The sequence below is a fragment of the Maylandia zebra genome, linkage group LG2 (assembly GCF_041146795.1).
Source record: "Maylandia zebra isolate NMK-2024a linkage group LG2, Mzebra_GT3a, whole genome shotgun sequence".
Classification (NCBI taxonomy): domain Eukaryota; kingdom Metazoa; phylum Chordata; class Actinopteri; order Cichliformes; family Cichlidae; genus Maylandia; species Maylandia zebra.
This window is the reverse complement of record NC_135168.1, coordinates 48,484,770-48,606,665: the sequence shown is the minus strand read 5'-3', so window position 1 is coordinate 48,606,665 and position 121,896 is coordinate 48,484,770. Positions and strand designations below refer to the sequence as shown.

At 40.5% G+C, this 121,896-nt stretch overlaps 8 protein-coding genes and 1 non-coding gene across 15 annotated transcripts; 8 read left to right on the top strand and 1 right to left on the bottom strand.

Moving 5' to 3' along the window:
- Positions 1-2,437: 2,437 nt before the first annotated feature.
- On the top strand, positions 2,438-10,631 carry mcm7 (minichromosome maintenance complex component 7). Of its 2 annotated transcripts, none has more exons than XM_004545839.5 (15): positions 2,438-2,639; positions 4,697-4,776; positions 5,256-5,420; positions 5,524-5,648; positions 5,735-5,915; positions 6,263-6,400; positions 6,484-6,633; positions 6,726-6,840; positions 6,928-7,059; positions 7,296-7,379; positions 7,641-7,852; positions 7,978-8,243; positions 8,365-8,533; positions 9,596-9,705; positions 10,033-10,631. In XM_004545839.5, exons 1-15 carry the CDS (start codon positions 2,609-2,611, stop codon positions 10,244-10,246), a joined length of 2,172 nt encoding a protein of 723 aa, XP_004545896.2. In that variant the 5' UTR covers positions 2,438-2,608; the 3' UTR covers positions 10,247-10,631. The 2 variants fall into 2 exon arrangements, with proteins under 2 accessions (XP_004545896.2, XP_004545895.2); XM_004545838.5 differs by lacking the exon at positions 2,438-2,639 and adding an exon at positions 3,918-4,058.
- Positions 10,632-11,593: 962 nt separating this feature from the next.
- and4 (actinodin4) lies at positions 11,594-14,083 on the top strand. The gene is made up of 5 exons (XM_004545837.2): positions 11,594-11,745; positions 12,065-12,128; positions 12,224-12,268; positions 12,365-12,525; positions 13,094-14,083. Exons 2-5 carry the CDS (start codon positions 12,074-12,076, stop codon positions 13,874-13,876), a joined length of 1,044 nt encoding a protein of 347 aa, XP_004545894.2. The 5' UTR covers positions 11,594-11,745; positions 12,065-12,073; the 3' UTR covers positions 13,877-14,083.
- A 444-nt stretch (positions 14,084-14,527) lies between these two features.
- Positions 14,528-19,250, bottom strand: cops6 (COP9 signalosome subunit 6). Its single transcript, XM_004545835.3, has 9 exons — positions 19,117-19,250; positions 18,878-19,009; positions 17,845-17,933; positions 17,526-17,588; positions 17,391-17,438; positions 17,170-17,284; positions 16,296-16,388; positions 15,978-16,078; positions 14,528-14,993 (listed from the first exon to the last, which is right to left on the bottom strand). Exons 1-9 carry the CDS (start codon positions 19,226-19,228, stop codon positions 14,853-14,855), a joined length of 894 nt encoding a protein of 297 aa, XP_004545892.2. The 5' UTR covers positions 19,229-19,250; the 3' UTR covers positions 14,528-14,852.
- A 1,399-nt stretch (positions 19,251-20,649) lies between these two features.
- On the top strand, positions 20,650-24,899 carry LOC101478460 (uncharacterized). The gene is made up of 3 exons (XM_004545836.5): positions 20,650-21,073; positions 21,209-21,284; positions 22,643-24,899. The coding sequence occupies exons 1-3, from the start codon at positions 20,973-20,975 to the stop codon at positions 23,684-23,686; spliced, it is 1,221 nt and encodes a 406-aa protein (XP_004545893.1). The 5' UTR covers positions 20,650-20,972; the 3' UTR covers positions 23,687-24,899.
- Positions 24,900-26,646: 1,747 nt separating this feature from the next.
- On the top strand, positions 26,647-31,966 carry aurkb (aurora kinase B). Of its 2 annotated transcripts, XM_076875889.1 has the most exons (10): positions 26,677-26,804; positions 27,668-27,771; positions 28,218-28,256; positions 28,511-28,589; positions 28,956-29,001; positions 29,093-29,281; positions 29,857-29,995; positions 30,095-30,243; positions 30,328-30,502; positions 31,241-31,966. In XM_076875889.1, exons 4-10 carry the CDS (start codon positions 28,571-28,573, stop codon positions 31,412-31,414), a joined length of 891 nt encoding a protein of 296 aa, XP_076732004.1. In that variant the 5' UTR covers positions 26,677-26,804; positions 27,668-27,771; positions 28,218-28,256; positions 28,511-28,570; the 3' UTR covers positions 31,415-31,966. The 2 variants fall into 2 exon arrangements, with proteins under 2 accessions (XP_004545891.1, XP_076732004.1); XM_004545834.5 differs by lacking the exon at positions 27,668-27,771 and having other exon boundaries at positions 26,647-26,804.
- A 2,231-nt stretch (positions 31,967-34,197) lies between these two features.
- Positions 34,198-34,279, top strand: trnal-aag (transfer RNA leucine (anticodon AAG)). Its single transcript has one exon. It is a non-coding gene; the product is annotated as a tRNA-Leu (tRNA).
- Positions 34,280-34,875: 596 nt separating this feature from the next.
- Positions 34,876-50,704, top strand: bod1l1 (biorientation of chromosomes in cell division 1-like 1). Of its 2 annotated transcripts, none has more exons than XM_076875883.1 (30): positions 34,876-35,123; positions 35,722-35,846; positions 35,923-36,113; positions 36,226-36,720; positions 37,466-37,615; positions 37,728-37,894; positions 38,060-38,156; positions 39,481-39,607; positions 39,705-39,765; positions 39,860-42,392; positions 42,467-42,537; positions 42,658-42,763; positions 43,774-43,884; positions 43,964-44,007; positions 44,122-44,173; positions 44,266-44,330; positions 44,417-44,486; positions 44,674-44,732; positions 44,845-44,920; positions 45,162-45,193; positions 45,315-45,465; positions 46,090-46,178; positions 46,346-46,457; positions 46,797-46,837; positions 46,941-47,019; positions 47,134-47,213; positions 47,340-47,436; positions 47,616-47,763; positions 48,074-48,145; positions 49,806-50,704. In XM_076875883.1, the coding sequence occupies exons 1-30, from the start codon at positions 35,007-35,009 to the stop codon at positions 49,933-49,935; spliced, it is 5,748 nt and encodes a 1,915-aa protein (XP_076731998.1). In that variant the 5' UTR covers positions 34,876-35,006; the 3' UTR covers positions 49,936-50,704. The 2 variants fall into 2 exon arrangements, with proteins under 2 accessions (XP_076731998.1, XP_024661083.2); XM_024805315.2 differs by having other exon boundaries at positions 46,797-46,855.
- Positions 50,705-65,314: 14,610 nt separating this feature from the next.
- On the top strand, positions 65,315-67,882 carry nkx3-2 (NK3 homeobox 2). Its single transcript, XM_004545828.3, has 2 exons — positions 65,315-65,967; positions 66,663-67,882. Exons 1-2 carry the CDS (start codon positions 65,595-65,597, stop codon positions 67,085-67,087), a joined length of 798 nt encoding a protein of 265 aa, XP_004545885.1. The 5' UTR covers positions 65,315-65,594; the 3' UTR covers positions 67,088-67,882.
- An 8,155-nt stretch (positions 67,883-76,037) lies between these two features.
- On the top strand, positions 76,038-111,515 carry rab28 (RAB28, member RAS oncogene family). Of its 4 annotated transcripts, none has more exons than XM_076875870.1 (8): positions 76,038-76,533; positions 83,016-83,112; positions 86,588-86,676; positions 89,128-89,257; positions 105,104-105,207; positions 105,324-105,383; positions 107,329-107,430; positions 110,129-111,515. In XM_076875870.1, exons 1-7 carry the CDS (start codon positions 76,459-76,461, stop codon positions 107,422-107,424), a joined length of 651 nt encoding a protein of 216 aa, XP_076731985.1. In that variant the 5' UTR covers positions 76,038-76,458; the 3' UTR covers positions 107,425-107,430; positions 110,129-111,515. The 4 variants fall into 4 exon arrangements, with proteins under 4 accessions (XP_076731985.1, XP_076731990.1, XP_004545881.1 ...); XM_004545824.3 differs by having other exon boundaries at positions 76,052-76,533; positions 105,306-105,383; XM_076875875.1 differs by lacking the exon at positions 107,329-107,430 and having other exon boundaries at positions 76,041-76,533.
- The last annotated feature ends 10,381 nt before the right edge of the window (positions 111,516-121,896 follow it).

The following is a 121,896-nucleotide window of genomic DNA, read 5'->3' as shown; positions in this document are numbered from 1 at the left end:
TTTCAACTTTACAACTCTTGCAAAACTCGGCAGCTCGTGTGCTGACGGAGACCAGAGGGCGGGCCCACATTACACCGGTTTTAGAATCGCTGCATTGGCTCCCCGTGTGTTTCAGGATCGATTTTAAAGTTCTTTTATTGGTTTTTAAATGTCTTAATGGTCTTGGGCCTTCTTATCTCTCATATCTGCTTTTACCATACGAACCCTCGCGGACCCTGAGGTCCTCTGGTACTGGCCTTTTGATTGTCCCTAAAGTCGGGACACATACTCACGGAGAGGCAGCTTTTCAGTGGTATGGTCCTCGTCTGTGGAACAGCCTGCCGGAGGAGCTCAGGGCCGCAGAGAACGTACATGTTTTTAAGAACAGGCTCAAGACCCACCTTTTTAATTTAGCTTTTACTTAGCGTTTATTTATTTTTTATGCTTATTTATTCTATCCGGTTATTCTATTATTAATTTAGGATTTACCTAATATTTTTTGATTTTATTCTTATTCATTTTTTAATCTTCTTACTCTATTTATATTTATATTTATATTGTATCCTGTTCTTATTTATTTTATCATTTTACCCTGTATATATCGTATTGCGTCATATCTCCAGTGTTTCCTCGGAGGGCGCTCTCTGCACCGGGGCTGTTATTGACCGTGGCTGCTGGGTCTCTGGGGTCCTCTCAGCCTGGTTGGGGGGCTCCTTGGCTTCCCTCCTGCTGTGTGCCCAGCCCGGAGGCTGCGGTCTGTGACCGGCTCCCGGTGCAGACGGCTCTCTGTTATAATGTTTCCTCACTTGGCTCATGCGAGCCCAGCCCAATTTTTACTCTTTAAGTGTGCGCGTGTGTGTATGTGTGTGTGGGTGGGGGTGGGGGGATATATGTGTATTGAGAGTGTGGGGAGTGAGTTGGAGGGTGGGGTGGGCTGCTTTTAACTATGTAAAGCACTTTGTGCTACATTTTTTCTGTATGAAAAGTGCTTTATAAATAAAGATTGATTGATTGATTGATTGATTGATTGATTGATTGATTGATTGATTGATTGATTGATTGAAGATATACGGTGGTATTTTACAGTGATCAAAAACCTTAAGAATCAGCTTTAGGTTTTCTCTATTTAATTAATCAAAACTTGAGGTTATTTATCTAGAAATTTTGACTTTCTCTGAAATGGCTTTAAAGTACTTGTCTGTCTTCCTCCCCTCACCCTCAACTGTTGTGATAAATGGCTAATTTATATAACTACTGTTGTGATTCAGCACTGTATACAGAAAATTAATTGGGAGGGGGGGTGATTATTAGGCGTCTCAAAATTTATTCCTAGTTGTAAGTAACTTAAAGTTGAGCTGCTCAATAAGTCAAAGTTTTAAGACTCATCAAAATGTTGACTTGGCTATGACAGGCACTTTTAAGCCACAAACAAGCTTCCATACAACCTAATGACAATTAAAATGTGCGACATTTTCATTATATTTCCATATGTGAGAAAATGTCAGAAAAACATTTGCACATGTATGTTATAAAATGGGGAAATACTACTGAAGCGTAGAGCTGCCACCCAGGCAAAAGAAAAATACAAGTGTATCACGTTATAACGTGAAAGGTTTATTGTTCTAACAAGATACTTTTCCTGTTTGTACAATATACTTTTCACGTTTGAACAACATAATATCACGTTATTACAATATACATAATTATCACGTTCGTACAATATAAATATTATATTGTACGAACGTGATGATTATGTTCGTACAATATAATAGGAGATAAGATGTACCACAATGTAAGGAGTGCTCTGACACGTTGATAAATATGTTTTTTTTCCTTTCTCGCAGTCGATTAGATGAGATGATAAGGCTGTATGAAAAAATGTTCCTATTAAGTTTTGAACTGAACTGCCAGTAGCTTTTGGTGTACAATTCAAACACTGCAGATGTATTTGCTAAAAACAAACACAAATAATCTGTCACTAGAACAAACAAACAAAAAAGAATGACCATTCATATAAGGAAGGAATCAATTATCACGTTCGTACAATATAAATATTATATTGTACGAACGTGATGATTATGTATATTGTAATAACGTGATATTATGTTGTTCAAACGTGAAAAGTATATTGTACAAACAGGAAAAGTATCTTGTTAGAACAATAAACCTTTCACGTTATAACGTGATACACTTGTATTTTTCTTTTGCCTGGGTGGCAGCTCTACGCTTCCGTAAAATACAGCTGTAAATCATGACATTATGTTGGGTTCATTCGTTCCACGCTCACCCTGTTGACACTGGGTTGCGCATGAATCCAATCATCGCATTTCGCGCCATTCCTGACAAACGGGGCGGAAGTTCGCACAGTCAGGTGACACCAGACTGCCCGCAGTTTTCGCGCCACCACCGAATCCCGCCTCTCCCCGCCGAAAGAAGCGACTCTATTGGCTGAGGGAGACGTCAGACTCGCGCCACTTCTTGTACAGAGATAAGGGAGAAGCGCTGGCTGCTAGTGTCCGGTGTTAGTGAATTTTTTTTTTTAAAAAGACCGAGCTTTGAGATAAATTGCGTTTCTCCCCTCGCGTTTTTGGAAGTAAGTTATCTTAACTGAAGCGCAATACCTGCAATCATGGCTCGCAAGGATTACGAAGCAGAGAAAGGTAATGTTTCATCTTTAACGTCATGGCAGCAACAGGTTGGCCGTTTTAGTCAACTTTTTACCAAATGACTTCTAAAATCCCACACGAAACCTTGGTGAACGTATATCACGGGGTGTACTGGCTATGAAGTTGGATATAATATAAAATTTGATTTCATGTGCGAAAGCGCAACATTACCGCTTCGTTTCATTACTAACTCAACTTGAAAGAAAACAATGATAGAAAATAAATGAGTGCTTGCACATGGTGTCAAGAAACGCGCGACACACGGGAGCAGTGTTAAGAATAAGTTGCACAAACTTGTGTGAACATTAGCTATCCTCTTGATAACGACTTCGGTACTGTGTGTGTGTGTGTGCGCGCGCGCGCGACCGACAGAGGCTGTTGGCTCCACGGTGACCCGGATGGATCCTTAAACAAAGGAGCAGGCGCCACTGTGCAGCAGCAAGCACATGTCTCAACAGTTACACGAGCTGTTCGACTAAAGATAATCATTAATGTCGCGAAGTTTTTCATTTTTAATGTGTAACATTTAAAGTCAAAGATAAAGCACTAGGCTGAAAAGTTGATCATCTTTTCAGATAACTTTATAAAGGCCACTCAAATGCTAGCTAAGTTCATATCAAACGCGAGCGCAACCTTAACATTTAATGGTACACAATGGCAGTAAGTTAACCCCTACTTCGCTTTTTAATAACTGAATTTTATAATGTCCACATTTAGAGTTTAGTTGAGGTGTTTAAACGTCTTCAAATCGGGTTAACTAGTAACCGCGAGCTAGCTGCTGTCAGTTAACCTGTTAACGTGCTGTTCTGTGTTTAGCACGTTTACGCTGAGGGTCACAATATGTATATATATTTCTAAAAACGTAAGAAGACTCTAAATGATTGTTTACTTTGGGTAAACAAACTTTATTTCTGTTACACAAACATCTAAAAGGGCAGGGTTTTACTAAAAATCGACCATTATAACAACACCATCAACGTTACGTTACGGTAAGTTTAAATTTGCAGCGGTGCTTGAGGCACTCTAAAGGTCCGAATAAACTTCACAAACACCCGAGTCATCATTCGTGAATCTAACCGACCGCTTAAAGGCTGAAGTTTGTGGTGCATGAACCATCGATAGCATTAAGAAAGCTACTTCCACCGCCAAGAGATTAAGAGCAATAAGCTCGCAGTGATGGGGCTGCCTGCGCCTTGTGTTCAGTACACCCCGGCTAACCCTAGGCTAACATTAGAAGATGGCTGGCTGTGGTTTGAAAACAACAGCCGGGACTGTTTTTAAGAGCGGAGGGATGGCGGAGGGATACCGCGAGTGACTGGGCACAAAAAGCCATGTGCTGCTTTGTTTACAATAACATCCTCGAAGAGAGAAATAAAAAAAGCAGAGGTGCGGATTTGCTGCTACCGCGTCAAAGTAAGTGGAGTATTTTATTTATCACGGCCAAGAGTAGTTTCGTTTCTCGAAGCGCTGAATTAAATATTGTTAACAGTTGTGGCTCTTTCGAGAAGTGGGGGGATATTATCCAAAAAAAAAAAAAAATGGACCCTGAACTGAGCGCGCCTGTTGTTGTATTTACATTATTGCCCAGAAGCTATCTGCTGCGTGTCGCCAGTTATTTCGCTCTAAAACTATTATGTGGAAACGTCAGAGCGGAGTTGGCATCATGTAACACATCAGTGGCAGTTTGTGCTTTACTGTAAGGCAGTAGTGACTCATCGAGATTACAGGATGCCATGTTACTCAACAAAGGGGGTCGTCGCAGGACAACAAATTAGCTCACAGTGTGTAGGCCCATTGCCGGTGGTGTTAATCAACAATTTAAACAGATTTTAAGCTCAGAAATAAGATTTATTGTTTAAAGGGAACTAAAGTAAACAGCCTTTTCTTTGTGTGTGTGTGTGTGTGTGTGTGTGTGTGTGTGTGTGTGGGGCTAACAATCAATCTCCACCTAGTGTTTGCTGCATGTGGCCTGTCTGGGTTTTTTTGTTTGTTTGTTTTCTCGTCTCCCTCCTGTTAAATTGTACTGAAGGTATTTTTTGGTTGTTTTGCAGAAAAATGCAAAAGGTTCCTGCAGGAATTTTACACAGAGGATGACAACGGGAAGAAGCTGTTCAAGTATGGAGCCCAACTTGTGAGTATACTACAGAAATAATGAGTATAGATTTAGTTTTCAGAGTTGGTTCATTGCAGATTTTTGATATTATTGCCCTTAAAAGAAAAAGTACAAATCTGGTGTGCTAATGAGCGCTGATGCTTCACTGGTCAGTGAATAAAACATTTTAGCTACACTGTTCTTTGACACCATTTGTTGTCTTTACAAGCAGACATTTATGATTTGACAAAATCATAAATGTAAATGTTTATTTGAACTAGTTATTTTTGTTATAAGTAGAATAGTTTTGGGTGGATTGCATTAAAATGTAAAAGTGAAAGCAAAACTAAATGGCTCTTAATCAAGCTTCCATGTGAAAGATGGAAAAAGGCTCTTACCTATTTACGAAATGCATAATTCCCTTTTTGCTTCTAAATGTAGATGAAGGTGTGTTTGGCGTTAGTAGTAGCTGCAAAGATGGTTGTGTAATTGTTGGGTGATCATCTAATTAATTGCAGGTGGCGCTGGCCCACAGGGAGCGGGTGGCTCTTTTTGTGGATCTGGATGATGTGGCTGAAGAAGACCCCGAGCTGGTCGAGAGCATCTGTGAGAATGCTAAACGTTACACAGCGCTGTTTGCTGATGCTGTCCACGAGCTGCTGCCAGAGTACAAGGAAAGAGATGTATGTTGATCAGTTTAAGAAGTGCCAAAAATGAATTGCTATTGTGATTTTTGCCCAGGATTAATGCGTCTATTTTTTATTTTATTTTTTTTTAAATACATAGATTATTGCCAAAGATTCTCTGGATGTGTACATTGAGCACAGGCTGATGATGGAACAAAGGGGTCGTGACCCTGCAGATACAAGAGACCCTCGTAATCAATACCCGCCTGAACTCATGAGGAGATTGTAAGTTGAATCGGATTCAGAGCTGAGCTTTTACTGCATGTCTTTATTTGTCCTTTGATTATACAACTGTGAACTTCTTCCCACAGCGAGCTTTACTTTAAAGCTCCAAGCACCTCTAAACCCAAAGTGGTGCGTGATATTCGAGCCGACAGCATCGGTCACCTGGTTGCAGTTCGGGGTATTGTGACTCGAGCGACTGAGGTCAAACCGATGATGGCCGTGGCTACATACACATGTGACCAGTGTGGCGCTGAGACCTACCAACCAGTAAGACGGTTTTTAATCATCTATACCATAGGTGTCGAATCCATACCAAATTACTATCAGAGCTGGCCTACTGGTATTACACAGCTAATATATATATTGTTTAGTATTAAGCTTTGCTTGTTCCATATTCAGTTTTTCAGCAAAACGTGTTTGAGTCCATAAGAAAAGATTCATTCTTATATCTGGAGGAATAAATATATTTCAATAAATATTAACGTTAGCCCGCGACTTGGTTCCAGTTTTGAATTTTGGCCCACTGTGTGTTTGAGTTTGACACCCCTGATCTATACATCTATATGCTTTCACAGGAACAAAGTTTTTCATCGTATCCTCTCGTTTTCCTTCAGATCCAGTCTCCTTCCTTCATGCCGCTTGTTATGTGTCCCAGCCAAGAGTGTGTCACCAACAAATCTGGAGGGCGACTGTATTTGCAGACGAGAGGCTCCAAATTCATCAAGTTCCAGGAACTGCGTATTCAGGAACACGTAAGAAACTCCCAAACTTGTTATGTTTGTATTCAGTTGTTTTGGTTAACATTAGCTCACAAGTTTTGTCTGGTATTACACAGAGTGACCAAGTACCTGTTGGAAACATCCCAAGGAGCATGACGGTGTACGTGCGTGGCGAAAACACACGTCTTGCCCAGCCAGGAGACCACGTAGCCATCACAGGAATCTTCCTCCCTCTGCTGCGCACAGGCTTCAGTCAGGCTGTTCAGGTATAATCTGCTTGTCAAAGTACACATGGGCTACTGCAATAATCTCATCTCCAGAAAGAAACTGAAATGTATTGTGGTTTTGCTCTTTTCAGGGTCTCCTGTCAGAAACCTATCTGGAGTGTCACAGCATTACACTCATGAACAAGACTGAGGATGATGAACTAGGTAACGAGGAGCTGACCGATGAGGAGTTGCGAAGCATCACAGGTCTGTTTGTTGGACATCACTACAATAGGAACACATAAACTGAGACCTTGGTCTTTAGTGTCTGAGGTGAATTTTTTTTCTTTATAGATGAAGGATTTTATGAGAAGCTAGCTGGCTCCATAGCGCCAGAGATCTATGGACACGAAGATGTGAAGAAGGCTTTGCTGCTGTTGCTGGTTGGAGGAGTGGAACAGGCTCCCAAAGGCATGAAAATCAGAGGTGAGGACAAACAAGATTATAACGGCAGAATCCTTTTCTTCTGTTTCATCATATTGTAACATAGCTTTCTAATACTAATTTGAATGTATAATTTTAATATAATTTATGCTCCTTTATCACGCTGGCACAAGACCAAACTTTTTTATTCCATAGGTACATTTCTTTGAAGTTGTTTTTCCTCATTAAATGTTGTAATCACTGCAGTGCTCTTACTCCGTTGTCTCTTCTTCCTCAAGGCAACATTAATATCTGCCTGATGGGAGATCCAGGAGTCGCCAAGTCCCAGCTGCTGTCCTACATTGATCGTCTGGCTCCTCGAAGTGAGTCCTGTTTGTTGTCCCCTATCTGGTTTAATGCTTTATCTAGTATGGCGTTTACTTTCCATTAGGTCCTACACTGTGACGGCTTAACTTCTGGTGGGATAGTTTGATTAGAGCACTCGCTTTTTGTTTTAATGCAAAGTTTTGAATGCCAACAGCCTGTCATATAATTGGAAGTTTTATTCTGAGTGAAGCTTGAAGTATTAACCGTTTGATCAACAGCTAATTGTAGCTTTTTCTTGTTCCCTGTCTGCTGTTCAGGCCAGTACACAACAGGTCGTGGTTCATCTGGGGTCGGTCTGACTGCGGCAGTGATGCGTGACCCCCTAACCGGTGAGATGACTCTAGAAGGAGGAGCCTTAGTTCTGGCTGACCTGGGCATCTGCTGCATTGATGAGTTTGATAAGATGGCGGATGCAGATCGAACCGCCATCCATGAAGTCATGGAACAACAGACCATCTCCATTGCTAAGGTATCCTTAATTACTGCCAGTACTCGGGGGGGGGGGGGGGGGGGGAAGAGTATTAGGGGAAGTATCTGGAAACATTCAATGCCTGTTTAACATCCACACTCAAGTTTATTTAATCTCCCTTCCAGGCTGGCATCATGACCTCCCTCAACGCCCGTTGCTCTATTCTAGCAGCAGCTAACCCCGCCTATGGCCGCTACAATCCCCGGAAGAGCATCGAGCAGAACATTCAGCTGCCAGCTGCTCTGCTCTCCCGTTTCGACTTGCTGTGGCTCATCCAGGACAAACCAGATGCTGATGCTGACCTGCGTCTGGCCCAGCACATCACCTACGTGCACCAGCACTCCCGCCAACCGCCCTCACACTTCACCCCTATTGACATGAAACTGATGAGGTGAGAATTTGCATGTTTAAAAATGAACACATGAAGGTTATTGTTGTAGCTCAGATAATTTACTTCAAATAGGTCTGCGTAATAGGCAATATTAACTAATGACAAATGTAATTTCCATCAGGCGTTATATATCTCTGTGCAAGAAGCGGCAGCCTGTGGTGCCCGAGTCACTGGCCGATTACATCACTGCTGCTTACGTGGAAATGAGAAAAGAGGCTCGGGTCAGCAAAGACACCACCTTCACCTCTGCTCGTACGCTCCTCTCCATCCTGCGCCTCTCCACTGCACTGGTAAGAATTCCACATCCACTTGAGTAGTAGTGGGTGGCTGGAAACATTTAGAGGCCAATCTCACTGATTGAACTCCTGCAGGAGGGTTATAATTTTGTCAGACATTTGTTTTAAGAAGTGAAACAGGGTTACAATTGTTTTTCATCAAACTTCAGTGGAACTTACATTTGCAGACAAGTGTCGTATGGGGTTCGGTTGCACAACTTTTGTGGAGCTTTTAATGGAATTAAATTGTCTTGATCGATCGTCCAGTGTGGGATAAAGTGCTTACAGTGCAGGTAGTGATGATAATCTGGCCTACTGCATTGTGAGCACTTCTTTCCCACGCTGGACAAAAATCTCTGACTGCCAAAACCAGTCCCAGTAGCAAAAACGCTACACCCACTCACAACATGAATATTATTAAAAAAGCTTGAATTAAGTCTGTCTTGTATCATCTCTGCCTCTGGTTGTCAAAAGTGCTGTTTGTGCAGGTAGCAGTCATCCACCTACTGCAAAACCAGCACTTCAGGTTAACAGGTAGGCAATATGCTGCACACAGATGTCCACAAGGGGGCAAAACACAGCCACAAGCAGTATTGGTGCCACAGCTGCACATCAGCTTATTTGTGTGTTTTCAGATGACTCATTTGGTATTTTCCTCTTCATGACCACGAGGGAGCTGCTTTAATGTCTTTGCTGATCCTGGCCAGCTTTGCAGGGTGGGCAGTCAGCCTGTGTGCATAAGGACCAGCTGTGCAAACCCATGCAAAACTGACCATGGCCAGGACTGTCATCAGTGTATTCTACAAAAATCCCAAATTGATCATAACAGTATTCAGATGGGATCTTTTGTGTGCTGTTTTGATTTCATGCTATAGAGAGACTAGCTGGTGTTGAGAGGCGGAGACTTGGGCAATTGCCGGGCATCCCAGAGGGCATTGCACTTGTCTCGGTCTGACAGTGCCGGCACAGCGCAGCCTAAGTTGAGATGGATATTGTAGGATTATTTTTAACTCTTATTCGTGCATTCACTCAAACTACAGTCTTAGCATTATCTTCACCTTTAACTCCCTACTTCAGGCTCGGCTTCGCATGATGGACACCGTAGAGAAGGAAGATGTAAACGAGGCCATGAGGCTGATGGAGATGTCCAAGGATTCATTACAGGCTGACAAATCCAGCACCACAAGGTTAGAGCTAAAAACCAGGCCTGTTTTTTTAAATATGGCTTTCAGTGAGCTCAGACTAACATGACTGGATGTCATCTGATTCAGAGCTGTTTTATGAGTTTCTTGCATGTCCTGAAGGAAGCTGTAAAACTTGCTTGATTTTTATGGAGCTCTGTTCACACGACAGCCTGTTCAAAACGAGCAGGAAATGTAGTTTGTGCATTCGTACGTGTACATGTAGTATGTTTACATGCCTTACTTTGTGCCATTTCTGAGTAGGTTTATTCAAAATTCCTTGAGGCTTTAAAGTTAACTTTTTTTTTTTAATATCTGCTTTCTCATCTGCAGGACGCAGCGACCGGCCGACGTCATCTTCTCTCTGGTGCGCGAGCTCGCCGCAGAGGGCCGTGGAGCCGGTGGGTTGGTTCGCATGGCTGAAGCAGAGCAACGTTGCGTCTCTCGTGGCTTCACGCCCGCCCAGTTCCAGGAGGCCTTGGAGGAGTACGAAGAGCTGAACGTGTGGCAGGTCAACCAGGCCCGCACGCGCATCACTTTCGTCTGAACAACCCGGGACACGCCTTCATGCACATTTTGTTTCAGTCACCTGAGGGAGGGTGGGGGACTCTTTGTTGTGGGTTTTCTACAGACTTGTAATGAGGTTAAGCATTTTGTAAGTCCAGCAGATGGAAGATTCTTTTTAAATATGACTCTTATTGCGAGAATTCCAGCTAATGGAAACCCAGAACTCCCGAAGAATCCTGTTAACAGTACCTTGCTTGTAAATATGTACGTCAGAAGTTAGTATTGTGAAGTATTTCCTGTGGTTTGGCTGCAAGCATCCGTTTAACATTGAGCATTTCTGTACATTTTATACTTGATGATGCAAATCAGACAAATTTATATTGAGCCTTGTATTGTGAGAGTTAAAATAAAATGATGGTTCAATACTCTGCCTGGTGCCGAGTCTTCTGTGCACATAATGTGGGATGAAGAAATGTGTATGAACACCTGGTTTCACAGTGGGGACGCCTCGCTAATCCTTTGAGTAACGCCTGCCCACAAAACATACAGGTCTGCAAGTCACAATTTTCATGTTGAAAGACAAAACCCGCACGACTTTGGGTTTGTGAGTCACTGAACCAAAGATTTCAAAAGGCTTGGATATTCAGAAAAGGCAACAAATGTTTAATGCTGCCAAATCTAGCTTTCAAAACCGCAAGCTTCCAGCTGTATGATGAATGATCCTGTAACCCACTAACACATTGTATGCACTGTCTCGGTAGAGTAACTAGTAATCATGTGTCACCTAAATGTTTTGGTCTACTGATGACATGTATCTAAATAATTGCATCTAATACAGCAAGAAGCTAAAACAATGTAAACTTGGAAATTATATTTTCATCATGGACATTATTCACAATCTATTTATCACATTTGACATCGTTATGATTGGGGAATGTGGGAGAATAACATTAAACTGACCAGTGTGTGTTATTGCATGTATGTTTAGTATGACGGCCTTCAGTAAGAATGCAGTCTGAGTATTGAACATGCCGAGACAAAGGCGGCTTTTTCTGTAGATAGCTGTCCTGTGTTCAAAAAGCAGGTGTTCACTGGGTAAAAATAACCTTTAGAAACCGGTGGTGTTTCAGAAATCTGTGAAGTCTCATTATGAATGTATGTTTAAGGCAACATGGGTTGTCATCTATGTTTTTTGTAAGCTTTTCTGGCATGGATATTGTGTTAGTAGGCAGCATTTTCACTACGGTTGCAGTTGCCCCAGCAGGTGATGCTTCACTTCCACACTTAATGGGGAGTTTCCATTTGAAGTCTGTTTTGTTTTATGGCTTTGCTGCAAAGGTCCTGAGGCTTTCTGTTCTTAATTGGCGCCAAAGGCCCCACATTAAAGTGTATTAAAAGGAAGGTGGAGACAAGATTTCAGTCTCAAAGTCGGTAGAGTCCGATTGGATAGAAGATAATGTTACAGGGTAACTGACGCTGAGATGTGTATTTAACCCACTCAGCCTTGTTCAGACCAGTGAAGACTGCCTCCCGAGTCAGGTGAGTAAAACGGGCAGATGTGTTTTCTTTACAATATTGGGTCGTGCAATAAGAAGCAAAAATATAATTTGAATTAATAAAGTTATTAATTGCAAGCCACATTTATATTCTACAGTCTATATTAATCTTTGCATTTAGAGCATCAGATTGCAGAACAGTTTTACCTGAAGACATATTTTTATGTCTTACAATTGAATTTTGGTATTAGACACATACCTTTGTTAAATGTGTAGATATGAAATGTAATTGATTCAGAGTTATTTTGTACGAACTAACAGTTTTCCTCAAAATGATCATTTCCTTTTCTTCATGATCACAGAGGTTCAAGATGATTTCTTCATCGTGCTTGGTGGGGGCACTCTTCTGTCTTGTGTTTCTCCCAGGTCTGCTCTGCTTCTTTTACTTCACAATGTCACAGGTTCACCTCTCAAAAACAATCAAAATCAACATCCACAAATTATTTTTCATCCTCTTTCAGGCCTGCTGGAGGCCAAATCTTTGTTGAATGTCATAAAGCAGGAACGTAAGTTAAAAAAGAACAATTTTCTGAGGCTTTATGCAGCGGTGCTGTTTTTCCAACTGTTTTTGAAAGACTCAGCTTCATCTCCTCTTTTTACAGAGATGGTCCCTGTAGGCGATGTTAGCATTGATGCAGAGAAAGCAAATGATTTTCTGACTCACTCCAGACCAAAGCGTAATGCGGACCCTCGGTGGTACAGAGGAAACCCAGACTTCCAGGCTTACTACAAATACTACAGCAGCATCGGACACACTGAGGGGGTAAGAAACACTTTGGGCTTCCTGGGGTAGCCCAAATATTCACCGTCTATATAAGCACCTCAGAATGTGTCACTGTAGGTGTTCTTTATTTTAAACATTCTTTGTAGTAACAGAAAACTGTGACAAGTCACCTTTGCAGACCAGCAAATGTAAGATTTTAGCTAATAAGGATGTTAAATTTTGAATTCAGTCCAGGTTCTGGTTGTTTAAAATCAGCACCAACATGTTGTATCTGGATGTGGAAGATTTTAAATCTAAACCTTCATAGTTTAAAAAAAAGCAGGAAGAAAAAAGATTTTTCATTTTGATCTCAGAGGGTCGGGATTTTGGGATTCAAAACACATCACCTCTCGGCTTAGTCGAGAAGTGCGATTACAACTGAGCTTTTTAATTTAAAAACACATATAATCATGAACGATTTCAGATTTTAAATGTGTCTCAGGGTTTCTTTCTTAACCAACTGAAGATTATAAATCTACTTGTGGCAGCTTTTTTTTTTTTTTTGCAGTTTGATGCTACATAAATAAACTTGAGTTTGTCTTTCCTTTACTCTTTTTCCGCCTCTCAGCTCTATGAGATCGACAAGCTGCGAATGCTCTACCAGCAGATGAGGTACCTGGAGCACACCTACGGCCCTGATGCTTCCTATTTCCAGAGCAAACTGGGAGTGCCTATGATCATGTGTGACCCAGCCACAGACAAGAAGTGCAAAGTTGTTGCTCCTCCTCCTCCTCCACCGCCAATGAAAGGGGTCCCAAGACCCACAGAGCCTCCTGCTCTTCCTATTGCTCCAGCCATTTCACAGGCCGATGTGCTCTACCTGTGTAACCAAAAGGACCCCCTCTGCAAGCCTCACATTGTCTACATGCCCACAGGTGCAGTACCTGTGCTCTGTGACCCTCGGTACCACCCCCACTGCACTCCCCAGAAGGTTGCACCAGCTCCCGTGGCAGTGCCTCAACCACCTCCTCCTAAGAAATCTGGCCCACCTCCACCTCCCCCAGTCTTTGTCAAGAAGTCTCCCCCAGCTCACATCCGCACCTTTAAGGGCATGGAGTACGATTGTGACCCCTACTGGGATCCCGACTGCCTGATTGACAACCCACCCAGGCCCATCAAAGGAAAGGTTGTGGTCCCGCCACCCCCTCCGGTCGAGGAGGAAGAAGAGGAGGAACATGTGGAGGAGCCAGCACCTCCTGCACCCATTAAGAAAGTAACCTACTACCCTCACCCTTACTACTACCAGCACCCTCTACCCTACAACCCCAGGGATGATCTGTACGATCCAGCCCGCTTCCAGTACCCACGGCCTGCTGATGCTGCTGATGAGCCTGCAGAGGAGAGCCAGTAAAACATCCAGAGGGAGCAAAACAGACTATGAAAACATCCAAGTTGCACACTTTCACATCTTTTATATGTAATGTCAATAAAACCAATGTCTTAGCGCATTTTTAGATGCAGTGTAATTACATCGATGACTCAATGTGTAACTGCCAGTATGTGAAAAACCAATTTTCTTTTTGACAAGAATAAATTGTAACAAATCAGTTTTTCACCAGCGAGTAGCATTTTGAGTTGGAATATCCTTTTTGAAAGGTGCAAAGTAGCCTCAAAGGGAAAGCTTTGCTCCACCCATCGCCACATGGCAGGTAAAAATCACTTGTGAAGTACCAGCATGCATGCTGGGAGGCCATTATGTCTGTTCTGCTGTACATTTAATAGCCAAATAAATGCTGACTCCTGTTATTTTCCATACACTCTGGAGCAATAAGTCACCCTGCAGTCTTTTTCCTGCCTCTCTGTCCAAAACCTATAAGGGCAATCAAACAGCAGGAACACAACTTCAGTGGGTGATCTGCAAACGTGCTGCTACTGCCAATAAACCTCCAGCTAGGCGAGCTCCACGTAGCAGACTTTCATGTGCTCATTTAAAAGTGCAGCTCTGACTTTTTTTAATGTGCTTCGTTGACAGAAGATTCAAAGTCTCATGGGGAAAAAAACGAAAAATCAGCAGATCATTTATTACATACAGGAACATGAAACAGTAAAACAAACTGGGTAAAATAACAGAACGTTCATGTACAGTGGACTCATTGCTGTGCAGACCCACCAAACAGATGAGTGACTTTGTACATAGCTTTTAATGATCGGTGCTTTTAGATACACTTGTGGTTGGAATTTTTTAACTGCTCTGAAAAGCTACGGTTGGTTTAAGAACTGCTTTTTAGCTAATCAAAGTAGAAACAGACAAAAAAAAAAACAAAGAAAAGAAAAAGACAGAACAGAGAATAATAAACTGCGGTGCTCGTTTTGATTCTCTGCTTTGCTCAAAAGAAGAGTCCTCTCATCCTCCGGCCGATGCCCTGTCTGTCGTACAGGACGTTGAACTTGTTGATGAACTGATTCATACTGTTGCAAGTCTTGGTGATAGTGCCTAAGTAGGCCATGAGGCCGACGTCATTACATTGCTGCAGGGTAAACAGAAGAACGGCGTCAGGGAGTTCTCACTTTTACAGCACAATGAACAGTAACATCATCACAACAAGAGATATTTAATCATAAATTAATTTTTCCTTGTGACTCAGACTTCTTATCTTATCTAACTGACCATCTTTTATTGCTGCTTTCATTTTATTATTGTAGTATTCGATGTCGATGACAGCAAAACGTGCAGCAAAAAGGGTGCAGCTACACTTTGATAAAATGAGATGTGAGCTTTGATTTTAGGATTGTGTTTGTCTTCTGTTTTTGGACCCAGTACTTGGGAACACTGGGAAAGATTTATGTAATGTGGGTAAAAGTAAAGAAATAGAGAGTGGAGTACACTGTGTAAAAGTGACTAAATAATCACCAGCTGTAAAAATACATCCCACTGCTCCGTTAATTTCTTGTACACTGGCAGATTATTAAAAAAAAACAATGGAAAAATACCTAAAATGACTTCACGCGTCTTGCATAGAACTTATCAAACTGAAGATTGGTGACTTTTTGCAATACAGTTGCACGATTTAGGAGCTGCTTTTCATTTATTTTCTATCTCATCAAAAATGATCCACATGCTTTATGTGGCTGGTGCAGCAATGGGGTCAGTTTATAAACTGACGCATTTGTCTTTACATCTTTACCAACTACAGCAAATGCTTGAAAAGTACTTTGAGCATTTTATGTGTCTCGATACGCAACGAAAATTTATTTGGCTCTAAACTGTCCACTGAAACACTGTAGTTCCATCTTTATAATTACATGTAAACACATCACATTTGAATACACTGATCCCTGAATCGCGTGTTTCCCTGCCTGTTAACTGTTACAATGCTGCTAAATATTAGCTATATTTAAAAACTGTTACCAAAGAGAGGCAAGTTAGATTATTCCTTTTCTCATTTTTCCCGGGATTTTGACCTGCCTTGGTCCATCTGTGTGTGTGTGAAGGAGCAACAAAGATTACTTACATCATAGAAGTCAGTTTTGAATTTTATGGTGCTGAGGACTGGCAGTCTGTGGCACAGGGCGTTTGCTTCTCGAAGGATCTCATGATTAAATGGCACCTCGCCTGTGAGAAACAAATAAACAGCACGCTGGAAAATGTTGAGTTTGTCAAGAAACTGTCAAACAGAAGCTTGTAATTACAGAGGGGCATGTTTGAGGGGCCTCCTTTAAAAAAAAAATGAAGGAGAGGAAACATCTCATTTAAAAACATCTGCTTTTCAGATTTATTTTCACATTCTTCGCTCTCACTCAGTCATTAAACGACCCCCTCATCCTCTCACCTGCTTCCACGGCTTTGACGTACTCTAGAATGATCTTCACTCGGCTGTGGAGCATCTTTATCGCACTGTGCTGGGCTATAAGGTGTTCAGCAACTAACACAGAAGAAAGACACCAAACAACACAGTTAAACCCCCGATTCATTTTGATGGTGACCAATAAGACGCAGGTCACAGGACAGCTGACTGATGGAGGAGACACCATGTGACACCATGCCCTAACTGACAGCTTGTTACACCTCATTTAAATCATTTATTTCTGGGTTTACATGGTTGTACAATGTAAAAATTTCCCCCCAGTGTGAGGCAGAAAGTTTGGAGAGCTACTGTAAAACCCTGAGGGAGAAAATTCAGCTGAAAGCATCTAATCCGTGGATCCTGCCACCATGCATGTGGCAGCCCATGGCCTAGGTTCACCTCTTTTTTGACTTTGCCCCCTTCCTAACATGACTTTAACACTTGAGAAGCTCTAGTATGCATCACAGAGGCATGAGTGCAGAAAGACAAAACTAGAGAACGGCCAAACTGAAATTGTAGAAGGTGTTTTTGCTGTTGTTGTATTTTTTTTAGTTATACCTCGTATCACAAATCATTTGTATATTGCATTTTTTAAAGGAAACACATTTTCATAAAAAGTAGTCAAGTCTGCCTTTAATCTTTGACAACAGCGCCTCTAACCATTTCTAAGCCTAGAAACTCAACAAAGCTACAAAAGCCATTTCCTTTGGATTTGAAGCTGGAGAAAAGCTCTGATTTACCACCTTTTGTGGCTTATTGTTAAATAAAGAATGCTTAATTGGCAACAATTCATGACTATGATCAGTGTGTAGCTAGTAGAACATGTACAAGTAATTCTTGAGGCAACAGCTTGTCTTGCCTGTTGAGTTTTCTCCAGTGCCGGTGGCCGTCATACGAGCTACGTGGTCAACGCCAATTCTCTCCGCTTCCTCTGTGGCCAGAGTGTACGTCAGCTCAGCAAATAACATGGTGGCCTGAAAACAAACAAACAAACAAAAACAATACATATCAGATGAAACTGAAGCATCTGTGGCAATCAAGATTAGACGTGCACTAGATAAAAGTGGAAGTAAACTATACCTCGCCACTGATGATGTCAATGACAGATTCATAAACGCTAACAGGAAGCTGTGGGACAAAAGAACACTGTTTAGAGCAGAGGCGTTTGTGTTTGTACCAGTGACATCGTTGCTGAAACAATGCAAATGAACTCACGTCCGTGTGTTTGGTCATTGGGTTAAGCTTCAGGAAAAGAGGGCTCTCAATGATCTCGCACACCTGCCAGGAAGTAGAGAAATGAGGGTAAAAGCAAACGATCTGAAATATCCAGCATCATGTACTTGTGTGTAGACTCTATAGCAGTATAAAGGCATGTGTTAACGTACAACACAAGTGGAGCAGGTGTGTATGGGGTTTTAAGATATTTAAAAGCTTAAAAGTGATACATTTTGCTTCTGAAACATTCATGGTCACAGTACACGTGTCAAAACATCGACATCCTGCCACCTGTCAGTGGGCTTCAGTGTCTGCCTACCTGCTTGTGAATGTGGATATCTGACTGGTCTGGAGGACCACCTGTGGTGTACCAGCCCAGAAACTCCATGTCTTTGAAGACCTGTTTGACTGAGAGACCAGAGGACAAATGTAAAAACAAAATGATCTGATGACTTGACTTACTGATAAATAAATATCTGAGAGGGGCTTGGAGAACATAGTCATCAACGAACTCTCTCACAGTGACATGAAAACTGAAGAGATTTTTTTTTTCTCATGCTCCACTTTTTTCAAGGTTACAGCAGTTAACTAAACAATATAGTGAACTTACGAAACAAACTACAGGTTTAAGTCTTTGTCATTTTAATAAAATGTGTTAAAAAATACAAATTAAAAAAAAACCCTGCTTGATGAGGCTTTGTTGCAAATGCTTACAGAGGCTCGGGATGTCTCCACGACTGTGAGTCAACTGCCTTCATAAAGAGTTGTGTTTTTGTTATAATCACTGTTCTGATTTTCTGGAAATTAACAGGAACTGACTTGAAAAAAAAAATTACAAAATCCAAAGCAAGAGGCAGAGATCGAGAGTTTTGGTAGTTTTTATGTCATTTTGACCAAAAGACTTGTGTGTAAATCATTTACTTATGGCTCAACAACTGGATCCAATGCTGCCATCTTTTGGTCAAGTGTCAGGAATCTCCCTTCACGTGTTTTACTCCTTGCACATCCAAACATATTAACAATGTATCTGTACTCTTTGGGAACTGAAACTCCAAAACTACAGAGTCCCATTCTGGCGTTCAAGACTTATCAATTGTTGTACTGTTTATTGTTCTTCGTGTGGGAAGGTCAGAACACAGATAGAAAATGTCTCAATTTAATAAAGGAGGCAAGGACAAAACTAGAGTCTAAGTCTAGAAAAACAAATCACGACAAACTGACGTGTGAACTGATTTTCCTGAATGATGATTACGCCAGTGTTACTAACTCCAGCTACCGAACAACTGAGTCATTAAAGAAGATGCACACACAAATATGTGCATTATTGTCCTTAACACTTGAACAAAGCTTACACTGTTCCTCCTTGGTGTAGTAGTACTCCTTGTCAATGTGCACTTTGTCGTCTATGGTGTGAGACAGCAGCTCAAAGGAGTTCATCACCTCGATGTTTCGACCCTCCTGTTTCCCAATCAGAGCTCCTATCACTGAGCAGAGACAAACACAACAGCATATGTTTATCTTTAACTTAGACTTTTATTCCATAAGCCCAATATATATGTGATAGGATAATGTGTTGTTTTTTCACACATACCCTGCATCGGTCGGCCCTCCTGCGAGCGGATGCGTATCCAGTGATCGGATATGTTTAGGATAACCAGAGGGTGTAAGGCCACAGAAACACTCCCAGTGACCCCTGAGGCCATAACACTGGGGCTGGCTACAATCACACAAAGACACAAACATGATTGGGATTAACAGTATGTCAATGACAATATATAAAAAAGTCAAAAAACTTGTTAACTGGAAGCACTTTGTCAAATTCAAACAATTACCGGAAAGCCAGACAAAGAGTTTCCATCTCAAATCAACCATCACAGAATTTTATCGTCACAAACTGTAAAATTTTACCTTCGTATGATATCAATGAAAATGTGTCGATGGACCATTTTTGAAAAGAATACATCTTGAAAAATGTTTGATATATGAAGCTACAAATTCACAGCAACCAATATATATGTATCCAATCTGTGGACCATAGCCTTTTTAGGCAAATCTGAGATAGTTGTGCAAAAGGGCAACAGTGACCCAGGTACAAACGGAAATACTTCTTCAAATCCAAATAATTACTGGAAAATTAGGAAAAAAGCAACAGTGATGAACCAAAAGTGATTAATATGGTCCAATCAGATTAACTGGAAAGTTAATCAACAATGGATCAGCCCTGTTTCGGTATACGTCTAATCAAACTGCATGTATATGTGGAACACAAGAAAATAAGCAGAGACACATCAATAGCGGTAAATCAGTATGGACCCAAAACAATCAATAACGTTTGACCAATGCATAACAGACAAAATAATAAGAGAGATTATTTACACTCGGATTGTAGCTGATGACAATAATCACTGAGCTCCAGAGCCAAGCAACAGTACACAGTTTTCTTTCCATTCAAAATAAGTGACTGGATATATCCTTTTGGCATTAATCATCTGTTTAGTTTGGCACAAACGATCATTCTCAGGATCGTTCCTAAAAGGTTAAATAGCATATACAATCATAAAACGAGTTCCACAGTTTCCCAACAGGACACCTGGACAGGTAGATGAGTCAGCGAGGTGCCCAATGACAGTTTATAAAGTTAATAAAACGCGACTCTGAGCGGTCGCCCTATGCTCGCTACATACAGTCATTTTAATGTATATGTAACTATTCACACAGATATAGGCCTGCATGTCGGTTTCTCTCATGTATAGCTAATGTTGACGTGTTTGGTGTTGCAGCACTGCCACAGCATTTTAATCAACTGCACATGATGTTAGCTTTTACTTCAAATTTCTGATGCAAACTCCTGTGGCAAAGCAGAGGGAACTGCCTGAAATATCCACACAGTGATGAATGTACTGACAGCTTCACAGAGCTGAGTACGTTAACCTGCTATGTCAGCGAGCAAGCTCCTTACGACCCTTTAACACCACGGAGTCGCCACTTCCGCTCACTTATAACACACAAAACAACATATACGGCAACCTGCGCGCAGGTTTTGGTTGGTGTGGACAGAAACGATGAGATGAGGGATAAATACTCGCCTGCCCCATCCACTTCCATTCCTCCACCATTGCTGGTCGCCATCTTGTCCGGTAATCCGCGCAGGCGCAGTGGACTGTTGATGCAAAGGACGTTAAGTGGCTCTTCGCGGGGCTCTTTTTTAAAACAAACCATGCCGCATATTCACGGTCATAAACCTGATGGGAGTTTATAGAAACATAGGCTCTTTGGGTCGGGGAACGTTGTGTTGAGCTTAAAGCCGCTGATTTGATTTAACTGCCCAGCGGCCGCTCGGTCACACAGTCAGTGGACCGGTGTTTCCGGGGGATTGCTGATTCGGGCGCAACCCGTGTGCGTTCATGTACCATTCCGTGTGTGAGGTTTGAGAGTTTTGTTTACAAAATGGAAGAATTTAGGGGCTGCAATCTGGACTACTTTCCCGAAAACATTTTAATCGATGTGTTGTCCTACCTGAACGTACGAGAGGTCGTCAAAGCCGGGAGGTAAGGGGATTTCAACTTTGCTCTCAATGATTTACTAGTTAATCGTCGTTTAAAACAAAACTCAGGTTTTCGTTTGTTTTGTCTTTTGTTATGTGATTTGTGCATATGTTTATATATTTTAAATTGTGGTTTTAGGGTATGTAAGAGGTGGAAACGCCTTGTTAAAGACCAAAGACTGTGGAGAAATGTCGACCTGACTTCATGGAAAGGGGTAAGGATGCTGTTGCCAGTGTGGCTTCATCATTTTTCGTTTCTTCTGTTAATGCAGGCCAGGCATTTAGTAATCTAGTCTGTTACTTGGGGATAATAATAGAAACAAACCCATAGCGATAACTTTTTTTTTTTTTTGATAAAGATGAACGACTGGGAGCTGTTGACTCATGTTTTAATTTATCCTCTCACATTAAAGCACTGGTTTTAACTGTATCATCAAATAAAAATACAACACCGTGATTTTCCTGTCTCAAAACGGGCCCACTTATACAGTTGTCCTGAGATATTTATAGATGCATCATGGGCATGAATGCCACAGGAATTTGGGTCTGTGTAGGTTCTCAGTCATCCAGGTCATGGTAATCCAAGGCGCTTGGAAAGAAAAACGACTGGACTGCTTTAAGTTTCTTGAAGACATTTCACCTCTCAGTTCTAAGACCAAACGACCCTCTTAAGGGACAACTCCCACTAGAGCTGAAATACCTGGGGCTTTCCACCATTTGGTCTTAGAACTGAAGAAGCTTCTGGGGTGAGAGGTGAAATGTCTTGAAGAAACTTAAAGAAGTCCAGCCATTTTTCTTTCTAAGCTCTTTACATAGGAATTTGGGGCTTTTCATAATTTCTTTGAACTGTTCTTTGTCCGGGGTGGAATAGAATAGTACAGAACACAGCTTTAATGGCTTTAAAGAGGAAAAAGTAGATGCACAAGTTTGAATCAAATCCACACATACAACCCCAACTAATATTTGGTTAATATAAATATTGGTTGCACTTCAGTTAAACACTTTCGGTAGCCATCAACAAGCTTTTGGTGCAACAGTAGCTGGGTATTTAACCACTCTTCTTTGCAGAATTGGTTGAGTTTAGTTAAATTGGTTGGTTTCCACATGGAGCCAGCTTTTAAACATAGTCTACAAGTTTTCAGTACAATTGACGTTGGAGCTTTGGGAAAGCCATTCCAGGAGCTTAGCCTGGTTTATCCATCCCAAAGCCAGTTTTGACATATCTTTGTTTCAACAACCTAGTTGCTGATTTGAGTCTTAGGCCATCTATTGGCAGTTTCTGAGCTGTTACTAGTCATTCTTAACAGCCATCCACTAATATTTTCTCTTGGCTGGTATGTGTTTTTCTATTGTATGTGTATTTTAGTTTCTTTGATAGTGAATAAAATTGTGTATTGCTTTTTAAAGCCCCTTGTAAAGCATTTTGAAATGCTTTTGTGTGTAAAATATGCTCTAAAAATAAACAATGAGCATCATTTAATAACACATGGGTTGTGTGTTTGTGCAGTTATTGACTGTTATTGTTTCTCTCTCTCAACACACACATATTCATGGACTGTCCACTGTGTGTTAGGTGACATCCCGCATCCTTTGGGTCCTGCTGCGTCAGTACCTGGGTTGCGGACTAAGGTGCCTTCGCTTGCGTGGTTTGCTGCTGTCCGCACGTGGCGGAACCTTTCTCTCTGAGTCTTGGCTTAAAGTTTTGTCCACAAAATGCCCTCGACTGAGTAAGCTCTATCTTCTGCATGCAGACCTGAGAAGCCTGCCCAGTTGCCAGATCCTACCTCCATCTTTGCAGGTGCTGGAGCTGCGGGGTTGTGAGCTGCCTCGTGGCTTCTTCAATCAGACCCTGCCATCAGCTAGTCCCCAAGAAAGAGCAGAACCCACATCCAGTGTTGGTGCTCAACTGAAAGGAAGGAACCAGAAAGGAAAAGGGGCTGGCTCTCCTTCAGGGATTGGTATTGAGAGGTTAGTCCTTAACAATGTGCCCTCTTTTACAGACCAGCACCTGCAGGGTCTGACATCATGGGAGAGGCTCTGTCATCTAGAGCTACGTGACACCTTTCGTGTAACAGCTAATGGGCTTAGAAGCTGTGCTGCCAAAGATGGTGTCTGTGGTGTAGAAGGGCTTTCCAGGCTCAAGTTTCTGGAAATAGGCATTACAGGGCGGCAGGGCTACCAGTTACATATGGCCTCCCTTGGCTTGGGGGCTGGCTGGCTTGGGCTGGAGGAGCTAAGTCTTGGTGGAAAAGAGGTGGGTCCAGGTTTGCTCTGCGCCAGCCGCTTGAAAGACCTGAAACGTCTGCGCCTGTGGGACTGCACACTCAGCGAGCTGCAGATAGCCCGGAGCTGCAGGATGCTCCGTGGACTTCGCCAGCTGGAATTTGTGGACGTCAGGTTCCAGCCTCGTCAGAATCCACCAGCAGAAGAGGGGGAGGGCGGTGAGGAAGAAGAGCAGGACAGAGAAGAAGCTGCAGGTGCAGATGGCAGCAGCGACGAGAACAAGATGGCAGATATGAATGATCCTATTCCAGGTCTGCGTCGCACACTGGCTGTCCTGCTGCCATCCTGCACACTGGTGTTTACCAACTGCTCTGTTCAGAATAATGAAGATTGAATGAAGCTATATGCTGCTATATACAAGCAACCCACATGGGATTAAAAATAAATAAATAAAACAATAACAACAAAAAACTGTTACATAGGCTTTTAGATCATGTTGATATAAGTAGAACCCGATTCAGAATGCTCTGTCAACTTTTTCTGACAATGCCACAATAAGTCCATAAATAAATAAATAAATAATTTTAAAAGTCTGCTCACAATGATCCATGTTTATAGTATTTTTAGGCTTTTAGAATGAAGTAACAAAAACTGAATAGCTGTACACAGTAATGTATTCAAATGTATTAAGGGTTTATTGAGCGATTAAATTAAAAAAAAAATAGTATGTATAAAAATAAATGACTTCCTCGACAGAATTACCTTTGAGTGCTTTAGAGGAGGATTGCAGTTTTCAGCAGTGCAAGAACAACAATAAATGTTTTGGCCCTTTATTTAGCTTTTTACAGTATTATGTTCAAAATGTTACTTGTCTTGATTAAAGCTGACTTAGAAGTAAGAGATATATTGTGATATGGTGTTTTCTGAAAAATCTGATTGGTAACAGTTGCATAAAACTTCCAAACTGAATTGTCTGTCGTTGACAAATCAGATTACTTCATCACATTGATGCAAACATCATGAAAAACATCTTTCTCGTCAGTTTGCAAGGTTGCCTCATAAGCTGAGGTTACTACATTATGAAAGTTAAGAAAAAACATCTGTCGTCAAAGACACAAATTATATTGTCTTAAGGGATATGTCATGATCTCCTACAATACTCAGTTTCTTTGAGGTAAGTCAGTGGGAAGTCTCTCCTTTTTAGTGCTTAGAAACTCTAACGGTATGAAATAAAATGCAGAACAGTTGCTGTTGGACTGTAAACAGATAAGCAGGTGTAAGCTACAAAGACAAATAAGTCATGATCCACCTGTTTCCTGTTCTTTACCACTTATCAACAGCGTATACTGTCAGAAAACATATATTTTACTCTGTTTGGTTGGGTGATGCACAGGATATTGTTGGGTGTTGCATATGTGTTTTGTAGAAACTGAGAACAAAAAGCAACCGCTTATCCTGAATGTGTGTATATTGTCTCAGTTTTAGGAAAAAACATGGAAGATTTGTGTCATCATACCGAAGTGTGTTGCATTTAAAGCAACCATTCAATGAAGGTTCATCTTGTGAAGAACAAATTGTTCTGAATAAAGCTATTTTGATGAAGTAAACCCAGAATTTGTGCTTGAATACAAATACGGTATGTCGACTGCACCTTTAAAGATGACTGATCAGTTTGTCATGAAACTGCATGTATCATTTTTCAAGGTCAAATACTACATTTTATCTTCTTTTACATAGGTGATTTCTTGTCAGCTTCAGAAAATTGTCACGGGTCATTTCTCTTGTTTTGAGTGTTGGAGTGGCCAGTAACGGTTTTTGAAAAGTGGAAAGACAAGAATTTAAATGAGTAAGTATTAATCCTACACAAGTAGCTTAATGGTACACAAACCGTATAATCAAAATTAAAAGCATCTTAATTAAAAGTAATTATGGGATTAAAAGTTTGGATTCATGAATTTATATATGATATGCAGTATATTTTGCAGCTGGAAATTGTTTTAATTTTTTATATTCTACACAACAAAGAATTTAACACCTACATACCGTTGAGTTCAAATTTGTCCAGTGTGAACATTTCACATTGAAAGTGACCCAATATACACATAGATTAAAATGGTTAAAAATGTTATACTCTTGTAAGGGTGCTATGAATTTTTGTACATTACGGCTCTTACTGGTCAAATTTGAGCCGCAGCTATTTGGATACATTTTAGATCCACCATAGGTCAATAGGTCAAATCAAGGAAGACATTGGTTTTAGAGACTCTTGAAACTAAACATGTACTGTTAGTAAAACAGCATAGATGTGATCATATATGGTGCACCTGTTTTACCCATTTCAGAACAGGTGAGTGGGAAAAACATTCAAGTCCTACATACAAAGTTTCCTACCACTGCCCTGAATGCACAAACTATTTGCAATTAGCTTTTTATGTGCTCCAAGTGTCGATTAATGTTGAAGTAATGTTGCTAATTATATATAATAGTTATGAGGGATTGTCTGCAATAGCAGTGAGGACACTATTAAACAACTGAAATTTCTTGCCATTTTCACTTTCAGTAAATTAATAAGTATAGCTAAATCAAAATAGCTTTTATGGCTGTTGTGTTACTGTATGATGATTTTCTGCAAAATAAATGTTGTAAATTTGAAAATACACTTCCCATACTCTTTATTAAGGACTAATCAACCATTTATTATTATTGTCAGGTAGGCTATTTACCGCATACATTTTAATTGAGAGAGCCAGAGAAAAATGTTTTTTAAAATGTAATTGTTACTTATAACATGTATGTAACTTTGTAATTTTAACATGTTGTCGCCTCTTGGCCAGGACTCCCTTGAAAAAGAGGTTTTTAATCTCAATGGGACTTTTCCTGGTAAAATAAAGGTTAATAATAATAATAATTAGATCAGTGGTTTAAAAAATGGTTAAAATGTATGGAGTTATTTATGAGGGAATTTTTGGGCCAATATAGACTAGAACCATACCGTGAAGGCATTAAATCTTCAGTATGAAATAATAAGTATAAAGTAAATGACGTATAAAGTAAAATATTTGCATTTGTGAAGTAAGATTTGAAAGTAGCATAACATAGAAATGAAGTAAAATACATTCAAACCGTACCAGGTGTATCAGGTACTGTTGGTTTTCTGTCACGTGCTTGAATTTTGTAGATTTTAGCCAATGAAAAATTAGGCCTTTATGGACGCAGACAAAGGATATAAATGCTGTATACAGCCTACATACATCACATACCGTGGACGTTACTCCTGCTTTTTAAAAATAATGTACAGCATGTGGGCGGGACCACATCCACCGCTCACCAATGACACGCTGCCCCTTGCAGCGCTTTTATCCAATGACTGTTCTCTAAGTGTGCGAAGCTCACCAATCACGTTCGTGAAGATTAGCTTTTTGAAAACGCTGGCGGCCGAGGAAGTTCTGGGTTACAAGATTGAGGTTTTCACGCTGTAAATTTAATACTGTTTTTCCTTCACTACGATGCAGGTAATTCGATATTTATACATTTATGTCCAAGCGTTACCGAGTAACAGTTGATAACAATTTAAACTCCGTATATAATGTTTACGTAGACGTAAATTTTAGCTTAATTTAGCTAACGTTGTGCTTGCAAGCTAGCTTAGCAGACTAACGTGTAACGTTAACTCGAGGTAAAAAGATCACAGGTAGTATATTCTATGAACGAGGCAGTGTTTTCTACTTCGAGTTAAGTTAATGTTTTCCTTAAAGGTGATCAGTACAGTGACTTGTACTGCAATTGTTTGAACGCTGACTTTAAATGACAGAGGCCCGGTAAACCTTTTTCTTTGTTTAACGATTAATTTAAATGTTTAACTCGTTGATCTTCAATCCAGTAAGTGTAATTTATGAACACTATATAAAGCATTGAACCAGCATATCTAAGGTCAGTGTGGCGATCAAGTCATGATAAAACAAGGCGTCTTTACCTCTCAAACCGGGTAAAGAGTTGTGGTGGGTAATTCAGCCACCCACAGACAGTGTTTCCTTCTCGGTTTTGTATATGATAATGAAAACCAGCTGAAATCAAATATATTACTGTCTCTGGCACTAGAAAACGCTTTAGATGTGTGCACAATTTAAAAAAAACGAGAGGGGATGGAATCTAGAAATAATCTAACCATCGGTTAGGTCGCAGTAATAGCCGTGTGTGCTCTCCATTATATTACTTTATTTTACACACTAAGTATTAACTTGAAGTGGAGGGTGGCTCTCCAACTTTAGGAACGTGTTACACCCTGTGCTATTTTGGCGTAAAACAGGAAGTGACAGTGATTGTAGAGGTGGCCCTTCCAGTAAGTAAAAGCATACAAATTCTGTTTTGCCTCTAGAAAGATTATTGGCGACCTGAACCTAGTTTAGATGCTGTTGCATTAAGTGAAGAGAGCTGTTAAATAAAGATCTCCAAGAAATACTGATGAACTGAAACAGTTTGGTAAGGAGAAATACTCCACCATTCATGTTTGTCATTGTGCATGCATCATAAGTTATACATGAGGAAAGTTTCTACAATTTACATAAATTCACTACAGCTCAGTGTGTGTGTGTGCACGCTAAGAAATGAAAAGAACATCTGGTTGTGCTTAATGATTGAAATCAGAATGTAATTGTGACTTGGATGAACTTCAGACCATATTTTATAAGTAATCTATTCAGACATTGAGTTAATTCCAAACTCTTGGTTAAAGTCACCATTAATGATAAACAGGGAAAGCACTGAGCCTTGACACAACATCCTAGGTTATGAGTTACAAAGTGTGCCTTAATCTCTTGCTTGCTTCCCTTTGTTGGTTGTCTAAAATAAGTATAAAGCTAAAAGCAAGGGGGGCACAAAATAGCTCAAATGTACTGTTTTAGTGAGTTGTATTTATTTCTTTACAGAATAAGGAAAATTACGAGCCCAGAGGTCTTCAAAGACCAGTAAGTATGGAAATTGTAAAAGATTATGTTGCTTGGCCCATTACTGTTAACTGTGCTTAAATCTAGCAAGCACATCTGATTCAGCTTGGACTGAGGTGTTATTAAAATACCGAAAGTCACTTTGAGCAAATCAAAGAATATATGTAGGTAAAATTTTGTAGTAGTAGTTGTAATATTAATAAATGAGTGATTTAGCCATAGTGCAATGAATAAATCACTTATAGCTGTGTTTTTGTGTTTGCTCTTGATGTCAGTTTGCCACACCGAACCTGTCAGGCCCTCAGCGAGTTGTGGTGAAGCAACGAGCAGACACAATGAAAAATACTGTCACAGGTAAGTCTTTCCTTCTGTGCAGATGCTGATAAGACCAAGGTTATTGTAGTTAACTAAACTAAAACTGAATATTGGGGGGAAACTGATTAAAATAGAAATGAAAACTAAAGTTTAAAAAAATCCATATACCTGGAAAACTACATTTAGAGAAAAAACGAAAACATAACTAAATTAAAATTAAAAGACAGAAAATTAAAAGGTAAACTGAAGTGTTCATATCCACTCTGGAAACTGACTGAAATTGAATTTGAAACAAAGTAAAAATGAAATTTAAAAACTAATCGCAAAACACAAACCTATGATAACTGATTGAGACCCCTCAGGAAATTTTTAATTGCTAAGTTTTAATTGTGGTGTTATTTTTAGGTCCTGCGAGAGAATGCATTGGCTCGTCCTCCAGCTCAGCTTCAAAGTAAGTGTACTACCTAAGGCTAGTTCTATATTCCTGATATGTTGTCTTTGTCCTGAATATTTAAAAGAACTTTTATTTGTTTTTATTTCAGGAAAATTTCCATTGATGACTTTGACATTGGTCGGCCACTTGGAAAGGGAAAATTTGGAAATGTCTATCTTGCGAGAGTGAAGAAACTCCAAGCAATTGTGGCACTGAAGGTGTTGTTCAAGTCTCAGATGGAGAAAGAAGGTGTGGAGCATCAACTCAGGAGAGAGATTGAGATTCAGGCCCATCTCAAGTTAGTATCCTGCTTCTTTGTTTTTTGTTTTTTTTTTGGCTCTACTCCCTTTTGTCATCTTAGGCACACTGAGTTTACAAACACAAGTTTAATTTGTTACACAATATGTGTTCAAATAATAAGTGTGGTGATACATTCATTGAAATGTACAAAATAACCTTTTGTAGGACTGTCCCGTTTTAGGGCGATTATAACAACCGTCCTATAATTCACACACGTTTGGCAGGCTATGTGCTACCCTCCACTGTCTCCTGCAGGGACATTCAAATGGTCGAACAATGCTGAGAGCTGTGTACTTCTATATCTAAACATTTCAATGATTTGGGTAATTTCAAAAAAAATCTTTAACTGTGCCATTGCTATACACTGAGAAATGTAGTTAATGTCTGTTAACCAATGATTTACATGTATAATGCCTCTGGGGACAAGATATACAAAGAAATGGTGTGTTCTCAGTGGTTTATTTGTCTCTTATAGATTAGGCTGATATTGTATAAATGCATACTATATAATGGCTGCTTATATTTGGTGCATTTAGCATGCTGATTTAAATCTCTTCTGCTTCATTTCCTCAGGCATCCAAACATCCTGCGCTTCTACAATTACTTCCATGACCGTAAGAGGGTGTTTTTAGTGCTTGAGTACGCCCCACGTGGTGAAATGTACAAAGAGCTTCAGAGATGTGGCAGATTTGATGATCGGCGTACTGCCACGGTAAGAACTCAACCAGAATTGTAGTGACAAAAAATTCTTTACTCTGAACTGCAAAAATAGTGAAGTTATAACCTAATGCCAACCTCTTTAAAATTCTAGTACATGGAGGAGATATCTGATGCACTAATGTATTGCCATGAGAAGAAAGTAATTCATCGTGACATCAAGCCTGAGAATCTTCTTCTCGGTTATCGTGGAGAGCTGAAAATTGCTGATTTTGGTTGGTCAGTCCATGCACCTTCTCTAAGGTGAGGAACCACACTGTCACTACTTCACTTTCTTTACGATGCCTGTTCACCCTGCCCTGCTCACCTTTTTTTAAACCTTCTCAGACGTCGCACAATGTGCGGGACACTGGACTACCTTCCTCCTGAGATGATTGAGGGACACACCCATAGTGAGAAGGTGGACTTGTGGTGCATTGGCGTCCTCTGCTACGAGTGTTTAGTTGGCAACCCACCGTTTGAAACAGCAAGCCACTCAGAAACGTACAAAAGGATTATGAAGGTTGGTGTTTATCTGCATGTGTAATGCACTTGGTCAGTCAAATCTCATGATTAAGTTACAAGTTTCAGTCATAGAGAAGAAGCTGATTTTACTGTAGTGAGAGAAGCCATTTAGGTATCACTCTAGTCGAGCACTTGTTTCCCTTTAGCTCTTACTTTATACTAAAAAAGGAAAATTCTTGTAGGTTTTTCATTATTTCTTCTGGGAATGTAATGTAGTACACAAGATAATTTACCTTCTGTAGCATTATGCTTACCAGATTTAGTACACACATTTTGAGTTTTAGCTCCGATTAAAGTGTTACGCTGAGCGGACTTTCTTGACACTCAAATGTTCCCAGATCTTAACAATTATTATGAACAAAATAAGTCACAAGCAAAGGTTTAATTTAAGCTCCGCTTGTTTTGAACTTATGCATTTTCTGAAATGTGCATAAGAACAGTAGCTGACTGGCAGATGTGGATGACTCTGAAGGGCACAACATTTGACTGCTTATTCCTTTCACAAGTTTTAGAAAATGCATAAAAATACTTTTATCTATATGTTTAATTTTCTGGTTATAAATTCTTAAAATGACACATCTTGCATCGTTTTTTCAAACTTGACATTACATCTCATGTATCAGGAAATGATTATCAAACTCGACTGTACCTGGCAGTTTGTGAGTTGGCTAAGACTTTAAGAATCCCAGCATTCCCCTTTGCTGATAAATGCATGAATCAAATCTTCCATTTGCAGGTGGACTTGAAGTTCCCTAAAGTTGTCTCTGATGGTGCCCGAGACTTGATCTCCAAGCTGCTTCGCCACAACCCCATCGATCGCCTCCCACTACAGAGTGTCATCGACCACCAGTGGGTGCGTGCCAACTCTCACAGGCTCTTGCCTCCAACCTGCCCTGTCAAGAAATCCTGAGCCTGCCCTATGATGGGTCTTTTTCCTTCCGCAAGAGACTGTGGCCCAATATTTTTTTGGTTTCACTGCCATGGGCTTCAAACTGCCATTATACTGGCAACTTTATACATGAAAAGGGTTCAGAGTATTATGTCATGCATGACAAAGATGAACAACAAATTCTGAGAACCTGCAAATGCAGAAAATCTTTCACTTCTTTTGCTTTAAAATGACTTCGGTTAATCAGTTTTTGCTGTTTGTCTATTCTCGCATACCCTTTTTTTTTTTCCCCCCCAAATGTACAGTCCTTATGTATGTCCTTATCTATGTATAGTGCCTTCTCTAGAAGTGTGTTTTGTTTTTGGTAATTGTGATTTCTTTACTTTTCAAAATTGACACAGCTTTGTTTTGGATTGCTGCCTCAGATGGTGTTGACATCAAAATACTACTGTTAGACTGCCTCATTTATATTCTTGAATAGTTTGTGCCGAGGGGTTTGGGGCTTGTGCAGGAAAGCATGTTTTAATTTCCTTCAAGATGTACTTTAACTTTCTAATAAATATTGTAAAAGGATTTGTTTGCATCAAATGAGTAATTGATCACAGAGTTTATATCTAGCTGCTTGGCAAACCTGGTTAGTGTAATGCAACTATAAGTCCTACCTTTGCTAAGGGTTATATTAAGTTGCTTATACAACATTAAAAAAAAAATATATATTGATTTGTAGTCACAGACTTTTATCAAGTAAGGGTAAGTAATTTGGGTTTTTTTGTTGTTTTTTTTTTTTTTTTTGTTGTGTAAACCGCAAGAGCAAAAGTGTATATATACACCCTCTAATATTTGGTTGAAGGTGCACCCTGAAAGGGGCTATTGGTAGTTATCATCAAGCTTCTGGCATAATTCTGGCTGGATATTTGAACAGTCTTGGCAGGATTATGAGTAGAGTTCATTTAACCCTGGAGAACCCATGGGGTCAGAGCCGACCCCATTGGTTTACTAGAGAACCCATGGGGTCAAATTTGACCCCATGGGTTCTCCAGGGTTAAATGTGTTGGTGTCCTGGTACAGACCTGTGTGGGTTGTTTGTTTTTTTTTTTTGTTTTTTTTTAAAAAGCGTAATCCACAAATTTTCAATAGGGTTGAGGTGGGGAAGGCTATTCCAGGAGCTTCAAGTTGACTTGTTTTATATGTTCAAAACCAGCTTTGATATGTGTTTGGGTTCACTGTTCTGTTGGAACACTTAATCGTGTCCAAGATTCAGCTTCACTGGAAAGTTTACAGTTCATGGCAGGGTAGCTGATCCTTGATGCAACACACTCCGAAAATGTTGGGACAGGGGGAACTTTACCACTGGGTCGCATCACATTTTCTTTTAATTACACACCAATCTTCTGGAACTGAAGAAATTGTTGCAATTTTACACACAGAATCTTTGCAATTCCTGCTGTAAGTAAGTAACAGCCTGTGGTCGGCTATCTGATTTTCTTTAATGATGCACCAGACAATTTCAGTGGGAGACGGCTCTGGACTGCAGACAGGCCAGTCAAGCACACAGACTGTTTATGAAGTCAGACTGATATTCTCCTGGAATACACATGGAGTTCCTGGGAAGAGATTGTCTTAATGGAAGCATATGTCCCTCTAGAAGTCCTATGACGTCTGCATCAATTACGCCTTCAACCCCCCCCCCCCCCATGCCATGGGCAGTGTTGCACAAACCATACCATCCAACCTTTCTTTTTCATCTTTGGAATGTAGAATTCGACGCTAATCCTCTCCCCAGCGTGGAGTTATTTGACCACAAAACACATTTCTATTGTCACTCGTTCCATCTCAGATGAGCTTGATATAGCAGCAGATTGTGTTCAGTGACACTGATTTTCTGAAGTACTTCTGAGCCCACTTGGCTATGTCAGTCAGAGTAGCATGATGATTTTGAATGCAATACCTTCAAACCTTTTGAAAATCACACACATTCAGCAGGAGTTTCTTCCCTTGGCCTTTACGCCCAATGATTTCTCAGGTCTCCCACACAATGTTACCTTGCACTAAGAAACATTGTTTTTATGGTGAAAGATTGATTTATTTTCTCACAATATCACAGTGGTGAAACACAACCCATCTTTTCTTATAAAGGCTGAACTTCTGGTGCATACCCATTTAATACCCAATCTTGATACCCACACCTGTTCTAGATTAACTTGCTAATTGAGAATGTTACAGATTGTTACTTGTTACTACATTTAAAGCAGGGGTCCCCAATCCAAGTCCACGAGGGCCGATGTCCCTGCAGGTTTTAAATGTGTCCTTGATCCATCACAGCTGATTTAAATGGATAAATTACCTTAACATCTCTTGAAGTTCTCCAGAGGCCTGGTAATAAACTAATTATGTGATTCAGGTGTGTTGACCCAGGGTGAGATCTAAAACCAGCAGGGACACCGGACCTCATGGACTGGTATTGGGGACCCCTGGTTTAAAGGGTTATTTTGCCTCTGCCCCAGCTCCTTTTGAATGTTTTGCAGGCATCAACTTATGTTTAAAAAATGAAATGAGTTGGAGAAAACACTTAACATATCTGATTTGTCCTTTTCCCTGTAAAATGTTCAAGTGCATTACCAAATTGCAGAAAATGAGGTAGCTATCAGTACCAATATAATATACAAAAATGGTTAAAATCCTAAAAGGAGTATTCCAGCCTGTCCTAAGAAGAATGAAACGGCAGAAGAAAAAATGGTTAAAAAATAGTTAATTTCAGTAGTATTGTCGTAGGTATATGCTAATTTCAAAACCTAAATTCACACGGTAGCGTGGCCGAGCGGTCTAAGGCGCTGGATTAAGGCTCCAGTCTCTTCGGGGGCGTGGGTTCGAATCCCACCGCTGCCATTACTTTTGCTCTCACACAATTCTCTCACTTCGAAAGAACAGTCCGCAATAACAGCTGGACTTTAATTTTTTTTCTCTCGTGTGTCAAATTTTGTAAAATGAGCGCTCTAACTTAAACTGCAAATGTTAATTAAAAGTAACACAAAATAATCTCACTGATAGTTAACCGTTACCGCAGAAATTATTATGTTTGGAAACCATCAGTTTCGTTGCTATATTTGTCACTCGGAATCACAAATTACACATATAACCTGCAAAACGTCTGGGTTTGAATACACCTTGCAGTTTCAAACCGCTAGACAGTGCCACACAAAGTGTTCAGTGCCTAGTTATATCGGCAGAGATGCACAAAACATGTCAGATAACCAAGAGTTAGCTCAATACATTTCAGTAGCTGTATGCCCCGCTAAATATTACAAGGTTCATGAAAAACTGAGAACTCGAGATTTTAAACCTGGCTAAAATAATAACTAATTCGCCTAATGTCTATTTTTTTTAACCGTGGCGCTTTTATTTTGATATAGAAGAATGCTTTCATAACTCTTCCGGTTCAACTGAAGCGGCTAAGGTTTTCTTTTGACAGGACAGGCGGTGTTTCCGGGTCACCCTTGCTTCGAACTTCACAAACCATAAACAGAAGGCTGGTGCTCTGTGATCGGAATTTACCTGATGTATTGACAGCCTTATCGCTTTTAGTCACCAAATTCTAAGCCAACTAAATTGAGACATGGCTGGTTTACCACCGGGAGATCCGCAGCTGGTCTCAATGATCGTAAATCATTTAAAAACCCAGGGACTCTTTGACCAGTTCCGGAGGGACTGTTTGGCAGACGTTGACACAAAGGTAAGCACTAAAAGCATGCTCACAACACATTATTTGACGGTGTTTTACTTAATGAGTGTAAAATTCAGTTTAGGGGACTATCTGTTGTGCGTTATCTGTATTTTTGTTGAAGCTGTTTTGACACTGGGGTCTCAGCTTGGCTACAGAAGCTACCTTTTAATTGAGGCTACTAAATGTGTGTACTACTGTATGTCCACTTTCGCTACATCCATTAAACTTCTCTGTGGTTTCTCCTTTCCTCCCCTGCCTGGCAGTTAAAAATTCAACATCCTTTGTCCAGTGTATCCACTATCCCTCTGTGCATGTCCAAACCATCTCTGTAACTTTCTCTCCAATACACTCAACCTGAAATATCTCTCTAATATACTCATTTCTGCTTGTCCGTCCTTGTCACTCCCATCTACGGTTCTGCCACCTCCAGCTCAGGACTCCTGCTTTTTTTGTTCATCTCCAAGCCATTCCTAAAAACCTATCAATTTCAACTGTTTTTAGTCAGGTCTGAAGTCTCATTTCAGCATGTAATGTCCATTTGCAGTGATGTTCTCCTTTGTGTGCCTGGGAGTGATATTTGTAATGGAAACATTCAAATCTTTTACAGCCAGCCTACTTGAATCTGAAACAACGAGTGGACAACTTTGTCTCCAATCACCTCTCCAATCACACATGGAGCCCTCATTTGAACAAAAACCAACTGAGAAACAACATCAGACAGCTTGTCCTGCAGTAAGTGAGACATAGTATTCCTTCTCGTTCTGGCTTGTCGACATTAACTAAACTTACCGCAATCTGTGTCTCTTAGATCTGGGATGCTGGAGCAGGGAGTGGACAGGATTGTGGCACAGGTGGTGGATCCTAAAATCAACCATATCTTTAGGCCGCAGGTGGAGAGGGTTGTCCGTGAATTTCTGTCCCCTGGCAGCTGCTCTGAGGAGCCACCAGCCCCTCTGCTTTCAACAGAGGTCAAACCAGACAGCAGCATTCCTGAGCAGGGTACACAACATTTTATGATTTTTATCAGCTTGCAAATGTCACGTGTGGATTTATATCTTTGATTACTCTCAAATATTTTAATATTTGAACAAGTGTCATTTCATGTTTACAGCCTCAACATCGACTCCAACTACCACTGCCAGCGACGCCATGTCCATCCTGGACACTATAACTTCTCTAAACCAAGAAGCTAGCGTCAGAGCCAGCTCGGCACCCGAAAAAGCACGTAAAAGTCAATCGGCAGATGACTTCATGCAGGTGATGGTGGAGGATAGCGAGCAGGACATGAGTATTGTTGAGGAAGGTGACAGTCACCAAGTGGTAAAGCCACTGGAAGAAGAAGAGGAAGCAAAACTGTCAGCTGAGGTTCAGGCATTAGAGGTAAAGACAGAGGAAACACAGGAAGAGGTGGAACTGGGAAAAGAGCCGTTAAAGGAGGATGTGAAAATGGAAGATGAGGAGTCTGTGGCTCAGGAGCAGACAGAGGATGAGAAGGATAAAACAGCAAGCAAAGTCAGTGGAAAACCCTCAGAAGAAAAACAGGATGATGATCTATTGAAATCTACAAGCAAGGCTAAACAGAAGGCCAGAGAGAGGATAAAAGAAGGTGAGCTGCAGCATCCTTTGTTTGTTTTTATATTTATTTAGCATTAGAATAGAATAGAATTGAATAGAACAGAATAGAATTCAACTTTATTGTCATTGCACACGTCACAAGTACAAGGCAACAAAATGCAGTTTGCATCCATCCAGAAAGTGCTTTAGCAATAATATGATGTGTTATGAATATACTATAACTATAAATGGTAAATGGCCTGTATTTATATAGCGCTTTTACTAGTCCCTAAGGACCCCAAAGCGCTTTACACATCCAGTCATCCACCCATACATTCACACATTGGTGATGGCAGCTACATTGTAGCCACAGCCACCCTGGGGCGCACTGACAGAGGACTATAAGTATGTACAGGCTATAACTGAAGTGAATGTACAAGCTATGAACAGGTTATATGTATGGTTATAAATATGAAAATCTATAGCAGATTATAGATATACAGTTGTGAGTATTAATAAACAGTTTTAAGACCATAATTATTGTATTGTATGATTGTCTATACAGCATTTACATTCCCTACTTCACATTACTTTGTACATTTGTCACAGGGAAGGGATTTATATGCATTTTCTTATGGTGGACATGGCTTTAATGCAAATTTACTTTACATGATTCTGTGCTTATTTGGACAAGTGAAGAATTTAAAAGATATTCAGGTTTTCACTTCGTTACCTTATCTTATCTTACACTTACACTTAAAAGAAGTTTAAAATCTCTAAGTACCTTTTTCCTGCAGAGTATTCTTTGGAGGACTCTGACCTGGAAGGCCTGAGTGACATCACAGTGAGCTCTGTCCACACCAGCGACCTGTCCTCATTCGAGGGGGAAAGTGAAGATGAGCAGCAGCTGTCTGATTCTTCTGAAGAGGGCGAGCTTCCACCTGATGGTCTCTGCCGGCAGCAGGCTTTCTATTTTTGAATAACATCACCATTAGTTGGAGCACTTTGAAAATATTTTAAAATATTTTTTCTGTATGTACTTGCTTCTTTTTCTCCCAGATGAAGGTGAGAGGGAAGAAAAAAAACACAGCACTGGAGACACAGGAGATGAAGACAAAGAGCGTAAACCTCGCCGCAAGGCCTATGTTCACAAGCCCTTCCTCTACTCCCGTTACTATAGCGACTCAGATGATGAGATCACTGTGGAGGAACGCCGTCGTTCTGCGGTGAGCTATTTAAATGTTAACATGTTACGTGCAGAGATTTAAAACTTTTTCTAGTTAAATGAAAAGCTTAGATCAATGGACGGTTATAGACTGAACACATTATGTCTTATGGTGTCATCTGCTGTCTTTTAAGTACATTTATTTAACAAACTGGGGTCCTTCCAGGCGAAGGACAAAGAAGAACGGCTGCTCAAGAGACAACAGAACAGAGAGCGAATGGAAGAGAAGCGCAAACAGAAAGCAGCACAGGCTGAAGAGCAAGGTTTTTATGTCATACACACTTGTGGCCTTCAGTGTTTCTTCATTTTCCTCATCTTGTGTATTCCACTGTTTTAGTTTAGTTATATACTCCCTGCCCCATGCTTTCACGGGACTGCAAAGAGTCCACCCACATATAAAATAGCAGAGGACTTACCAAATTGCTGGCCTGGAGGATTCAATGCCAGTGCCAGAATTTCACCCTGCGGTCAAAGTTCAGAGGAAATGCAAAAACTAGACTCTTCGGGCCTCAATTAGCATGTTAAACATTAAAATTAATGACAGTGCATTTAGAAAAAGGCTGCACAAGTTTGGCTCTTGTGGAGGAACGGTTTTCAAGAGAAAGCCTCTTGCCCCTAAACCACAAGACTGAGGTGGAGGTGTTCAGCCCTAATGCATTGTGCCATTCCTGCAAAAACTAAATGCATCATATTAGCTGTCAAACAAGGCGATGGAGAGGTGACGATTTGGGCTGCCTTGCAGTCATTGAGTTCAGCATGAACTCCTCTGTATACCAAAGTGTTCAAGATTTAAAATGTTAGGCCATCTGTCCGACAGCTGAAACTTAGCTGACACTATTTCATGCAACAGGACAATGATCCTAATCACCGCAGCAAATCTAAAAAAGAATGACTGGAAAAGAATCAAGGTTGCAATGTCAAAGTGCAAACTTGAGCCTCACTGGAAGACTGTGGCGGGATCTGAATGAATGCCTGCAAACCGCAATGAACTGAAGCAATGCTGCAGAGAACAGTGAGACAGCATTCCTCTAGAATAATACAGTAGGGTTTCTACCGTACAGTATAAAGTGCTATATAAATAAAATTGATAAATGTGAGACTGATAAAGTCTTCCAAAAATTAGAATATCAACTTATTGCTGCTAAAGGTGGTTCTACAAGCTACTGAATGACAGGGTCTACTTAACTATTTATAGGACAGCATGGAGTCCTGAGAAAACCATTTTGTGTGTACATAACACTTGGGATGTGCTACATTTTTACAGAACAACCCCCCCCCCTAAAAGATTAGTTTAATAAAGAGTTGTTTGTGCCTACAAATTTTGTGTTTTCCTTTGATCTATTTGGGATGATCACATGGTTTTTTTTTTCGTTTTTTTTCGTTTTTTTTTTTTCTTTCAGTCGAGTTGTCTGGATGTTGTCCAAAAATAGAAAATTTATACTCATATTTAGTTCAAACTTCACATCACAAACTCCGTAAATTGTATTCCCTTGGCCAGGTTGCATATTTGTCCTTTATTTTCTCCTGGAAATAACTTTGTGTACTTGTAACATCTGCATGACGTAAAAGGCTCAATGTCTTCCACAGATAACAAAAAACAAAAGAGCAGCGACTCCGCTGCCCTCGAGGGCCCCGGAGCCAAAGAAGCCCGCAAAGAGAGGAAAGTTCTGGAGAAAAAAATGGCTCTCAACAGGAAGAGAAAACTAGACTCAAGGTGTGTAAAGGCTTGGACACAATTTGTACAGTAGATGCTTTTTTTTTTTTTCTTAATATACACCGTAAAAATGAACATATTAATTTTACTTTTTAAGGAAAGAGGGAGATGTTTCAGGCAAAAAGAAAGGAGACACGAGAGACGCTGTAAAGAAAACGGTATGTAAAAGCTAACGTTGATGAAACAGATTTCAGGCATCAGGTTTTCATCATGAGTTGTAACTCTGTGTTTTTCATTTATTTTTGAAAATAGGAAGTGAAATCTACCACCTCAAAGACACCACAACATAAGCTGATGAAAAATCTGTCCGAACCTTCATATTCTGATGAGCGATACAGAGGGACAAGCGGCAGCATCTCAGAAGATTCCAGCGATGCAAAGAAGATAGCTGACAAAGGAAGGACACACTCCTTCATCTTGGAGCTGGAGCTAGGCTCCCAAGAGGCTCTCAGACAACGATCGGTTGGAAAATTTGACCGTCTGTCTCACAAAGAGCTTCACTCCAAAGAACGCAAAGAGAAAGAACGCAGCTTGTCCGATGAACGTGCCAAGCTCAAACAGAAGCAGGAGAAAAAATCTGAACATCAGGCGGATGAATCTCAGCAGAAGGAAGGCAGTGCTGTTAAAGTATCCTCTGAAGAGAAAGCTGAGAAGAAGCCCAAGATCAAAAGTGAGAAGAAGATCACAGGAAGTACAAAAGAAGGCAAGGTGTCTGAAAATGTTTCTGAAGACGGAGGTTCTAAAGATCCAAAGAAGGTGAAGACTTCATCTGTGGAGGCTATCAAAACGGAGAAGGACAAGAATAAGGACAAAGATAAGATCAAAGAAAAGGAAAAGGCCAAAGGGGAGAGAACCTCGGTTAAAAGTGATTTCAAGCAGCTGCTTCGCCCTGATTCTGCAGGTTCCTCTGAGGATCGATCCGACATGGAGCCTGAGTCAAACAGCAGCAAGAAGAAAGATAAACACTCCAAGGACGTCATGAAAAAGCCAAAGAGCCACAGTGAGGACAGGCCTGGAGATAAACTCAAATCTAAAACTGACAGTAAAGACAGCGAGAAGGAAAAAACAAAAGCAGATCAAGATGGACAGAAATTACACAGGTCAAGCTCGGAAAGTGACAAAGATCCAAAAAGGGTCAAATCATCGGAAAAAGGAAGAATTTTAGAAAAATCAAAATCAAAATCCAAAGAGGAGGCGAAGACTCCAGTGCTGCCAAAGACGGAGAAGAGAGTTCACAGTCCGGATGTCAAAAGTGCAGGAATTTCATGCGTCAGCAAACCTGAAGCAACAAAAGAGAAGAAGAAAGAGGGAAATGCAAAAGACCAGAGCAAAGTCTCTGAAGAATCTTCACAGGAGAGATCTGACAGTAAAAGTGCAAAGAAAAAGCTGGAGAAGAAGGATAAAGTTTCAGAAAAGAAAGATGAGAGTCAAGAAGAGAAAGCACCAAGAGAGGAGAAACTGGAAAAGTTGGATAAATCCCCTTCGGTTTCCTCTCTGAGTCTTGAGACGGATGATCCGCCAAAGAAACGACCTCTTCTCCAAGACACAAGCACAGACTCCGATCCCGTCACCACCACCGTCACCACGTTGTTCTCAGACGATACCTGTGACGCCTTGAGCGACATCACCCCCGAGCCGCCCGAGGGAGAGACGGAGTCACGCCTGTGCGAGATGCCAGCTGTGCCTGCAGAGGCCGACGCCCTGCTGACTCTTATGGACGTCTGCACGTCAGCAGAGGCGAGACTTCCACCTGAGAACACCCGAGAGGATGTGACATCCGAGATGGAGCTTCAGGATGCTGATATGAAGATGAAAGAGGCAGCTCTGACTCTGCTCTCCATGGATCCCGACAGCACAGTGTCCACCAGCTTACTGTGCCAAGAAGCAAGAGAAGAGTCAGCGGTCAATCCGCCCGCCCCACAACCAATGGAGACAACTACAGCTGAAGAGGAGCAGCTTCCTCCTATGGAAGTGCACACGGCTGCTGAAACTGAGTCCCCGGCTGCTGAAACTGAGTCCCCGGCTGCTGAAACTGAGTCCCCGGCTGCTGAAACTGAGTCCCCGGCTGCTGAAACTGAGTCCCCGGCTGCTGAAACTGAGTCCCCGGCTGCTGAAACTGAGTCCCCGGCTGCTGAAACTGAGTCCCCGGCTGCTGAAACTGAGTCCCCGGCTGCTGAAACTGAGTCCCCGGCTGCTGAAACTGAGTCCCCGGCTGCTGAAACTGAGTCCCCGGCTGCTGAAACTGAGTCCCCGGCTGCTGAAACTGAGTCCCCGGCTGCTGAAACTGAGTCCCCGGCTGCTGAAACTGAGTCCCCGGCTGCTGAAACTGAGTCCCCGGCTGCTGAAACTGAGTCCCCGGCTGCTGAAACTGAGTCCCCGGCTGCTGAAACTGAGTCCCCGGCTGCTGAAACTGAGTCCCCGGCTGCTGAAACTGAGTCCCCGGCTGCTGAAACTGAGTCCCCGGCTGCTGAAACTGAGTCCCCGGCTGCTGAAACTGAGTCCCCGGCTGCTGAAACTGAGTCCCCGGCTGCTGAAACTGAGTCCCCGGCTGCTGAAACTGAGTCCCCGGCTGCTGAAACTGAGTCCCCGGCTGCTGAAACTGAGTCCCCGGCTGCTGAAACTGAGTCCCCGGCTGCTGAAACTGAGTCCCCGGCTGCTGAAACTGAGTCCCCGGCTGCTGAAACTGAGTCCCCGGCTGCTGAAACTGAGTCCCCGGCTGCTGAGCCATCACCAGTTGCATCTCAAGAACCCGATGAGCTTGCTGATGTAAAATCAGACATTGCAGGTTTGTGCCATTGTGTATTATTGGCTGTAAAACAAGTAAGAATAAACCAGAGCTAAACATGTGTCTCTTTACAGATGAGTCAGAAAGCACAGAGGTAAACATGGTCATTTCAGATGTTGAAACCTCTAAGACTTTGGCTCTAGAGGTAAATGTCACAGCTCCAACAAATCAAAAATATGTAGTTTAACTATACTTATACTTAATCTGAATATTTTGTCAGTGGTATTTTCTGAGTTTCTATTGTCTGATGTTTTCTCTATCATAGGAGGATGAAGCTACTGCAGATGAAATTCCTTCAAAAGAAGCTGAAAATACTGAAATATTTCCTGAAATGCAGTCGGATGAGAAACCAGCAGTACCACCTGAAGAGGGTATACTTTCTGATCTGTCATGTTCATTAAATCCAGATCTGCATAGCTGAGTTCCAGCTGTTGAATCGCTCACTCTGTAGTGCACAGTGTAGCGGGGAGCCATTTGTAGTGCACTGAGTACGTCAGAGGTGATGTATGTGTATGGTCAGAAAATAAATCCGTTAGAGATAGACTTAATGTATAGATGTCTCCCCGAAATCCAAACCAGAAGCATATTTAATAATTTAGCTGCTTGTTTAGCGATTCATTAAGTTGTTATTTTAATGGTTTTGAATGACTTGAAAGATTAGTGATTAGTCTCCTGGCAGCTCAGCAGGTCAGAGACTGTTTGATGATTTCCAAATAGCATCAATAGTGTCCCCGAACATGATTTTTCACATTTCTTTTCTCATGTGTATTGATTGGCATTCATATACACAAAGTCAATATTTTCCACGAAATCTGCATTTTGGGAGTTAGAGGAGTTGGTGGTTTGGAAAAAAAATTCAAAAAAGTTCCAGTGACACATGTTACAGATTTTTCCACATCATTTGTTTTTAATATTTTATTTTTAAAGGAGTTATTCATTGTAAATACATTAGTTGTTTAAGTTAAGGCTTTAAAAATCATATGGCTATGGTTAGAAAAAGATCATGTTTGGGTTCAAATGTAATGGTTACTGCTGTTGGTACTAGTAGTGACAGTCCCATTCATCCTCGTGTAGGTGGATAGAGTTCAGCTGAAGTATTTGCAATTGCACGTGTTTGCATATGTGTTTATCCAAATGCACTGGCCAGGGTTCTGTTATTTGTTCATGTAAAATTAGTAACATTACATCCAAACGTTGTGCAAAATACCTCAGTAGCTACTGAGTCCATTATTTTGCAAATACCCACTGTCTCAGTGGGAGAGAGAGTGAACAGTTTGAACACAGACCTCACATCTTTTTCTTTTCTCGTGATAATACAGCGGTAACTTATTTCCTTTTACATCAGTGTCATAGCTTTATATTAACATAATACATTTTCCAGCTGCTGTTGCTGTGTGTGAAACCGAACAGCCCACAGGAAGCACAGAGGAAAACACGGTGGCTGGTGTTCCCAACACCACTGAAGAATTTACTGAAACTCCTGGTGAACAAGGTGAGCGCTGAAATAAGTTACTGCAGAGAAAAATACAATGGTGTGTTTGACTGACAAATAACTACATCTCATCATAAAGAACAACCAGAGCCAGATGATGTCGTCACAAAGGAAAACCTCGAGGTGAGTAGTGATCCACAATACCCTGAAACAAATTAGAACTGTTTATTTTCATACATTTGTTTGTATTTGTATGTTTTTTACAACTCAAACTCAGTCATCTTATTTCAACAACAGGCAGAGGAGGCGGCAGGTGACGAGGATGGGACCAAGACGGACATAATTAACAGTAAGTTTGTCTGCAGATGGTGAATATTTCAGATAAATTCATAAAAACACTTTCAAAGGCCGCCGTTTTAACCTCCTTGTTTTCACCACTAGGTGAAGCTGAGAGTAAGTCAGTGGAGGAAGGAAATGTCTCAGCAGAGAAAAGCGATCCACAGACTGTAAGTGTTTAGCTTTTACCCCTGCTCACTTACATGTTACTCATCCTTAACTGTTTAATCTGATCAGTTTCTCCTGTTTGGTTTAGATGGAAACCAGTGTCCCAGACAAGACTGAGGAGGCCAGAGAATCTGAGTCTAAGCTAGTCAAACAAATCAGTGAGTCAAGTGGCTCCTTTGGAAAATTACTCACACTTGTTGAGTTTACACTGCTGTATCTGGTTTGAAACATGTTGCCAGAGTAATGCTTTTAAGAGGATTACATTTTGTTTCTACATGCTCGGTACTTGTCAGCTGGTCCTTTTACAGTTAGTCTCAGCTGGTCCTGCTTGTTTGAAATTTCCAGGTAATGTCTCCAGCGCAGATAGCCAAGATGATGAGAAAGGCTCAGATCTCTCAGAAAAGGTAACTCTCAGAAGTTTTTTTTTTTTTTTTTTTTTTTTTTTTTAATTCATTCAAATGGATGTGCAGAAATATAGAACAATAGTCTGCATGCAAACACTTTTCTGTTCTGTAGGAGGAGAAAACGGAGGGAAGAGGAAGGCGGAAACGAAAGCTGTCCAATCAGAAAGCTGCAGCAGAGAAAGAGTCTGGTATGGCAGCTGAGATTTATTTCTTCACCTAATTTCAAAATACAAAGAAATTAAAAGACAAAAGGGTGATTGGTAAAAAATGATTTTTATTAATTGGTTAGCTGAAGACAATGGCTTCATCACAACCCTTCCAATAAAGTCAGTAAACAACATGTTAACCAGTTATGACCACTGAAAAGTGTCCTTCACCAGGTAGAGTCTAGTTAACTAATGCATTGACTCTGTTTCTTTAACACATCAGGTGAGGAGGCGAATGAGCAGCTGCCTGCTGAGGTAAATAACGCTTCATTCACTTCACCTTTATCACAAATACTGTTAAGAATACAAAAACAATCTCTGCTTGTGTTTAAAAATACACGTTTGCTGTTATTTTTATCTCCGGGACGCTGAGCAGGACAAGCCAGTGGAGGTAAAAACCCCTCGCAGGGGACGATCGTCCAAACCCACAGAGGAGGAGACGAAAGACGAACCAACACAAGTGGAGAAGTTGGAGGAGACTTCGAGCCGCAGGCGGAGACGATCAGCACCCAAAGAAGCCGCAGCTGGTAAGCTGCTCACTTTAAATTAGTGTTCACTGTTAATGTGCGAAAAGGAAATGACCTGAAAATAAGAAGAACAGTTGTATTATGTAGAAATGGATTTGGCTTTGGACACACAAACTGAACACAGGCGAAAAAGCTGATGCACTTTATGGAGGGCTATATCTGCTTCTTTAAATGAATATATTATTTGTGTTATTAGATAATTAATGCTTCTTTAGCTTCTTGGGTACTGGGATCTGTTATTCTTTTTCCTGCTGAGAAGAAGAAAACAGGCTTAAAAGCGAGCGGCAGGAGAAGTGAAATGACTTGATTCAGGCAAATGAACCGAGCGCCTGCTCCTAGTATAAGAGAAATAATGTTTATTCAGTACTGTGATTTGTGCCAATCTAACTTAGAAGAGTTCAGTGATAAAAAAATGTGCAGCCTAATAGGAAATGAGCGTAGTAGGTTCCCTTTAACAACATGTTGAATAAGTATAAGATTTGTTTTTTCTCTAGATTGTAGTTTTTTGCACTATAAAGTGGTTGCTGAGTATAAAATAATGTACAACACAAGCTGTTAGTTTTTTTTTCTTTGAGTTTTGCTCTTTTTTTTTTTTATAAAATACATCTTTTTTTTGAACCTCAGATAAGCAGAAAGAAGACGAAAATAAAGTTGTTGAAAGTCCCGAACAAACCTCATCGGAGAAAGTTGCAGAGACGGAAGCAGTGGAAGAGGTGTGTTAAGAAAATCTCAGCATGTCCGTAATATTTAATAACACGTGTCGTTACAGCTTCTTTGCCTTTGTTTCTCATGTGACATTGTTGGTTTACTTTGATGTTTTATCCTTGTAAGAGTGAGTACATTAAGTGTTTCTTTTGTTGTTGTTTTTTCCTATTCTTAGAGAACTGAAGAGAAAAATGAACCAATCAAAAGTGAGGTCAGTCTGCTGCCGTCTGTTCCAGAGGACGGCGAAGGAGCAGCAAGTGCCAAATGCAGCGATCCTGCTGACACCAGTGAGTCTGGTTTTTAAATGTTATATCGATAACAAGTGGGCCAAACCTCAACAGCTTCTCATATTAAGAATTTTCAAATTATGCAAGTGTGTCGATGAATATGAGCTTGTTTGGTTTTTTTGACAAGGGAAAAACAAACAGGAACTTTAAGTAATTTAAATGTAACTTGACTTTGTACTGTGAATGATTGATAGTAAATGTTTGGTGTGAACTTATCTGGTTTCTGAATTGGGCCATGAAGGAAAGGTTTGAAAACTAGCGGCTTAAAGAAAGTCTGGAAATAAGTGAGCTTTAAGATACTTAAAAAAAATTAAATGTTTTGATTAATCATCATTGCAGGTGAACAAACAGTGGAGACCAAAGAATCGGAGGAAATGGAGGTGTGTGAATGTGTGGAGGTGAGATTTCTTTATCTGTAACTGCTCTCCTTCCAGTACGCATTCAGCACCCTCCATCTGAATTTCTTCTTGTTTTGTCCTGCAGGAAGCTCGAGCTCCGGAGGAGGTGGTGCAGGACAACAGTGGACAGGAACAAAATGAGCGACAGCCTGATAAAGACAGTGGTGAGACAGCACTCAGGCTAGCTGTGTAATTACCACAGTGGTTCATGTGTTTTAAAAACATCTTCAGTTGTGAGTTTGCAGTCTTTGTATCTCAGGTTTATTTATTTTTTTCAGACTGTTCCCCTTCTGCGAGTCAGTCAGAGGCTCACGAGGATGTAAAAGAGCAGAGCTGCAGCGAGAAGAAGACACAAGACGTATGTTTAAAAATGATGTATCTGCATACTTTACTTTTTATAATGAGGCTGATGTTTGTGTAAGGACTTTTTACCTCAGTCACAGTTCCCAGTGTATGTTCACTGACCTTTTTAAACTCTTCCAAGGGCGGGGAAGAGCAACAGCAAGAGGACCAAGAGACGACTCCAAAGCGGACTGGTCGGAGGGGACGGCCATCAAAGGCAGCAGCTACAGAGGATTCAGGTAAAATGTGATTAAAATGGAGTCAACAGGCTGTAGCAGTCAATGTGAAGCTAACACGATGGTAGGATATAAGATTATTTGCTGTGGATGAGTGCTTCAGTGATTCTATAGCTCCATCTGACAGACCTTTTATATATTTAACCAATAACTCCTGCAACACTTTGTCATCTTTCCCTCAGATAAAAAGGTCAAAAAAGCAGAGGAGAAGGACAGTGAGCAGAATGAGGAGGAAGAGGAGGAAGATGAAGGTGAGAAAGAAGGAGAGGAAGAAAAAGAAACTGCAACTAGAGCCACAACACGGTTGGCTTCTCGCCGGGAAGCTGAAAGGTAATTTAAACGTTATCTGATGGTTCAAATTTCAGATTTCCAGTAACACCAAAACAGAGAAATTGCCAAAAACCTGCAGATGGGTTAAAACAACATATTTTTTTATTGAATGCTGAGCAATAAAATTCACCTGAACTGTGAAACTGCAAAGTTTCTCCAGTGTTAACGAATGAGTGTTTGATTGTTTTGGAGCTGAATATTTGCACCTCGAAGGCATCGTCGCTGTCAAATCATATTAAATAAAATCAAGGGCGATTTAGTACTAAAGCAACAACTGTTGTTTTGTATTTTTCTTTTTACTGTTCCCCAGAAACAAGCCAAGTAAACCATCCACCCGGGCAAGCAGACAGAACGGTAAAGAGGAGACCGCAGCTGGCACACGGTGAGCTTCAGCAGCACGAGCGAGCTCAGTCGCTGCTCTGTGAAAGAAAACATTTTGCCAAAAGATTTCCTGGAATTTCAAGATGTTTTTCACTTATTAGCTCCTAAAATAAAAATAAGTCTTCTGTAGAACCTGAGCTGTGTTTAAGAAAGGTAAATCAAACAGCGGCAATAGGACTTCAGTATGTAATTGATTAATATGATGATGATGATACTAATTTGGGTCATTTGGCCTCTTCATGTAAATAGTGTAACGGTTGCGCTGAAATCTTTTGTTTAAATTTGCAAATGAGCCATTATTTATGTAAACGTGTGCTTTTCCAGAATAGAAATCTGAAACTGCATAAAACCAGATGCAAATTTTTTTTTTTTTTTTTTTTTTTTGTAAATTGTCGTTGATGGTTTTTAAGGCAGGGATTTTGAATCTCTTCTTAATCTAAACGTAGGATCAGCAGCCACAAAAAGTCTGATTTTTTTTTTTTTTTTTTTTCTTGTTTTGCGGAATAAAATGTTCCAAGATGACCTTTGTGTAAAAAATAAATAAATAAATAAAAATCCAGATTATAAATTGGAAAATTCGGTAAATGTTTGTATCGTAGTCGTCGCTTATTTAATGGAAAGTAGTATTTACTTGAAAGCGTTAGATATTTTGGCAACTAGTTAAAAATAGTCACCAAATTATAAGTATGACTCATTTTTAATGACATATGCTTAGATTTGTAGAAATGGCAAACAGACACAACAGAATCTGTATTTTGACTGTTAACTTCCAAGGAAACAACATAGCGAAAAATATCAAAAACTGACCAGAGATTCAAAGAAAAACACATTTTTGCTTGCAGTGCTTCACCTTGTGTGATTTCTATTTATTTATTTTTTAATTTATAAATCAAAGGTGTCCCAATACCACTAACATAAACAAACAAGAAGAAGGTCAAATAATCATTTAACTAAATTAGCTACATTAGGAGTAAGAAATGTGGGTTTTTGGTGGAAAAAGAAAATTATTTAAATTTTTTTTTAATCACTAAATTTTTAGATCAGCTAATTATTTTATCTCTAGATTATGAATTTAAAATAAAACTTAAACTTTGTACAACTAAAATCGCTCATTGGTGGAAAAAAACAGTTGAATATATATTTTTTATTTTTCTTTATTACAAAGTAGTACATTTAATACTTTATCAAAATTTAGTTTTAAGACAATAATTTAAAAACTGTTTCTCCGCATCTATGGTGTCTAAACCAGCCTGCGTTTAACTTTAGCTTGTACACTTTTTTGATTCCTTCAAAATAAAATTAATCTAGTAGGCCCCAAAATAAGGACTTCAAGTCTTGTTTCTATTTTAAACTTCTAGACTCTAGAGTTTATGGATACAGAACGAAGACCCCCCTCTCTCTCTCTACTTATTCTCCATACTTATTTTTTTTAAGGAAACAATACTTTCCTCTTTGTTAAATTCTAGCTGGCTTTTTTTTCCCCTTCTATTTTCAACTCTGTCTCCAGCACCGTTTTTCAAATCCAGAGATTATGTGAACAAGCTCCACTGTTTCTACACGTATTAGTTATTGCATTACTTTCCCCAAATAACCGTATATTTAACATGAACACGACTCTTGAACAAATGGATTGACACTTGCTCCTTGTTTCCCTCCCGCAGCGGGACGAGGGGCCAGGCGGCAGCAGCTGCAGCGAAAGGGGGCCGTAAGCGGGAGACCAGCCCTCCTGCTGTGCGAACGCGGGGAGGACAGAAATCAGAGGAGCCCCCTTCCAAAAGAGCCAAACGCTAGGATGCCTGACAGCGGCACAACGGTTTGCCCCAGCGGTGTTGTTTTTACACTCCATATTTGAAGAGCCTCTGCAGTCAGGCACGTAAAGCTGTTTCTGCTTCGCTGGCTGCAGATATCGAAGAGCTCTGGATAGTATTATACACTCTCCTCTGATGGTTGAGTGTAAACCTGAGGATCTGTGTAAGAATCCCCCAGAATACCTTCTGCAGCTCTGCACACATATGGTTTGGATCAGACTTCATATTTCACCATTTATTCAGTAATGCCCAGTGAGTATTTCAGCCCAATCAGAAGCCTAATGTGCAGCCAAGTTGTGCTTTGTGATAAAGAGGGTGAAGTCTGCAGATTGTGTCTCATATACACACTTGTACGTAGAAATCAGCAATTTGTGAATTTTATAAGTGCATTTTCATTCTGTGAATGAAACAAGATGTTTTACTCCTAGTTTTTTTTTTTTTTATGTAATAGTCAGAAGTTAAAGAAAGGATTTTGGTTTGTTTTTTTTTGTTTTTTTATTCCACATTTTAAATTGATTTAAGACCTCAAAGACGGGGCAAAACTTGAAGAGTCTTTCATTACATAGTTTACTCCTGGTTTTTACTCACTAAATGAAGACCATCTAGTTATTTTCATTGTTACACAGTTAGCCATCCGTATGTATTAATGTAAAGCCGGAATTTCAACAAGTTTCTTTTTTAAATATATATTAAAAAACCCACAAATAACATATTTGTTGTTCCCTTGCTACATTAAAAGCACCACAAATCAATGTTATATGATCTAATCTTTTTCTTCTCAAGCTTGCAACTGATCCACAGCGGAGCTGATTAAAACCAAAAATGCTCACCTGATTGTTTCACTGAAGCTTAGTGAAGAAATATCCGCAAAAGGAAACTCAACCACGCCGCTGCAGTCTGTGTTTATGAAAAGATTACACACGGCAGAATATACAGATTTTTATTGATTCACCCATATTATGTCTCGGACGTTATCTCTGCTGTTTCCTAAATAGATGTGCTGTCTGTGATGTGTAAATAGCCGAAGACGAGAACCAATCGCCTCAGAGCGGAGAAGAGGAGAGGACATTCCTGCCTGCTAATGGGGGATAAAACTGACAAACTCGGAGTGAAATATTCCACCATCATTAACATGTTAGGGGGCTCTATTCGCCGCACCTGAACCTTTGTGATCCACAAAGCACAGACACAGAGAAGAAGAAGGTTACAGAAAGTCGGAGCTCTCAGGTTGAAGTTTTCCACCCATTCCTGTGGATGGCCAAAGGTGTACCTCTCTCAGGTATTTCCTGGTGCTGCAATCCAAGCATTAACATATTAGCCCAACGACTCTGCTTTAAAGGTTTGGATCAGCTTTCATTTAGCCACCAGGTCTGGCAGACAAACAGCGCTCCTTTCACTTTCCGATGCCGCTGGAGCAACTTGAGATGTCATTTTATTATAGTCGTTTGCATTGTAGTCCAAAGTAATTTTTGCATTTGCTTTGCAGTTGCTGACTATCAGCTAAATATTTGAGGCAGATTTATTAGCATCAGGTTTTATGGATGAGAGGGGAGGAATACTTTCAGCTGACCTCGATTTTATTTTTTTTATAGAAAATAATCGTCTAGATCTACTCACTGAGCTCCTGCTGCATAAATCTGAGCCGATGTTGACCTGCTTTTAGATGTTTTCAGTGTGCTGTACCTGCAGTACTTTTCCACATCCTGGGTGAACAGGGGTCTCAGTTCATAATCGCAAGTAATGTTTTCCAAAATGAATCCATAACTGCAGCAGATGGTTGGCGCCTGTTACGGGTCCACTGTGAGGTGGCAGCCAGTGTGATATCTGAAATAATTAAACATTTAAGATGTTGCTGTCATCAGGAAAGTGTGACATGTTTCCACTTTTCTTATATGCAATCCACTGACATGATGTGTTACCGTACATCAAAAGTAAGAACGGATATTCCCATTTTTCTAATAGTCGCTTTTGCAAAAGATTGTATAATTAGTCAGTTTTAGTTTCATCATTTATTGTCCAGGACCATGCACAAAATATTGATCACATAGAAGAAAAGCTCCCCTTTATATGTACCAGATTAAGCGACTTAGTTGGGACAGGTACACACAATATTAAACAAACCATAAAATAAAAACGAACCTGAAAACAAATAGTTCAATAATGTATATTTGTTCTCTTTTTTTCTTTACTATAGAGGGTAGTTAAATGAATTTATTTTAAAAAGTTTTTTTTTTTATCTTAAATTTATCACTGGATAAAAAAGACAAACGCACACAAACCAGTTTTTAACATCCAGCTGTTAAAAAAACAGAAATTAATTATATTAATTAGTTATAACAGAGGGTTAAAAAACAAAGTATTGTATTAATTAAGATTTAACGTGAATCTCCATTTTATTTCTACTATATACACTCACTGGCCATTCCTCAGATTTTGATCCATGCTGACTTGATAGCATCACACAGTTTGTGCAGATTTGTCGGCTGCACATCCGTGATGTGAATCTCTCGTTCCACCACATCCCAAAGGTGCTCCGTTTGATTGAGATCTGGTTACTTGGGAGGCCGACTAAGTCCAGTGAAGAAACTAGTTTGAGCTTTGTGACATGACTCATTGTCCTGCTGGAAGCAGACATCAGACCATGTGGACACGGTCAGCAACAATGCTCAGGTAGTCTTTGGGCTTTAAACAATGCCCACTGGGTACTAAAACTGTGTTCTAAGGTCAGTGAATCCCAGGAAGGCGGCAGGTCCTGATGGAATACATGGAAAGGTTCTCAGAGCATGTGCTGACGAACTGACCGGAGTCTTCACTAAAATCTTCAACCTTTCCTTGTCATCAAACACCGTCCCGCCCTGCCTCAAAACCTCCACCATCATCCCCATCGCCAAGAAGACAGCTGTGGCCAGCCCAAATGACTACAGGCCTGTTGCACTTACGCCTGTAGTGATGAAGTGCTTTGAGAGACTGGTCTGTCAGCACATCAGGGCCGGTCTGCCTCCCACTCTGGACCCCCACCAATTTGCCTACAGGACAAATCGTTCCACCGAGGACGCTATCACCATAGCACTCCACACTGCGCTGAGTCACCTGGAGCACCGAGGAAGCTATGTGAGAATGCTCTTTCTGGACTTCAGCTCAGCATTCAATCATATCATCCCGGAGATCCTGGTCCAGAAACTGTCTCACCTGGGACTCTCCACCCCCATCTGCCTCTGGATCAAGGACTTCCTGACAAATAGACCACAGTCTGTCAGACTCGGCCCCCACCGGTCCAGCACCATCACACTCAGCACCGGGTCTCCACAAGGATGTGTTTTGAGTCCCGTCCCGTTTACGCTCTACACATCCGACTGCTCCCCTACCCATCTCTCAAACACCATCATAAAGTTCGCGGATGACACCACAGTGGTTGGACTCATCTCAAGGGGGGATGAGTCGGACTACAGAGATGAGGTCAACAGACTGACTGAGTGGTGTTCAGTTAACAACCTCCAACTGAACACCACGAAAACTAAAGAACTTATCTTGGACTTCAGGAAGGGCAGAGCAGACCCGGCCCCACTTTACATTCACGGGAGCTGTGTGGAGAGGGTACACTCCATGAGGTTTCTGGGCGTGCAGATATCTGATGACCTCTCCTGGACTGCAAATACTACAGCGGTGGTTAAAAAGGCCCAGCAGCGTCTCCACTTTCTGAGAGTGCTCAGGAGGAACAACCTGGAGGAGAGGCTGCTGGTGACATTTTACAGAGCCACCATAGAGAGCATCCTAACGTACGGCATAACAACATGGTATGCAGGGTGCTCAGCTGCAGACAGGAAAGTACTGCAGAGGGTCCTCAACACAGCCCAGAAGATCACTGGCTGCTCTCTGCCCAGCCTGGAGGTCACTGCAAACTCTCGGTACCTCAGCAGAGCTGGCAATATCATCAAGGACCACTCTCACCCCAGCAACCAACTGTTTGAACTATTACCGTCAGGCCGACGGTACAGGTCACATAAAACCAGGACAAACAGATTCAGGGATAGCTTCTTTCCCAGAGCTATCACCGTAGTAAATAAGCACAAAAACAACTGAACCTATTCCATACCGTCACTGTCATTATATTATGCTGCTATTCATACTGTCATCATATTAATGCTGCTATCCTGTATATATTGTACATACTATTGTTTGAGTACTTACGATTGTTTTTTTTGTACTTTTTATATTTTACATTTATATTTATTATTGAAACTTGCACCAAGGGAGTGGCACTCCAATTTCGTTGTACTCTGTACAATGACAATAAAGGCTATTCTATTCTATTCTATTCTATTCTATTCTAAAACTCTGACTATAAAATATCTTCCACAGCATTACACTGGCAGCCTGAACAGGACAGGATGGATCCATGGAAAACTCTGACTCTACCACCTGAATGTCCCATCAGAAATTGAACAAAAAAAAAAAAAAAAAATCAACATTTTTCCAATTACTGTTGTCCAATTTTGGTGAGCCCGTGTGAACTGTAGCCTCGGTTTCCTGTTCTTAGCTGACAGCACCTGGTGTGGTTTCCTGCTGCTGTAGCCCATCTGCTTTAAGGTTTGACATGCTGTGCATTCATGCTCTTCTGCACCTTGGCTGTAAAGAGTGGTTATTTGAGTCAGTATTGTTTTCCTATCAGCTCAAAACAGCCTAGCCATTCACCTCTGACCTCTGCCATCAGTGAGACTTTTTCAGCCAGAGAACTGCTGCTCACCAGATTCTCTTTTTTGGACCATTCTCTAAAAACCCTAAAGATGGTTGTGATGGAAAAAAATGCCTTTCTTTCTCATTTAACTTCACCAGGTCATCTTGACCATGTCTACCTGGCTAAATGCACTGAGTCGCTGCCACATGATTGGCTAATGAGATATTTGCAGCAATAAAAAGCTTAACACATGTACCCAATAAAGTGGCCATGACTGTATAGTTTTTGAAAAGGGTGATGTTAGAACTGGTGCTGATCTGTACTCATCTTTTACTATAACAGTAAAAACAAAGCAGAAATCCCAAGTAGTAAATCTTGCATTAAAACTTAATTTAAAAATTATGAGAGACGGTGTGTAAAATTAGCAGTGGACACAATTATTGTTTGCAATATTAATCGTATATGAGGCGTCCAAAGCTGTGGATAAAGGTGGAGGAGTAAGGTGTAGATTTACTCCAAAATGTAGAGTAAAGCATGAGGAAGTACAACAAAAAGGGATTTACCTACTTTAGTGATGCACAGAGAAGACTGACCCTGCAAAAGGTTAAAAAGCCAAAACAGTTTTCTGGTTTTGTGAATGAAGCTCGGTGTGCTGGAAAAAGGTTGCACAATGTGTTTTTGACTTTCTTTAAAGCAGTTTGGGATTTTTCACACTGGGTGGTACAGGACCTCTGGGCTCTGGCAGGACACGCTGCACCACCTTGACCTCAGCGCTGGCATCTGAATCTGACAGGTAGAACAGAAAACTCGATCCAGGACAACAACAACAACAACGTAAACTGCCTCACGTCTCCCTTCGTTCCCCCCTACGTGTGCCTGCTGGTGGGTAGCTGTTCAGTTTGTGGAGCAGAGAGCTGTGGAAAGATGGCGGTTTCACACAGCTGTCAAATGGAATAGAAGTAACTACTGGGTTTGAGCAGAGGGGATCCTCTCAGGCTGTGGCAGAGGTAAGGGGGCTCACTCACTCCCACTGCTGCCTCTCCGCACTGGGAGTGGTCTTTCCTCTACTGGGGATTAGGCCAGGCCGACTGGCACTGAATATAATGCTCTCCCATTCAGCCACTCCTCTCACAAGACATAAAAGTTAACAGGTGTTTAATGTCAGAAGTGTTTCATACAAGAGTCATAGAAATAGTCTGTGACAGACAGCAGGGAGGGGTGGTGGCTTACAGTCTTTATGGGGTTTTTTTTAATGCTTTTGCAGTATTTAAATTGCCCCTGTGGCTGAGCAGAAATTTGGATCAGTTTTGGCATCTGAAGCTGCAACAAATACACACTGGAGTGCAGAAATGTTACTAATATTTAGTTTTCTTTCCTACATTTTGGGGTCCAAAGGATTGTTTGCAGTATGTCAGCACTGTGTGAAGTTTAAAAAAACACCACATGTTTTTACTAAACTAACTGACGCTTAGCTTTACTGTGACAAGTAGATAGATTGTAGGTCTTTTTTTCTGTAGTGCTGTGATGACTGGGGTTTGCTTCCAGAGTACATTAAGAAAGGAAAACAAGAAGGTCACTCAGGCACTCGGGAGCTTGTCCTACTCTGAGGTTTATGCCCTATCAGTATCTGGATCTACACTATAATTTAATAGGTTCTTAATTTGCCCATTCTCCATCTCTTTTTGGTTTCCTGAAATCCAGTCCTTGCATTTTTTTTTCTTCTTGCTGGCAGCTGAAAACATACTGCTCCTGTGCGCTGGCAGAAGAAAACAAAAACTCTGCTACAAGCTGAAAAACCTCAGAGAAGATGCTACATTGTTACACTGTGTATGTTAAAGCATTACAATTCCCCCAAATAACATAGAACAAGCACATTATATTTGTTTATAAGATGTTAGCAGGCAAAGCTGTGCCTCACCTGGACCATGTGCAGAGTAGGTGTGCGAGTACGGATGGGAGGAAATTAACTAGTTACTAACTTGTGTTTATTTTTCCTGATTCCAGCTGCTCAGGTTTTTGAACCGCTGGGTAAGCCGCTACACTATATTGTCAGAAGTATTCACTCATCTTCCTGCGCACAAATATGAACTTGAGTGACATCCCATTCTGAATCCATAGAGTTTAATATGATGTCGGCCCACCCTTTGCAGCTATGACAGCTTCAGCTCGTCTGGGAAGGCTTTACAGAAGTTTTAGGAGTGTGTTTATGGGAATTGTTGACCATTCTTCCAGAAGCACATTTGTGAGGTCAGACACTGATGTTGGACGAGAAGGCCTCGCAGTCGCTGCTTTAATTTATCCCAGAGGTGTTCTGTCGGGTTGAGGTAGTAGTGAGGAAATTTCAGGACTGGACTTGTTGCACAGGTATCAACCTATCACGGTACTGCGCTGGAATTCACGGCGCTTCTGTGAGCAATCCATTCTTTCACAAATGTTTGTAGAGGCAGTCGGCATGCCTAGGTGGCCATGGAAGTGATTGGAACACCTGAATTCAATGGTTTTGATGGGTGAGTGAATACTTTTGGCAATACAGTGTATGTCAAGCAACATGAAAAGCCACTATGCATTGTATGAAAGAATATTCAGCAGATTAATTAATAATGACGGGGGATGTGTTGTAGCCTACTTTATTTATCAGATTGTAGCTGATACCTGTTTCCAGTATGTAAATGCTTTACCGGACTTATCAGGGGCACTGTTTATTCAAACTGTTTCTACTAATCTCGGTCTTACAAATAAAGTGTCAGCAAAAAATAAATCATCAGTATGTGAATTCACACCTTTAATAAAACGTTAGCTTCTCCTCCCGTGCTTTGTCTTTGACGTCAACAATTTGGCAAGTCCTGAACGAGCATTTTATCTAATATTCACGGGAATTTCCTCCAGTGAAAACTGTTTTTCTGACTATTTTCCCCCTACCACAGTTACTGCAGTTCCATCCCTCACTGTGTGGGTTTGGTTTAATCAGATTAGAAATTACATTTCTGCTGATGCTACGAAGCAGAACTTTTAAACTATGATCTTGTTGATATTCTACATTTGTTTGACCACCAAGAAAGCTCATAAAAAAGCCACACAATTAACTGAGCTTGATTCCAACATATTTTCTGCACATTCAGAACTTTGCATTGCACCTCTCATTCCTGTAATGTATTTGCATTCATATCACCCCAAAGCCCTTTAGACTGCAAGTCTCAATTTAGCAGTGTTATACACACACTTTACCTTTCTGCACGGACAATATGGAATTACCTGTTAACCTAACATGCATGCCTTTGGACTGGAAACCCATGCAGTGCCAGGGAGAACAGGCCACACACAACAGTTCAGACAGTTTCAGGTCATCTCTTTCAGAGCTGCGCGTGATGAAACAAGTGGTTTCATTACTGGACTCTTGCACCCCTTTATAACATCCAGGTCACTGATTTCTTCTGACCAAAACCTGTAGCTCAATGACTTATTTAGCCTTTAACTAGTAGATATTATTTTTGTGTCTTTTTATTTGTTCGTTGTTGTCGTGAAAAATAATAAATAAATTGTACTTATTTGATTAGAAAGGCTCCAGGCCAGGCTTACACTAGGGAGCCTTTTTGCTGTGAAGCGACAGTGCTAACCACACCACCACCGTGCTTGTGCTGTCATCCAAAAACTATCATGACGAGCTGCATAATGAGTGGATAAAAAAAGAATTACCAACAATGGTTTGATTTAATGATTCAATAATTTCTAAAGCAACAAGGCTAATGCTTTCACGTGCACACAGTCACCATATAATTGAGAAAACTATTGTAATCGGTTTAAATTCAATCTCAAATAGAGCAAATTTCTTTTTGCTTTCACACATTGGTGCTATTTGCTTCCCACACTAAAGGTCTGTGTGTGATTAACTATTTCCTCTGTGGATCTGAAGTTAAAGAAAAATAGATTCAGTTTTTGTCATGCGAAAATCAGTCAGTGCCTCCAACCTTGCTCTCTCAGGATCAGCTCGGCTTTTTGTACAATAACCCTCTAAGTACATATAGGTTGGCTCTGGCTGTTTATACCTGTGATCCCCTTATAACCTTTTTATTTCAGAAGCTACCATGTGACATTTTCAAGGCAGAAAACACATTTAAGCATCAATATCAGAGAACATTTTATGATTCCAGCAGCAAAACTGCATCAATTTAGTTACTTAAATTAGTGGAAATAACTAATGCTACCTTGGATTATACTTGTGCTAAAAGGTAAGTAAAACTAGACCTTTTATATAGTGTTACCCCAAATTATGAGAAAACAGAAAAAAAAAATCCAGTGTACCAGGGTTCCTGCTGCTCTAAATTATAGACATTAACCTGTCGCAGTTTTCTGCTGTGAGATATGCCATGATTTTGGCTTTTACATGGTAACAAGTAAAGTGGGTCTAATGTTTTTTGTCTTCTTTAGCCAGGAACATTTCACAAGCCTTCATAAGTCCATCTCCTGGACTTTAAATAAATTGTGAAAAAGATTGAAGTGCTAAATTTCTTACATTCAAGTTCTTGTATAAAAGAAAAGCTGATTCTAGAGGGGGGGCGTCAGTGCACATTTTTTTTGTTTCTATGGCATGCTTTCTACAATATCTTGTCCACAAAGTTTTGAGTTCCTCCATTTCGCTGTTATTCATCCTCGTGGCTGATTGTCTTTATGTTGTGAACTGCTTTTCAGACATTTGAACAGTTTAATATAATATCATATATCATATATGCGTTAATAACTATCACGCTTTTGTTCTCTAAGTTGTAAACAGCACCCAGAGAGGAGGTAAATGCAAAGTATAAGTGAACCGGTAGGTGCAGCTGCAGTCTGAAAAAGAAAAAGTCCCATAATATCTCAAGAATTTCTAAATGGTCCTTGACGTTTTCATAACTACATCAACTTGTATGTTCAAAAGTGGTATTTTGCATGTGACAGGAAACCACTGAAAGGGGTCCACAGCTTTGAAGGACATCTTTATTTAGGCGTGAGCAGAGGAGAAAAGAGACGGTCACTGAGCCCTGAGGAGGCAGCGAAAAGGCCCTTCAAACCTGAGAAGCCTTTCATGATGTGCTTGAGCTGCATGCATTATCTGTTGCATGCCAGGGGTGGATGGGAGCTCGTTTGTCAGCACAGCAGAGCCGAAAATAAACTATAAATCACGTCTGCACTATCTACACACATTAATTGGAGTGTAACAGCGGGCTATCCCCCCACTTCTGCCCTGGTGTCTGCAGTATTGTAGCCTAGAAGTTTTGAACAGCTTCCAAGAGGTGGAGGAACTTTTTTTTCTTGTCTCTTGGTTCCATTTACTGTATTCTGTGTTCTGTCCCCAGGGCTCTTCCATTTAGTGCTCCATCGCATGCAAGGATAATTTTTCTTTGGGAAAGTGGGTTCAGTTGTAACTTAGGGGACTAAAAGCATACTTAAAGCTGGCAGTAACCCCCCTCTCTCTGTCCCTTTCCTACCACTTTCCAATGTTGAGGTTGATTAAGGATGCTATCACGGTGGACCTGATATTTGGTGGGAAATCTAGAAGGTGTTTGGGAGCATTTACTGCAAATGACTCTTGGCAGTGCCCTCTCATGTATTGCTCCATCTGAACACAATTTGGCAGCTCTAAGGAGGGGGCGTGGGGGCATGGCGTGCTGCGAGCCTCCTCCTTCATACCAGGGCACGAGGAAAAAAAGAAAAAATCAAGACCTGTCATAAACACATCCTGCGGAGGAGGGGAAACAGAGATGTTACCACAGCAACTGGTATGTTACTGCATGGTGCAGGATTTCTGTTTAAAACATGAGATTAAATTCAAAGAACGGGCAGGATGGTGGTGGTGAATTAACTGCCTAATATGCTGTGAAAGTTTATTTCTGTACTGGAAAGAAAGCAGGAATTTCACTGGAGGGGAGCTGCATTAATTAACTGTGTCAATGTAGAAAAAAACAGACTGAATATACCTTTTCCAGGCATGGTCATCTCATGTTTTTAACGTTAGCATTTTCTAAGGTAGGCAGTTTCTTATTTTCACCAGCAGAGGGGGCCATCCTGTGCCAAAAGCAGCCCTTTAAGGTTAATGTTGACCGTGAACAGATAAAGCGTGGGGTGTTGGCAAAGAGTGAAACGTCTTTTAAATGCAAAATTGAATTTTTTTTTTTTTTTTAATTGGTTTGATCTTTTTTCACATGTTATCCAAAAACATAATTTTAAAAAATCTATTAATTATTTAAGTATTAAAGCAAAACACCAAGAAAATTGACAAGTTTCAGCTTCTCAAATGCGATGATTGGTTGTCTTTCTGATTTAAACTAAATAGTTTTGAGTTTTGAATTGCTGGCTGGACGAAAAGAAGCAGCATACTGTTCTTATCTTTGTCTCAGAGTACATGTACCTCGTTTTTTGGCTTATTCCCCCTGTTTTTAAGTGCAAATGGCCAAAAGTTGTTGTTTTTTTCACTTATGAAATTCACAATCCTCCTATATGCTTTGGTAAATAAAATACATTTTGCCTAACGTTGTTCACAGTTTTACACACAATACCCCAGTTCATGCTAAAAAAAAAGTACAGTAAAAATCATTTTCTGTATCTATAGATGGGAGTTTTTCAGTTCTTTTTCAGTTTTAAGGTGCAAATACAAACAATGTTAGGTGACATTTTTTATTTTACTCTAAAATTTCAGGGTTAAACATAAGAATTTAATCCAATCTGACATGTTTCACTCAGTTTCTGTCATTTGTATTGGAAGCATAATGGTGGAGCAGTTAGCATTGTCACCTGACAGTAAGAAGGTTCTGGGTTTGAACTTCCCTGGGGTCTTTGTTCTCCTTGAGCGTTTTGGTTTCTCTGGTTTCCTGCCACAACCCGAATGCGTGCTTGTCAGGTTAATCTGTGATTATGAGTTTGCCTTAGGTGCAGGTGTTGAAACATGCATGAACAAAAAAAGATTAAAGTGGTTAGCCTGAGTAGAAAAGTGCTCATACAAATGCCAGTCCATATTCAAGTGCATGAATAATTAATAATCAAAAGTACATAAATTAATTGAATGTGTACCTCTAAAATCAAGTTTATACCTTATTTTATTATAGAAACCACAGAAAAGACTGGTCTCCACAAGCTGTGAAGAGTACAAAGGTATTACCTTAGACGGGTACCACCATATTGTCCTATTAAGATATCTAAGGATACAACAAGACAATAACGTCTTTTATTTTAGGAGGACGAAGATGTTTAGAGTGTTGTCATTTAGGGAAAAATCTATTATCTATCAAGTCTATTAAAATATTATATTTATATTAGAAACTATTAAAATGCTATAACTGTGTCATATGGTTATATCTCCAGCAAAATAATTAGGTAAGTAATTCATTTTCCAAGTATTGTATTTAAATACAGTTATTGGGGACAACTACGTTATCTGGGTATTTTATGATACATATTATTTTATTAACAAAACAAGAGATTAGAAAAACAAAACGAAACTAAAAACGACTTAATCATAAAATAAGAGGGTTACATAAGAACGTTACAGAATAAACTACGGAGAAATATTTGTACTGAAATATTGTTGTAATCGATTAGAAAATATGACGCTAATGGGATTATTCTGTATATCATTCATTAAAAAAGTGCTCTAATCGGCATTTACAGGTAATAACGTAACATTTCATCATCACGGCCTGAAATGGCTGTTTTTAGGAGTCCATCACACTTGAAAGAAAAAGGTATAAAGAAAAGAGAAACGATAATAAGAAAATAATTTTCTGATCGTTCCTTTCGATGATTTATGGCACATTTTCAAGACTAAATGTAGCAAAGGGTGTTGAATGCTGGGGAAAGGGCCTAATTTACCTAAAATTGTTATGAGGTATTGATTCCAGTTGTTCAAATGATCGTCCTTTTTTTGTGAGTCAAATCAGCTGTTTACATTTCCTGCCACTTACAGCTACGTGCCGCTTATTGCTGTTTCCCGCAGCGTGGTTACCAAAAACACAGAGTAACCCGCGGAGCTCTGCTCGACATCACAGTGATAGGCTGCACACTGGCTGACTCTGCTGGAGAATTGGCAGACTTTTCTATTTATTTTCCATTTTTCCCAGGATGAAGCGCAGTGTACGGGTCAACGAGGCTTGTTTAGGACTAAAGAAAACCGTGTGGTATGAGAAAGAGGGAGAGAGAGAAAGTTTCTACAATACAAGAGATTTTTGAAGTGTGTGATATACCACTCTGTGTGTTGTTGGCCTTGGGTGGAATGAGCAGTTTCTAAAAGAACAAGGGCAGAGTGTGTGAAAATATCCAGATGTGTCGGCGGTTTTGTGCTTTTCCTTTTTTCAGTTGTGTTTTCATTGCTTGCGGTGATGCAGACTTTCATCCGCAAGGTCACATCCAGGCCTGAGACAATGCCACTTAATTTCATTCAATTCATTTTCACGGGGCAGGGACATGCGGTTGCACCGAGTGATTTTTAAAAGAAACTTCAGACGTGCGGCTTCCCATGTCGTTGAATTTTTTGGGGAGAGTAACTTCTTGTGGAGATGTGTTCACTGAAAAAAAGCAAAGCGTGTTTTTAACTTTTCCAATGGCTGGGATGACCCCAAAGACACCAGATGTCAAAATGTTAAGAGGTATTTTCACTGACCACTAGATGGTATAATATATGCACGCAACAGGGTTTGGACCAGATGACAGCAGCACTGATTAACTCCACTCAGCTGGGGCGAATTTTCACACTTTTTCTACCTGTTATTCACAGGATGCTGGGTTCGTTTAGCAGAGTTGTGGGTGTATTACACAGCCGCACCAGCTGCTTTCAGGATGCACAAAAAAGGCGCTCGCAAGAAAGGGCATATTTAGATTTATCATCCAGCTCAGCATTTAAAGCTAATATTTATTCAGGTCCTCTGATTTTTCAGAACAGAAAATATGTCCAAAAAGCATCTGGATCGAGAACACTGACTGAAACTTGAGCTTTTCTTGATCTTGATTTCACAGTTCAAGATTATTTGAACGAAACTTTTCATCTGGTATTTTTTCAAATAATCGATTCTGCGTTTAACTGTAGATTAAAGCCGGCAGCGAAAGTCAAGCGCAGAAAATGAAATGAGGCTCAAAAGCGCAAAGGAAACAAAATATAAATATGTAGTAAAATTAGGAAAAAAGTTTAACAGGTATTCGTGCTATAATAATAATAATAATAATAATAATAATAATAATAATAATAATAATAATAATAATAATGATAATAATACGTTTTGCCCCTGTTTATCTTAATTGACACGATTTCTTACCAGCATTGATAAGAATAAACTGAATTAAACGCGTCAAACAGTTCCATAGAAAATATGTCTTAAAAGCAAAGGTTTTAATACCTTTTCATTAGGATCGTGTGAGGTGTCTAGGTCATCTAAAAAGTTCTTTTTAATCCTAATAACTATGTTATGTCCATGTTATCCTCTGACCTGTGCGTTAAGACGACGACGAGGTCATTATGTTTACTATTTAATCCAAGTTAGTGGTAAATAAAAACAGCAGAAAAGCGCTGAGATCCGGTTTTTTAGGCGAGCGACGTGTAAAACGCCACAAAGGTCAAGATCCGGACCTGCAGCTCAGATGGTTGTCCACTTAAACTTTGGGACAGGGTGGACTATCACACTTTATACCCAGCACCATAGTAGTGCCTAAAAGTGGTCATACATTCAGTATATCTGATATTTAGAGCGTTTCAACAAAACTTGGCTTAAAAAAAAGGCAAACGTTCATTTTACGCAAAAAATAATTATCCGCAAAAAAGGCGATTTTTAAAAGAGTCACGTGTTATTTTAAATGGAAGTAAAATAAGTTTTGATTCTTATTCATCAGGGAAAAAGGAATTCATTGTTTAAAGGGCGTTGAACTGAAATCTGTAAAAACAGCCTCTACTGAATCTAATAAGACTTCAGAAATGTGGTGCCTTTTATTTTTTACTCGTAGTCTATTTATATAGTTGAAGAAGTTTGCTGAGGTTTTAACGATTCAACATCCTGGGTGTAAAGAAGGCGATACATTGTGTTAACTTAATTAAAGGTAGACGGCGCGAATAGCCTGTCACTCGCTGGTCAACCCTGAAGGCAACAACCATCACATAACGCGCGGGACGCACAGGATTCCCAGACAGATCTGAGGGTTGATGAAGGGTTAAGGTTTTTTTAATGATTACATTTCCTACAAATTCAGTCCTGATGGTGCATTTAAGTGATTTGAGGAAAACCGGAGACAATGCTTTCTACTATACAGTTCTGAATGATGTTGCTGGTGAATTCTACTATCTTGTGATCTCGGACATTTGCGCATGCCATCCTCGTTTTTCTTACTGCAGGATTAAAAAAAAAAAAAAACTTTAGCAACGCAAGGAAATCTGGTCTTTTGCTAAATTAACCATACGTTTTTTTACATAATAAAACATTACCAAAAAGCAATCCTATACACAGGAGTCATACATGCACAAAGACTGTCCTTTTGTTTTGGATGAAGTTTCGGTTAAAATAAATGCGTTGGTTGACATTTGCTTCTCAAGCTCTGACCAAAGAAAGTTTTTTCTTCCCCCAGCTGGTTAAAAGCAGCATGACGTCGTTTACAGTGGCCAATCATAAAACGACTTTCCTCTTCTCTAGGCCAATCGGACGCGAAAAGGCTGCCTGTCAGTCACAGGTGAGGGCGTATGGTGAAAAAATTGGGTGAAAAGAGCTGGAGATTGTAGTGAGCCCGGGTTGATGGTAGAGCTATACAGCGGAGCAGCATCGCTTCTGCGGATGTAGCAGAAACTTTTTACGGCTTCTCCCGAGGGATGCGACTAGAAACCAACACTGGAGGGGCAAAGTTAAGAGCCAGCAGCGATCGACGGAGGGAGTAAAATAAAATGTGGATGAACTGACATTTACTCCACTATCTGGGCCGGGTAATTACTGAACCTGAAGTCAGAGCAATCTTCGCTTCTTTGAAAAATGGCCGTTCGTGGCAACTCACTGATGCCTTTCTCAATCCAAGCCATCCTGAACAAAAAAGACGACAGTCGACACTTGCCAGATTTGGACATGTGCTTCTCAAAGACTGCCTGCTGGAAAATATTCGGAGAGATGGACGGCGGATCCAGGAGAAACGAGAGTGAAGCTTGTGAGCCGACCGACCAGAAGAGCTACGACTCGGATTCGGGACTCAGTGAGGACAACGACAGCAAGACTCCAGCCCCATGTAAATCGGAGAAAGACGGAGACCCTGCGTCGGATGTGCCGGAGGAAAGCCTGCAAGAGGAGACGGACCACGAGTCTGCAGCTGCGGAAAACTCCAAGAGTGACACGGAGCCCGGTAATGGCACGGGTAAGTAGGCCAGAAAGATCAGAATAACTATAACTCAGGGGGGAAAGCGTGACTGGTATAAGTACAACAATAAGACTCCGCAAAACTCTTCGCTTTAATACAGAGTTCAGTCTGAAAGAGCCAAGTGCTCTTTTAATTTAGATGTTTACACTGCTATTACAGCTGTGTGGAATCACAAGAAGAGCTGCCAGGTGTTATTGCAGGGCATAGGCCCTATTTTCAAAACTTCTTCACATCCTGATAGCTTTTATGCACCAAGTCCTCTCGTTACGCATGAGTATATATGCATTCCTGGCTTAATTTTAGACTTTGTCACGATAACGTTGATGATTTGACACGTTTATGTTTTGACTGACGGTATAATCGACCAGCAACACACGGCTGGTTTAATGTCAGGAGTAATGATCTTAAATGAAATAATTTTAAATGAGGCCTAAATGAAAATCGAACTTTTTTTTTAATCTAAAATAAAAAAGAAAGGTAAACGCAGTTTGTTTTTAATAAAAAGTGAAAATAAACATACCTTCGTATAAGTTTGCACATTTCTCTAAGTTTAATTTTTCGCCTTTTCGTTTCACTGATTCAAAACTCAAAGCAACCATGAAATAATGGACAAGTATGAACGTAATGCCCCGAAATGTGAGACAAATAAGAGATTCAAATGCATCGTCCATCTGTGTGCCCTCCTCTTCCAGATTCCAGCAACCTGGACGAGAAGAGTCTGGATCAACCTAAACAGCGGAAAAAGCGCTCCAGAGCTGCCTTCTCTCACGCACAGGTCTTCGAGCTGGAGCGCCGTTTCAACCACCAGCGGTACCTTTCCGGGCCGGAGCGGGCGGACCTGGCGGCCTCCCTGAAGCTCACAGAGACTCAGGTGAAGATCTGGTTCCAGAACCGCCGGTACAAGACGAAACGCCGCCAGATGGCCGCCGATCTGATGGCTTCGACCCCAGCAGCCAAGAAGGTGGCAGTGAAAGTTTTGGTGCGGGACGACCAGAGACAGTACAGCCCGGGAGAGATCTTACGGCCCCCGCTGCTCTCCCTACAACCGTCCTACTATTACCCCTACGCCTACTGCCTCCCTGCATGGACGCTCTCTGCGTGTGCGGGGAACCAGTGAAAACTCGGTGACTGTATTTATTCATTTTTATTATTTTTGCTCCCAGGAAGCCCAAATAGCTTTACTTCTGACAAGAGGAAGAGGTCCGAGGGGACTGCTCAACGTCTCTGATTGAATTTCCTCACCATGTTGTCCAGGCAAGACAGCAAAAACTTTTCATGGCTTTTCACATCCTGAAATACTTTAAAGCGACTCCTTCATGTATGTAGTAAGGTTTCCCCCCTCCAGGGACCCGTTAAAGAAACAGTTTCTCATGGTTTAGACCCTAAAATCATAAGCGGAGAGACAGGACCTCCTACAAATGTCACTATGTTATCCTCTGAGGAGTGACACAGCAATAATATTAAAGTATTTGTGTCTTTGCTTGGACTCCCTCAAGGACTTCCGAAGCCCCCGGAACCTGTTTTGGAAACCGGAGGCCTGAGCAGACTGAAAATGTCACCTTAATGTCGATTTATATTTTACATGCGCCTTCCTACCTCTGCAGTGATTGGAAATAGGCATATTCCATTAACTTCTCAAACAGCTGTCTCTGTTGCAGGTTGTGTATTTTTTTTCTCTTGCTGTGTTTGTAAAGGTAAGATAATTCAGCACTTTTGAGCATATACGTTACTTTATTTCAATGCATTATAGTGTGGTTCGCTGTTAGACTGAAAAGAGGCGGTTTGTTGAGTTACTGGCCTATAGCAGGAAGCAGGCTAAAACAAGCCGACCTCCTATTAAAATGTACATGTTTTATTTGTGTTAAGTGACTGTTTAGATCGAAAAACATTAAAACATATCAGGCATTACTTTCATTTGGGATGCAATTTTATTTTTTAAGGGTTACGTTTATTATTGGAACATTAAATATAAATATCCACAAAGCAATCAAACTTTTTTACCAATAATTAAAACAATTTAACCCCTTTTTGTCCGACAAATACAAATAGGCTCTCTTTCTCTCTTTTTAACTTAATGGCCAAAAAGAAAATAAATGCACCCCCCCCCCCCCCCCCCACTGAATTATTGTTGATATTAATTATAAGCTTTTCTAGAAATTTCAGAATAGTTACAGGTCCAGGTACAATGCTGTACCGCGCCCCTCCTTTTTGTGTTTTATTTTGTTTTGGTTTTTTATCATCAAAAGTCCTCTCGAAGCTTAACAATAATCATAAATTGTCGTTAAATCGGATTAACGTGGATCTTAACTTATACCAATAATTACATTAATTAATTGAAAAGGTGACTTTTCTGTGCTTTGAGATCTGAACGATTGAAACTCGGATAATATCCTACTAAATCAACAGTGGACACACACACGTACACAAACACACACACACAGACGCAGTAAACCAAAAATTAAATATAGTTGTTTAAAAAAAAATCTAGTCTATTTAATTTCAATTAAATTATTATTTATACACCTACCACTGTAAACATTATTGTGCTTAAATTTTGTGTCTCATTTCACTTTCCTTCTGTTTACTATGGTGTTACTGTCAGACACTGAGACCCCGTCAGCTGGGCCACTATGGCTTTCTTCCTAAACACACCTGTCAGACAGTGATGAATGGCTGTGTAATTCCCGGACAGGGCAAACTGACAGCTACCTTTAGGGCCGTATGTCACGAGGAGAGGAGTATTCTGGGGTTAAGGAGGCCGATGTCACTGCTGTCAGAGAATAAAAAGGGGGTTCTCATTTGCTACTTTTAGCAGATGGAAGACAATATCTTAAAAGAAAAAAATGAAACAAAACACGAAGCTTCGCTAACTTCCGGCTGAATGGTGCAACTGAAATATGAGGGGGTCGTACAAGCTGTTATTTTGTATCCAATAACGGCCTAAGTGTTAAGTCAGGGTCAACAGGGAGCTGTCGTACATTAAACATCCATCTCTTACCTTTCAAAATACTTCCATTACTTACGGACCCTAACGCAGCCATCAGGGGGTGTATCATGAGGTGTTGGCTGTTGGACAGGAAGATCAGCGTGAATGATTAAAGATACACTGAACATCCAAGTTATCGCGTGGGACACATGGACGCGAAAAGGAATCAAGACCGTCAACCCTGCAGACTCCGTTTATTGGGACACAAGTTACAATTGCAATGCGTTTTACGCACGGACAAATGGGTATATGTAGTGTCTCAGTTGATCATTGCACCATTCTTTTTCACCCTATATAGTAAGACATGCCCACTCACGAAAGGCGCCTGTATGTCCTCAAATCTAATCTACTTGATGCAGGTATACTTGTCACCTAGGCCATCGCCAGGAGCAGTGATGATGCTCATTGGCTCCTTTGGAGCTTGAAGGACAGAGAGGGATATTGGGGAGTGGACCGTCCCACATTGCTTCCTTTCCTACCTGCATGTGGAGATATCTGATATAGAGGGACATATCGCGGCTCTATTTCCTTTTAACCTCAGCGACTTGAAATGCAAACACCCCCATCGGTGTACATTACACCCATTCCAACTACTCCCCGTTATTTCCCCATAGCTGATGCTTCGTACGTTGCAATATTATTGTTTTGTTTTTGTAGTATTGCAGTTAAGATTTGACTTTTACAGCAAATATTCTCTACAGTTTCCCCTAAACAAACAAATGTATTAATATGTTAAAATCAGAATTTAAATTTTATTTAGATTTTACGCACAAGCAGCAGCTTCTCTTCTTTAAAAGGTTATCGTGAAAAAGTAATATCTTTGACTACAACAAAGGAGATGTAGTTTCGAATGCTTAACCGAATATTCTTCTGGAAAAGCAGGACTTCGGATTATGACCAAGATAAGTCCAAACCAGCCACTTTATTTAATCTATTTTTGGTCGTTCTGTGAAAAATAATTTCCTTTTTTTTCTCCAAACCTGGCTTTAATTGATCTGGAAGTCACGGAAAATTCCATCGTCTTTCTAGATTTTTGTACAGAGCAAAAATAAATTAGATTTTCACAGGAACGCCGCACCTATTATTATATACTGAGTTACAGTACCGATGACAGAAAACTGACATGTTTCCATCTTATAAAGGATCAGTAAAAGATCATCAAAGGGTGGATTTAAGTTTGTGATTATGAACACTTATCCCATATTACCCAATCTAACTTTAGTCTGCTTTTGAGTTTTTTTCCGCGTGAAGTACAGAAGGAAGAAAAAGTAAACGGGATAATAAAATCCCCCTGTGTATTCTCAAAGTCACTTAGCGAATCGTTGAATGTTTAAATCTCACCATAACACGCGATTTCAACAATCACCTTTGTCAAATCTTATTTCCCCCGTGAAACAAGTCAAACTGTGAACAATCAGTCACGGCTTCATTTACTTCAAGATATTTTTACCATCGTATACGAGAACATTATATAACGGTTATCAGCAGGGATATTTAATCTGCCTATGTGTGTGTGTCTGTGTGATTTAAAATAATAATATACTCTCATATTGGATTTGGATTAAAAAAAAAAATTAATTAGAGGACCCCCCCCCCCCTTTTTATTACAACTTTTTTTTTTGTTTTTTATTCTTTTTCATACAAAGAAAAACTGGAAAAATGTCTCAAACCACACAATTCCAGGCACTCAACGTAGCGCTTTGAACAACCACCTTTCCCGAGTGCCCGAACTTGGATATTTTAAGCTGTTTTTCCGGTCACAATTCTTTCCATTTGTCTTTTTTCACCGATGGTTCGAGGGACACCAAGTAGCGTTCTCATTATTATTATTATTATGATTATTATTATAATTTGCATGTTGAATAGTGCTTTAACAGTTATTATTTTTGCATGAACTTTAATCCCCATGTTTTAAGGACTAACGCTGCAACATTATATTCAACATGCCAGTTTTGTGACACCAGATTTTTCACGACATTGATGATTTTACCACATAATGATCACAAGCCAGCAATCACCGGAAATTTCCAAAGACATACTGATCTTTGTATTTCCGTGTTTTTAAGCATTTGAAGAGTCGAGCTTTAATCCTGACATACAAAAGATCCGAGACCTTCTTGGAGCACATTCACTCTGCAACTTTAAATTCTTTGCAGATCAAACACACAGCAGACTGAACTTGCAATGCAAAATAAACAGTGAAATTCAAAGTAGCTCTCTGGATGTTTTTTTTTCAAACTGCTGTTTCTTCGCCGTCCTCAAATTGTGCTTCTCTTCTTACAAAACCCTTTTTAAAAAAACAAAACAAAAAAACAAAACAATTAGACAATATTTTTCTCTGTAGCTTTCTGTCTCACCAAGGAATCTGTCAATCACACCCTTATAAGGACTTTGGGATATACCGAGCTGCCATTCACTGCCACTTGCTTCAAAGTGGCTCAGGTGCAGATTCCTCGTTATCCCCTATTCCCAGTGCCATCCTTCCCCTGCACTGAAAAGGCAATGTGACATTTTCAAGAAAACATACAAAAACAGTTGATAGAAGATGTAAGTTGTGACAAAGACCAATCACATGAAATGTTTTCTTTTTCTTCCATACAGTAAATGGAACTTGCTCGTTTATATTAAGTTACACTGTGCGCATCTAGCTCCAGCAGTCGTGGGGGAAAAAACAAAAAACTATGCAGTGAGATATCTGGGACATAGCTGTAATTCCATAGTTTGTAGATTATAGGTTTCAATGGTAAAGTTGTAGGCTATAAAATATTTTGTGTGTCTCCCCATGGTTGACAGATTCAGCTTTAATATCCAGACAATAGTTTAAGACATTCTTGTAATTTCTGTTTATTTTGTTGAGTAAGTAATGGTGCATATTTGTAAACTGAATAAAAAAAAAAGTTAGGAATGAAGCCTAAAGCGTTCATGTAAAACATGAATGAATCATATTTCTTTTAATGCCTAACAGAATTACTATTTTCTTGTTTTTTTTTCAGTGTCAACAATTGGAGTAAAGATATAATTTATATTTAACTGGTAAAAAATTCAAATAGTGTAATGTTAAAAAAAAGACATATTTGTCTATCTATGAAGAGCAGACTGCTGAAATGTAGTTATTAATACAGATATTTAACACGTGGTGCACAAAAGTGTTTATCATCAAAAACAAAATAATACATATTGAAAAGAAAAGCGAGTAAGGTGGTTCTATAACTTTAAATAGTTCTTTCGAGCCTTTGTACCGTTACAGCTGTTATAATTAGTCATCACAATCTGCACTCCAAGAATCCCCTTTACCGTCTGAATGTGAGATGTGATCAGGCATTAAATGGCAACTTCATGAAAAGTCTGTTCTATATCTTTTGTGGTAGAGATGATATAGATATTGGTTTATAGCCAACACTTTATTTACCCCATTAAAACTAATATTATTGTGCTCAATAGACCAATCTCTGCTATTTTGTTTGTTTGAAGTGTAGGTCTTTATCAGTACTCAGTCAATGGGGATTTCCAGACAATGCATAAAGTACACACAGATATGAATGAAGAGACGCTTCAGCTTAGTGGTGGAAGTACTGAGACTGACTGAAAGAAGCAATCCAGAACAAAGCTTTTCAGAAGAACTCATTATAAATACAAGGTCTTCATTCAAAACTTGACTTAAGCCATAATAAGCTGTAAAAGTCAGCATACTCAAAGAATGGCTGCTTTCATGTTACTGTACTGCTAATGTATGATCATTTCAATGAGTGGTTGAGCTGGAGCTTTTTAGGCACCTAGGCCCTTTGACGGTGTGTCGTATTGCATTGTAACATATTTCAAAAGATAATTATATGTTTGTGCACAACATTATTATTAATGATTGAGTTAAAGCAGTGGAACAAATAACCCAATATTTGGAAAGGCAATGTGACATACAAAGAAGCTGACAATGGAAGTACTGAAAGTACATGAAAACAGTACCATAGCAGAGTATATGGAGCTCTAAATGTCTGGACTCTAATCTTTCATCCGTATAATACAGGCATCTCAGACACAAAACACAGGAGCTCCACACACCTGGTTTTCAAACCTTCTGTTTGTGAGAGGCAATAAATCAGAAGAATTTAACTATAAAGGACAGGGGAGAGCTGAAATGCGTTGTTTATTTTGAACTGTGGTTCAAGCAAAGCTATTCTCACAGAAAAAAAAGAAAAAAATTAGTTGGAAATTCATATTGTAGGTCCCATTTAAATACTGCAGTACCACTTTCTATTTTTAAAAGGAAATAATGTACTTTGTACTCTGCTACATTATTTCAAAAGCATGAATTTCTTCTTCTTATTTACCATTTGACTGAAGTAAAATGACAATAATATGTATATTCTAACATTTGGCAGCTATCTTGAAACACACAGACAACACCTTGAGGCAACTATTGTTGTGAATTGGCACTACATAAATAACATTGAATTGAATCACCAGTAAAATCTGATAAAAATGAATACAGCAACAAAATATAGTTTTAAAAATCATGTTTCCTTTGGAAAATATACTTCTACTACCATATTCACTCTTGCATAATTCTCTCCTTATAATAAACAGATTTTACTTTAGGTGTCTTGGGAAGATAATACATTTGCACTTTTACTTAACCTCCTAAGACCCAAACTCTTCCATGACATGCATTTTTCATTTCTCTTTGATATTTGGGCTGATTGGGACCTGAAGAATGTAAAAACAAAGAATTACCAGATTTATTTTTTTTACCTAATTTTTGTTTATAAGAAAAATGAGAGCCACATATGAGCATATACATTTAAAATTTCAATAGAACAGTTGCAATATAAGGTCCTCATAAGTGGATATCAGGCCCTTGCAGAGCAAAATTGAGTATTTTGGTCTACATAACCCAAAATGTGATGTCCACATATGTGGACGCAGGTCCTAGGAGGTTAAGTTGGGTTGCTTCTTTTAGTCACTGATATAATTTTTGCATTCCCAAATCCCCCTCACCTCCTGACTAGTCTTTGTCTCCCCTTGTGCCACTTTGTTTAATCTTTACATACTACTCATAGAAAGTATTTTTTAAGGCTTTACAGCACTCATTTTTGGAGAAAAACACCAGGTTTCACACAATATCATATACTGTTTTACCTAAAATACATTTATAATTTACTATATTTTAATCATCCATCCATCCGTCTTCTTTTTACTGCTCATATGGGTTCAGATTGTGAGGGCAACAGTCTACGCTGAGAAGCCCAAACCTGGCCAGCTTTTCTAGCTTATCCATTATAAAAACCAAGTTGTTCCCAGACAAGCCAAGACATAATTCCTCCAGTGAGTCCTGGGTCTCCTCCTGGTAGGACGTGCCTGAAATGCCTTACCTAGGAAGGGACCGAGAGGCATCTTAATTAGTCAGATGCCTGAACCACCTCAACTGGCTTTTTGCAATATGGAGAAGCAATGGCTCTACTCAGTCCTTCTCAAATGAACGAGCTCCTCGCTGTCACAGGTACTACCCTTCAAAGGAAACTCATTTCTCAACTGATTTATATCAGGAAGCTCTTTCTTTTGATCACCACCCAGAGCTCATGACCACAGGTGAGGGTAGTAACGTAGACTGACCTGAAGCTCTTTCTTCCCCACAACAGATTAGTAAACTGTCCATAACACTGCACTGACTCAGTTCATCTGTCCATTCTCCTCTCACTCATGAACAAGATCCTGAGATACTTAAACTCCGCAACTGGGAGCCAGTGGGAGAAGAAACTTGTCTCAGAGCGGGCACTCTACAGATTTTCTGGCTAAGAAACATGGTCTCAGACTTGTAGGTGCTTACTGTCATTCCCACCACTTCATTCTTGGTCGTAAACCACTCTAGTACAAGCTGAAGTGGTTGATGAAGCCAACAGAATTATAAATATTAAAAAACATAAAAGTTTATGAACAGAATGGGTAAAGGGCAGCCCTCGTGGAGTTCAACACCCACCAGAAATGTGTCTAACTCACTCCTGGAATACAGACCAAACTCATGCTGCAGCTATACAGGTACTGAATGGCACATAACAACAGTCAAGATACTCCATACTCTGAAAACCGCATTGTTCCTGCTGCATCCAAAGTGTGACAAACAGACAATCAGACCTCTCTAATACCCTTCCCGGGAAGGCTCCTGATCTCCCTTTAGTTGAAAGCATACCCTCTCCTTGAACAGGCAAACCACACAACATTGGAGTGACATGGTGGCCTGGAATCAGACTACCAGGACCATTGCACCTAACTGTTGTTCAGTCCACAAGTTACTGAACCCCTATAGCCCCTCCTGTGGGTGGTGGTTCCACAGAAGAGCAGACCCATATAGCTTCTTTGAGCTAAGCCCAGTCAGATTCCATGGGCTAAGGCCTGGCCACCAAGTGCTCACCCTCGAGCTCCTACTTCAGGACTGGCTCCAGGGTGGGATCCCAGTAACTCTGTCCAGGGCAGAGTAAACTGGACCTTTGATTTGTTTTCCCCGCAATCATCATAGGGGTTTTTGTTATAACATAACATTATAACATTCTGGAACTGTTGGGAATTCATTATCCCATGTATAATCATTACAGCCATTAAACACTGACCTCACTTCTGTTTCATGTCTCTTTCTCTTAGACACACACAAAAAACTATACTTATAGTAACTAGTCTGTGCACTCAAAGCAATTTTACAAAACCTTGCATGCGTGGCATTTGCACGTGTTCCCCACACTTTCTGAAATGGTATCATATGGAGACACACACAGTTCTTGTGACAATGGCAAAGTCTCGCTTGAACTCCATCACCACTGTCTCATCACAGAAAGAAAATAAAAACAACAACAACAAAAAGAAAAAACAAGTCACAGACAAGACAGTTTCAATGTGACCTAAAACAAACATTTTCTTTGATTTGAGTCACAATGGTTGATCTAAAATCCGCATCAACAGATAAAAAATGTGAAGCACCGACACAACAGTATAAAATTAAAAATTATTTGGTTTTTTTTGTTTATACTGTATCACTTCAGTAAAAGTGCACTTCAGATGCACTTTGTTACATTTGTCATGTTTTACACCTGCACTTTAACCCCGTGTTACCACGGCAACGGCAACGCGTCACACACAGGACTCCACCACACACACACACACACGCCGGTGAATCGGTTTCCGGTTCGGGTCTTTCTCCTGCAGAGAAGGGCTTCATGGCGGTAAAGAGGATATTTAAAGACTGAAATGCCAAATCCCGAGGACTGTCCGGTACTCTCGCTTTAACTGGAAAAATCGGTGCAAGTGGAGTCAGCGGCGCGTGGAGTGGATCGTATTGAGAGCTGCTGCAGCCAGTCAAGTCTTCTTAGTGGAGTCAAAATGGCGTCTGCGTGCCCACTCAGCTCTCGTCTAATCCGTTTGTGATTATTAGCGTGACAGCTCCATACATCCACCCTTGATTCGTTTCTACCGTTTCGGTTTCAAGCACTAAGTGCTTTTAAAAATTATTTTGTAGCGCCATGTCGGACTCCGAGGAGGAGAGCCAGGACAAGCAGCTAAAAATCGTAGTTGTGGGAGACGGAGCGAGTGGGAAGGTGAGACCACCACACAGACACAAACACAAAAACGGACACCTACTCAACGTTAATTAAGAGGTAATGCTCGAGAAAATGTAACTTGTCCACACTGCACACCATTTTTGCCTACTCAGTCACTTTCTGCTGACACTGTGCTGTCCACGCAGTAACCATGGCGACCGACGCTACTGTAGCCACGGCTGCTAATTAGCTAACAACAACGACAGAGGTAAATCACAACAACATCAACGTAACCCGGGGCGATTATGATTAAAGCTGACGTTTACACGGTCAAATAAACGCCTCAGTCCACGTGTCACTTTAGGTTCTCAATAAATTTTAGCCCACTTCTAGCTGTTATTCAGCACCTGTAGGGCTAACAGGCTAGCCAAGGACACACAAAACGAAAGCTGACGCTAAAGACAGTCAACTTCAGATGATGTTCAAAGGGTATAATTTATCTTTCGGATTTTTATTTGTCATTTTTACATTTTCATATTTAACCAATTTCATACCATACGGCTAATCTGTAAAGTACAAGTAAATTACAGTGACTAATAAAAATCAAATTTCCCCCTCAGCCATTGAGTTGCTACGTTTAGGCTTGTGGATCAGGAAAATGGCAACTGGACTAGTACGGTGACTTTCTACTGAACTGCCCCAACCTCTGAGCAATTCATACACCACATTTATTCATGTCCAAGCGCTTTCTAACATTCACACACTCCAGTGGTTCCGTGGGGTGGGTAACTTGGGCTTTAGTGTCTCACCCATGAATACTTTGGCATGCAGACTAGAGGAGTCATGGATCAATCCACCGAATTTCTGCTTGGTGGACGACCCAGTCTTCCACCCACACAGCCACAGGATGTATTTTGTTTTATTCAATATATTGGTATATTAAGGCTGTAGTTTCAGCTGTATGGTTGGAAGCTTTTTTTGCCTTTTTTGACTATTTTTGAGCAGCACTTTAAATTCAATTAAAGCGTGTGAATAAATTGTCAGCCCTTGTGCTCCACAAACCACACAGCTACAGGAGAATGATAGTTTGTTTAGTATTTAATCCCACCCGTGACTTTGTGTTTACAGGGGGTAACTAATCCTCGACGTCACTTCACTCCTACATTGTAAACCAGTAACACAGCTAGAACAGATATGTAACCATAACAGATATGTTAAAGCTCCCTAATTTCATTTCAACTAACACAATGTCATGGAGCATGCTGGAATATCCCGTGCAGTCGCTCCTAAGATGCTACACTATGCACAGCATTGGCAGTGTGTTTAGGATTATTGTCATGCTTGAAAATAAAGCCGCTGCCACTGAGATGCTTTCCAGATGGTATTGCATAGTGGCATAGTGGATAAAATCTGATACTTGTACTTTTCTGCAATCGTAATTTTATCAATTTTGACAAGATCCCCAACACTTGTTGGCAGCAGTGCAGCCCCAAACCATAAAAGAGCTTCCACTGTGTTTTTCAGATGACTGCAGTCAGTGTTGTGCCTCTCTGCTGACCTCAGTACGTGCCTACAAACATTTAAAATTTGGAGTCATCACTTCATAATACTTAATGCATGATTTTCAATGCGGTTCTTGTATATTTAGGATAGCAGCATTTCTCCCTGTTTCCCTTCCTTAAGAATGGCTTTTTACAGATTCAACTAAAGAAATGGAAACATTGTGAAAAATAGTTTTTACTAGCAGCATTGTGAGATGCTGCTAGTAAAAAATGCCCAAGGGTATATAATATAACACTGGTTCTTCCCTGAGTTAGATCCCTTTTTATTTTTAAATTATAAAGTCAGTGGCTTAACAATGAAAAATCTAAGGTAGGAGGATTGGACTGAAAATAGATGGAAAAAGCAGCTAGTGTCCAAAGAAAAACTTGGAAATCCTTTCAGCAAGCCAGGAGAACTACTGCTCAAAACCTCTTTAATAAATACAATAAAGTCATGCTGTTTGGAAGAAAAATATAAAGAAATAAAGGATGGCTCGAGACTTCTGCACAGTACTCTCGTTTGCAGGGAGAGGATAATAGAATGAAGATGTTACAAGTGAGCAACAAGCTTTGCACTGTACTCCTTTTGTTATCAGAGTTTTCCTATACTTACGGTAAATCTTTGCATAACATTAATGAAAGTGCAGCGTTGTTAGCGGCTGTTGAACAACCTATTTCAGTACAAATAATCTACTGAAAATCAGTGATGTGACGATTTAATGACTGTCATTATGCCTGTCTAAAAGCTTGGCACATGAGTGAGCCCTACAACACTGGGGAACTGTGCGTTTACATTTTATATTTACTATGAGGAAATAAGGATAAAACCTAATTACCACAGAACGGACATAGGGGTACAATAAACAGCAGCATGAACTAAATCCTGTAAAAGTTTGAGAAATCTAAACCGGGTTTTTCTGGATGTAAGAAGATAATCTTTATCTTAATGCAAATACACAAATTTCCTCCAAAAGTTATTCACTGGTGTTCCAACTTAAAAAAAAAAGGAGTTTATCAATGTTTCTTTTTGCCCAATAAGAAAATCCAGGGGTCTGTTTTTACAGAGTTCATGGACTGTAGTTTTGATTCTATCTCAAAGATAGCTGATGGACTTAAACCAGAAGCAATCTGTTGTTCTAAACCTATTAAGTCTACCCAGCCCTTAATCCATGTTGCATGTGCTGCTGAACATAGTTTTAGGACATGTGCCTGTGGTTTGGTCCTGTAATGTAGCGCTGAGATTGAATTTATGCCATGAAAAAATATTTGTTTATGCATTTATCCACAGTCTAATTGCCACCCACAGCTTGTATTTCAGTTCAGGAGGATTATGTCTATGTCAGACCCTGATGAAGGCTTCTAGATGATAATGTGTTGGTCTGTTATGTTGTTTCTTTTTTGTGCGTGTGTGCTTGAAAAAAAAAGTTAAAATATCACGTTGGTTATTTTTTATCGTTATACTTGAGCCACATAATACAGTACCTGGATTTAAAGGATTTTGTTTTAAATTCTGTTTTCATCCAGAGCTGTTTATCAGTATGATGTGTAGACTCTGGGACTTCACGTGTCCTGTTAAAGTATTTTTATTTGTAAAAATCTTTCCTGCCAGAATTTTATCAGTCTGCTTATTCTATAACTTTTCATAGTCATACTAAAATAAAATTTACTTCAACAGAAACTGGAGGACAATCCTTAACTTATTGCATAAAAATGATTGGAAACTATAGTTTATTACATTAAAATGTTTTAAAACTTGCGAGAGATAACATAAACATTACAGGTATGATAAACACAAATATAGGCGTTAAATGAAAAAGCTTGTTCCAAATTAAAATATTTCAACAAAACATATCATTTATGCTTAAAAAATCTTTTTCTGACCACCTTGTTTCAGTGAAATGCATATTTTCATTTTTCTGAATAATAATCAAAGCATGATGATGAATTCTCCAAGTCCCTTTATATTAAACTGCTGTTGTTCTCGCGTCTAAAACTCGGCACTGTGTAGGAACATAGAGGGTATAACAGTTGATAAAGACTGCAATTTGCTTTGCCTGGCTTTTGCAGCTGCTGGTTGTTTTCCATCAGTATGCCTTTTCTCTTCTGGCCAAGGACTCTCATTTGGCTCCAGAGAGAGGCCCTATTTAAGAAAATTATGCCTGGAAGCCCTTTTGAGAAATGTTGCTGTTTTCTCAGTTGATAGAATAAAATAACAGTGGGAAGAAAAACACATATGAAGACTTGTAATATAGTTGTTGCATTGCTAAACCTACACAAGCTAGTTAGTTCCTGTCCCCTTTCAAAGGCACTGGACTGAATCATATTCATTAAAGTCACTTAAAAAGACTTGGAATAAAAAGGCCTAACTTACATCAACAACAGTGGATTTTTTCCTAGTTACACCAAACAATCATTTGCAGCAGTGCATGGAGGTTGTCATGACAATTCGGCTATGTTTCGTCGTCTTCTTCTTCACCGCATCTCGAATCCCAGAGTGAACATGAATGTAATGCAGGGATGTCAAGTGCCTGTCGGCTACACATCCCCTTTCAAAACTGATTTCTTGGTCCTCTGGGAGAAAGAAAATGAATGTAGCAGTAATGGTGAGACCCAATGAGAAAAATGAATGTTCTCATTCTGGAAAGTCGACATTTTTTTTCTTTTGGGGTGTGTGTGCAGAGAACACACAACTCAACTCAGTTCCCAGTAGATACGCTACATTAATAACCCTCCTCACGCTGCTGCCAGGTGTCAGCTCGTCACTGTCTGAATGACTTACCTGCTTGTCTGTTTTGGGCAGAAAACAGGAGCCCTGCCCCCCGTTTTTGAGTAGGCACCGCTGACTGACATCTTGAATGCCGTTTCCCCCCTTATTAATGTCAATTTGCTCAGCAAATTGCAATCGGATCCGTTTTTCTTGGACAGCATTTTCAGCGATATTTTTGCTTGTGGTTGGTTGTCCATTCAGAAGTACAGCGAGATGTGGGGAGGCTTGTCCACCTGAGCGAGATGTTTTTAAAATATGGAGTCTCACATTTAGCCAGGCTCTTAAGGTGCTGGGTCTGACTTACACACAGGTCCATTTTTCAACCTGAGTTATAAGCCACTCGGTTTTTCCTAAATATTTGCTGTTCTCTGACCCATAGGCTAAAAAGGAGCTTTAGGCACAGGCCCTGTACATTAATGGATATTATACAACACCAACATTTATATTGGTTTTAACTGTTTAGGGAAAATAAGGAGGCAGTTTGATACCATGCTCCCTCTTTTGAATTGCATCACATTGCTTGCCATATTTTTTTCCCCCTCCCTCCCTGTTTCTTGTTTCAGTAGAACTTCCCCCCATTTCCCGGCATTGGTATCACTGTTGACCCTGTACTGTTCTCTGTTTGAGTGTCAGGATTACGCCAGCTTTTACATTCGCTGGTTAGCTCCAATTGTACGGTGGAAAAAAAAGGACTACGCAGAGGGAAGTGAGCCAAGCTACTGAAATGCCAAGACAAATGGCCAACGAGGCCAACACGAGCATGTGGAATAAATTTTTGCTGTCCGAGCTTGTTATGCCTGTGTTGTCAGTGATTGTTTGGGCTACTTAAATGACCGATTTTCTCCTTGTTGCGTCAGTCAACTCTAGTAATTTTTCAGTCACTCTTGAGTCTGTGACACACTTCACAGGCTGAGATTAAAAAAGTCTGCAGGTCTTGAACCTTTAGAGAATTAGGGGGATAAAACCTTATTCTGCACCCCGAAGGAAGTGTGAATCAAAAGCGCCTTTGGCAAAGGTTAGAATTACTCAATCAACAGGGTTAATTAAAAGATTAGGTTTACTTATAGTGGCATTCACAAGAAAACAAAAACTATTTACTTTAAGAAATTCTTTGTAAACCTTGATAAGGGGTGTCTGAAATGGCACCTACCCTGGAGAAATAGGGGCAAAAGCCTGTGTTATTTGAAGCATTATCTGACTGTACCTAAAGCTGCTGAGCATGAATGGAGGTAGATAAGGGCACGGGCTCAAGTGAAAGCTTAATGGATTGAAAGAGAATTTAGTTTTAAGTCCTCTAACCCTCAGTGATTGTCAAGCACCACATTAAAATGCATTTTCTGCCACATGAACACTCAGGGAATCCCACTGCTTCACTTCTCCGTTGTGTTTATGCAAGCACACTGCTCTAAAGATAGCTAATAGATGTTCAGCACCTCATTTTTCCCCCTATCCTCATCCATCAAAATGAATTAAACTTGGCATGTCAGGCCTGCTCTATGAATTCCCATGAATTCCCCCCCCCCCCAAAACACAACAGTGACAGTGATGGAGGTTTTATAATTTGTGGCAATTATTAGGTCTGCAGTCCGGAGACATGACACATACTCTGACACCTGTTTTGGTAATTCGCATTGATTTTCACTGTCACATCCAGCAGAGGAGGCAGGCATTTACATCAGACCCGTCTAGTCAATCACAGAGTATTTGTGGGAGCTTAAAATGGATGTGAATGATCACAAGTTTCAAGGTTTCGCTTCCAAAGAAATGCTCATTGTGGCTCCATGCTATTGTGGTAAAAAAAAAAAAAATCACACAGAAGTGTTGTTATATGATAAATTATACCCTTGTATTTTTAGACATTTTAGAAAATAAAATATTGTGAAAAGCTTATTTTGGCTTTCGGTTGGTGTGAATGAAATCAAAGTTTTTCTTCTGCTGCTCTCCAATGACATGTTGCTTTTTTCAAGAAGTTCTTTAATGTAATATACCGTATATTTTCTCTGGAAGGAATTTTGCAGCGTCTTGCATTTTTCTTGGTCTATGTTGCGATTTGAATGTGTATGTGTAAATATATGAGACACATAATATGCACCCAATGACGGTTTGTCCCTGAATCCTTAAAGCATTTTCTTTTTAACTGTTTTGAAAGACGTATATTAAAGTCTCGCTGATAGCTGGAAAGTTGTTTGGCACTCATTCTCCACCTCTCTCCTTTTGTCTTTTTGTTTCAGACATCACTCGCCACCAGATTTGCACAAGAGGCCTTTGGGAAGCAGTACAAACAAACCATTGGTCTGGATTTCTTTCTGAAGAGAATTAGCCTTCCAGGTGAGACACCTTTGTAATCGTTCGGAGACGTGTGTGTTGTACGAGTGTGATGATGATGATAATGATAATGATGATGACTGATGATAATGCACAGCGAATGCTTAAAACACAACAGACTGTGTTAACTGTGAGAGGCTGTTTGAATTCTGTATATCTGCTAGAGGTGGGAATCACCATACATCCCACGATATGATATTATTGCAATTTTTTTAAAATATTTTGCGATATTCAGATTCTACATACATAAAGGTAAACTTTATCAATATTCATTTTATCTAATATCAAAGTCTTGCACTCAGTCTTTCTCTCATTTCAGTTTTATTGTTGACAAACTGAACGGTTTGTATTACAGTCTAGTCCAACTGAACTGAATGCAACCATCTGGTACAATTACAGCTATTCTGAACTATGCAATTTATGAAAACTATGCAGCCCATTCAGCAACTGAAGAATTTGAAAGTAAATTAAAACAAAACATAATTTTACATAAAATAAAAAAGTTTTAAACTTAATTAAAATAAAACATGTCTTAAATTAAAATAAGTAAACACTCATGTTTATTGCTGCCAAAAAAGAGTTAAACACATTTGGACAGTGAAGGAATGTCAGGATTGTTGCTCAGAAAAAGGATCAACATGCTCTGAAGTCAGAGCACAAAAACCTTTTTTGTAACAAAATATCGATTTCTGCTGTCCCTGCATCGATACATCATTAGCAAACAAAATATCACGACACTACACAGTATCGATTTGTTCCCCCACCCCTAATATCTGCCTTAAGATTTTAGATCTTGTGTTTACTTAAAATTATGAGGGGTGAGTAGAGTATTAATAGAAAAGTTAATGAAGGTTCGACAAATAGGCTTGTTGTTCGCCGTCGCTTTTATTTCTGTTTTCCTGTTCTGCCATTTCCAGACAACTTCAGGTAAACTCAGAAGCTGAATGTGTCTTTTCTGGGAGCTCCTCATTGTAGAGTGTCTGTCATTTCTCAGGCTTATTCACTTTGAAAGGTCTTCTCTCCAGAGCAAACAGCACACACTCCCTCTCTTCTTTTTGAGTTGGGTTGGGGGGTTTCACAAGGCCAATGGACAGGTTATGTCCAAACGGGCAAGCCTTGCTCATAATTCTGTGGGCACGGTACAGAGTAAATACATTAACATTTTATATCCATAACGCTGATCCCCCAAGATCAACTGATCTTTGTCCTGCACTACATAAAACATTGATGTTCCTATTTGTTTAGGTTGAGCGCGCAGAAATAAAGCCACACTTTGTTTCCCCTTTAGATCTGTAAAATAAATGTTTATTGACGAATGCTATATTTAGACGAAAGCACTCCGTTTTTACTTCCTACCATGTGAAATGGGGATTTTCAGCATTTTAAATGGCATTTCTTGAGCCCTGCCAAAGCCTAAGCTCCAGAAATTTGCAAAGTGGCTCCATTCTTTCATTACTAATAAAACAACATTAAGCGAGGGCAAATTAAGTGCTAAAAGTAAAAGTTATGCTGATTTGTGACTTGGCTGAAGGATTCTATTTTGACTTTGTGTCAGTTTCAGCTTATGAGACTTAGGAGAACTAAACCCCCAAAAATGCTGTGGTGGAGTCGGGATGAAAAGAACCAACCATAAGCATAGGCTGGGCTCGGCTCCTTAATATGAGCTCGAACAAACGCTATTGATCGTGTGACTTCTCTTTCCAGTAAGTTTTGTTCCTGAAATAATCACAGATCTTTTTAGCGTTAAATTCGAAGCTTTGTTTGAATATAGTGTACATATGTCTGTATCACTGGGGCAGCAACAACACTGGGTTCAACAGCGGACTTGTTAAATGGCCCATTTTCTGGGGAATTGGGTGTTGATGAGCTGATGAAGAGGAGGGTGGCTGTACAAGCTGGGTGGTCCCAAACTTTGTTAGGACCCCCACCTTGCCTTGTATTGGAGAGGTTGTGTGGTTCTCTGGGTCTCTATGGGGCTGTAAGGGTCTTTTGCAGCAGGGGGGAGAGTAGCCTATAGCCAGCGTTGGCCCCTCTCACCATGAAGGCCCAGCTTGTCAAACTTAATGTACATTTTCCAATGTGGGGAGAGGTGAGGCGAGGCCGACTGGCACACAACAGCCTCCTCTGTGTGTGCTTTTTATAACAATACCTCTTCCAGATGTCCCTGCCAAACCAGTGAGGTACAGGCGGTGAAGGGGATTGAGTAGAGGTGAAATTTACTTGATAAATCCTGTCAGAGTTCAGCCTTCAGAAGCTTTTATCCTGCGCCACCTTCAAGACACTGGTTTTTCTTACCTTGTTATCAGTTTTTAAGGCTTGTCTGCAGTTTTCACTTTTTCCAAAGTGCGAGGTGAAAAATGTCAGCCCTGCAAAGTCAGCATGAATCTTTGAAACACAAATAAAGCTAGCGTCTGAGCACAGTGGATGGGTGGGGATGGGTCTTTAAGACACCAGGGAGCCATTATTCATCACACTTCTCAATGTAGCTTTACATTGACACTGTATAGTCTAGATCAAGTGACTGTAACCCTCAGCGTTTCCTTCCTGCACCTTAAAAAGGGGACCTGTGAAGGGTTTGAGTCGTCCAGCCGTGTCCAGCCGTGTCCACTGTGTATGCTCAGCTCCCCATTGCTCCTGGGCCTTCATCACACCAACATAAACTCCTCACTGTCTGGTCCTCCCTCCTCCTCTTTTTTTGACTTTTTTTTTCAACCACCCCTTTCATTTTCCAGAGGAAGAAAATATTTATTTGGATTTGGTTTTTGTGCCCGTCTTTCTCTCTCCCCCTCTCATCCACTCCTCCTTTCTCTTTCCACAGGCATAAGGACAACAGTCTTCTTTTCCTCTTATTTTCTGTTTAATTATTGCTATTTTTCTTAACAGCACATAATTCTCTTCACTTTCCTTACTTGGCAGGTTATGGCACAATGCAAACAGCTCTTCCTAGACTAATAAGAAGTCTTTTTTTTTACTGCCAGTGTATTAAGAATGTTTAAATTAGAGGGTAAGCGTACCTATTTCATCTCCCCTCAATCTCTGGGCTGGATATTCTTGGATGTGAGGTGTAGGTGATCTGCCAGTTCAAGAGCGCTAAGCATGAAAGATTAATTCCTGATTTATTGTTTCCATTATGTAAATCAACAATGTTGACTTTTATTATGGAAATCGCTCACCCAAAAATACAGGCTCCAATTACAGCTTACTTATCATTTCCACAGGACCTTGAGCTTTGTTAAAACAAACAAGTTAAAAGGAAATACAACATCTGGAGTAGAAACCCGCAAATTGGCCTTATCATTTTTTTTATTTGTGTTTTTTAACTGGTTAGCAGATAAATGCATTTTAGGAAATGAAAGTGCGAATGTAAACTCTAAAAGCCTCTTTGCCTCCCTTACAGAGTAGACCTTTGTATTTTTTGTCATTTAAATGTCAGTTTTTTCTAATATTGGAGTTTTTATGTTTTTTCTCTTTACCACAGGCAATTTGAACGTCACCCTGCAGGTGTGGGACATAGGAGGCCAAACATTAGGAGGGAAAATGCTGGATAAATACGTATATGGAGCTCATGTAAGGGCGCACAGAGAACCAGCTTTTTATTCTATATAACAAACATGTAGACATCTCTATTTATGCTGCCACTTCCTCTCTGGGAACTTAAGCCCTCTAACATGAAGAGAAAAAAACTCAGGAAGGAAAGAAATTTGTAAATCTGCAAACCAAATGTTAATACATGATTTGTCACATTGGAGAATAAAGTCATGGGAAGCACAGGAAGAATTAGTTTCCAGTTTGGTAATATCCGTGTATTGGTGACTCTGTGCATGCTTATTATTACAGTCTCAGCAGTCATTCAAAGCCTGCCACTCCCTCCCTGTGGAGGGAAATCATAATAAACTGTCATTTGGATTCATAGTGAAGTGCAGCAGGTCAGTGGAGCTTTAAAAAAATCCCTATATCTCTAGTTTTCACAGAGCTGCCAGACTTGGGTGGTTAAACTGAAAAATGTTGATAATACTGTAGGTCAACACTGTGAGCAATAAGTATAGTTGTAACCACAAAGGATTTGCAATTATATGACAAATGCAAGTAATTTGACTTATTTTGTAGGCTAAGTAACTTCCAGTGTTTTGATAATATTTGCCTCATATGCACAAAAGCTGACATGACTAAATGATCTGTTGACTCTCACCTTTTATTTAATGCTTGTTCACTGGAAAATTTTACATGCTGTTGATTAACATGACAGCCGAGCTTTGTACAAACACAACAGTTTGTGTCGGTGCTTACCAGTTTATACGCCGCAACTTAAGTGCCCGCAGGTAGCTGTGTTGTTTTACAGCAGATGACACACTCGTTCACCTTTAGATCATATCTTGTTTGAAAAGCCTAATCCTAAAACCAGTACTGAAGCTCTAAAAACATGCAGCAGTACGAGAATACATTTTTGTAATGTTTATCCTTAGAACCTGGATAAACGGTTGAGCATTCTTGTTCATTTCAGAAATCTATTTGGCTTAATTAAAGTCAATTTTTTCTCTTGATGTTTGCTCTAATATTATCTCTGTGTTCTTCCTTCGTGAGAAAAATCTGGTGCATCACACCGCCCCATTACGGCACTCTGCTTTGGGAGTTTGTCATTAGGGAAGTGTAGAAGTTTCACACCTTTTGTTCGGCACTGTGCATCCTGTAATCAATCATGGCTGTTCAGAGAGGCTCGCTGTAATTGTCAAGAGGGGTAAGCTGTCGTCGCCGACCATGCGTGTTGTGACAGTGCGTGTCCGTTGGACAAAAAGCAACAGACACCCCTCCAGTCATGTTGCATCATGCAGTAAACGTAGAGACATTTACTCTGGCTCATGTTCATTTCTAGACCCTTTTGAAAAGGCGAAGCCTTGTGTAGTTAGAGATAGTTGACTCATGCGATTATTATTTGTCTTGCACTGTGCAAGCACCTCTTGTATCTGTTTGCTTTTTGATTAATTTATGTGTTCATGTAAACAGCTCCTTCTGGCCTGAGTGTTTAACCAAACACGGCTCTTGTATCGTTGCATGACTGTTTCTGTCGTGCAGCGAGCGTTTAGGATTATGGAGGGAGGAGAAAAAATGTCTCGAAGCAGACAACCTTCATTCATTAGCTCAGACAGCAGATAACCAAACCTGACCTCCATTCTGCAGTGAATCTGCAGTATGCTTACACAACTGGGAGTAATTTATGTGCAAATCACTATTTTCATAATAAAAAAAGATCCTCAGCTTCGTTTTAGTTTCATGATAGTACTAAAGTTATGTTTGAGTGAATGAGTGTGACCCCTACTCTAAGAAGTGGAGCAGTGCCACCTACTGTTGCCTTCCTGGCTCAATTATATTCATGAATGTGACTATGTGGGTCAAAAATGAGTAACTGCCTCCCACTTGATTCCCTCAGAAGCAGCTGATTATTATTTTTTTCTCGGTCCAGCTACTTATCATATATTAACATTAAAATGCCACGCAGAATTAAGATTATTTTCAAAATCACAGCCCCTTTAAGTACATATTGATCAGTCAACATTTTTTGTTAAATGTCCCCGACCCTTAAAAGTTTACCTAAAATACACTTTTTACAAAGTTCTCCTCAAAAAATAGATAAAGCGTTGCAGCATCTTTGTATTGAAACTATGATATATCCTACAATATTATTGCTCAGTGTTGACTATAAAAAATGTGGTGAAAAAAATTTATTTGGCTTTTTAAAAAATATATAATTAGTATTTGCATCTTTAAACGGCACGATTTCAGCCAGCCCCTGTATACTTCAAGAGCTTCTGAAAATATGTACAGTATTGGAGAGTAGGTAGGTAAAATTTTACAGCTTTGACACAATCCCACACAGGTCGCCCCACTAGGAGCAATCAATTACTTTTACAGAATGATCCTTGTTGGTAGAAAATAATCAGTATACATCTGTTATAAATGTGAACTTCTGAAATCGGTGTTTGTTAGCATTAACACTGTTTGCCTCCTCTTTGTCCAATACAGGGGGTTCTACTGGTATACGATATCACCAACTACCAGAGCTTTGAGAATCTAGAGGATTGGTTTAGCATGGTCAAGAAGGCCAACGAGGAATCTGATATTCAGCCAGTTATCTCCTTGGTAGGCAACAAAAGTAAGTATTGCACGAACAAAAAATAAAATGCACACAAAAAAGACCATAGACACAGACTATAAGAATGATTACACTGCTTTGAAAGAACTTTATTTGCAGGATTTTTATTTCAGAAGCTGCATATGAAATTAGGTTATTACAGGTTTTTGTTTGAGTATTTTACCCTGATGCATTTTTCATCTGAGTGCCTGTGTTTGTGTGGAGGAGTGCATATGTGATGGTAGCAGACGTGTTTGTTAGAGCACCAGATAACTGATTGGTGTGATAAGAGAGCGAAGTTTGAGAGCGATGGGAATGCTGATGTTTGTGAACTCCTGGGCGTGACTGATGATGATTTAATATGGGCCAGCAGACCGAGGCTACCGCTTATCTGCCCCCCTCACCCATCCCACAGTCTGATTCTGCTCTCCTGTCCCAAATCGGTTAAGGTGAGGGACTGGACATTAACCAGACGGCTCTTTTCCTATTAGCCTGCAGCCGTCCCAGCATCTCCAAAATAAAGACCAATAATGATGACTCTTTTAAACATCCCCGTGACAGATGTGGAGTCATGGCTGCCGTTGTGTTATTTTAAAGCGAGGCGTCACTGTGTGTGTGTGTTATGGTGACTGTCCACCTTCCCAGGCAATGATGAACGGTCAACAGAGCGGTGCCTACACACAGGAAACTCGCTAATGTTACTCAACGCAGATCATAGGTCACGGTTTAATTCGCCTGTCTAGAGCAGATTCTCTTGTCTTCACATCCGTTGCGTTTTCTAATGCCCCGGCTTTAACAGTGGGCGCCTCTGTATTTAGGCTGGAGTTTGGGATGTGCTGGTGAGTGTGTGTACTGTAATACTTAAGTAGTGTACATCCCGCTGTCAAGCTCCTCATCCACGCCCCCCCACACCCACCACCCCCACAGTTACTTTACCTCTAATGGCTCTAATGCTGAGAATGGTCCATGTGTGTTTTTTCTGTTCCTACACACTGAAAAAAAGAAAAACACAATCCCACACAGATTGCCCCACTAGGAGCAATCAATTACTTTGCGAGAGTAAGAATCCCCGAACCCTCCCATGGTGTCCGTTTTCTTTATTTTATATTTTCCAGGGTGCTCGGCAAAGTTAGTCTAGATATTCTTTTAATCTATTTTGCAAAACATCTACTGTTTTGTAGTACTGTGGCTCTTCCCTCCTCCAATTGTAATACTTTAACAGTGTTGTGAGCATATGAAAACACAGCATTCTTTGGTGAGCAGAGTTTAGATGGCTTTTGAATAGTTCCCATGATGTTGGGCTGAATGAGGCAGCATGTTTGTGACAACCAAAATAGAAGTACAGACATAACAAGGAGCTTATAAAAACACTACAGATTTATGTCTCTGTGATGTCTTAGGGGGAGATTGTGGTGTTTCACCACTCAGATATTTTTAGTGGTTCCACTTAGATTAACTTAAGGTGAACAGTGGCTGTGGTAATACTTACTTTAGTGGCCGTTTACTGCTGGAAGAATATTCAGATAAAAAAATATCTATAACAGTATTATAACAAGTTGATTTGAATACTAATAAAAGTCAACATGCATGCTTCAGTCAGATAATACTGTATTTGGCTTAGTGACAGCTACTATACACTGAGCTTTAAAATCCAGTACTACTACTGTTCCTGCCTTCTACTCTAATTTGAACACTGTCTTCTTTTCCCCGTGTACGGTAATTGAGCCGTCGAAGCAGACAGGTTCATTAGTGATGCCGTCCCCTCCTCTCCTTACCCTGGCCTGGCTGCCCTCCTGTGCCATGTCGCTGCTGGGAAACAGCCTTTCCTTTCTTCGGCTTTGAATGACCAGCTAGGGTTAAGTGTACTTGTTAAGCATCAGTATGCTGCACCCCATAACCCTCAACCTGCTGCCCAGAGTCTTATGTCAAATAATGGCACCACTTGTAACAATTCAGAGAGGGAGCCCATGAAATGTTTTATTGAGGGCTCACATATGTGCACAGAATTATTTATGCAGTTGCATGCACACACATGCACTTAGGTGAAAGAACACACTAGTCGAATTTCTGGGAAAACATTGGTAATGGAAGAATCCTAAGCTTCTGGTCTGTCTAAACACACTATAATGTTTATTACAGTGCATCCTCACGTAATACCGTATGGTACACAGGAACCTCTCAAGAGATATGTTGGCTTGTTATGCGGTCATCCCTTCCAACACTTGAATGCTTCATTTTTAGTGAAGTAACAAGTGCTGTGTGTTTTGAAAGTGCTCCAGATGATAAATTCTCCCTCTTTCTGCTTCAGCTGCGATGAGCCTGTTTGTGACTGTTTGCTTTTTAAACGAGAGATTGTCTGAAATCTGTGATTTAACAAAGCAAAAGCACAAAACCGTGGCAGTATTGATCCATATTTTTGCATCTTTTTTTTTTTTGCCAGTCCCGTTTGGCTCTTTTGCCATCAGAATTGTTGTCTAAAGGCAAAGAAAGATGCCCAACGGATTTACTTTACCACATATTTTTGCATCTTAATAAGAGCTGTTAAAATTGGCATACAGTGCTGTTGTGTTGAAATAACTGATGTTACTGTTCAAAATTAGTACCCATATTTCTTTGTAGGCATTAACTCTGTATCGTTTATCAAACCAATTTGTTTTTATTAAGTAGGGATCACAGGACCATGGCTCCCTCCCACCCATCACCGTTCCCATTGCCAGTGCTCTTTCCCTCAGGAACTCCACAGCATCCATCATTGACTTGTACAGCCCTTATTTGGGTGACTTAAATGGGTTCAGTTCTCTTAACCCTGCCTCATCACTCATGGGCTTTTGCTCTGTGGTTCTAACACTGTTCATTGCTGATCCACTCAGGCCTGCCCTGGGAAACATCTCTTCTGCAAGAAGATAAGGTGCCCGCATGAATGGAATCTAACCCTTCCTGCTTTCTTCTTGTGTTCTGTTTCTTTCTTTTCTAAGCCCTTATCTTGTTCCATCTCTCAAACATACTTGTGCCTTCATTTTCAGCCCTGTGCAAACACTGACTCTTTCAATTAAACACACTTATACCTACAAGTCCTCTTATCTCTCACATGTGTAGACCAACACCTCCGCTGTAGCTGCCTTTGGTTACTGTAATGTCTTTTCATTGGCTCTGCGTTTCTGTTGTGTTTAACAACACACATGTGTTTGCTTTCTGCACGCTACGACAGATCTCACTGCATACCGTTACCCGTTGCACTTCCCTCTCCCCGGTTTTCCATCCAACCATATGAAAGTTAAAGTGAAACATGGATCTTTCCTTACTCTGGATTCTCTTGAAGCATGTCCGTACCCAACAACATTGTTGGTCTTAAGCTCTTAGCCCTCTTGGGTAGGCCTCGGGTGGAGTTGTAGCCTCCCCCTCCACAGCTCTCTCTCTCACCTCTGTCACCTCCTTGCCCCTGTAAAGCTGCCACAGTTCCTGTCTGTTCAGTGTAGGGCTGCACGTTTCTTAATAGAGAGATGCTCAGAAGTCCAAGAGTGCAGAGGAGCTCAATGCGCTTCTGTTTTTGGTTTAGCTCAAAAATGTTTTTCCTGGCTCAACCCACTCATACTTAGGTCCTCTTACAACAAACTAAAAGGTCCTAATTGCCCCCAAGGGAAAGATTTAGCCACAATAGACATGTGGTCGGACAAAAGCCTAGTACTCTTACCCCGGCACCCTCACCCCTCCCCAGACAGGAGGGATGAACACGTCAGCAGTGTCTGTTTTGCACTGTGGGTAGCATGACCACAGGTTCGACGCTGTAAAACATTATATATACAGAATATAGACCCAGTTAGGCACGGTGTATGGTTGGATAGACATCTGGAATGTTTACAGTTTACAGCAAATCCAGTGTTTCCTGTTTCTCTTCACATTTTATTTAAGGTAAAGAGTCAAATTAGATGTGTGTATCAAATTGTCTCTATGACCACACTCACTGTAGCCTGCTGTCTGGCTGTGAGTCTGGAAAAGATGTGAAACCGAATCTGGTCACAAGATTTAGATATAGAGAGAGATGAATGAAGAATTACAGCTGAATTACACTGTGGTTCATAATCCAGTGTAAAGTTGCAATTGCAGACACAGTGATTAAAAGGTACTTAAGTTCTTTTTTTCGCAGTCTTACCGACACAGAACTAAATTAAGTAAATGGTAAAATTTAATTGTAACAGCTTTTGACCCAGCTTTGGTCCCTGCACTCGTCTTTTGACTCTCATGCCTGTTGAAACATGGAAAGTCCTCATTCATTTTAGCCATCCATAAAGCAAATATTGTTGCACATGCAGTAGATGATCAGTCTTCGAATACCTTCTTGTGTGGTAAGTCACGGGCCATTTGACTTGCACAGAACAGCTTAGCCACCTGACCGGAGTGCAGCCTGGAACCCTCATCACACTCAGGCTATACTTTATTTCTTCACTGCTCCACAACATTGATATGGAGGAATTCCTGGAAGAGGCCTTGCTGACACAGGATTAGGTAAATAACTGACTGATGTAGATCCAGGGGCATATTTTATAAATGTATGTGAAATATCAACACAGTTTTTCCCTCCGTTTTTGCTAAATTTACTTTTTAGTTGTGTGAAATATTACATCACAGTCTTTGCACTCTGCTTCTGCTTCATGTTTCAAGTTTGTTCAGGCAGTTGTGAGCAGAACTCTTCATAACCATGTTATGATTCATTGCTGTGGCATGATGTTGAATATGAAGGCCAATCTAATGCGTCACTGCTCACAGGAAGATTTTATAAATATGAATAGTGTTATAGTGAGCAACATATACAGTTAAGAAGGCTGCCCTGTGCTCTGTTTAATTGTTATAGCTCATAGTTACGCTGTCGGCTCACAGAGGCATGTATTACTGCCCTCTCGTAAAAGTCCACTTAGTTTAACAGCGACAGGAGAGCTTGGAGGACATGGCCAGTGAAACCCTGGGCAGCGACTTGTGCGGTCGGCTCAGAACTGGGCCTTTTGTCCGCTTTTCATGAGTCCTGGGAGCCCGTTAACCTAGCCGGCAAGGCTCTCGGCCTCACGTTTTACTGTTGCAGTGACAGGCCGGCACTCCAGCCCTCAGCCTGCGTGCAGAGCTACCGCTGGACACTCTCTGTTTTTCATTCTCTGACCGAGGGGGAAGACCATATTGTTTTACTAGCTGCTTTGGAGTACCTGATTATGTTTTCAAGTGTGAATGCATGTGTGCATATGAGTGTGTCTGCACATCGTTTCATGAAGGACGATCAAATGACAAGATGAGCTGTGATCAATGAGCTGTCGACAGAACACTTCTGACCTAGTGGAAAGCGAGTCCCCTGATGGTCCTGGCCCATTTCAGGCCACCGGGGCTGGGGCGCCCCTGCACAAAGAGCGCTCTGTCTCTGTCAGGATTCCCCCGAGGAATCCTGCACAGGCCCCGCTCACCTCGACAGCACCCGGCTACGAACAGCACTTCATCTGTCTGTACTCAGAAAAGTCATGATAATATTATTAACTTACCTCAGTGCTTTAATATGCTGATAATTATTTCCAATTATCCAACCATACATTTAGATTCAGCTGTACAGTGTCCAAAGCCAGCAATAAATCGCAGAAATATTGATGCGGGAAATGTGTTTTCTGTGCTGTAATAGGTATTAAGCTGATAAATTTAAATATTGAAGTACTTTGGCACTAAAATGAGATGTTTCAGGCTTTAAAAACATAAACAGCAACAATTATAAACAATATCTACACTGTTCAGGTTTTAATGAAATGTATAGCAGTGCTGTTACTTGCCTCCTGAATGACTGCATAGTGTTTAAAAAATAAAGAAAACAGTCATGGATTATACTGTATTTCTGAAAAAGAAACTGGGGACAAGCCAGCAGTTTTTTGGAAGTAAAAAAGTAGTTATTGTTGCATTTACGTCATATGTGTGTGTGTGTGTGTGTGTGTGTGTATAGAGAAAGATATCTATCTATCTATCTATCTATCTATCTATCTATCTGTATATGTGTGTGTATATGTGTGTGTGTGTGTATATGTGTGTATATATGTGTGTGTGTATATGTATATATGTGTGTGTGTGTGTGTGTGTGTATATGTATATATGTGTGTGTGTGTGTGTGTGTGTGTATATATGTGTGTGTGTGTGTGTGTATATATGTGTGTGTGTGTGTGTATATGTATATATGTGTGTGTGTGTGTGTGTGTGTGTATATGTATATATGTGTGTGTGTGTGTGTGTGTGTGTGTGTGTGTGTGTGTGTGTGTGTGTGTATATACATATATATACATATATATATATATATATATATGTATGTATATATATATATATATATATATATATATACATATATATACATACATACATATATACATATATATACATACATACATATATATACATATATATATATATATATATATATATATATATATATATATATATATGTATATATGTGTGTGTGTGTGTGTGTGTGTATATGTGTGTGTGTGTGTGTGTGATGCAGGTACAGAACTATCACACCCTTCATATTTCAAACCCTCAGTTTTTATGAGCTCTCTTTGAGTCATGTAAACCAGTTGGACCCAATCATTTAAATGCTTCACATAAATTCAACTAGTTATGCTGTTTTATTAGCCACTCGTGGTATGTATGAAAGTTAAATCGGTGTCTAATTCAATCAAACATCACGCAGAATGATTTATTATACTTTTACTGACCTTTTTAAACTGGTAAACGTTTTTCTCAATCTTGTGCAAGAAAATTTATGGGTAAATAAAATACCTCGTGCGATTAATCTTTACCTGTTCGCCTATCAGACTCCTGCAGTTTAATATTAGTAGTGATATTTAACTGTCCTTTCAGTTTCTGTTATTTTTTTGTGGCTTTTTTAAGTGGAAGTAGTGGAATATGCAATATATGCTTTAGAGTGTTTTTGACTGCAAGTGTGATAGTGGAAGTTTTGACCAATGGTGGCACTAGTGAGCATTGTTTGAATTTGCAGCCATAAGCACAGGGGCGATGTAGAGGTGGGGTCCTCCAAAAAAGAATATCTGATGGCCTAAAAACAAAGCAGTCAAGAAGCAGAATGCAAAAAGGTTTCACAAAAGTTGTTAGGAGTAAAAAGCCATGTGTAATGCTCAGATGTGGGTACCCCAGGTTTCTCCCACAGCCCAAAGACATACTTGTTTGGGTAATTCGCGATTCCAAATTGGCCGTAGGTGTAAATGCGAGCGTAAATGGCGATCTTTCCAGAGTGTTCCCCAACTCTCACCCCATGACAGGTGGGATGGGCTCGACTCCCACTGGGACCCTGAATTGGATAAGCAGAAGTAAACTGATGGTAGATGGACAAATAAGTTAGCAGATCAGTACACATGATCAGCCAACACAGGCGTACAGTACAAAGCTTAATTTTACTTGAGAGAGTTTAATTTAATAACAAACCTTTGCTGTACTTAACAAAGAATAACATATATGAAAATGTTGTTGAGGGGTTTGAGTAAAATGATGTTGTGCATATGCAGAGGATGCCAGAAACCTATAAGAACAGCACTGCTCTTCTGTCATTTTAAGGGTAAAGTAACAGTTGAGGCTAGCAAAACCCTATTAAATGTCAGTACTGCAGAGTAGTCTTGGGATGTTTTTAAAGTTAGTGGTGCATGGAGAACAATTTGCCCAGACAGTTGTAAGTCATTTCATTAGGATCTGGACTCGGTTTGATATTTCTTGCCCTCACTATACAGTCTGAATCGATTCATGGTCAGCGAGGGTAAGCTGAGGCAAATCCTTTTAACAGGGTCTTAAAGCCATAGCGTGAGGTAATGTTGGAAGTAATAGGTTCTCCCCTGGGGTTGATTAGGCTCAGTCCTGTAACTTTCACTTAATGGGATATGACCCCTCAGAGCCCCAAGTCTCTGAAAACACACGCATGCCTGGCCATTATTACCACACACAGATACATAGACACGCACTCACAGTTCACACATTCGGCCCTCATGCTCCCCAACACACGACTGGTGTTTGGTTTAAAACGAGGCCGTCGCCAATTAACTGTGTTATGCCAAGCTTATTCTCTGGCTGTTTCTCGCTGGATAAACTGTTCCAATTGGTCCCCAGCAGCCGGCTGAGGCAAACAGTAAGTAGGTGTCTCTGTTATCACAGCGTGGTTTTAAAAAGGCCTGAGAGGATTAGACAGTGTAGTGTAGGATTTCAGGCTGGTTAGCCAACACAGACCTTTTAGGTGATTGTTTTGCCTTGGCAGCATGTGTCGGTGAACTCCAACAATCAAGGAATCCCTCCTTGAATTATCACATTGTTCACATTTGGGTACAGTGACAATAACCATACAGTGTCTCTTGAAGGTACTTGCCCAGTAACCTTTGTGGTCTGGTGTGTATTCTCATTGGCAAAGTGATGGTTTAAAAGAGGAAAAAACTTTGCTTGGGGTGGTTGAAGTTACCAAAGTTGTTTTGAAGGAGATCTGGTACTTAACAGTATCATGTTAAACCAGCTAAAGTCACATATTATAATGTGTGACAATTATCAGGCAAAACTTACTATTATGGGACAAAAAAGCAATCAAACTGACCTAATGTCTTGCAATGTGTGACTACACTGTGCTAATAACTTAAGCTGTTGCAAATGAAGCCAGACCGTATATGAAAGATGGAGGTAGCTTGTGGGTCTGTTTAATTGAAAACCTTAAATCTGCATTCTTTGCAAAGGCGAACAGGGGATGACGACGAGATGCACTAATTGTAATTTTCTTGGCTCATTATAATTTCTGGTTCTGATTTTCTTTCAAAGGATGGTAACTGACAGCATATACAGACAAAAATTAACTAATAAAAAATTATAATAAAAGCAATTATTCATTTTTCCCTAAACTTTAGCAAGTTACAGGATCTTTTTTCACTTAAACAAGTGAATACAAACCACGTTTACTGGCACTTAACCTGCAACCACCAGCAGACATAATTTACCTTACCAAAGATGCAATAGAGTTGTACAACAAAACAAATGTCAGCTGCTTACATCATTTTTCAGTATGTTTATATAATCACCAGATAACAGGACATTGACCCTTTTTTTCTTTTTCACTCATCTTGATAATTTTTCTCCTTACTGCTTCGGTCTTTTCTCTGCCCATACTGTGGCTGGTGGATTGTGGGTGGCTGTAAGCTCTGGCTAGTTTTAGTTTTACCATTTTCCCTTTGTCACTTTCTTCAAACTGGGGAGGTGATGTAAGTGTCTCAGACCGACTTATAATCGTCTGAGGTATATGTGAGACTGGACGGCCAGTGTGTGCTGAACACACTGAAAATCAGCCAGTACAAGCCCCTGGCTGGTTGATCATTGTCTTTCTATTTTTAAAAAGACTTGCAGTTGTATAGAATTCAGTGGCAGAAAGTCTTTAGATCATCTTGCTGTATTACTACAAAATATACTTTTCTTATAAATTAGCTCCACTGTTATAAGTAAGAAGGGGGTTATGCCTTTAGGTAGATGAGCATATTATTTCTTCCTTCAAAAGTTGCACAAATTATGTTTACATGATTATTGGTATCATGCTTTTGAGTCTTTTACTGAATTTGATCTTGTTCGGTTGTTATTGGAGCAGTGTGTACAAAATGCTCTGCTACAGCAGGTTGCTGTGTTTTCTTCAACATGACTTCACAACATTTTCACAATACACCTATTTGTGCTTTATTACTGACTCAAAGGGTACTTATAATTCAATGCAGAAAGAACCACCAGACACTGCTACAGCAAGCCATTATTCAATAGCCAACTGCCACGATGATCTGCTGGATAAGCTTCGAGATCTCAGCCTGGCTCCAGTCCCAGCCATGGGGATGTTGTAAGCAGTGTATGTGAAAGTGCAAGTGTGCCAGTAGAGCTGCGGTCTGTGCTAAAAACAAACTCTAGTTTTAAGTCACTCAAAGCAGTAAAGACGATATTGATTCATCACTAATGGCTTTTCAGTTTCTTCGTTTCATTGGCAGTTAATGTGTGATTGTCCTTTCAGGGAAGGTGACAGAGCAAATGGTACTCCTTTAAAAGCATTCTCTGGGCAGATCCATCCAAACAAAATCCAACCTCCTTACTAATTTCAAGTTTTTAAGTGACATAAAAAACCCCGCCAAGCCTGTCTGGTTTCAGGATGATCAGGTCTGCCAGTGAGTGGATTCTTTCCATGAAGGAGGAAAGCTGACATCCACATAGACACTAAATTGTGGAGGGGAACATCCATATTTTCTTCTCATTTGGTTGTGTTCCCATTTAATAGGTCACTGCAATAACAAACCAATTATTTACGGTAAAAGCCTAATTTATCCCCCAGATATTAATCTCTAACTGTTGTCTTGTAATTCACCCCAATGACAGGCAGACCTTTTAAATAAACACTGATGGTGACCACAGCGAGGGAGAGCCATCGCTCTTGACGAGTAATGATCCACTCGCTATCTCTATGCTCTCGGAGGCCTAAACAGTTTATTTCGTGTTTGCAGTCACTTCCTCGGGGTTGTTAAGCTGATGTACAGTTTGACAGAAACAGAGGTAAACCAGATCATTGGAGAAAGATTCTTTTGACCTGATAAGTAGAAATGGGTACATTAGGGAGAAAAATGGAGCAAAACACTAAAACTGTGGGATTAGTCTTGTATTCAGTCTACACAGACAGATGCTGAAAAATTATTTTGTGTGGGAAAGTGGGTCCTTTACCCTACAGTATTATTTTGTGACTTAAAGGAGCCATGAACCACTACTACCATATACAGAATTTAGGGTTACCTTGTTTGCTTATCTATCATAATGTATATTATGTTAATATTACCACTTGCTAACCAGTTAAAAATCAATAAGGAAAAAACAACTATATGTGCTGTTAAAGATTTATCTGGGAATACAATATACGATCCTAAAAAAATAAACAAAATTTTTTGGGATTTCTATGAAACTTTATATACACCACAAATAAACCCATCTAAAAACGAAATTGATCAATTTCTCGACAACATAACTCTTCCAAAATTATTAGACACCCAAGCAATGGCACTGGATTCACCACTGACGCCAGGTGAACTCCAGGAAGCTTTGATAAGTATGCCCAATAATCAAAGGAGCTTGCAAAGAAAAGCGTCTGGACTTCTTTAAGTTACTTGAAGACGTTTCACCTCTCATCCGAGAAGCTTCTTCAGTTCTAAGGTCAAACGGTGGAGAGTCCCAGATATAAACCTAGTGGGAGTATCCCCCCACAGAGGGACAAAAGGACCCCCTGATGATCCTCTAATCGCCTGAACCAAGGTGTGAAACTGGGCGTGGGTCCCAATCAGCCAGAGTTTCGGGTGAGCTCATTGTGAAACCTGGCCCCACCTTATCATGCGAATTCCTGAGGTCAGATGGCCCAGGATGTGAGTGGGCGTTAAGGCGTCTGGGAAGGGATCTCAAAACTGGATTATAGATGGCAGAGAGTTGGTGTCGTAAACCCCGCCTCTGTTCAAAGATGGTCGCTCACAGTGGACATAGATGGCTTCTTTCACTCCTCTTTCAAACCATCTGTCCTCTCTGTCCAAAATGTGAACATTGGCATCCTCGAAAGAGTGTCCTTTATCCTTAAGATGCAGATGGACTGCTGAGTCTTGTCCTGTGGAGGTGGCTCTTCTGTGTTGTGCCAGTACCTCCTCTTTGACTCCCATCACCCTTTGGAACACAAACTTGGAGTAATCAGGACCCTACACCACCGGGCAGAACATGTTCCCTCTAAGCCTGAAGGAAAAAAGAAGGAACACACACATGTAAAGGAAGCACTCAAAACGTGCGGCTATCCTAAATGGGCGTTCTTAAAGTCAGCAAAGAGGCACAGAAAAGAAGACCAGACACCAGCGAGGGAGGATAAGAAGGACAGACGCAACAACATTGTCATCCCCTATGTAGCCGGTGTATCAGAAAAACTCAGGAGAGTTTTCTCCAAGCACGACATCCCGGTGTATTTCAGACCCAGCAACACGCTCAGACAAAAACTGGTTCACCCGAAAGACAAAAAACGCCAAAACACAGACATAACAATGTGGTGTATGCTGTACAGTGCAGCGAGGAATGCCCAGACCTCTACATTGGAGAGACCAAACAGCCACTTCACAAGCGCATGGTACAACACAGAAGAGCCACCTCCACAGGACAAGACTCAGCAGTCCATCTGCATCTAAAGGTCAAAGGTCACTCTTTCGAGGATGCCAATGTTCACATTTTGGACAGAGAGGACAGATGGTTTGAAAGAGGAGTGAAAGAAGCCATCTATGTCCACTGTGAGCGACCATCTTTGAACAGAGGCGGGGTTTACGACACCAACTCTCTGCCATCTATAATCCAGTTTTGAGTTCCCTTCTCAGACGCCTTAACGCCCACTCACATCCTGGGCCATCTGACCTCAGGAATTCGCATGATAAGGTGGGGCCAGGTTTCACAATGAACACACCCGAAACTCTGGCTGATTGGGACCCACACCCAGTTTCCCACCTTGGCTCAGGCGATTAGAGGATCATCAGGGGGTCCTTTTGTCCCTCTGTGGGGGGATACTCCCACTAGGTTTATATCTGGGACTCTCCACCATTTGACCTTAGAACTGAAGAAGCTTCTCGGATGAGAGGTGAAACGTCTTCAAGTAACTTAAAGAAGTCCAGTTTTCTTTGCAAGCTCCTTTGACTACGATGACCTGGATGACTGAGAACCTTCACAGACATATGCCCAATAATAATGCTCCTGGTCCAGACGGTTTTCCAACAGATTTTTACAAAGAATTCTGGACAATTCTGGCACCAGTTTTTCACAGGATGTTGCAGGAAATCAAAGAAAATGGTAGACTACCACCAAATATGAACTCTGCAAATATAAGTCTCTTACAAAAACCAGGCAAAGACCCTGTATTTCCTTCAAGCTATCGTCCAATATCCCTTATTAATGTAGATCTTAAAATAATCTGTAAAGCTCTCTCTAAGAGATTAGAGAAAATAACCCCCCTCTTAATTCATCCTGACCAAACTGGTTTCATAAAAGGTCAGCACTCCTCAACAAACACTCGTAGATTACTTAATTTAATAGACTACTCATACAATAAAAACATCGAAACCATAATATTATCTCTAGATGCAGAAAAAGCATTTGACAGAGTTAACTGGAAATTTCTATTTGCAACTTTACATAAATTTGGTTTTGGACCCTCTTTCATAAACTGGTTAAAAATATTATATAACTCCCCAACAGCTTGTGTCAGAACAAACGGGACACAAAAAAAAAAGAAAAAAAAAAAGGCTAAATTAGCTCCTCAACATGTCCTGAAGTTCTCCAGAGGCCTGGTAACGAACTAATCATGTGATTCAGGTGTGTTGACCCAGGGTGAGATCTAAAACCTGCAGGACACCGGACCTCGAGGAGTTACCCACCCCTGGTAGAGAGTAATAAAAGGGTACAGGTGCTAACATGGCCAACATTTAAAAAAACCAAGCGAATTATAAATCAAAAAGTACAACAATGGTGGAGCCAAACTGTTTAGCAGCTCCAATCATATTCTAAAACCAAAAGACGTACCATTTTGCTTTCAGAGCTACAGTGACTGATCTCACTGGTGTTAGTCAAACAAAATGGAATAATTGCAGCATGTGTTTTTATCTAAATTTGATATCTAAATTTAAACATTTATTAATCTAAATATCTAAAAGTTATTGAAAAAACGTCTTAAAGAGTTATTTTCAGATAAAAATATAAAAACATCTACAATTCTACAATAGTTAGACAAAATGCAGTGCTCATGCTGTTTATTTATTTATTTTATTTAGGACAGTGCATGTTAATGAACATAAATGTAAAAAAAATTACATGAATGTAAACATACCAGATTATAGCCAAGGGCTAATTTTCATCTGTTGTCCTTAAGCATAAAAAATAGACATAATAATTCATAAAAATTCATCATTCATTCATAATAAAAACTCCATCACCAAACTTACACATACACACCATTCATGCTAATGTGCCCAAGCAGCCCAGGCAGACATTAGGTTGTAAGTAGTAAATCTGCTGCCTGTACACTTTAACTGGCACTTCACAATAGATTTCTGGCACTTAAGATACAATCATTTGGCTTCAAAAGACATGAAGTGCCTTTATTTGTGTTTCCACATTAATGACAATTCTAATACTTTACAGATTAGTCTTTTGGTGCTTTGTCAGAAATTTTAATTTGCATGTAAGCAAACCTGAAGTTTCCAGACATGCGTCTGTGCTGTTTTCTGAATTTTCTTAGCAGCTACTCACTTCCAGTTTTCACATTGGCTTGACGCGCACACCCACAGGCCAAATTAAGAAGCCTCCCAAATTTGCACACCTTTTTCTTTACTTAACAGTAACGTGTCTTCCACAGCTTCTGAGCCACTGTGTTAATGTTGGTTAATCTGACTGTGACACATGATTGATAGCCTCTCCCAAGTGTGCAGGATCCAAAGGATTAGTAGTGTTTACTTCTAGTAGCATGCTGGGTACCTTGGCTGTAAATGACTGGAATTAATAACCTGCTGACGCCTATGAGACAGCTCTGTTTATGTACAGGGAGAGACATGACAGTCTGCCCTGGACATTGAGTAGCTGTAAAAGAGTCTGCCCTTGCCCAGAAAGGTTTGTGTTTATATGTCACTTATGACGATGCTAATATTCCTGTTAGCCTAAAATGATTCTTTCTAAATGTATTTTTTTGGCCTTTAGCATTTTTAGGTCATATGCCATGAGGCTCAGATATTAATAATACAGGATTAGTGCAGTGTTTACATTTCCCTCTCTCTCTCTGCTTCTGGCTTTATCCACACCTCCCTTCTTCCCTGTCACACACAGACACACACATGCACACTAAGGGGCATGAGAACAGGGTAAATCCTGACAACTTCAATGAAGCCTCACACAAAGACTAAAACTCGAGGGGGGGTGAGAGAAATGCAAAACCGTACAGTAGCCTGACCTCTTCCAGCTAACATAGACATGCATGCACCAGATACCGGGCGTGGCCACCTTCCTGCACAAAGCCAGAAATAAAGAACCAAGATAATGTTTTCAGCAACAAGACCCCTGGGTGACCTTCCTTATCGACCCCAGCATGACCCCATAGTGAGGAAGGAGAGAAGCAAAGCGCCCAGTATCACTATACAGGAGTCGAATGGACAGGGACATCACTACAATAGTGAAAAAAAGGAAGGTGCTGTCATTGTGTGCTCACAGTAAATCACTGTGTAGGTGACAGTCCCAGATCTCGGGCCCTTGCACCCACCTTAACATCCCGGTGCGCTCATAAGTCAAACGTCTTTCTCTGTCTACACTCTCACTGTGATTGTAGCCTCAAGTCTTTGGTCATTCATGTATTGTTTCTTAAGTATTTCTCCACAGCTGGGCTGGTTTGTCTGTTTCGGGTCAAATACAGGTTTGTGGCTTCAGGGTGCAACTGTACTCGGCTTAACGCTGAGGAATGTGCCGCATCCAGCTTCAATACCAGCTGGGAATGGAAGGAGATCATTTCCACTCTCAATGACTCCATCCATAAATTGAAAGCTAACGACGATCAGTCTATGCAGCTGGGTTTTGAAAGCAACATAACAATTGAATTACGCTTTGTTTTTACATGCCTCTATGCGTGCCATCCTCATACACTAGGCAGACCTCTTCTATCTTAACGCAAGTGTAAACAGTTATCTTTTTTGTTTATGCTCTGATATTTAACAGTTAAACCTGTGAGAGTGCTGTGTAACCATCGCATAAATCCATCTGTCTGTCTCTTGTAATTTTTCTCACGTCTTCGCTGTGTTTTGTCCACAGTCGACCTGGAGCACATGAGGACAGTGAAGTCTGATAAACACCAGCGCTTCTGCCAAGAGAACGGCCTCATCAGTCAGTTCGTATCGGCCAAGACAGGGGACTCGGTTAGTACCAGCCAATTTTCAGTAGGTCAGAAAATAAATTGGAAGTGGCTTTCATTGGATTCACCTTGTGTTATTTTTCTCTGAATTTCTTATTCCAGGTGTACCTTTGTTTTCAGAGATTGGCTGCTGAGATTCTGGGTGTAAAACTAAACAAAGCAGAGCTAGAGCAGTCACAGGTGAGCCGTGACAGCATCAAGGTTTAGCATCAAGGTTGTGTATGCAACGTTCTTCTAATCGTATATGGATAATTTGCTCTTAGTCTCATCAGTACTTCACCAGTCACCTATGTGCAATGTTATGCCTGAACTTAAGCGAGGTCACGGGGAGTGCGTTAGGTCAATGGAGGTCACCACACACTGTATAGGACTTTTTGCTGTGTAAACATGATTTTGCTACGTCTGCCTCCTGTGATGGTATACCTGCCACTGACACTGCCCATCTGTAAATAGACCCACATTGACCACATTAATGCGTGAAGTCAGAGGTTAAAGGTAGGCAGTTGTTGGGGTGAGAAGGTTAGGAGTGGCTGGCTGATTTATTAGTTTTATCTCCCACTGTTTTTGTTTTTTTTGACAAAACGGAGCCTCGGCTTGCCAGCCAGTCCATGATGCCCAATAGTGGCAGCTGTAGGATTTACAAGGTCACCTCCCCCAGAGGCATTAATCCTGAGTGTGATATGACCGGCTGGAGCCACACTGGCTGGCTAGTGGTTGATGAGCCTGAGGGGCTACAGAGAGGTCAGGACCCCAGAGAAGGGAGAGCTTGTAGGTGAAAGAGTGGCCAAATTCTCAAGCTCTGCTCCAATCAGCCAACACCGCTTCTGACTAAGTGAAAATGACCACAGACTAATGTAGTTGTCCATCTGCTTTTGCATTTAACCCCCTCCCTTCATAGTTCTGTCAGTAAAGCAAAGTGCTTTAATCCAGGCTAATCAAGCTGGGTGGGTGGCTAGATCCACTGTCCACTCATAAAGAAGGGATGAGTAGTTGTCAGAAACACAAAACACAGCACAGCTCTACAGGGAAGAAAACATATATTGTATAAGCAAAAGAAACTACTTAACATTTATTAAACTTCCTATAAAACCACTGAGTTAAAGGTACATTCCAGAAATTTACATATCTAGTGGATACTGTATGTGTTGTGATCTGAGGTTCTGATTGATTATGAATAATCTAAGAATTAAGAATCTAATCAAATAATTATTTTCTCAGTCTGTTGGTTTGCTCAGAATTTCTCATAGCTGGTATTTTCAGATGTTTTGTCAGCGCAGTAGTCCAAAGTGTTTGTCGATTTCTGCAGGTTGGTGTGGAGGAATGTGTTTTACTTGGTCAAAGCAAAAACAAAACGCAAGAAACAGTTCATAAATTTTCATAAAGACCAGTGTTGTAAATGGAAATTGGTGCAGAGAGAAGGCTTTCAGCAGGTCATGCCTCTGGGTGTAGCCATGGGCGAGCAAAGTGTCGTTATCAGCTGTCAGGTTTAGAGAGCTGAACATGAGGGTCACAACCCCCGACAGTATTATATCTGCCTGGCAGGCTTCTCCGTCATGGTCCTCTGTCTGTAAGATCAGATAGCGAAGTTACGGATCACTCACCGACTCCAACACCAGGTTTCAGCAGCTCGTTAATCAGGCAGCCAACCAGGGCCTGGTATTCAGCCATGTGGGCTCCTCGAAGGTGGTTAATCACCATAGGGTCCAGCTGCCCTTTTCTATTGAATAAATGAATTATTTTTAGGGTTTGGACAAACCAGCAATTTAAAATGTCTCATCAGACATAAACTAGGATGAAGTGTACTGACATGGCATCGATCTCAATAATGAAAGACTAGATTTTCAGTGTTCTAAGGTTTTTTCCTTTGTGTGTTTTAGCGTGTGTTTAATTAGAAAACTGGCTTAGCTCTGTGTGCTGTCTACACTCCTTTTCTTCCTCATCTCTAGCACTCCCTGATTTATTCTTTCTCATTCACTCATTACTTTGCTCAATGTCGCTTTTAACTCTCATCATACGTGTGCTCTCTCATGATTTTATAACTGTCTGTTTTTCTGTTTTGTTTTGTTTTTCTATTCTTTTTCCTGTCTTCCACTCATCTACTGCTCGATACACTGAACCTGCTCAGAGGATTGTGAAGGCTGAGCTGGTGGACTACCCACAGGATGAAGGTCCAATTAGTCAAGAGAACGCCCAGCAAAGCAAAATATGTTTGATTCAGTAGCCGGAAGTATGTCTCTACAGTTACACAGATATATCCCCGTAGATTTGTAGTTGTAGCAACTATTAGTAATAGAGGTTATGTTTTGGTTCAGAGTTTAAATTTACAAAGTAGTGAATCAAATAAAAATACATGTCCTCTGTAGTAGTGTTATTTTTTTAGTCCACTTTGGGATTCTAAGCTATGTGTGTTTTTGTCCGTGTGTGATGTAATGAGAAAAACCTCAAAACCATGAAACAGATATGACTCCATTCTGACCTTCATCTGCTTCCTGTCAGATTCAGGGCGTGGGTGCACAAACATTTTGACCAATGTCTTCAGTCATAGCATGGACTTTGAGCCCATGTCAAGAAATGTTAAAGAAACAATTTGGGAGATATCTCAGTCAGCCATCTAGATGAGAAGGTCCTTACAACTTACAGTGGGGCAAAAAAGTATTTAGTCAGCCACCGATTGTGCAAGTTCCCCCACTTAAAATGATGACAGAGGTCAGTAATTTGCACCAGAGGTACACTTCAACTGTGAGAGACAGAATGTGAAAAAAAAATCCATGAATCCACATGGTAGGATTTGTAAAGAATTTATTCGTTAATCAGGGTGGAAAATAAGTATTTGGTCACCTCAAACAAGGAAAATCTCTGGCTCTCACAGACCTGTAACGTCTTCTGTAAGAAGCTTTTCTGTCCCCCACTCGTTACCTGTATGAATGGCACCTGTTTGAACTCATCATCTGTATAAAAGACACCTGTCCACAGCCTCAAACAGTCAGACTCCAAACTCCGCCATGGCCAAGACCAAAGAGCTTTCGAAGGACACCAGGAAAAGTATTGTAGACCTGCACCAGACTGGGAAGAGTGAATCTACAATAGGCAAGCAGCTTGGTGTGAAAAAATCAACTGTGGGAGCAATCATCAGAAAATGGAAGACATACAAGACCACTGATAATCTCCCTCGATCTGGGGCTCCACGCAAGATCTCATCCCGTGGGGTCAAAATGATCATGAGAACGGTGAGCAAAGATCCCAGAACCACACGGGGGGACCTGGTGAATGACCTGCAGAGAGCTGGGACCAAAGTAACAAAGGTCACCATCAGTAACACACTACAACGGCAGGGAATCAAATCCCGCAGTGCCAGACGTGTTCCGCTGCTGAAGCCAGTGCATGTCCAGGCCCGTCTGAAGTTTGCCAGAGAGCACATGGATGATACAGCAGAGGATTGGGAGAATGTCATGTGGTCAGATGAAACCAAAGTAGAACTTTTTGGTATAAACTCAACTCGTCGTGTTTGGAGGAAGAAGAATACTGAGTTGCATCCCAAGAACACCATACCTACTGTGAAGCATGGGGGTGGAAACATCATGCTATGGGGCTGTTTTTCTGCCAAGGGGACAGGACGACTGATCCGTGTTAAGGACAGAATGAATGGGGCCATGTATCGTGAGATTTTGAGCCAAAACCTCCTTCCATCAGTGAGAACTTTGAAGATGAAACGAGGCTGGGTCTTCCAACATGACAATGATCCAAAACACACCGCCCGGGCAACAAAGGAGTGGCTCCGTAAGAAGCATTTGAAAGTCCTGGAGTGGCCTAGCCAGTCTCCAGACCTCAACCCCATAGAAAATCTGTGGCGGGAGTTGAAAGTCCGTGTTGCTCGGCGACAGCCCCAAAACATCACTGCTCTCGAGAAGATCTGCATGGAGGAATGGGCCAAAATACCAGCTACTGTGTGTGCAAACCTGGTAAAGACCTATAGTAAACGTTTGACCTCTGTTATTGCCAACAAAGGTTATGTTACAAAGTATTGAGTTGTATTTTTGTTATTGACCAAATACTTATTTTCCACCCTGATTTACGAATAAATTCTTTACAAATCCTACCATGTGGATTCATGGATTTTTTTTTCACATTCTGTCTCTCACAGTTGAAGTGTACCTCTGGTGCAAATTACTGACCTCTGTCATCATTTTAGGTGGGGGAACTTGCACAATCGGTGGCTGACTAAATACTTTTTTGCCCCACTGTATGTCTGTGCATGACCCTGCCGCCAGTAATGGGACCGCTCCAGGGGTGTCAAACTCAGATACACATTGGGCCAAAATTCAAAACTGGAACCAAGTCGCGGGCTAACGTTAATATTTATTGAAATATATTTATTCCTCCAGATTTAAGAATGAATCTCTTCTTATGGACTCAAACACGTTTTGCTGAAAAACTGAATATGGAACAAGCAAAGCTTAATACTAAACAATATAAATTTTAGCTGTGTAATACCAGTAGGCCAGCTCTGATAGTAATTTGGTATGGCTTCGCGGGCCAAGTGTAATTAGGCTGCGGGCCAAATTTGGCCCACGGGCCAGAGTTTGACACCTATGGCTTAGACGGACATACAGAGTTTTTAAAATTAGATGTTTCTCCTGATAATGGTTTTTGGGCTAAATTAAGCTAGTCTGCTGCTGGCTGTGGCTTTGAATTTATAGTCAAGACATAAGAGTCGTATCAGTCTTTTCATTCAAAGCTGCATGAAAGCAAACACTTCTGTTTCTCAAGATCTCATTCACAGTGTCGTTTATTGCACTTTTCAGCAGTTTAACTCTTTAATAGGCGAGGCTTAATTTAATCTGTGGCCTAACTGGAGGTTTCTGGTATTTCAAAGGAATTCTTGTTGCAGCTTTCAAACTAAAAAGACACCTTTCCATCTTTTTCAGCGCGTGGTGAAGGCGGACATTGTGAACTACAGTCAGGACACTGTAGCCAGGACAGTCAACCCCCCTCGCAGCTCCATGTGTGTGGTGCAGTGATCCCCTCCGAAACACACAAACACACATAAACACACACAAAGCTTGTTTACAGTGTTACTCTTTCCAGATTTTTTTGATGACTGGATGAAAAGTGTTTCTCTTTGTGGGTGAGGAGAACAGACCGTGCGGTTTCGAGGCCTTGGTCTGTAGTTCAGATATTTAGCACGAATAATTTCATTGGTGGTTCACCAAAAAGGATACGGGACCTCACTTTTCTTTTTTTCCAAGTTTACACGCAGCTATTCTTTCATTTCATCTTAGATTTATATTTAAAAATGACTCTTACATCGATTACTAGCTCTATGTTAGTACAAAGCTGGTTTTTCAGTCTGCTAGTTGAGAATATTTTTATACATGAGCATATTTTCTTCTACCATTGCTGTTAGAGACGTTTGTTTAAACAGTAACCCCTGTTTAATCTGTGGCTGTAACTACGACTGCAGGGTGGATGTTCACGGGACATAAACGGGAAGATGAAAGCAAATGTGATTTTCTGATTTTCTTTTTATGCCTGTGGTGCTCATCAGTTGAAGAGAGGGGAAGTAGGTGTAGAAAATGTTTTAGCGAGTGGAGTGAAATGAATCTCTGCTTTGTTTTTGCCAAGTAAGGGCCTCCACTAGCAGTAATGTGATGTGAACTACCGTATGTTGTGTTATTTTTGCATAGACATATTTAAATTTTAGTCGTAAATTAGGATTTACATTTTCCACAAAACAAACATACAAATGATTTCCATCTGTTTAAACAGCGTCTCTTCTTCAGGTGTTCCTTGTAGATTATATTATCCATTTCGAAAATGTAGTTTTATATTTATGATTAGAGTTCATGTAATTTTGTTAGATGCTCCTTTGGTAAAGTGTTAATGACATTAGATGAATATGACTGAAGAGGTTCTGAGTATCAAGTTGAGCATCAGCTAAGCTAAAAATATACGTTTTGATTAGATTTCTCTTCGACTGTCTAGAACAGCGGTTTGAATTGGAGAATGAGTTTGATGCACAGCAACCTGTTCTTTAGTTTGTGTGTCTGAGATACTACCAGATTTGTTTAGGTGGTCACAACTAAACAGCCATCATATGTGTAAAATGTGTATTTGTATATGAAAAGCTATCCCTGCTCCATTTCAAAGCAGCTTTCAATGATTAGAAATCATCACAAGGCATCACTGTAAATTCTGATCATGCTAAGAAGATGTACTCTTTAGAAATGAAAAAAATGTACAGTGAAAAGTGAATGTTTAGATATACAGTGACACATATTTGTGTTTTTAAATAAATGCTACATGGAAAAAGAAGTGATTTGTGAAGTTAATTAATTAATCTTGTGTGTACAGCAAGACTTTGCAGGTCTTGCCTGGAAAATGGGAAACAGACATTTATTTAAGTTTTATTTAGTCTTTATGGTAGTCATCAGGGATAGTTATTCCTGAAGGAGACTCTTCTTTAGATTTGCTGCCTTCTGTTCTGTCAAGAGGATCCCTCACTGCTTCAATAATGCTGAGGTCTGCGCTCTGGGGGAGTCATGACTGATGGTGTTGCATTGGGCGTTTTTCTGTCCACGTCCGCTTTCCGTGCGCTAGAAATGTGTTTGGGTCATTGTCAGAAAAGCTGAGAAAGGAAGCCATTGCCAGATGGTATTACATGATGGATACCATCTGATGGTACTTTTCTTGGTTCATAATTCCATCAATTTTGACAAGATCTCCAACATCACCGGCTGATATGCAGCCCCCAAACCATGACAGAGCCTCTACAGAGCCTCCACCTGTCACTGCTGATTTCCAGCCCAGTTCTTGTGTAATTTGGCAAACCTCAGTGTTTTCTCCCCATTTGCCTCCCTTAAGAATAGCTTCTTGACAGGCACCTCTGCATTACAACAAGTTCTGATGACACTTCACGAACAGTAGATGGATCAACTGAAGGTCAGATGCACATCTTAAATTATTTCTCAAGTATTTGCTAGTCAAAGGAGCTTGCAAAGAAAAGCGTCCGTTTAAGTTGCTTGAAGACGTTTCACCTCTCATCCGAGAAGCTTCTTCAGCTCTAAGTCCAAATGGTGGGGAGTCCCAGATTTAAACCTAGTGGGAGTTTCCCCCCACAGAGGGACAAAGGACCCTAGATTTTGCTAGATTTTTTTCTCCTTTTTTTCTAAGAACATGAATTTCAGATCAAGTTTTTTGACTTATAGCTTTTTGGGAGGGTGGCAGAATACAATTTAATGCCTGTCAAGCTGTTATATTTTTCATAGATTCTGCTAATTTCCAACAGATTGCTAGTAAACAAATTGTCCAAGGATACAATTTAAAATTGCTTCTTTAGTAAGTCGTCTGTTATGTGTAGACACACCACTGATTCATGTCTTTAGTTACAGTTTTATGCTTTTAAAAAGCATTGCTCTGAGTGGTCAGGTACAAAGACTGAACTGATATTAAGTTAAAAAAGCAGCCAATGTCTTGAATAAAGAGTGGGATTTGGACTGAGCGTGGAGTTAAAAATTGGAGCAGGACACTTGATGGTTCGTAGTGGGGCCGATGGCGCGATATGACAGCCTCGCTTCTGTCAGTCTGCCCCAGGGCAGCTGTGGCTACACCTGTAGCTGCCTCCACCAGTGTGAGAATGTGAGAGTGAATGAATAGTGGCATTGTAAACGCTATATAAATCCAATCCATTATTAGTGGGAAAGTGTAATTTTTAATTTTTTTTTTTTACATCCCAATAATGTTTGCATATGCACATATATTTATTAGTTTCAGGTTGGCCATTCTTGTATTTTGCTCGTTTGTGTTGTTGTGTTTGCACATCTCTGTTGCTTGTGGGGCTCGCACACAAGAATTTCACTCGCATGTGCTGTGCCAGTGTGCCTGCACATGTGATGTGACAATAAAAGTGATTTGATTTGGTTTGATTTGATTTGAATAATTCCTGTGAACTTAAAACTAATGTGAGAGTTATACTTCTGTGGAAAATCGACACTTTATATAATTCTTAATCCTTAATCTCATCCCTATTATCAATTTAGACACATAGCTTCGTGAGCACATAAGCCCCACCCACCTGTGATTCAAACCTTGGGTTAAAGAAAGGCTGATTCTAAAGGCAAAGGCTGTTTCCAACAGAGTATAGATTACAAGAATGAACTGAAACCCAGTATAAGATAAATTAGGATAATTTCAACACCATGATGCTAAAACAACTCTAGTGGAGTCCAAGAATGAAAATGTGGAGCTAGAAATAAGCCCAATGTTTACTGTGTCTTCCACTAAAAATGTGATATAATCATAATAGTTGTTTTCATCATTTGTACTTTGGCCTATATTACCGTGAAATTACTGCATGATGTGTGGTATTAAAACGTAATTAGCTTTACCCTGCAGAAACCCTGATTTAGCAAATGGTGTGAGTTTGAGGGGAATATTGTTACCACAGAATGAGCTGCCTGAATGTGCGCAGACATTCTCATTACTCAGGCTTTGTTAGCTTGCTACCACATTTGGACCTTGGTGTCGCTGCAATTTTTCACCTCATTCTGCTAACAGAAACCAACAGGAACACGCCCTGGAGGTGCTCATATGAGCAAGGCTACTGCTGATGAAGATGTTCAGAGTAAGAGCCCATGTGTTGAAATTTAAGTATAAGGATGGAAACTTGACCACCCCAGAGATCCCCATCCATACAGACGAACCTAAGTCTCTGGTAGCTAATGAGCCACCTGGTCTTTGTTGACTAAATCCACCCTGAACAGATGATCCAAATGGCTTTTTAATGGTTGTAAACTTTATTAATTAATGACTTGAATTCTCTGGCCTTTTGTTAGCCTTTTTTTGCTGAGTCATTGTCAATGAATCCACTGGCGTGGTTGGAAGGATTAAGCGCTTTCAAAACCACTGAGTCAAACAAAACAAATGCTGTATCTATACAGGGATGCCCTCCGTTTTGTCCTGTTCCAGGTGTTGTTAAGTGCGACTGTGCGGTGCAGAGCTACTATAAACAACACTAAAGGAGAGCGAGGCAGCCCAGCTGGGGTCATTCCAGCGCACTTGCATTGTTTCGCTTGAGTAGACGTCTTAGGAATTGTCTCTGCTGAATTTTTGTCAAGAGCTGTCACCGTCGCTGACAGGCGAGACTTGCCCTTGGCTTTGCTGCTGTTTAGACAGGTGTTTTTGCAAAGAAAACAACTGCAGCTCTGTTTCAATCATAGACGCTCACAACAGCAAATGTTCCCCTAAAGACGAAAGGAAAGGAAGGAGTGCATAATACCTGAGAAGGGTGAGGCTTTTTGACAGACAGGCAGAAGTCAAGGCCGATTTGCGTCAAAGTGAATTTGTCTACCTGCTTTCACTGTTTCTTCTTGTGAATCACTTTGTGTGTTGGTTGGTTTCGGTGTTTGCTCACTTTCCGTTTGGGTACACATACCAGAAGATCCAGAAGTAAACAGACAAACTGGACGATGTATTTGTTGGTATTTAGTTAACCACTCTGACACTTTAAATTTGCTCAGTACTTTGTCGTCTCAGACGAAGTTTCGGTCCTCCAAGAAACCAAAACACATCTTCTCAGTGGGCACAAGTCCTGCTTTTTCCCCCTTTTTTTGTATTTCTCGTTCCTCTTCCTCCCCGTCTGTGTTTCTCATTGCTGAAACTCTGTGTTGACAGTCTCAAAAAACCACATATGACAAGCTGGTAAGAGGGCCATAGTTGTGGGCTACGCTCTTTTTTTGTGCGGGCAGAATGGGGCCAACACCCTCATGATTACCCACTCACCCTCTTCCGTTTTCCACCTGTGCACAGTGCCAGACCCACAGCATTGAGGGAGTAGGCAGGACTGAGTCAACCCTCTCTGATGAGCTCCAGTCCCCCCCGGTCCCCACACTGGCTCCTATTCTTTGCCGCTGTGCACCCGGCCAGCCAGCAGCAACTGGAGTGACAGGCAAGGCATGGCAGAGCTTGCTCTGGGCCCGAGCTGGCATCCATTTGATCAGAGCGCTGATGTGAGCCAGCAGTGCTTAGTTCCCATGGTGCTTTAGAGGATTGCTCTCTCCTCTGTTTTCTCTGTGTGTTGTTAGATTGTGATCTGAGAACTCTGCTTGTCTCATTTGCAGCTTGTGTAGTCAGGCGGGACTGTCCTGGTAGGTGCCGTGTGTCTGCTCCAGCCAAGAGGCACATGATTTATTTTAGGGCCAAGGATGTGGGCATTCAGAGGGGTCATATTTATAGTCTGTTGGTCTGGTGAGAAGACCTGCCAGTAAAAGCAGATTCTGAAAAAGAGGCACGGGGGACAGAAAACTGAAAGTCTTTCTCTCTTTACAGAGGCCATGGATGAATGCTATTTTCAGTGGGCTGTAGTGAATAGCACGTAAAACTAAATAGCTATAGTATTGGCTTTTAGATGCAAAGAGGAGGAGTGCAGCCAGTACAATAACAAAACAAGCATATTTGTAGTGCATGTTATAGTCTTCAAATCTAAAAACATTAAAGGGTCTTTTGATTAGGAAATCATAACCTTTTAAATTACAAATGCCAGTTGAGTGTTGGTCAAACAAGAAATTGTACTTTAATTAAATCCCCTCAGAATAAAACAGTTTAAATAGTGCAGTTCATTTTTTAAGCATCTAATTCCACATTTTCTTTTAGGTAGCTTTGAAAAATTTGCTATTTACATACAACAGAATGAATCCCAACAGAGGCTAAGTGTTACGGCAACAAATGTCATCTAGAGAAACGTGTTAAACCGCTTCTTTATTTATTGTTAAATAACTGAGATCAGTCTATGTGTTCCCCAGGAAAACTTTTATTATTATATGTGCAACAAAGGTTATTTGTAAGTAAGAAAGTAAGGTGGATAATAGCTCAAAATTACAGCTGTTAGACTATCTTGAAGTGGATCCAGAGATCAACGAGGTGAACAGAGACTCCTCTGAGCTTGTATGTTTCTGTTTTTGTGACACGGTGTTATCTGTGGCTACGAGGGTTAAAGCCATGATAGTTGTATCGAAATATTGTTGAATGTAGGGCTTTTTTAATCAGATTTGAGGTTTGGCAGTTAAATGTTGTGAAAATTTCAAAGATTACAACTATTGGGTTGGTGTGTTGTCATTTTGGTCAAAGCAAAGGATATTTGCCATAATACTCAAATAATTACAACAAATGAATTCTATTAATTCTATAAATCTATTTTCTTTACTGCTCACTAACTATGATCATCAGCAACAGGCTGGCAGTCTATCACGGGGCCTGTAGGGAGAGACAGATAAGCATTCACACTCACATCCACACCAACAGCTTAGAATCACCAGTTAACCCCAATATATCCACCATCTCTCCTCTGTACAAATCCAAAGTGTCTCAGCCTTGCCTCTTTAAATTTTATTTGAAATGTCAGATTTAGCAGCACGGTGGTTAGCACTGTTGCCGCACAGCAAGAAGGTCCTGAGTTCAATTCCACCATCAGGTCTTTCTGTGTGGAGTTTGCATGTTCTCCCCGTGTTTGTGTGGGTTCCCTCCGGGTACTCCGGCTTTCTCCCACCGTCCAAAGACATGCACTTAGTCAGGATAAGTTAATTGGATAATCCAAATTGCCACTAGGTGTGAATGTGGGAGTGAATGTGAGTGTGAATGGTTGTCTGTCCCTGTGTGTTGGCCCTGCGACAGACTGGCGACCTGTCCAGGGTGTACCCCGCCTCTCGCCCTATGACAGCTGGGATAGGCTCCAGCGCCCCCCGCGACCCTGAAAAGGAGAAGCGGACACGAATGGATGGATGTCAGATTTATTTTAGGCAGTGACAAAAAAATTCTCAAATTGTAAATTGGTCTTTAATTAAGGCGTGTTTGCGACCTCGAATTGTCAACTGTGTTTGTTCTGTGTCTTTTGAGTATAATCATGTGCTGGATTACTTACTCAAACACTGTGAGAGCGGCAGACATGCTACATGTGTGCACATCATAATATATGTCAGAGGCCGTCTCTTTCAAAAAAGAGCAGATGATGAATGAACACGGTCTTTTCAGTGCTGATAATTGAAACCTCTCCTGACTTCCAGGCTTGTATAGATCAAATGTTTGATAAAGGATCTGCTCAGTCAGAAGAAAACACAATGATATCATCGTGCAAAAATGACAGCAATGATCCAGCACCTGAGCACTTACCCTCTCCTCAGTGCCTGAATCCAACCTGTGCCATCCTTCAACAAAGAGACAGTGACTGGGTGGGGCTAGAGTTGGGTGTCAGTACTTACTGCATCTGTTGGAAGATATATATACATAAGAGTTAATCATCGCAGTGAAAATATAAGGAGGGTGGTGGATTACAAAGTCATTACTCAGTTCTGCTTCTCTATGTCTCGTTTGCTTTGTAATGTCTTCCTCATTGTTCCCCAAAATACTTTGGCTATAAAACCTGATATGAGAGCCATTCAGTTTTTATAAGTGCTATTCATTACAGGCTACTGAAAATAGCATTTATCCAAAGATAACTCTTTGAAGCTTTTCAAAAGACTACTTAGGAGATGTTGCAGTGCTTTGAGATGCTGAAAAGTGTGAAGATATGTATACTTTTTTCCACTGTGGAATTTTTTGAGGTGGGAAAGTTTGGCCCTTGGATTAAATAAATGCTTTTGTGGACCAAAAACGGTTACAGCCAAAATGAATTGAGCAATATTGTTAGTTACAGAGGGCATATCCCTTCTGGATTTGTGCAAGTATGATAATTCCACATTGATGCCTGCCACTAATTATGTCCCATTTAACATGCGACGGACTGGAACTTTCACTCCATGTTTGACTGGAAAATTCATTCAGCTCGAAGCCTCAAAAAATGAGCCTCTTGTTCAGGCCTCAGTGGAGAAACAATAGTGTGTGAGGATGACATGTAAGATAGAACAAGTCTGTGTTTATTGACATCCATGAGTGACTGCTTCAGGTGTTCGTTGCTCTAGAGGGATGACTGCTCAAACCCAGAAACCCTGCTCAAGTGGAATGAACATATGTGGTCCACCCTTTTCCAGAGAACAAAGGGTGCAGGAATATGCCTTCTTTCCATTAGGTTTTTCTGGAAATGGCGTGCCCTGCGATTTTTACAGAGGGCAGATATCATCAGTGAACCTTCACAGTGTTGACTTTTCAGGAATCAAGAAATGCTTGAGGCTTGAGGCCAAATGCATTCCTCATGTTATCTAAAGGGATTTGAAAGGGTTTCATATGGTCAGACATTATTGTGAGCCCAGAGAAGATGAATAAATAGAAGGCTACATCTATCTGAACTGAACATGTAATGTATGAGGGTGATGAGATGCTGTTCAGCATTATTTATATTTGAGAACAGAGAATATCTGATGGATGACACGTTGGACCTCGACCAATAACAGCTCACCAAATTTCATGACTTGACCCTGACACCTGACAACATATGCAACTGTGGTTAATGTAGACAACTGAATCTAGACACATTTGTCATAACTTGGTGAGAGTGGTTCAGACTTTTATTTCCCTGTTTGGTAAAAATAGGTTTTGGTTAGTGAAAAAGAAGACAGAAAAAACATCCAGGTTCAGGAACTCAAAGTAGATTTGAGCAAGTAATAAAAGGTTTTTATTTCAGTGCACATTATAAATGCACATAATAATAATAATGTATAATAATAATGTAATGATGACTTTACTCAACACAGGGGTGCAACTGATATGCATTTTCATTCTGGCCTCTAGGGGCAACAAGGAGCACATGCACCATCACAGTTTTTCTTCACCCTAAGACATAGTGTAGACAAAAGAACAGTAAAAGTACACAATGAGTGCAAAAATATTGGGTAAGTGTATAATAAGTAACCGAAAATACCAAATACCAAAATTGACACACAGATTGACAACATAAAATTAAATAGGCATGTTGTGTGATCTGAGAGCCCATTTGCGTTTCACTGAAGCTCCATCAGAAATGGTCTCAGTGGATGGATGGTTGTCAAAAAGAACTGAGGGTGCCAGATGCTCACGGGTTTGTTTAAATACTTGGGTTCAGTGTATTTAAATGGGTTCATTCTACTTTTATATTTATAGACGCTGTCAAAGTCACTGTGAGTGGCTGAAAAATTCATTCAAGTCCAAGATGCTGTTAGATTCTGTGACCTTCGGTGACACACTTAAAAACTTTAGTCGTTGGATTAAATAGCAACCAATTCTAACCCTTCCTCTTAATGCCGTTTGTCTGCTGGATCAGGTTTTTGTCTGGCTGACATCATGTCATCTCGGCATAAGAGGATCCTTAGACTGAAAGAGCCCTATTTTTTTATAAGATAAGATTGGGAAAGTCTAGTTTGAGTGAGAGATTTAAGCATTTTAATCCCCATGAGACAGCAATAGAGGATTATATGGCTCGGGAATGTTATGGGAGAAACTATTTTATCTTTCATTGCATTGTTTATAAGGTAAACTGGGGTAAAGCTTGACTTTACAAAGCTATCCACTGGCGCTGTATTTCATTGGCCAACTTTTTCCCCCTAAACCGAGTGGTCCCACTGAAATGGAGGAGAGAGCTGCATTTTGTCAGTCGGAAAGCCACCGTGTTCTGCTGCAGAGCTGCATCTCTCTGCAGCTGGAAGGAATTCCAAGTCTTGCTGAAGGGCACCTCAGCAGGGTGGATTTTGGCTGTCAAGGGGAATTGAGCCTAGGCCGTCTGGCTGAAGTACTGTGACACCAATCACAACACCACCCCGCTGGTTCAGCCAAAAACAATATATGGTTAAATGAGGGACTTGCACGATACAGAGCAGCGCCGAAATGTTCAAATCAAAGAATATTTCTTGAAATGTTTGAAAGAAATGTCCTGCGACAGTGCCCGGGCCATTTCTTGGTGGTAACAGACAATGTTCTCTCACTGGATTGCCAGTAAGAAAGTTGTATGATGGAAAAAGTGGCTGGCTCATATTTAGAAGCACGAAAGCGCTGATATAATGTGAGGTGACGTTAGAATTCCTCTCTCTGTCCAACACAATGTGGGCAGTGTGGAAAACCTGGATGGTGTGACTTTTTTCAGAGAATCCATCACAGCATCGCAAACCCTGCAGGTCTCACTTCGGTACACAGCAGTGCTAATCAAAACCAGCCCGTTGTGGGGGCACAAAGGTCATCAGCCAAGGAGAGGAAATTATTGATGGAAATAAAGGTGCTGGACTGCCCCAGTGGCTCTCCCTTACACTTATTTGCTAGATGTTGAGTCGCTAGACAGGCTGCATTATGAACAAGGCCGAGTTGTTCAAATCTGATTTAAGGGCTGCTTTTGTCATGACGTGCGCCAAAGAAGGTCTCATGCTTTCATTGGCTGTTTCAGTCTATTTCCATTTCTTGACCTGCATTGAATGTCCACTAAAAGTTAATAAGTCTTTAATGTTTTCCTACTTTGAAAATTGCCTATGGACAGAGTGGAGCCTGTGATTTACTGACTTCAGCTGCTTGAGCTGCACATCAAGAAATTTTTTGTTCCCCCTCGTATTAAAACATATGAAATCACTTACAAGTTGCTACTAATTCACGGTGATCTGTCAAACTGTTTTAATGGAGACATGAAGTCATTACAGAATGTGATGACATTGCATGTGTGCGAGGTATGCCGTGCCGCTGTAATTTGGAAAGAGAAGTGCCACAGAGAAAAGTGTCACAAAAGAAGAAAGGGACCCGTGAGGGTCAAGTTCCCGTGTGCAGGCTGTTGTGTGAAGTGTCTGGTGATTGCCAGGCTGTTCTGAGGACGCTGCTGGACAGGGAGGTGAGAGGCAGGTTAATTACTATACTGAGAGGGAAGGGTGAGATGCTTTACATAGCCCTTTGTGTCCTGTAGTCTTGGGTTTCCAGCACAGAGAGGTGTGAGCAAAGAGTGCTGGAAGATGGCAAAGACTAACACTGCACGGGCCAGTTCCATCCTAAAGTCGCCACGTTGATCACCAGATGACAGGAGCTGTGAGTTCTGCGTGAAAACCATGCTGTCACAGGCTCAGTCCTACTGTTAGAACATGCAAGTGCAAACCAAGAGAAGACTAATGCATAGCCTGGTGATCAGAGTGAGTCTCCATTTCCATTTGAGGATGGTATATTGCCCTAATTGCAGTTAGGTCTCAGTCGGCATCATTTTTAGTTATCACAGAAGCAGCCTAAAAGCATGTGGCATGCCAGGGACAGCTGCAGAATTGGGCGACAGTTCTATGTCATGTGTGCACACTAAAGTCAGATCTGTCAGAAACTTGAGGCAACTTGACGCTGGCTCCAAAAACTAGACAATCCCCAAAGATTCCCATGTTGAAGCATTAAAAAGCATTAAAAATGTCCCTGTGCACATATTGGCCTCTATGGATAGTTTCCCCCTTCTTAACAAGTATTCGGGGGGTAATTCTGTTTTATTACTCATCTGCCTGGATATTGGTGTTAAACAGGTGTCCAGTCACAGGTAGCTATAGCAGATTGGTGTCTACTAGACCTCAGCTCTGCTAATTAAAGTCAGTGAATTTGACCTCTCTGCACTCGTCTGTGCTGTTAGTGCCTTTTGAATCATTTTAATAACAGAAAAATAGCACAAAAATAATAGCTAGCACTGTTAAGAGGTACTTATAAAGTATGGATAAAGCATACGTTAAGGAAGTTTGCATATCTCAAATGCAAGACTGTGAATTTGCATGTACTGTGTGTTGAGATACAGTAGATG

Coding starts and splice junctions, on each gene's coding strand:
- mcm7 (XM_004545838.5), top strand. CDS start 3,977: ATGTGCTGCTTTGTTTACAATAACATCCTCGAAGAGAGAAATAAAAAA. Junction 4,059..4,696: donor TTTGCTGCTACCGCGTCAAA/GTAAGTGGAGTA, acceptor GTTGTTTTGCAG/AAAAATGCAAAAGGTTCCTG. Junction 6,634..6,725: donor GCTTCAGTCAGGCTGTTCAG/GTATAATCTGCT, acceptor TGCTCTTTTCAG/GGTCTCCTGTCAGAAACCTA.
- and4 (XM_004545837.2), top strand. CDS start 12,074: ATGATTTCTTCATCGTGCTTGGTGGGGGCACTCTTCTGTCTTGTGTTT. Junction 12,129..12,223: donor CTGTCTTGTGTTTCTCCCAG/GTCTGCTCTGCT, acceptor ATCCTCTTTCAG/GCCTGCTGGAGGCCAAATCT. Junction 12,269..12,364: donor GAATGTCATAAAGCAGGAAC/GTAAGTTAAAAA, acceptor CTCTTTTTACAG/AGATGGTCCCTGTAGGCGAT.
- cops6 (XM_004545835.3), bottom strand. CDS start 19,228: ATGGCCTCAGGGGTCACTGGGAGTGTTTCTGTGGCCTTACACCCTCTG. Junction 17,439..17,525: donor CAATGACCAAACACACGGAC/GTGAGTTCATTT, acceptor TTTGTCCCACAG/CTTCCTGTTAGCGTTTATGA. Junction 16,389..17,169: donor CACTGGAGAAAACTCAACAG/GCAAGACAAGCT, acceptor CTTCTGTGTTAG/TTGCTGAACACCTTATAGCC.
- LOC101478460 (XM_004545836.5), top strand. CDS start 20,973: ATGGAAGAATTTAGGGGCTGCAATCTGGACTACTTTCCCGAAAACATT. Junction 21,074..21,208: donor GAGGTCGTCAAAGCCGGGAG/GTAAGGGGATTT, acceptor TTGTGGTTTTAG/GGTATGTAAGAGGTGGAAAC. Junction 21,285..22,642: donor ACCTGACTTCATGGAAAGGG/GTAAGGATGCTG, acceptor ACTGTGTGTTAG/GTGACATCCCGCATCCTTTG.
- aurkb (XM_004545834.5), top strand. Junction 29,002..29,092: donor TCCTCCAGCTCAGCTTCAAA/GTAAGTGTACTA, acceptor TTTTTATTTCAG/GAAAATTTCCATTGATGACT. Junction 30,503..31,240: donor CGTACAAAAGGATTATGAAG/GTTGGTGTTTAT, acceptor TTCCATTTGCAG/GTGGACTTGAAGTTCCCTAA.
- bod1l1 (XM_024805315.2), top strand. CDS start 35,007: ATGGCTGGTTTACCACCGGGAGATCCGCAGCTGGTCTCAATGATCGTA. Junction 44,733..44,844: donor GCTCAGATCTCTCAGAAAAG/GTAACTCTCAGA, acceptor TCTGTTCTGTAG/GAGGAGAAAACGGAGGGAAG. Junction 46,458..46,796: donor CAGCGATCCTGCTGACACCA/GTGAGTCTGGTT, acceptor TCATCATTGCAG/GTGAACAAACAGTGGAGACC.
- nkx3-2 (XM_004545828.3), top strand. CDS start 65,595: ATGGCCGTTCGTGGCAACTCACTGATGCCTTTCTCAATCCAAGCCATC. Junction 65,968..66,662: donor GGAGCCCGGTAATGGCACGG/GTAAGTAGGCCA, acceptor CTCCTCTTCCAG/ATTCCAGCAACCTGGACGAG.
- rab28 (XM_004545824.3), top strand. CDS start 76,459: ATGTCGGACTCCGAGGAGGAGAGCCAGGACAAGCAGCTAAAAATCGTA. Junction 89,258..105,103: donor CTCCTTGGTAGGCAACAAAA/GTAAGTATTGCA, acceptor TTTTGTCCACAG/TCGACCTGGAGCACATGAGG. Junction 105,384..107,328: donor CAGAGCTAGAGCAGTCACAG/GTGAGCCGTGAC, acceptor GAACCTGCTCAG/AGGATTGTGAAGGCTGAGCT.